Genomic DNA, 144,179 nt, shown 5'->3' on the forward strand with positions numbered 1-144,179 from the left:
GCCACAACACCACTTCTGGCCTTTTCTGTATATGTGGTACCCAGGAATCAAACCCATGGCTTCATGCATGCTAGGCAAGCACTCTACCACTAGGCCATACTCTCAGCCCCCCCCCCCAAAAAAAAAACTGTAGTTTTGTTAGTTCTTCCAGATTGTCAGTGCTGCGTACCAAGTACACTATGCGAGCCAGCTAGAGTCCAGCTGTATTCTTGCTCTGTCATTTGTCTGAGGAGTCATCCTGACTTCAAGTTTACAACATGAACTGGTTAATCCTTCCCAGATGTCTATGAAATACTTCCTCTACTTTCTAAAGGCAATTTTACATATCTGTTCTACCTTTTCTCTAAGACCGCCCTGGGTAGTGACTGTTTGCCTTTAGTAACTAACTCTCACATTGAATTTGGATTTTAAGTGTGATGCTACTGACTACTAATAGAAACTCAAACCATCAACCTGGTCATTGCTCTCATAACTGCTGCTTTTGTGTAGGTTTTGTGCACACATTAAAAGTTTTCATGGTGGCAACCAGTTGTGAATGATTTTAGGCTCCTCTTCTTTTTAGAAATTCATTTCTTAGGTGAGAGAGCTCATGCCCCTCTTTTACTGGATAGACATTTCAAAATTGTATAAAGACTGCTGAGTTGTTTTCTACCAAGAAAGAAAAATCAAAACAAAACAACAACAAAATCCCAACACTATTTGCAGAGCACATAAAGGAAAACAAATACACATTGCCATCAATTCATTCTATCATTTTTTGATCAGTAGAATGTCCTCTTTTGGAAGCTTTAAGTACAGGTTTTGTATTTTGGAAAGTTAAGAGTTGCTGCTAGTATGTCCAGCAGCCGCAAATATAAAGTTGCTTCAGATGAGCAAAATTTAGGTTTCTGTGTCTATACCTCATTAGCATTAGCAAGGTCCTGTCTCATAGCAACCAGGATCTGATTATGAACACCTGCCAGCCCAGATGGTTTGAGAAGAAATTTCTAGCTAAATAGGAAAAAGTTCTATGGTTGATCTGTCTCAGCCATTATTTTACAGAGAGGCCACAAGATTTCTGAAAAGCTATTACAGTGGAATCTTAGCAAAGAAGCATTTCCCAAATTGTCATGTTCAACTGCCATCACTTTCACCATCAAATGCCCTGACTCTGTAAGTTTATGCACAAACTATGGCTAGTCTATCTCTACACATATTAAACATGATACTGAGCCAGGTGCTGGTAGCTCATGCTTGCAGTCGTAGCACAATAGGCTGAAACCTGAGATCTGAGGTATAGCCCCAGCAGGAAATTATGTGAGACTTACAAATAATCACAAAAAGCCATAAGAACTATGAATGAGGTGGTAGAATACTATCCTTGAATTCAAACCCAAGGACCGCACGCGCGCGCGCGCGCGCGCGCGCGCGCGCGCGCGCACACACACACACACACACACACACACACACGGTACTGAAAATCATCTTGGCAACCAGTAACAGCTCCACAATTATGAAATAAGTCTATACATGTTCATATTTAATTTTACATATGAGATCCTCAAGTTTTCTCCTAAGGAATCAGCTGGCATAATGATAAATTTTGGGAATAAGACTTCAACTAAACATTGAGTCCATACATGAGCCCACATTGCTTTTTCTCTGTGTGACCTGAGTAGCTAGGATTACAGGTGAGAGCCACAGCACCCGGCTGGTATATGTTCTTTAAGAAATTAACGTTTGACCTAGTGGTAAGAATGCTTACCTAGCATGCATGAAGACCTGGGTTCGGTTCCTCAGTACCACATGTATAGAAAAAAGCCAAAAATGGTGCTGTGGCTAAAGTGGTAGAGCTCTAGCCTTAAGAAAGCCCAAGAGCAGTGCTCAGGCCCTGAGTTCAAGGTCCAGGACTGACAAAAAAAATTAGTATGTGCCAGCCGCGGTGGCTCTCACCTGTAATCCTAGCAACTCAGGAGGCTGAGATCTGAGGATAAAGGTTCAAAGCCATCCCAGGCACAAAAGAACGGAGACTTATCTTCAATTAACCTCTAGAAAACAGGAAGTGGGGCTTAGCTGAAGGGTAGTGTGATAGCTTTGAGCTGAAGAGCTGAAGGACAGTGCCCAGGCTCAGTTCAAGCCCAACAACTCCTCCTTCCCCCCCAAAAGAACATATAACATCTGACATATAACAATAGTACTTAGATTTAGGCCTTAGTTTTCATATCACAGACATCAGTTATTTGGATAAGCAAGAACAATGCTATTATCAGAATGTAGGTTGTTTTTATACGTCTATTTTATATGCTTGTATTAATTAGTTTGGGATGAATATGATCATTGTTTTAGAGTTTGTTGAGTCTGTAAAATATTAAATTTTTAAAGCAAAAATCTAGTGCATGCTTTAAATATAAATCTTTAAAATTTACATTTCTTAATTATATGCTAATCAATATTTTAAAAAATGCAAATAGGTTTCTCCTTTATTTCATGCCCATTGTGCTTTTTATCTCTTTTTAGTCTGTATATATTGCAAACTTTTTCATGAAATTCTAATTAGATTAATCTTTTTAATGCCATCAAATTCTGTTAGGTTTGTTCACGTTGATGATAGACAAAATTTGTAATTACAGTTTGTGTGCTTTTCCATCTGTTCTGCTTAGAAGCGCTCTCAACTGTATAGAAGGGAACTCAGGCATTCAATACAGCTGTTTTAATAGTAATGAACATATTTCTTATGATTTATTCTCCAATAATGGGGCCTGAACTCAGGGCTTGGGTGCTGTCTCTGAGCCCCTTTGGGCTCAAAGCTAGTGTTCAAGACTAGTGCTCTATTACTTGAGCCACAGTGCCAATTCCATTTTTTTTGAGTGGCTAATTAGAGATAAGAGTTTCATGGGAACTTTTCTGCATGGCCTGGCTTTGACCCATGGTCCTCACACCTCAGCCTCCTTAGGAAGTAGGATTACAGGTCTGAGCCTCTGGTGCCCAGTTCAAGAAACAAACTTTAAGAGTATAAATTTTTAAAAATGTTTTATTGAGAAAATCATGAATGATTTGAAGCTATAAAAAGGCATGTTTCAAGAAAACATATGGCTTCCTGTTGGTTTTTCCAAATCAGAAAATAGTTTCAAATGATTTCTGCATGAGATTCGTGTTAAGTGAAATAAGGCAGACTCAGAAAGAGAAGGATCTAATGTTTTCTATCTTAAATTGATCAAGATTTTTCTTTCAAAGCTCTGAAAATAGAAATGGAACTATTTGGAAAGAAGATAAAAAGGAATAGGAGGTAAAGAAAATGATAAGGTAATGAGGGCTGAATATGATAAATGTATAAAACAAGTTATTTTGTCCAGCTATTACATACTAATAAAATTTTTCTCGTTAGAAATGAACTGCATCTTGTGTATTTATAGCCTTCATATTTTTGTGATTTTTTTCGTGTGTGTGTGTGTGTGTGTGTGTGTGTGTGTGTGTTAAATAAAAGTAAACAAGGCTAGCTAGTTGTGATTCTAGCATATGGGAGCCTGATGCAGAAAGTGAGTTTGAAACCAGTCTGGACTACACTAGGAGACCTTGTCTCCAAAAGAAACTGAGTGGGCAGGAGTACAGGAAAACTAAGGTCACTTGTCTTTGTTAAATGCCTATCTAATAGGCTTTCACAGAGTGCGAAGTAAGATCAAGATATAATTGATTTACAAAGTGCCAATAGGAAGAATGTTTCCCAGAGACTATTACCCTCACAATGCGAATACTTAAGCTTTGTTCTTGATACTGAACTAAAAGAAATGTAGGAATAAGGGGCTGGGAGTTTAGCCTAGTGATAGAGTGCTTGCCTAGCATGCGCGAAGACCTGGGCTCGATTCCTTGGTACCACATACAGAGGAAAAAAAAAGGTGGAAGTGGTGCTGAGGCTCAAGTGGTAGAGCCTTGAGAAAGTCCAAGGACAGTGCTCAGGCCCTGAGCTCAAGCCCAGGATTGGCAAAAAAAATAAAAGAAAATAAAAAAATAAAAGAAATGTAGGAATGGAACAATGGAGTAGAAGAACAATCTAACTTTAGTTCCATTTTTTCTAAAGATAAACAGAGTTACTACTACTATAAATAAATAAATAAATATAAAAAAGATAACTGGAGTTATTATTTCAAGTTTTAACTTGTGATGTGTTAAATGTTGATCTGTTTTAATGGCAAATTCTGGTAAAATAACTCTCATATCTGCTTTCTTAAAGCATGTTCTCTTTAATGAATCAGAAGTCTCTCAGAGACAGAATCTGCAGTGTGTGTGTATATATGCGTGTATGTATGTATGTATGTATGTATGTATGTATGTATGTATGTGTGTATGTGCATGAAAAGATTTATTTCTTGGAATTAGCTCATAGTACTGTGATAATGGAAATTTACAAAGTAGTTCTCTAAGCTAGATATTGAGGTTGTAGTCTTCAATTTGAAAACATCAAGATAAGGAATTTATTCTTAAGGAAACCTCAGATTTTTCTCATAACATTTTCTCTTAATTTCTACACTTCACTCAGAGTCTTTTGATTTGCATCTTAAAACTTACTTTAGGGAAAATTCTAATGTAGAATTAATAATTGAATAACCATTCACCGTAGCCTAGCCAAAATTACACATCGCATTCTCTCCTTACATTCTGTGGTTGTTCATGTTGTCATATATTAGTTTTTCAGCCTAATTTAGCATCTGTCAGGGATTTCAATCCATTATATGATCTAATTTGACTCTTGCTATTATTAACTATTGCTCCACAGAATTTACTTTCATACTATTATTTTCATTTTTTCTTTTCCATATCCAATTATCATCCTTCATCAGTCTTCATTGTTTTAAAATAATAAGACCGCTTTATTTTCTTAAATTTTTGTTTGGGTTTTTTGTTTTTCCAGTCCTGGGCTTGAACTCAGGGCCTGAGCACTGTCCTTGGACTTTCTCAAGGCTAGAGCTCTACCACTTGAGCCTCAACATCACTTCTGGCTTTTTTCTATGTATGTAGTACTGAGGAATTGAACCTGGGTCTTTGTGCATGCTAGGCAAGCACTCTGCCACTAGGCTTAACTCCCATCTCCCAAAACCCCTTTATTTTTAAATATAAGATAAAATATTTTTTAAAATATAGAAACATCCTTTCTTTCATTGGTACTCCCCCCCTCATCTTTCTATTTATTTTTCTCTGCTTTTAAAAATTAGCATCAATTGTTTATCCAAAGCTGTTTCATTTTGACATGTCCCTATAGGCATACAACAGACCTTGATCAGACTATTACTCTCTGATGTTCTCCCTTATGCTGCCTTCTGACTTCCCAAACTAATGTCAACATTTTCACACATGTGTATAATATATTTTCATCCTATTCATCATCCCCCACCCTCTCTCTTCCCCTTCCCTACTTTCATTGATACTCATATGCTGGACAATGCACTTTGCATTCCTGTCATTCATTTTTTCTACTGTATACTAATTGTGAAAAATGGGTTCAGCCTGGTATTTCACATACGCATATACAGTATTTTAATTCAATTTACCATCTGGTTTACTCTTACTCTTAACTTTTTCCTCTCTAGTTCTGAATGTCTCTTTCATTCATTTATATCTGGAAGCTTTACCTATCATTCCTTTTTCTGTTTTCCCCCATACATCTAACATTCTTTTTAAAAAAATATTTTATTTTTTTATTGTCAGGGTAATGGATAGAGGGGTTACAGTTACATACGCCAGATAGTAGGTGTATTACTTCTCACACAAAAACAAAAACAAAATCTAACATTCTTAACATTAGCCAGGTTCATTAAGCTCCTTTTTCTATTTCACTGTCAGCTACTCATTTGGAACAATTTCATCTTACTAACTTTCTCTTCAAACCTAACACATTTTCCCCCCACATTAGCCAAAGCACTAGAAGGGAGATTGTAAAAAATGAAGAGAGACAAAGAAGAATTCAAGAATACAATCCTAAACAATAGATCTAGGAATCATGACAGAAACAAATGAAAACAATTGAAATACTACTACAGATTGAATGTTTTCCTTTCCCCTCACATGTGGAAATCTTGTCTCTGGTGCAGTTGTAAGTGGTCAGACCTTAGGAAGGGATGAGGTCATGAAACCTCCACACTTCGGGATGGGGTTAATGTCTTAACGAAGTCTGAAAACACAGCAACCTTTTATAATCCCATGAAGGACCCAAAAACATATATATTTTTCTTTTCTTTTTTCTTTTTGTCTTTTTCTTTCTTTTTTTGGTAGTCCTGGGGCTTGAACTCAGGGTCTGACCACTGTCCTTGTGCTTTCTTGAAGCCAGAACTTTACCACTTGAGCCACTGCACCACTTCCAGCTATGTTTACAGTACCAAGGAAGCAAACCCAGAGTCTTCATGCATGCTAGGCAATCACTCTACCACTAGGCCAAACTAGAGCCCCCAAAACATATTTCTTTTACTAAAGCATAAATAAATGCACTGGGGAAGAGTCTTACTAGATTACTTGGGAAATTTAATGGTGGTTTGCATGTAAGATGGAATTGATGGTAGGATTTGTTTTTGTGGGTGGATTTGAGTGCTCTACTACTGACAGAATGATGAAATTACAAAACACAAGGGACAAAACTGCATTAAGTAAGCATATATGATATAATTATTTTAATAGGCATCAAAGCCAGTGGGACAATAATGATTGCTGGGCATTGGTGGCTGATACCTGTAATCCTACCTAATCAAGAGGCTGAGATCTGAGAATCATGATTCAAACCATCCTGGGAAGAAAAGTCTATGAGATCTTTTCTCCAATTAACCACCAGAAAATGGAGAGTGATATTCTGTGGCTCAAAGTGGTAGAGTGCTAGACTTGAGCAGAAGAGTTCAGGGACAGTGCTCAGCTCTGAATTCAAGCCCGATGATGAAGAAAGAAAGGAAAGAAAGAAAGAAAGAAAGAAAGAAAGAAAGAGAGAGAGAGAGAGAGAGAGAGAGAGAGAGAGAGGGAGGGAGGGAGGGAGGGAGGGAGGGAGGGAGGGAGGAAGGAAGGAAGACAGACAGGAAGGAAGGAAGGAAGGAAGGAAGGAAGAAAGAAAGAAAGAAAGAAAGAAAGAAAGAAAGAAAGAAAGAAAGAAAGAAAGAAAGAAGGAAAGAAGGAAAGAAAGAAAAGAAGCAAGCACCTACTATCTGGCGAATGTAACTGTAACCCCTCTATACATTACCTTGATAATAAAAAATAAAATGAGAAAAAAAGAAGTAAGAACCACTAATAAAATCAATTATTAAGTAATAGTAACCAAGAAACTATTAAATAGACTATGTATGCCACTGAAATGGAAAACTGTGGTCTCTTAGCTATGCTAATCCAAACTGAATTCACAAACTCAGACTCTTAATGAGAGAAGAGTGATGGGCTTCTGGGAAGGATCTTACATGCAGCACAACAGAAAATGTGTGTAATAAAAATTTCTCAATCATTTCTGCACAGAACCTGTGGACATTTGTCAGACCAGATTGCCATGACATTAATACCTGGGAAACCCAAACACCATTATAGGATTGTGGAAGTCAGGTAGAAATAGTTTGGGACAGGTCCATCTCTGAATATATCTAAGACAGCCCATAGATACATTTTGTGATTATTTCTTTGGTCACATAATGTGCATTTGAAATTGATAGATCAAACAGCTGTCAGAATCATCACAATGTCTAGAGCTATGAAACCCAAATGGAAGTCTCAGAAACCACTGGAAACTATCCTACCTTTGCTAAGATATAAATCACAAGCAATAATGCCTTCTGGGAAGGAATGCCAGCAACTTTTGAGTCATTGTTTAATCAATCTTTATAGTTCTTCCAAAAATGAGATACAAAATGTGGTCAATGAAGACTGACAGCAATAAATTTAACAAGTGGATTGTTTCAATTTCAGCTGCCATGTTGGATTTTTATTTGTGCGGATCATTAAAGCCTTCAGCACTGCATACATGCTCACTCATCTAGAAAACATTTTCCTCTTGTTCTTTGTCAGTAGCAAAAACTAAAGCATTCCGATTGGGCTTGAAGAGAAATTCAAAAATTCCTATCCTGCCCCACGATATTCTAATCATCATGGTCTCTGTCATAACATATCATAAAAATATCAATTATTTTTATATCCTCTAGATATTGTACTGGATCATTTTGTTGATGACAACAAACTAATCCTTGTCAGAAAAAAAAGGGACAAGTGTTCTAAACATCCTAAGAAAATATGTATGCTACAAAATGGCATATGAGTCCATGAGCATTCAAAGCTCTTCTATGAAAGTGAAGTTTCAATGTGTAATTATGGTGAGACATTCATAATGGCTACAGTGGCTTAAGCCTGTAATACTAGCTACTGAAAAAGAAAACATGATATCATTGTTTTGAGGCCAGCCTGGGCCTCAAAGAGAGAGGAGCAGACCTTATGCTTTCTTTAGCTAGTTGAAAAAACCTTGAACCCTCACAGAAACTGGCAACCTGATTATGAGAACAGAATTACTCATAATTTGTATGATGTCCAAACATTTATAGGGTCTTGGGGGAGGCGCATCAGCCATCCGCTGTTCAATAGAAAAAGTGCATTAAGCATTTGAGTATGTAAAGCTGAGGAAGCAACAGTAAATCTGACCAACAGGAAACCCAGACTCATATGCAACCTATTTTTAATATACAGATGTCTCTTTCTAAACTTTTATTTCAGGGATATTAGAGATATTCATCACCATTATGAGAAAACAAAATAATTCTAAGTTTCAAGTGAGTTTTTGAAAGACTATTCTTTAATTTTGTCTTAGCAATGTTTTATCAAATGTGAATTGTAAAAATACATAGATTTCTGCTAATTAGTGAATGCCTTGGCTGTTGGTCAGAGATAACTAAAAGGATCAAGATAGGAAAGTATTAGACAAGGATAAATTTCTTTCCTTAAGTTGTTTGTCACAGGGAAGGATAACTAATACCATTACAGAGATCATGAGTAATCTGAGTGGCCTCAGTGGTGAACTATGTCAAATCTTAGCAAACATCTTCTCATACCTTCTATTACTCACTTGCCCTGTCTCCCTGTTGTCCCTTGTTGTTGTGGCAATCCCACAAGTGTGGGCTCTGATTAAGATAAATTAGTCATTACGTAATAGAGCCAAGTCTTATCAAACTTCTTGCCTCTGGCTCCAGATTGAAAGCTCAATGGTAGATGATTCCTTTGTGGGAACGCAGGATGTAAATATGTAGCACCAAAAGTTGTGCTAAATTAATTCCACATGGGCAAAAATTTAGGATAGTGGAAGACAGAATCTGAGGACTATTCCTCTTCCCTTTCTCAGAAAGAAAAAAACATGAGTTTTGTGGATTTTTCAGGAAGATTCCTAGAAACCAAACAACCAATTCTACTGAAGGATAATTTTTTTTCTGTGTTTATCTCTTGTTTTTTTCTCCTTGGCTATGGATTACCTTTAGAAAAGCATTCAAGTTTTATTATCTTTAAGTAGTTGTACAAAGAAATTACCAGTCAAATCAGCTTATGAGTATAGTGAATCTTGACCCATGTCACCTCTTTTGTTGTCACTATTCCTCCTCTTGCTCCTTGTCACACACTTTGGATTTCTCCCTAAATAAAGAAAATAAACTCTGGAACACGGAAAGCAGTCATGCTCATTTATGATTCACTAGCTTTGAACTTTCCTTCTTTACCTTCTTATAAAAGCAGGACATCCATACGGTATCTGGCTGTGATTAAAGAGCTGTGGTTTGGAGTGTTCCCATAAAAGATGCCTGCATCGAAGTCTTGGTTAGTCCTGAGGTAGTGGAACTATTTCAAGGCAACTGGATCATGAGTATGCTAATTTCATCAATGGATTAGTTCATTGATGAGATTATAGATGAATGGAGTACAAGGAAATGGGAAGGAGGAAGTATATCACTGGAATCATGTCTTTGAAGAGTCCATCTCATCAAACCACCTGTCATTGGCTCCTGATTTCTGAGGAATTCATAGTTTAAAAAATACAGAAATTTCATAGCAAATAAAGCATATCACAGGGAAAGATAAACATCAGCTTTACCAACTTATGTGTAATATAAGAACTAAGGTAAGCATGTTTTGATGCAGAAGAGGCTAAACAATTTGATAATGAGTTTTAGTGATGGGAACAGGAAGTAGAGGCCTCACCCTCCCAGGTTACGAGTTGAAACACACAGTTGACGTTTCTGGTGCAATGCTATCTAACAATCCTCCCTCTCTGGGCCAGATCTTTGTAATTGACCACAACATGCTTTCATGTCATGCTGACTGATACACAGAACAGCTGTGGTTTGGTTAATGTTGGCTAAATTTCATAGAAGGGCGAGGACAGATTGTAAATATTAGATCAGTTTCAGACAGATCCATGTGACTTTGTTCCAGGCAGAGAGATGATCCTCCTGTGAAATATTTAAAGAACACAACGGGATTGTGCTAGGCTTTGTATGGCCTCTGTTCAGGAATGAAATGTGGTAAGGGACCATCAATATCTTATTAGTTTAAATAAGTCATGTGACCCAGACCAAAGCCAGTAGTGTAGGGAAGTACATTAGGACATGGAGCCTGAGAGAACTTTCCAACCTATTATAACCCCTCTGAAACATAACACAAAGAATCACTATGCATGCATATTGTACAAATAAGAAATTCTACACAGAAATGTATATTAATAGGTGATTTGTAAAGTAAATCAAGAGAATCAGTGCTACAGAATCTAAGATCCCATTACAAATAATGAAGCACTGCCTCAGAAACACTTGGGAAGGATCACCAAGCTATATAGTCAGGTGTAAACCTAAGGTACAATCATTTGAGAGTTGCTGTCATTGCAGAGGAAATACAATATAGTTGAAATGGATGTGTATTTTCCAGGAAAAGTTATTAGAATTTGACAATAGTTACTCTAGTGGGTAAAAATGAGTAGCTAGAGAGAGAAGCAAGAGGAACACATTCTTTGCTCTGTATGTCTTTTTTTCCCGACTTTTGAATTTCTTCTATGACAAGTGTTTATTTGAGCAAAGTACAGAAGCATACAAGTTAGAGATATAGGCTTCCATTGAATTTCACATTGGTCTGTTATTATTGATAGAGCAAGATGTTCTAAGTGCCTGAGCCTTTACAAACCTCTCTTTGCCCTAAGTGAATCTGTTGGTGCTGTAGGAAAATTCACCTTCTTCTGTAGAGGAAGAAATCTGGATCTGCCTCAAAACCAGCTCAGTCTACATCCTTCCCCTTTGTATTTGCACACTTCTCTGTTACTTACTTTTCTTTTCTCTGATCATTTTGCTTTGTGCAATAGATTTCCATTTCCTTGGTATCTGTGTCTTGTATTTATGTTCTGATTAGGGAAAAGGAAGAGGAAATAGCAAAATGGTGAGACAAAGGAAAAAGGGTAAACTCATACAACAAGGATACTCACAAGGCACTGTGCTAGAAATGGACTTTACAACCTGGGGGGAAGGAGAGTGGGTGGGAGGGAGTAACATGAGAGAAGGGGTTTGGACAAAAAATGTATTCATTACCTCATTTATGTAACTGTAATCCCTCTATACATCACCTTGACAATAAAATAAAATCTTATTAAAAAAAACACTTCTCAACTACAAGTAATTAAAAGATTTGGGCCTTTCTCTTATTGTGGAGTTTCAGGGACCTCACACAAGTTCATTTTCTTATCGTCTTCTCTTTATTCCATTTAACTTTCTACTTGCATCTGTCCATTCATTTCCTTCCCCAAATTTGTGCAGACATCCCAATCTCCTTTTTTTTTCTATATTCTACTTCTATTCTTAGACCTCTGCACTGGCTCTGCTTGTTTATTTGTTTGTTTGTTTAGCACCATTGTGATTTATGAATACTCCCAGTGTCAAGTATTACATACAGCCAATAGCAAATGCCAAATAAGAAATTATTGTTAATCTGTCTTTAGGTAGGCCTTCTTTTAGTTAGTTTCTATTGAAAAAATTTAAATCAGATTTTCAGTAGTATAGTTTTAGTTTATGTTAAGGAAAATGTGGTAACCTTTAGACTTTAAATGGGGAAACTGGATTATCCCCTATATTGTCTGGAAGATATTCTGATCCCTTATGAAAAGAACTGATTTTTATTATGTTCGTTACTGATTATGTTTCTAGTGAAAACATAGATCAAGTTTTCATCAAGAGGAGCTTATGGGAAGAATCTGTTCATTCAGCACGTGTGCATATGTGAGGATTGAATTTTGTACTGATTTGGAAATATATTTGAACATCTAGTTATTTCCTAATTTTTCAGTTGAGATGAAGATATAATTTGCCTTTTAAAATCCTGTGCATTGAGTCAAAAACAAGCTTTGCCATAAAAGCTTAAATGATACACATGTAGTATTTCCTCAGCAAAAGCTGAGTGAGGACAATGATTTGGGTATTGAGTAGAAATCCTTGAAAACCTATTTGAAAGGCTAACCCTGTGTGAGAAACCACAATGTTACAGAGAAATGGAGTACAGAAATAAGCAACCCAAACCTTTGAGAGAAGGTTAACCCTATTTATATCACAAAATACAGCTCACTATTAAACTGTCTTTTGGAAGCTCTATTTGTCTTAATAAAACATACTGTGATTACCTTTAGACAGTGCTTTTTTTTCTTTTCCAGAAAACTGTAAATTTTAAAACCATTTTGTTAAGTTTTTCCTTATACTAGTTACCAATTATTTTATATCGGCCCTTTGATGATCCATTGGTGATTACTATGGTGATACTTTTGTATGTGTATGTGTGTATATATATATGCATATACATATAGGTAAAAGTTATTGATTTCTTCAGTAGTATTGAAAAATATTTTACGTTATAGATAAAGTAAAATGATTGTGTTGTCAACCTTTGAGTAAGAATGCGTAAAAATGAATACAAAGTTATTTTTAAAGTAAGAAAGTGTCAGTCAATTATATTTCTTTTTATAGCAAAGGCAAAAATAACACAGCTGAATAACATTTTTAAATGGAATGCTCAAAGCATTTGGCCTGGACGTCCAGGTGTCTTTGTGAGAAGAATATTCATTTTACAGCATCTTGGGGAACAAGCTGATATAATGCACAAGGTCACACATGTCCTCAGCAAACCACACTCCCAATTGCAAAACCATCACGCTTAATACAGCAGAATGTCACTCTGTGCTCACTGGGTTGTCAAAAAGTGCTCACGGGATTATCACTGTATCACCTCCTTACCCCTGAGATGGGAAAAAGTAGACAATTCAAATTAAGTGTGAAAAAAAACAATAAGTGGGTTGCACATTCAGATTCCAGATATTACATATGGATGGGGCATTTTGGCAGAATTTCCATTCCATGCAGGCATGTGGTCCTGCTGCTGTATTTTGGGATACTTTTAGGGATGCTACTATCCTCTTTGCGTCAATGTATGGTGGCCTATGACTGCTTTATTATTATCCATTTTCTTATGTTTACATTTTTCCATCACTCAAATCCATTAGCTAAATAAAAATGTATGAAAGCACATACCAGATTTATACTCTCACAAATATCCTAAAACCAGAGCAGTTTTCCATGTGGAATACAGGTTTAAAGAGAAAGTTCCAAAGAGGAAAGCAGCTCTCACATGCAGGCAGCCACAAGAGCCTTGTGGGGCTGACACAAAGGGGAGTATTATTGATAAAAAAAAAAGTATACTTTCCTTTAAGAAACTGTTCTGTTACTTGGAGCAGACAGAAATTCAAAAAGTTCATGGATTCACGGAATAATGGCACAGCTGTATATTCAATTGAAATCTCAGAACTCCTGATGCAAAGAAAAAGAGAGGATAGCAGTGAAGAAAGTTTTGGACTAATAAGATTATTCATAGAAAGTATTATTTATAGGACATTTATCACAGTTATGTTGAGATAAATTAATTTAATTTTTGCTGGTCCTGGGGCTTGAGCTCAATCAGAATCTGTCCTCTCCCTAAGTTCAAGGCTAGTGCTCTTCTACCTTGAGCCACAGTTCCACTTCCAGTTTTCTAGTGGTTCATTGGAAATAAGAGTCTCTCATGGAGACTTTTCTGCCCGAGCTGGCTTTAAAATGCATCCCTGAGCTCGCAAACCACTAAGTAGCTAGGATTATAGGTATGAGCCATTGGCTTCGAGAGAGATACTGTAAAAATCTTTATGTTTAACCTCCCAGTGAAGAGGAGAAGAAGGAGAAAATATAATCAAGATTTTTGAAAACATATATATGTATATATATATATATATTCTAAAACTTTCATGAAAAATGAGGGAAGGGATGAGTTAGAAGGGATGGATGAGAACGTTGAAATGAATGGAGTGGCCTTGATCAAGTTGCATAAATTACTTTGTGGGATGGCAGTTCCATTGTACATCTACTTTAAGATAATACAATATTGCCTCAGAAAGGGATATGGTAGCAAAAATCAAAGGAAAAGGTAGTTACATTTCTTTTGGGTTTAAAAATTAGGGGCACATATAAGATACAGTCGTTGGACTGATAGGAAACATCTAGATGATGTGACAGAATTCTACTTTCCTACACATGGCAATTCAATGATCCATCTTGGTACATCATTCATTATGTCTTCTATTGTTCCTAAATTTTGTTTCCTTTATGTATCAAAATATGAGCTTTTATTAATTAAGTTGTATATATTTTCTCCTAATTTGTAATTTGCCCTTTTTCCATTAATTATTTTATAGAAGGGAAAATTTTTATTTTGCTTTCTAATATTTTTCCCTTTTTCAAAATTCGGGATATTGTACAAAGGGATTATAGTTTAACATGCTCACCTAATTGTCCAGTGCTTGTAGGTATGTCACTCCTCTCATAATTCTCCCTATCTCAATTTTTTTATTTGAATAAAGTCTAATTTGTCAAGTTTTTATCCATTATCATACATTTTACTTGTGACCCACTAAATATCTATGCAGGTTATAATCAAGATTTTCTTTCATATTTTCTCAAAAATCTTACTACTTTATTCATCACACTTAGCTCTGATTTGCTTTTAGTTAATTTAAAGCATTTTATGAAGTATAGGTTGAATGTAATTGTTATTGTGTGGATTTAATTTTTTCAGTACTATTTGTTGGATAGAATACTGTTTCCTAATTGAATTTCTCAGTACCTCTCTTGAAACTTGTTTAACCTTTATTTGTGAATTTATAACCAAATTTATATTTATTTGGAGTGATTTCTGTCTATCTTCACATGTGACTAACACATTCTTGATTTCAATATCTTTAGAAGAAGTCTTAAAATAGGCTTGTGTTGATTCTCTAAGTTGTTCTTAGTTTTCAAAATTGCTCTGCATATTTACATGCACAGATGAAGTTTAGAATAGCTATTTTCTGTGAACGACCAGTAGTCAAATAATTTAAGATAATTTTGAAAGTTTGGGGCTGTATTGGCAAAACTGCTTCATTAGATATGTTGATTTCTCTAAGGTGTATTTTATATAGTTCTCCAACTACTTAGATTGTTTAGTTTCCCTTACTACAAGTTAGTAAGTTTTAGTAGTTTAGTTTTCAATGAACTGCGCTCACACACTTTTCATTAGACTGAATCATATGCCTTTTATATTCTCCATGTTATTGTACATGGAATTTATTTAAATGTTGTTTTTTAAAATTTCTTTGCACTCTGATCTTGTATGCTGTGACTTTCCCTACTCGACTTATCAGTTCTAGTATATTTGTCAAAGGATTCATTTGGACTTTCAAGCAAACAATCATAGCATCAGTACAATAAACTTGCATTCCTTTCCAATCTAGGCATTCCTTAATCTTTTGTTTTGCTATTACACAGAAGAATGATGTTTAATAAGAAAAATGGTCTAGTTTTGATATTAAGTATATCCAGGCTTAAACCACAAAGAAGTATGTTAGCTTCAGATTGGTGACTGGTATTGACTATTAAAGAAATTTTTATTTTTTCCTCATTTTCTAGGAGTTTATCATGAATGGATCAGGATTTGTTTTTCCCCTGTGTCTATGTGATTGCTTATTCAATGATCATATACTTTCTCCTCTTCTACACTCTATTATCCTGGTAAATTGTTGTGCATTCACAATATAGGGAAAGAAATGGCACCTAAACAGCATACCATCTAAGGACCACAAGAACTGTCAAGACACAGGCCCTAATAAAAGCTTTTAAAAATGGTAGGAACTAATAAATATCTCTCAATCATAACTCTCAATATCAATGGAATTAACTCTCCAATTAAACGGCATAGGCTGTCTAGTTGGATCAAAAAGTAAGAGCCATCGTTCTGCTGTCTTCAAGAGACACATCTTACCCAAAAAAACAATCATCTTTTGAAAGTGAGAGGTTGGAATAAACTCTATCAAGCTAATGGCCCCCATAAACATGCTAGAGTTGCCATCCTCATATCAGATAAAATAGACTTCAAACTAAAATTAGTAAGAAAAGACAAAGAAGGTTACTACATACTACTAAAGGGATCTTTCCTCCAGGAAGACATAACGATCCTAAATATTTACACACCAAATCCCGGAGCTCCGAACTTCAAGCAAACTTTACTTACACTGAAACCATACATAGATCGAAATACAGTGATTGTCGGTGACTTTAACACACCACTCTCACCTATGGACAGATCAACAAGGCAACAACTCAACAGAGAAATCTTAGAACTGAACAACTATATAGACTAACTAGATCTAACAGACATCTGCAGAATATTCCACCCAGCAACAACACAATATATGTTTTTCTCAGCAGCACATGGAACATTTTCCAAAATAGATCACATCTTAGGACATAAAACAAACCTGGTCAGATTCAGAAACACTGAAATTATTCCCTGCACACTCTCAGACCAAATTGGAACTGAACACACATCTCCACCAACGAAAACCCTGTAACTCATGGAGACTGAACCACACATTGTTGAATCACCAATGGATCATCGAAGAGATCAGAACAGAAATCCAACAGTTTATGAAATTTAACAGTAAGGAGCACACAAAATACCAACTCCTTTGGGACACAACAAAGGCAGTACTCAGAGGAAAATTTATAGCGCTGAGTGCCTACAACAACAAGTTGGAAAAATTGCAAACCAACAAGTTAATGTCTCACCTTAAGCTCCTGGAAAAAGAGCAACAAACCAACCCTAATCCCAGTAGAAGAAAGCAAATTATTAAAATCAAAGCAGAATTAAATGATTTGGAATCCAAAAAAACTATAGAAAGAATCAACAAAACAAGGAGTTGGTTCTTTGAAAGAATTAACAAAATTGACAAGCCCTTAGCAAATCTTACCAAAAAAAGAAGAGAGCATATCGAAATAAACAAAATCGCAGATGAAAATGGTAATATCACAACAGAAATTACCAAGATTCAGAATATCATGAGGGAATACTTCTCAAACCGTTACGCCAACAAATTTGAGAATCTAGATGAAATGGATGAATTCCTAGCCAATATTAACATACCCACACTGAACCAAGAAGAACTAAGCCAACTCAACAGGCCTATTTCAAGCTCTGAAATAGAAGTGGCAATTAGAGAACTTCCACCTAATAAAAGCCCAGGGCCAGATGGATTCACAGCTGAATTCTATAAGGTCTTCAAAGCAGAGGTCACACCAATACTCCTCAAGCTCTTCAACGAAATTGAAAATGAAGGTTCCTTACCAAATTCATTCTATGAAGCCAGTAAAACCCTCATGTCCAAACCAGACAGAGATTCATCAAAGAAAGAGAACTATAGACCTATTTCTTTGATGAACATCGATGCAAAACTTCTCAACAAAATACTGGCCAACCGTCTACAACAACTAATCAAAAAATTATACACTACGATCAAACTGGATTCATCACGGGGAGACAAAGCTGGTTCAACATACGCAAAACAATTAATATAATTCAACACATCAACAGGAGCAAGGACAAAACTCACATGATTGTCTCAATAGATGCGGAAAAGGCATTTGACAAGATCCAACACCCCTTTATGTTAAAAGCTCTGGAGAAACTAGGAATCCATGGAACATTCCTCAATGTAATAAAGGCTGTGTATGAGAAACCCACTGCTAGTATTACACTTAATGGTGAAAATCTAAAGCCATTCCCTCTAAAATCAGGAACGAGACAAGGATGCCCACTCTCTCCACTACTCTTTAACATAATACTAGAATTCCTAGCCAGTGCAATAAGGCAAGAAGCAAGCATAAAGTGGATCCAAGTAGGGAAAGAGGAAATAAAACTATCCCTCTTTGCAGATGAACTGATTCTGTATTTAAAGAATTCTATAGACTCTACTCCCAAGCTCCTTGAGCTGATTCAAAACTTTGGAAGAGTAGCAGGCTGTAAAATCAACCCTCAAAAATCAAGTGCCTTCCTTTACGCCAACAGTGAGAGGAACGAGGCAATAATCAGGAGAGACACTCCTTTCACAATAGCCTCAAAGAAAATAAAGTACCTAGGAATTAGCTTAACTAAGAATGTAAAGGACCTTTTTGATGAAAACTTTAAAACCCTAAAAAAGGAAATTAAAGCAGAACTAAGGAAATGGAAAAACCTCCCATGCTCCTGGATTGGAAGAATCAACATTGTGAAAATGACAATCTTGCCAAGGGCTATCTACAAATTCAACGCAATACCCATCAATATCCCAATGGCATTCTTTAAAGAAATAGAAGAGGCAATTCAAAATTTCATATGGAATAATAAAAGACCCTGTATAGCAAAAACACTTCTTAGCAGAAAGAACAGCGCTGGAGGAATTTCAATTCCAAACTTTAGACTCTATTACAGAGCTATAATTCTCAAAACAGCTTGGTACTGGCACAGGAACAGGCCTGAAGACCAATGGAATAGAACTGAGGACCCAGGTACTAAACCACAGACCTATGGCCACCTAATCTTTGACAAGGGAGCCAAAAGAATAGAACGGAAGAAAGACAGCTTCTTCAACAAGTTGTGCTGGCAGAACTGGTTAAGCACCTGTAGAAAACTAAAGTTGGATCCTTCTTTGTCACCTTGCACTAGAATTAACTCCAAATGGATCAAAGACCTGGAGGTAAAAGCTGACACACTGAAAACTTTACAGGAAGGAATAAGAGATACACTAGGCCTCGTTGGCACAGGTCGAAACTTTCTTAATAAGGACCAAGAATCACAACAAATCAGAGAAAGGCTGGATAAGTGGGACTGCATTAAACTGTGGAGCTTTTGTATGGCAGAGGACATAGCTAGTAAATTAATTAGGAAGCCTACAGTGTGGGAGAACATCTTCACCAACCAAACAACGGACAAAGGCATCATATCTAAAATATATCAACAACTCAAAAAATTGAATCACTCCCAAACTAATCTCCAAAGTAACAACCATCCCATTAAAAAATGGTCCAAAGACTTAAAGAGAGTCTTCTCTGAAGAAGAAAAAAAATGGCCTATAGACACATGAAGAAATGCTCAACATCTCTGGTCATAAAAGAAATGCAAATCAAAACAACTCTAAGATTCCACCTCACTCCAGTTAGAATGGCCAGGATCAGGAAAACGAATAATAACAGATGCTGGAAGGGATGTGGCCAGGAGGGATCACTACTACACTGTTGGTGGGAGTGCAAACTCGTTCAACCACTACGGAAAGCAGTGTGGCAGTGCCTCAAAAGACTAAACATAGAACTCCCCTACGACCCAGCAATTCCACTACTTGGCATTTACCCAACCATCCAGAAACAAGGGCATACTAAATCCACTAGCACAACAATGTTCATTGCAGCACTATTCACCATTGCAAAGATATGGAACCCACCTAGATGTCCCTCAGTTGATGAGTGGATCAACAAGTTGTGGTATTTGTACACAATGGAATTCTATGCTGTTGTCAGAAAGAATGACATCGCCCCATTTGTTAGGAAATGGAAAGACTTAGAAAAAAATCATATTAAGTGAAGTAAGCCAGACTCAAAGGAACTTAGGCTCAGTGGTTTCCCTCATTTGTCATAATCAGTAGAAACCTTGGGCTGTATTAGCAGAGATCTGCAATAGAGCAAAATCTTGATACATAAGGCCATATAGTATGAAGCTAATTGAAAGGTCCTCCAGGATATTGAAACAAAACCCATATAACAAATGATTGTTGTCCTTAATGTACTATGTTGTCTCTCATCTCCTTTGCTGTCCCTTGGTTATCTCATATTGTTATAGTATCTCACTTTGTTATCTGATATATTGAATTTATTTGTATTTGTTTATTTGAAATTGGATAGGGAAGGGGGAAAACCAAGACGGGTGGGGGGTGTGGAGGGGAGGGTAATGGGTACCAAGACATGTGAAAGGGTATCAATGTATGTGAATTAATGCACCTTCTATTTGGCAAATATCATGTAACCCTTTTACTAAGTACAATAAAAAATGGGAAGAAAAAAAATTGTTGTGCATTCATTGAGAGTAGCCTCACTTGTGATGCGTTATTTCTTCTTAAATATTGGCAGGTATAATTGCCTTTATGTGTAAGATAGGAAGTGTGTATGGCCTTCTTGGCACTGAACCTCAAGTCTGCTAACATCTTCCTTTATATTTTTTCTTTGTGCCTCATGCTAGTTATTTCTGTTGGCCTGTTTTCTGACTTCACTGATTTCTTTCTTCAATTCACCTCAGTCTTCTTTGGGGTTATCCACATAATTTCATATATTGTAATTTAACCTTTAAATGAACCACTGAGTTGTTTCATAAAATTTTCACTTTGTATTGACATTCCAAATATTTTCATTTAAATAGCTGCAAAGGTTTCTTCAAGTCTTAGTATTTATTAATTCAATTCTTTATTTAACCAACTCAATAGATGACTCAATTTTTGGTCCTTTTCTGTTGACTGGCCACCTCTAAAAATACCCTAATTTCCTATTATTACATATTCCACCCGTTTGTAATTAACATCATATGCCATATATGTTGTGGCTGAGGAATTAATTTTGTTCTTGAAACAGTTCCCTATGGGAATTAATGAACTTGCCTGAAATCAAAATGCCAAATCCATTTCTCTGCAAGGTTTTACAGGTGTCCAAAACATTTTGCCTTTCTAGCTGCTGATTTCTGTGTGTCCAAAATGCAGTGAACAAGTTAGACATAGTTCATATTCTAAGCTCATTTCTCACCTCCATGGTGCCCTTTCTTTTTTTCATATATTTTAATTTTAATTAATAGAAGGGTTACATTATATTCACAGATAGAAGGTGCATTACTTCACATACATTGATATCCTTTCTCATGTCATGGTCCCCATTTCCCTCCACCTACCACCACCCCTCAACTTGTTTTCCTCCCTTCCCTATCCAATTTCACATAACCTAATATGCATGTATACAATATATCAGATAACCAGGTGAAATACTGTGACAATATGAAATAACCAAAGGACAGCAAAAGAGATGAGAGATAACATTATACATTAAGGACAACAATTGCTCATTATATGGCTTTTGTTTCTATATCCTGGAGGTCCTTTCATTTAGTGTCATTCTATATGACCTTATGTATCTAGGTTTTGTTCTATTGTAAATCTCTGCTAGGAGAGCCCAAGGTTTCTACTGATTATGACAAATGAGGGAAACCATTGAGCCTATGTTCCTTTGAGTCTGGCTTACTTTACTTAATATGATTTTTTCTAAGTCTTTCCATTTCCTAACAAATGGGGCGATGTCATTCTTTCTGACAGCAGTATAGAATTGTGTATATGGATCAACATGGTGCCCTTTCTACTAAGGTTTCTCTACTAAAGTTCTGATTTCTCTTCCTACTGTAGTTTTTGTTCTTCTTACCTCAAGCTTTCAAGGCTACCACATTTTCAAGCCAGACAGAAGGATGATTTAAAAAGATGCATACTGGCCCACATTACCATGACTTTTGAGACACATATTAAAAATCAAATTCACACGATCACTCTGGGTGCATCTAATAAATATGTTGAATAATTTTCATTTCTTCAGCTATTGGACTTCATTAACAGAGAGGATCTAAAATAGTCCTGAATGATTTCATTTATTAAGTAAGGAATAGGAATAAGACAAACTCAAGGACAATGCAGCAGAAGCTGAGAGCACAGGCTCAGATAAAAGAAGTTCTTACTTCGTGAAGTTCAGTCACTTGCCAACTTTGTATCACAGTCAAGTTATTTCATCTTACTGAGCTTCAGTTTCCCCCTTGTAAACATGAAGTGTCATGATTCCCTTATTGGGACCATTAAAAAAGTAAATGAATCAGTGTCTCTAAAGTGCTTTGCTTCGAGCCTAACTGACCATACCTATTTAGTAAATAGGCCAATGAGTTTTAGATTTAGAGTAAATATATTACCTTTCCAAATAAACTTCTTAGAACGTGAGCAGAAAATGGAATCTGACTCAAGAATTTCACAAGGAAGAAATGAAATCTGGGAACGCTCTTGTGCTAAAGCAATTACTGTCCAATTGCACATGGTGCCACCTGTCACCTGTGAATCTCAGTAATCCTTAAGTATCCTCACATGCTTCCGAGATGGTTGAGTCCACCAAAATCCAGAATGGATTACTTTTATTCTTGTGATTCTTGTACACGTGTCACTAAGAGAATACAGAACTCAACATGAAGGATGGAAAGCCGGCATTATGGTGTTCTATTTAGTTGACATCAATTTCACAAATATAATGTTATTTTGAGCAGTGAAAAACAATTTACTGAAAATGAAGAAAAATGTAAATGACTCCTATAAAAATTAAATTAATGTTAGGTACTAGGACACAGATGTTTTTTGTGCCATACCTATACAACCATGTCATTAAATTCAAATCTCTAATTAGCAGACATCTGCTTCTTATTCAATTTCGAAATGATTCATCGAAATAATTTACAAAACAAGTACACTTGTGAAGAAAAAGAACATGTTTTTGACCTTTTCTCTCCTTCTCTTTTTCTACTTTATTATTAATATTATTTTAAATTGACTGGCTGAGTGACTCAATGATTCAAAATTAAGACATACCTGACATCCAAAAGCTTGCCTGTCTTATTTCTTAGTTTCACATTGTGAACCAACAAAAGATTCTATAATAAAATTTTAAAAAACTAAGTAACAGAAAGTCATGAAGACTTGTTGAATCTGGCTCAAAGTTGTCTAATTAATTTTAGAATGGAAACAAGTGAGTTAATTTTAGACATGTTCTAATGATCTGATTCTTCCTATCAGGACATTTTGTCATTTCAGTGTTACTAGGCAAATGTTATCAGGCATCTATTAGAGAGGCATCTGTTTTCTGATAGACAAAAAATAGAACAGTTAAATAATATTCACAGGTTTCTAATTCTGATACCAATTTTGTAACTTTGGTGGTAAGCTTCTCTGTACTCCAGTTAAATAGGTCATATTGTTAATGTTAAGAGGAGAACTGAGGGGTAGAGTGATAAAAGTCATAAGTACTGATAACATGGTCCACCATAACTGTTTATAATAGTTTTATAATTAGTATGTTAAATAAACAAGAAGCCATTAACCTGAGGTTGTCTGCATACATTGAGTCCCTACATAAAATATTCCAACCTGATAGTATTTTTAAATGCCCTTAAAACTAACATGAGTGCAATCATCATCATCATCATCATCATCATCATCATCAGTAATGGGAACATAGAACCAATTTCTCAATTGATATATTTGGTCTATACAACCTCATTGTTCCCACTGATAAGTGGAGTTTTCTAGACCTTTCCAGGTTCTGAGTACTGCCCAATTCATGAGTTGTTCTTTGCTCAAAGAAACTCAGATGGGAGTAATTCGTTGAAAGGTGTCCTTTTAATAACTTATAAAACTTTATTACTCTCCTTAATATTCTCTTAGAGTCTTAGAAGGTTCTTCCTGCATGTTGGAGATTTCCATTTTGGCCCTCTTTAATGATGTGGTAAGATTCAGAAAACTTGAATTCTTAGATTTGTATTTAATGATGAGCATATATTTTGTGTCAAGAACTCATCAGGATGCGGAGTGTTGAGCTGTCAGGCATAGGAATAGTTGATTAAAACTACATGTTAAAAGTAAATGTAACTAGCAAGCCTTTCCTCCCTTACTGTGATAATGTGGGCAAAAGGCTAAACCAGAAAACATTGTCTTCCTTCATTACTTCCAGGAGCATGGCACCACAGGTGAGTCAGCAAAGGCAAAGAGGTCATCCCACTATTGAGATAAAACTGACTCTTAACAAAAAGTTTGTGAAGTTATATGGACTTCATGGAGCAGAGGCATGAGAAAAGAGAAAATATCGAGGGTTAGGAAAGTCTCAAGTACTGATTCATATTTGAGAGATGTCTTCAAGATTCCATCAAATTCACCCTTACTATCATAGGAGGCTTTCGTAGTAGCATACTAAGCAAGCCTCTCTGGACAAGCCAGATAAAGAGGCCTCTAAAACAAGATCCCTGGGCTAAGAACACAGATGGGTTGATCATTGCCAGCTAGCCAGGCCTCAATGCTGGACCGGCAACTCCCCTTTTGCTGTTTGTACATGAATCTGAACTTCCAAAGGTTGGCTTTTCTCCAGGAAATAACTTAAGGAGAGCCTTTGCTATTGTCTGTATTTGAACCTGAATGATCTCACAGGGTTTATACTGGAGCTGGGCTCTATACTGGATTTCCTCTATCAGCTGAGTTCATGAGATGCTTGTTTGTAGACTTGAACAGTGCAGAGAGTGTCTCACTTAGGTTGGAGGTAGAGGGACATGTTTTTCCTTTACAGCATGCCTAAGGAATCAGCCTGATCACATGTGACCAAGGTGATTCTGGTGGCCTGGAAAAGCAATAGAGACTGACCATTCTCATGGTCGAGTGATAAAAGCAGAACCACGACTAGAATGTGTTGGGGCCTGCTTGCCTTTCCAGACCAGCTGCCATTAAAGGGCTTTGGCTAGGCATACCTCCCATTCCTCACATACCTCTCTTGAGGTATTCTCCTGTACATGACCTAACTGAACTCCCCTGGTACAGCTCCTCAGCCCGCACACCATACTTTCCTGCACCAGTCCTGGCCAGTATTTCAAAACCTGAAAGTTGGCCCTGACCTTTGGTGATAGCACCGTGGCCTTTTTCTATTGGTTCCTTTTCCCTTTCCTACTTCCTCTTTCCCCCACAGTATATAACTATGTGCCTAACACACTAAACTTGAGAGATCTGCTGTGCTTTCATGGCTGACACAGCTCCTGGCTCAGTGTCATTTTTCCCCCGGTTCTTGGGGTGGGCTGGGTTATCGATACTTGCCATCTCGCTTGGCTCCTTGGGACTACAGGCTGGCCCTGGGTGTCCCTCTCATATCGGTGTTGCTGGAGAGCAACAGAACCCTCCACAGTGTGAGAGGGTCCAGGTCTTTATTGCTTAATTTCAAAGCTTGCTTCTTTGAGCTATAATGTACCATAGACAGCCTTAGTACTTCTACTAAAGGAAAATATGTACTAATCTAGAGTAAATTCTTTATGCAACTTTTCCTAACAAATATATGCATGCAGATAATTGTTACTCTGAGTAGACTTCATCTGAATTGGGAAGATTTCTTTTATCATACTTACTTAGAAAAATGATTTATATATAAATTTACAGAATAGGGTTACATAATATATGATATGTTCAGGACTTAAAAGAGTACCAGCACAGTTTTAAATAATTTTAATTAGTGATACCACAGCAAAGCTGTAAATACATTTCTATTTTCTTAGAGTTGTCATTACCATAGCAAAGCAAAAAAACAAAAAAAGACTTCCATTTTCTGGGAGTTATTATAAACTTACTACCTCAAAGTGAAACACAGAATAATATGATAAATGCAAACTCAGTAGAATCAGGAGATGGTATATCCTTTGCCTTACCATTTTTATTGTGTTTTAGCTCTTGCATGAATATTATGAGTTATTTCATAATTTTAAATACATACATAGAAAGATTTTAAAAAGGTAAACTTAAAAGTGAATTAATGAAATAATTTTCTTCTCTATATTACTGAAGAGTGCTCAGGTGAAATATATTAACATAAGATCAAAATAGATTTCCAAAACTGGAGGCATTCTGGTAACTGTGTTCTTTCTGGAAAAACAAACATTAATGGTATAGGCTAAATTTATATTAAAATGTTCAACATTAGTAGTAAGTAGTAGTTTACACGTTTAAGAAATTTAATAAAAAGCTCTTTCAACTGACCTTGGAATGAAATCGTTAAGTAAAATAATTATAGTTTGTCAGTCTGAACAAGGAAAAAAACACTCTAAAATTTCAGTGATTTTTATTGATATTATTTCCCAGTGACCCCAAAATACATTTTTCCAAGCCTATGGATATTTATCCATCTATATGTGGGTATATATATATATATGTATATATATGTGTGTGTGTGTGTGTGTGTGTGTGTTTAGACATTCATTTCTTCCATTACTGTTAATGTGGCTTTCATTCTTTTATAGCTTCCTAAAGGGAAACAATTGCTGTAAATTAAAGTGTTAGCACATTATAATGGACCAGCCTCTCAGGCATAGGTTAAGAAGGGTTCAAGGAAGAAGGAATGTATTTGGATATTTGTATGACCCATCATTAGTGTTCTCCAATGTAAATGGAACCCATCTAGAAAGAGATTTATTACAAGATCAGAGGCTAATGTGGGAACCGAAAACTCTTTGAGATTTGCCATAGAAGAAGTAGACATTGGGCCACTCCATGTTGTGGCTGAAGGTGTGAGTCTGAAGCCGATACTGTGTATACCAGTGTCCTTTGACAGTCTGAGAGTGAGGAGCTCTGAGGGAAGGAGAAGACTGATGATTTGAGCTAAAGTAATCAGGGTGAGATTAGATTCAATCTTCATCTCTTTGTGTAGAATATTCTGATTTTAGGAAAGTCAGTGATTCACTTTGGAGCTCACCCTGACTTAAATGAAATTCAGAACTACAATTTTTAATTACTCAATTAATTTTACACATAGTTCTCATATTTTCCCTGACGTATGGGAGGATTTTAAAACTAGATTAGGACTATCAGCATCAGACTCATATTATCAATACATTTTCCTTTGTGGCAGCTCCTTTTTGCCAAACATTCCTGGAAGACTGTTTGTAACTACCTGTAAATCAATAAATAGTATGGGTATATGATCATGAAAACAGCTGGAATGGTGCCTAAATCCTCATATTAAATTAACCCTAAATCCTTTCTAAGAACTAGTACAAGGGTATTTTTTTAAATGCTGTCATTTGTGTAGCATAGTTTTTGGTATAGAAATGAAGTGTTGCTGTCTTCTCATTCACCCTCTCCTCCCACCATTCTCATTCTCAAGAGAATGGCAGACATCTTGCATGAGACATATTACTATTTCTACATCATATTTCCTGAGGTCATGTGTTTTTTAATCTTTGTGTGCACATTTACTGACCTGTGAAAGTATATTTCTTGAGAACAATACCTAAAAGGGAACATAAGGACATGGATCAATAGGGAGTATGGCTTTAAAAAGAGACTAGTGGGAAACCACAAAACTGGCCATATCAAAGCCCTTATCAGCCATTCCTGATGGTGTGTAAGAAATAAGCTTTGCCTGGGGGTCCTTTAACATTGTTATTCATGAACTGCCAGGAAATATCTGACTAGAGGAATATCATTATTATTTCAAACTTGGTCGTGTGTTTTTCTTACCAAAGTCTACATCTCTATTGCACTAAATGCTTCCAATAAAACCATTCTTTCCTCAAGAGTTATAAATCTAGTAAGTGATGAATTATGGCGAGAGGAAAAATTTTGCATGAGAGTTACTGTCTTATTAGTAGTTGATAAATTTGAAAAAAAGTCACTAGATGATATCTGTCTGCTCCTGAATTTAGAAGCATACTGGCATGAACTTAGCTGGTGCCATTGTGTCTGCAGATATTTTTTATTGTTAGGATAATGCATAGAGAGGTTTATAGTTATGTTCGTCAGGTAGTAGGTGCATTACTTCTCACACACTGATACTCCTTCTCATGCTTATGTATCCAATTCCCTCCCCCCCCATCATATTGTTTTCTCCCTTCCCTTTCCTATTTCAAATAAACAAATACACATATACAATATACTAGCTAATAAACTCAGATACAGTAATAATATGAGGTTAATCATATGGGCAAAAAAAGACAACAGAAATAACACAGTATATTAAGAATTAGCTGGGCACAGTGGCTTACCCCTGTAATCCTAGCTACTCAAGAGGCTGAGATCTGAGGATCAAGGTTCAAAGCTGGCCCAGGCACTAAAAAACTTGAGACTCTTAATCTCCAATTGACCTCTAGAAAACTGGAAGTGAGGCTTGGCTCAAGGGTAGGGTGGTAGCCTTGGGCTGAAGAACTCAGGGACAGTGCCCAGACCAAGGGGTAGGGCAGTAGCCTTGAGCTGAAGAGCTCAAGGATAAGGCCCAGGCCAAGCTCAAGCCCCATGACTCACAGAAAAAAAAATAAAAAAGAAAAGAAAAAGAAGAAAGAATAGCAATCACACAAAATAAGGCTCTTGTTTTCATATTCTAGAGATCCTTTCATTTAGTCTCATCCTATATGATCTTATGTACCTAGGTTTTGAGCTATTGTGATCCTCTGCTAGGAGAATCTTAGATGTATACTAATTATTACAAGTGAGGGAAACCATTGAGCCTATGTTCCTTTGTGTCTGGATTACTTCACTTAATAAGATTTTTTCCAAGTCTTTCCATTTCCTTACAAGTGGGGCAATGTCATTCTTTCTGATGGCAGCATAGAATTCCATTGTGCATAAGTACCACATCTTCTTAATCTACTGAAGGGCATCTGGGTTGGTTCCATATCTTCGCTACAGTAAGTAATGCTGCAATATGGCTTTAGTATGTCTTTGATTCTGGACAGTTTGATAAATGCCAAGCAGTGGGATTGCTGGGTATAGGGGAGCTCTGTGTTTAGTCCTTTGAGGAATCACCATACTTTTTTCCAAAGTGGTTAAATGAGTTTACACTCCCACCAACAACGTAGTAGGGATCCCTCTTTCTGCAGATATGTCTATTTGGAAGAATCACAAGATGTGATTTTCTTTACTGACCAGATTGCTACTGTTCCTAAGAATGCTCGATATCCTCTTGATTTAATAGTACATTAAGTCAAGACTGAAAGACTTGAAGTGGTGAAACTCAGTACTCTGTTTTATGTACCTTTCTTCGGTTTGTGTATGTGTGTGTACAAGCATGTTGGTAAACACATGGTGTATGATACTTCTCTTTAATACTGTGCACACAGCATTTCACATGCTGTTTTATTGAATACAGATAGAATATGTTCACGAGCATTTCAAAACTGATCACTAATGTGGTGATGTTTTAGAATCAGAAAAGTCTAGGGCAGTATGCATCACTGATAATATGTAATAATTTGTAATTCTTCTGCTCATTCAGAGACTTAGCTATACTTCCATAATTCCAATCTGGACCAACGACATTAGATACAACTATTAATGTATCCAAGCATATTTAAGTTCCAAATTATAGTGAGTGGTGTTAGCATTTTATGTAGGAAAACCTGGGGTACAGAGCTTTTGGATAATACATGTTGTATTCTGAGGCACCTATGTCAGAAGCGTGAGATCACTTTACGTAAAAATTGTGCCTTCCTGTTTAATACTTGTATTTTTAATTGCTTCCCAACTTTTCTGTTAGAATTTCAAAGCATTTTCTTGTAATATTTGGCTATGAAGAAGGTGAGCAGTTTTTCTATTCTGAAGGAATAACTTGCGAGTTAGAAGAAGGGATGAGTCATGATAACTGAATCGTGAAAACTGAGTTTTTTCCTTGATGACTAACTACCTGAGCACTTATTGGGGTTTATGGTTTCAGGATTTGAAGCTCATTGTGGTAGAGAGTGTGCAGTGGTTATAGACAGCTCACATCATGCCAATCAGGAAGCAGGATAAAAGAATGCCTATTCGAATAGGCTTTCTCCTCTCCCATTTCTATTCCTTCCTTTGAAGGTTTGATTTAAACCTCCGTGATTTCCTAACCTTTATGTTCTACATGTCTACAAAAACAGCTTACCTTGGATCATTGGCTACCTTGAAAGTAGCCCGACATTCTTGGGAGTGCCTTGGATAGCTGAATAACAGGTAAATTTGCTCTAGGTGGCTCTTGGGGAACAGAATGCATCAATTCTATTGACAGTCTAGCCAAATCTATTGTCAAAGTTATAAATATGATTCAAAATATAGGAAAGCCAGTACCATACTTGCTATTACTGTGTTTTAGGATAGACTATATTAACTTCTGTGGTTACTTTTATTTTTACACAGTCATTTTTAACCTCTAATCAATATAAGCATATTGTAAGGTAAATAAGAAACCTAACTGCCTCAAACCACTACCATTATGATTAGGTTTCTCTGAAGTATGGTAATATAGGAAACCTCTGACACCATGTCTAGTACTTGGTCAGAAAATGTGAACAAAGACTAAGAAAAGTCAGGAGGAATTTAAAATCACCTGAAAGATACCATTCTGGTGAAATTCCAGGAAAGGTAAGCATAACTCATAAATATATAGTAATTAGATGGATTAGATTTATGAAATCTAAGATTCACTATACATAGATTGAAATTTGGATATAGTGTAATTCTGAGAGACAGCTCTTCACTAATATTTGAAAATCACAGCTTAAAGATTTTCATTTGAAAAGTTCTGGTCAAATTGTCAGTTGAAACAAGAAAAAGATAATGGTTATTTATGCCTATTCATTTCTAATAAATAACTTTAATAGGTCCTGATAATCAGATTTTAAAGTGCTGCTTTAAGTCATATGGAAACATTCTATCTTTTTATTTTTAGCAAGATAACTTTTACTTGCAAGAACTCAGGAAGAGTAGCAGATAAAGGAACTATTAGTTTTGCAATCTTATTATGCAAATTGAAAAGTCCATTCATTGTAGAAGTCAAACCTCTGTGGCATTAGTGTGCTCTGCCATTGGAGAATGGAATATTTGCATTTTTCAATTTGAATATCCTAGGGTACCGAATGTCTTCCCTTAGAACTAATGAGTAATAGTAAGTTTGGGTATTACATTTGTTTAAAACATAACTGAAAAATGAGAAAACAGAATTATTCTCCCATCCCTTAAATCAACAACTTAACTCAATACTTCATATATTCTACAAATACTTAGGGTGCTTAAGGAATTAAACACAGTCTTTAGATATAAGGTTGTAGGAATAAATGATATTCCAAACTTGACAATGTATAATTGTGAAGATTGTTGGCAAGCAATCAGATGCAATTCAAATAAAGTGTGGTTGGTGGTTTGAAGAAGATAAAACGTGCTATGGTTTATCCTAGAGGATAAACCTTGGGACTTACTCTGTAGTTTACCCTATGGTCTTTTCTGAAGAGAATGTTCACTATCCAAGCCATTGATCAGGATAACGGTTTGGGAGTCATCTATAATTTTCAGAGTCCACTTCTCCTCATCCCAGGTCTCTTCTCCCTTAGAGTCCTCTTAAGACTAGAATTCACCAGAATCATCTATAAGGTCAAAGTAATACACAATTGCCAATCTGTATCTCTATAATTTTTCCTGTCCTTGGTTGAAAAGGTGATACTATCTGAATTATCTCCTCCTTGCTGTCTTCCTTTTGTAGCCACATGATTGATGGGGCTCTCTTGGATTATTTAAGGATAAAATACCAGAACATTTCTGTGATTAGTTGAATACCTCATTGTGGTAGAATCACTATTGTGATCTCTCATACCTGAAATGGTTCCCCTTCACATTCTGACTTACCTTGCTTTGGATGCATAATTGTGTTTTGGATGCGGGCTACAAAACCTACTGCAACTCTCCATAGAAGGCTAGAGAAAGCATTCATACAATGATTTTGCAGTGTTCTCTCTCTCTCTCTCTCTCTCTCTCTCTCTCTCTCTCTCTCTCTCTCTCTCTTTTTCTCTCTCTCTCTCTCTTTCTCTCTCTCTCTGTCTCTCTGTCTCTGTCTCTCTGTCTGTCTCTGTCTCTCTTTCTGTGTGTGTGTGTGTGTGTGTGTGTGTGTGTGTTTCATCTTCTGCAAGACTGGCCTCCAATCTGACTTACTTGCCAGGTCCCATCTTTAGAGATGTAGCTTCTCTCCACCCATCTCAAGACAAAACACTAAATATATTTCTATCCACAGTTATTTGGGGGAGTGGTATGGTCAGACAACATAGGAGCAGCAAGCTGGAATACATTAATAATGGGATTTCATTTAAAACATTATTTCCTGACCATTTTATTAGATGGTAAAGATTACAAGGTCTTCAATGAAAGACACTATTTGTATGTTCGTGTAGGTTTGCAGATACCTCTGAAACTCATGAGCCTCAATTCTAGAAGGCTCTGAAACTTTGTCAATGGCTCTCCAGAGGGATAGGCAGGCAAGTTGGACCAAATACAAATGTGCTATTTTGCAAGGCCAGCAATAGCAGAGACAGCTGTAACCAACAGTTTCCGACACAAATCTGAAATATGCATCCAACAATGACTGGAGCTGGAGAGTTTGTTTACTGTTTCATACTGCATATTTCATGTGGCAATACTTGAGCTATTTCCTCTGTAACACGGAATTTTGTGTAACTTTGGTTTTTCTGGGTCTTTTTTAAAAATGCAGGATGTCTCCAAGGTTGACAGCTCAAGAGGCTTTGTATCATATAAGGCTTTCTTGCTTACAGAGGGAAGGGAGATACCACTACAGGGTCCCAGTGTCAATGTGTGCAAACAACAGCCCCGAGAAATCAAAGGCACTTCCCACAGTGTTTGTTCCCTTAGTAAATGCACTGCTAGACAAATGCAGTCATATGAGGGAAGGTTAGATTTTTTATTTTTCAGTGGACATGCATTAAATCAACAGTTCTAAGACAATGGACATATAACAGTCTGAAAGGCTTTGATGTTATTGTGTGAGTTACATATTATTTCCAGTTCTGGATTTGAACCTTGGGCCTGGGCCTTGCATTGGGCCTGAGCTCCTTTTGCTCAAAGCTAGCACTCTACCACAGCACCACTTCTAGCTTTGTTTGTAATTAATTGGAATTTAGAGCTTCACAGACTTTCTCCTTGGGCTGGCTTTGAACAAGCCTCAAATTTCAGACTCCTGAGTAGGTAGGATTACAGGCTTGAGCCAATGGCATCTGACTTACCTTTTCTTTTTGCTTTTGCTTTAAAAAAACACTAACAGATACGATTTGAAAATTATACCTATTTAAAAAAAATCATTATTCAAAGTAAGACCTTAATCATGATAATAAATACCATGATTAATGTTAATAAATTTATTATTACATGATTTTTAAGAAGAGATTTTCATGGTAATATACATAAGATATATTTTTTCCTTACAAGATAATGGGTGATGTAAACATAGATTAATTATTGCTTAAATTAAACAATTTAAATGATGATTGTTTACATTCTCTAGAAAGATCTCCTATTTAAAAACGTTAACTTATTTTTTCCTTATTCATTTATTTACTTTGCTGATAGCAGAAGGTTTCACCATATTTTTATAAATGTATACATTAAACATTGTACCTCTTCATCCCTTCTATTATGCTACTGTAATTGTCCCACCCCTTTATAAACATAATTGAGTTTTATTATGCTATCTTAAATATATGCATATTTTTATTTTACTCACACCATATTTAAGCTATAATTTTCTTTCTTCCATTCAAAATACTCTATAGATAGCCTATCTTTACCTTCATGTCTTATTCTTATTCTTATTACTGTCATCATCATTATAATTGCTCTAATTTTATGTCTGAATCCCATAGACAAGTAAAAGCATAAATAAAATATCAACTGTTAATAATAATCTCACCTTGTGTCCAGCATTTCAAGCAAGCAGTTATTGAACAATTTTATGACTGAAATGGTAAAAATAGATTACTTCCATCGTATTATTTATGACTGATAACAATCCCATGAGGTAAGTTTATGTTTTTCCCCTTTGATATAGGAGAACTGAGGTTAAGAGAATTATTACTTTGAAAATATCAGTTAGTCCTATTTTGTGGTAGAGCATGTATTAAGTCATGTTACAAAAAATACCAAAAGAGATGAGCAGTAGAAATTGTAAATGATCCTTGATTAAATGAGACTTTCTTAATACAATTTACACTATAATTTCTCAACAATGGGCTGTTTATCCTCATACCTTGTCATAGTTTAAATATAATAGATTGAAATAAATATTTATATGATTGGTCTATGAAAGAGCAAGTAAATGTGATGAAAACCAAAAGCTTTTCAATTATACATAGGTGTATTCAAAGCAACCAATTGGATGCTAATCAATATATTCTCCTATTTTTATGACCTTGACAGTTGAGGAGTCCTGGACAAGTGTTTTCCATGAGGACCCTAAACTGTGATTTTTGTGATGTTTTACTTATGATTAAGATGAAATTGTAGGATATTTAGAGAAAGACTACAAGACAGAGTGCTGTCTTTTTCACAGCACTTCAAGGGCATATGCCATCAACCTTATTTTATTTTTTTAAATTTTATTTTATTGTTGGAGTGATGTACAGAGGGGTTGCAGTTAAATTCATCAGGTGGTGGGTACATTACTTATTGAACATTGTTACTCCTTCCCATGTTTTTCTCCTACTTTCCACCCCTGCCCCCTCCCATTCATCTTGTTTTTCTCCTACCTTCCCTTTATCAAATATATAAATAAAGGTATATATAATATACAAAGTACCAAAATCAGATACAGTAACAGCATGATATAAACCTTAAGGGACAAAGAAGAAGACAAATAGCTTCACATAGTACATTAAGAACAACAATCACAAAGATAAACCTCTTGTTTCCATATCTTGGAGTTCATTTAGGTTAGCCTCTTCTTCTGATAACTGATATTCTCCCTCACTCCTCATACTTTTAGTGATATGGATCAATATCAAATTTAAGTGTAAGAACTATTGTTCTTAGAGATATTCGTATCTTCTTTTACCATTAAAAGTTTAACATTTTATATGACTCAAAAATATTAACTAAAAGGAAAGAAATGCTATTTCTATTATTCTGATAAGTGATCCAAGTATTTTAGCAGAACATGCGGTGATTATGAAAGATTATTCATCTATTTCCTGATTCTCTGAAAATATTTTCATGTAGCAAAAACATATGTGTATGTATTGATCTACCAACTGGTTCCCATTTTACAAACAAGGGTTTAACCATTAGAGAAATATCTACTTTCTTGTGATATGACAGAATTAGTGTCCTGCTGTGTTGTCCTCTACAGCATGAATACAACAGTAGATTTGTTTGTTTTTCACTGAAGAAAAACCAGACAGAGAATATTAGGATAAAATACATAACAAAGACAGATGGTATTATTTAAAAATATTCAAGGGGATGAAGATAAGATCTGATAACACAAAAATTATTTTAAAAATTATATATGCTTTAAATTTGAATCATATTTTATCAGGGGAAGCTGGTGGCATTATTGCTTTTAGAAGATGCCATGGTAAAAATTTAAGATTGATGATAAAACCAGACGAATTAATTCACATTAGTTAATAACATACTAAGAAGAAAATTAAAGTAGGGTTACGATTTGTATACTTTAAACATTATTTTTAGTAGTATAGAGAATAGATTTCCAATTATCTAAAATATGAGTACAAAAATAAGCATCCACACATTTTATCATTTTTCTTCCTTTAAAATGCAGCCTATGTCATGATTTTTTTTATGAGATTCAAATGGAGACTTTGCAGAATTTTCTCCCAACTTAGAATTATCCAAGTCTTGGTACTATTACCACTGACAGCATAACTAATAAGTTCTCAGTACATTAATTTTGTTTTCTTTTCTGCTAGCATTGCTTTTGAAAATAAGGCAGAAAAGGCAACATATCTAAAAAAAATTACAGGGTCTATTTTTTTAGTTCCTTTGTGCAATAGAAAGCTCATCAAGGAGAGCTGCTTTCTTTTCTTGACCTTTATATAATCTTCAAGGCAATGGAAAATTGTAGTTCTTAATCATTTCTTGAACATAAGTCATATGAGCAAGGATTATTTATGATGTTAATTTTCTTGAAGATACATTAAAGCAGGAAAATGTACCTTGCATTTAAAAGGAAAAGGAAGAATGTGGTCAACTAGAGATCATGATTGCTTTGTAGGCTATAGATATGAATGAAGTCCAGTACTATAGATATAATTTCTCTAGTTATAATTTGGTTCTAGTTTGATTAGATGTCAGGTAAAAGCAGCCAGGGAAGCAGAGTGCCTTCTCTGATAATACCACAATATTATTACTGATCTATCACCAATGCTCTTCCTTCTGTACTCTTTGCCAATGACAGTTATTCTAAATTCTGAATTCTCATGAGACACTGGATTCCATTTTAAAACAGTGTTACCTTGCTGCCCTCTTTATCAGCCTAATGTGGAAATTGAAAAGATATTCTATTTTCATATCTCTCAGATCAGTAGTCAAGAAAGGTAAGATAGAAAAATGACATTTTCTTTTACTTAAGCTAATATGTTCAGTTCCAGACATCAGAAATAAAACAGATGATGAGCAAGATAGTAATGTCTCAGTTAAAAGAAAAAAAAGAAAGTGCAAGATTGTTCATATATATATATGTATATATATATACACATATATATTCACTAGTGAGTGTTAATGGGGTTCTTGATACAAGGACAGTTTAAATAAGCTTCTGAACCAAAAGTAGAGCTGGTTAAGGTTTTTTATAAAAAAATATTATTTCCTTTATGGAAGACTACATATTCTCTGAGCTTAGTTCTATCACTATGGAGTTATTGATTTTTTTAAAATAAATTCCTTTTACAGGTATTTGTATAAGGTTATTTCATTTAGATATGACAGGAAAGCATCATATATATCAATGAAAGGAACTGATTAAGATTTGTGAAGCTTTTATTAAGGGTCAAAATAGGATAGTAATATTTCATATTTCAAGCTGCTTTTGCTAGACCTAGATGTGATCCTGCTTACAAGGAAGCTAGAAGGCATGTAATAATATTCTGTCCACTTGATTCTAATTAGAAAATACCAAGGTGAAAATATGAGTATACTAATTATTCACAGGTTTGTTTAAAGAAGACATGAGAAGCCAGGTTGTGGTGACTCATTCCTGTAATCGTAACCATTCAAGAAGTTAGGATCTGGAGGACTGAAGTTCAAAGCCAATCTAGCTAAAAATGTCTGGAGATTAAAATAGCCAGTATAAAGCTGTGTTGGAGGAGTGACTCAAGAAACAGGATACCAGATGAGCAGACAAAGCTCTAGGTCCTGAGGTTCAAGTCCAATAATTGAAAAGAAGAGAAAAGAAAAACACCAAAACAAGAAATCCCAATAAACTACAAATGAAAAACATGAAAACTGAAAGATGCTAAAAGAAAAAGATATCACATGTATACATTCATTAAGGTGTGTGGGAGGATTCTTAGAGAATGAGTAATAGTGCATCATGCTAAAATCAATCTAGCAAAATATATTCAGATATGTATACTAAATTTCTGGGAAAATGTAGAACTAGAATAAAATGTAAAAATAGTATACCACCTTATAGGTGGTGTAATGATATGGTCAAGTCTATAAGACCACAGGGGTGAGGAATGTTAAATGAGCTAAGAATTCATTTCAGATTCCCTGATTCTCAATTTAGTCTACGTGTGTTTGATCTTCTCATATACTTGGGGAATGGGGTTCCTGGTTTTTGGGTTTGTTTGCTCCATGTCTTTGCTTTTAAGTTGTTGCAGAGATTTCACATTAATGAGACTTATTAAAAAACAACAACAACAATATTCCATGCATTCAAATTCTTCTATCATGTAGCATTACTCCAGAATAGCTGAGTATAAACTTGACGTTACTTGTATCAAGACAACAAAATTCTGAGAATATTCAACACAAGTTTGTTTTTCTTTTCCCATGAATGACGACAAATTTCAAAGTAAATTATCTGGCCCATTCCTGTAGCAATCTTGTCCTAGTTTCTTCCTTGCTTACTCAAGAATTGGGGGTGACAGGCTTCCTTTGACAAGACTTTAATTAGTTTGCATATGTGATACTTTTAAACCATGTGGTACTGAAATTTCCTTTTGGTATGGAAGAAAAGGCCATTTAAACTCTTTTAATTATTTATCCATATCCATTCTGACAGTCCCCAAACAGATGGCTAGGACATTTGGTGGTTTTTTGTTTTTTTTTTTTTTTTTTTTTTGCTTATTCATGGTTTTCACGTGTGTGTGTGTGTGTGTGTGTGTGTGTGTGTGTGTGTGTTTTCAAACTTTGCATGCATTACAGTAAGTCAGAAGGATGGTTTACTTCCTGAGTGCTTGCACTAAAGAAAAAAGAAAATGCTCAAATGTAGGTCACCAGAGGTATTTTCTGCAGTTACATTTAATTGCAGGAAATGACTGGAATGAATTCAAAAATGCCTTTCTACAGGGTGAATGGATGCCGTCTTGTGCCTTCTGACAGGCCAGGGCTTGCAAGGCTTTCGCAAAATGAACAAAAAATGTTTTTTTTTTTTCTGTTGGTGGTGAGACCTGGGTGTGAGAGAAGAAAGTTGGTTTTTATGCCCCATTGAAGCTTCCCTAGTGCAGTGAACCTACAGCCAGTTTTGGCAAGGACAATCATTTTTCTCCGGGCAGATGAGTTGTTTACCTACCGGGAGTGATTTATTTGTAACATTGATGGACTTTTCCCACATGTTATGCGAAGATGAGTGCTGCCCTGTCTTTCTGGAGTCAAAAGGAGACACGGACTTTCTGTGTCTCCTTCTCCTTAGCCCTGGACAAAGAGCTGCTAGCAACTGCTCCCCACCCAGTGAACCAGTGCTTTTCTGGAACTCACAACTCATTCTGCCCCAGCAGATCCTCTTATGCCCTTGGCAGAGGGGATTTATTTCTTTTTCTGTCCCTGGCTTCTTCCCCAAATCTATGTTTGAACTTTGCCTCCTTCAAAAACCTATCATAGGAAGTTCATGCACTTGTATTTCTCTCCACAATGTTTTGCTTGAAATTCATAATAACATCATGCCAGAACAATAAAGGTGTTGGTCCTGTTACTAATCAAGGAAGAAAGACATTTATATCTGCATCTATGTCATGTCTGTAGGTATATCTTCACACTTGTGTCTATACAATAATGATTTCTGTTGTATATGTTATAATACAATCTTCTTTTTGTCTGCTAATTCTTATAGAAATCTTTTCAAAGAACAGTTAGTACTATTCATTTTTCAATAGACTATAATTAAGACAAATTGTGTCCCTAGCAATGAAGCATAGGTCAGCGTCTCTCCTCCTCCTCCTCTCCTCTTCCTCTTCTTCTTCCTCCTCCTCCTCCTTTCCTTCCTCTTCTTCCTCCTCCTCCTCCTCCTCTTTTTTCTTCTTTTCTTTATTTTTAGTATAATTTTATGGTTATTATTAAGATTTTATGCAGAAGGGTTAGCATTTCAAAAGTCAAGTAATTAGTAGATTTCTTCATTGGACAATATCACCTCTTCTTTCATTTTCCTCCAGTTCCCCCTCCTGTTCACAGATCAGGCTACTTAAAAGCCTTCTTCATACCTCTCTCTTTTCAATGCATGTTATACTGAAAAAGAAAAATGTATCTGAAGTATGAAAGGAAAATAAATTGTAGTTAATTTACATAATTATCAATTCAAATGAAAATAAAAATAAAATTTTGATTATAGGTGCAAGTCAAAAGTAGCAAAAAGTATTTAAGATAGAAAAAATTATAAGAAAAATAAACTCATTCTCAAGAATATGCCAGTAATATACCGGAGATCTGGAGTTTATTAGTTCTGGATTAAGTTATTATAAGTGTATGTTTCCTTTTAAACTGCATAGGTGAGGCAAGTTCCAGAGCTCACACTTGTAATTCTAGCAACACAGGAAGCTAAGATCTGAGGATCCATGTTGGAAGCCAGTCCAGGCAGGAAAAGTTCCTGAGACTCTAATCTCCATTAAACTACAAGAAAGAAACAAACCAACCAAAACCCAAAGCTGGAAATAGAGCTGTGGTTCAAGTGATAGAGCAATAGCCTTGAACACCAAAACTCAAGCACAGTGCCCAGGCCAAGAGTTTAAGCTCCAGAATTAGAAATTAAAAAAATAAAAAAACCACCTCCCCCCCAAAAAACCCATAAATAAGCTAACAAACTGTGTGGGAGGATTAATGCAATGCTAAGATAAAAGTCCATTACCAGTAGTCAATCTACCCAACTTGCCTGCATTTTTATTAAAACAAAAGGAAAGTGAAGGTAGACAAGTTTCCCAGGTTGCTTACTATTGAGAATCTAGTCAGGTGCATATGCATACACCATACGGTAAGGTTATGTATTAAGGATGTCTGGTCAAAAATATTCCAGCTCCTGTTTATTTTAACATTGCAACCATCTGCTATCCTCATGAACTTCTAATATATTTTGTAAGTTACTAAGTATGTACGTACTAACATCAGAGGCAAACAGGACTTACTGATAATCTAGGAAAGTTGTTGAATTCATGATGTTCACAAATAAGCAGAATACTTAAATATTTTCTTCACTTACTTTTCCCTATAAGACTATTTCCTTTTATAAATATTCTTTCCTTGGCTCCCATCTGTTACCTATTTTTCTCTTTACATATTAGTTCTTTATTGTAAAGGTGATATAGAGAGAGTTTACTGTTACATAGGTCAACTAATGAGTACATTTCTTTTTGAACAGTGTCACTTCTTCTTCCTCTTCCTCCCCTAAGTTGAATAGTTCATTTTCAACATAATGTCTAATGCATTTCAATGGTGGTTAGTTCACTCTTTGTCCAACCGTTTCTGTGCTTCCCCTCCCTGGCCCAAAACTGCTAAAGTTACATATAAGACAAACAGTGCAGAAATTGAAAACAGCAACAGAAGGAGAAAAACAAAACAAAAGAAAAAGAGTATAATTAAGAAAACACTGTTATTTTTCATTTTTTGGAGTTCATTTTCAGATTACTCAAAAATATTGTTTCTTCACCTATAGCAAAGAGAAGCTTGTGAACGGAGATGTCCAGTGTGAGAAAATATAAAAGAACTAACACCTTGAGTGCCTACTAAGTTAAAAGGACTGAACTACATACATTGTCTTAACCTAATGTGCTAGATACTATGTTAGGAATTTTACCTTCATTTAGTCCTTAGACTGACAAAGGGATAAACTCCCTGGCTCTTCTAAGTGGTTCACGGAGAATCTCAGAGAGTTAAGGCTGGTAGTCAAAGATTGAACAGCCAGCCCATTGTCCAAACCTCAAACCACATGCCTTGTGCTTTTACTTATTACAATATTTCTTTTTGCTTGACATTTCAAGCAAATATCCCTTTTTTATTATTTCCAGAGAAAAACTTATTTCACAGTTTACAAAGTAGTGAAACAGTGAATTATGGAACAGGAAAACTTAACACTTCTGTGCTTCCTTAATGAAATAGATTCACATGGTAAAATAGTTTTGAACCAGACAGCCTGTGGTTAAAGTACAAACATGAAGAGCTCCCTCTATAAACTTTATTCTGTTTCTTCATCTGAAAAATGTTGAAGAATATGGGACTTACTCCTCAGTTTTTCTGGAAAAAAATGCTGAAATGGTTATTAAAAAAGCATTTAGTGCTTCTCTCACAGCAGGGCACTCAACAACACATTTATTATTACCATTAGTAAGAATTCTATTGAATAATCACACCATATTCTTGTTCATCTCTCTGTTAATTTCAGGAACACAGGGTAAGTATGTCATAATTTTTTAAATAGCTTACACTAATAGACAACTGGTGATATTATATCATATAATATTTTATATGATAATGAAAAAACCTATGAGCATTTATATAATACAGCCCCAAATCTAAGGAAATTATTTGTGGGGATTTTTTTGAGTAAAATGAGGCAGTACATGAGAACTATGCTTTAGACATTATTGATGTCATATACGAAGCCGGTAAGGGAATAATGTATGTGTGTGTATTTACACTATGAAAGGATAGATGACCTTTAAATTAATGGCCTATATCATGCAAAACTGAATAATTCTGGAAGCAGGCATATCTAGTTTATTACAAAATGTAGGACATGTCATATAACCAACAGTTGTTAGGCCGTTGTTGGCATGTTTATCAGAAAGAGAGTAGCCTATATACCAGCTCTGCTTTGAAATCAACTGATCACAGAAACTACAAAAAAAAAGTATATTAATACTTTGTATCCCCATTGGAAATATTTTTAGAGCCACATTACATAATCCTAAAATGCAAAGTAGTGAGTGAAGCTTCACATCAACTACCATTTGGTAACAATGTTGTACAGTCAGAAAAATTCTTCATAAGAATTTTTACTTTGTTATATACCAACTTTTGAATGAAATGAACTCTAGGATATGAAAACAAGAGGTTTATCTTTGTGATTGTTGTTCTTGACGTACTATGTGAAATTATTTCTTTTCTTTTTTTCCACTTATGGTTACTCTCATGTGATTATTGTATCTGTTACCTGGTGTATTATATGTATTTTTATTTGTTTATTTGAAATAGGAAAGGGAATAGGTAAAACAGGATGATTGGGGGGGAGAGAGAAAGGGGGAAAAAACATGAGAATGGGTATCAAGGTTCGAGAAGTAATGAACCCACTACCTGACCAACATAGCTGTAACCCCTCTATACATTATCCTGACAATAAAATACAATTAAAAAAAAAAACTAGTTTTAGGGGAAAAAGTTTGTGATGAGAAATGGTTTTGATGATCTGAAGATTGTCTGAAGTGGGCCTTGTAGTTGTAGATACTACTAATTTCATTAAATAAAATGTTACAGCCTTTCAACAATTTATTTTTTTCTCCTGTAACATTTTGTTTTTGCAGATTTCCCCCCCACTAAAATAATGCAACATAATAAATAGGACTGAATCCCCAGATAGACATAGTACACTCCATGTATCTAAAAGCCAGATTAAAAAATTGAGATTCAAAAACACAAGGTAAAACCTTAGCCAGGAGCATGGCTTAGTGCTAGAGTACTTGTCTAGTAAGTACAAAGCCCTGGGTATGATTCCTCAGTACCACATACACAGAAAAAGTCAGAAGTAGTGCCATGGATCAAGCAGTAGCCTTGAAAAAGCTCAAGGATAGTGCCCATGCCCTGAGTTCAAGCTCCAGGACTGGAAAAAAAAATCCTACTTCCAGATAAATAGGACATTCATATCATGGAAGAAATTAGAATACTGCTCAAGAAATAATTGTTATCCTGGAAGCAAAATCAAATTGAAGATTCATCAAAACTCAGGAGACTATATTAATAGCAGGGAGTCCACAGCTGGGTGTCAGTGGTTCATGTCTATTATCCTAGTCACTTGGGAGCTGGCAATCAAGAGGACTGACTGGCAGGGAAGAAGTAGTATGAGTCTTCCATCTGAATTAACAGCTGTTCATCGTGATGTGAGCCACTGTCACCCCATAAAGGTTGGCATTGGGAAAATCAGGGTTCTCGGACAGCCCTAACACAATGTCCATGTGCATTTCAACAACGAAGAATAATGGAACACGCCTGTGGCCCCTAACTATGATAGAAAACATAAATAGAAGCAGATACAGTTTGGCCAAATCCAAAACCTTTTTCTTTATAGCATGTTAAAATGATTAGCTCACAAAGAGCTAGTGTGACTCAGGTGGCTGCAAAATAAGTACAAAACCCTCAGGGAAAAACTCAGTATTACAAATAAACTTAAGGAGAAAAAAAAGCCAACAGATGAGAGGGAGTGGATTTGAAGTAAGAGCTGTGCTCACATTATAACTGTTCCTACAATTTAGTAGCCATATGGATCAAGGAGATACTTATTTCCCTTGGGCCTCACTTTTCACATTTCTTAAATGGATATAAAAAATTTCCAACAAGAGGACAATGAACAATCTTTAATGAATTAATGTATATAAAATGCTTTCTATTATAAAGGCTTTTATTAGAAGTATGAAAGGAACAAAACAAAATCAAAGGAAAAATGAATAAAGGAACAGAGGAAAATTAGATACAGGAATCATGAACATAGCATCTTAAATTACTGTACAAAGAATTACAGGTTTGATATATGAACCTGTTGGATTGACTCATAAAAATGAGGTTTTGTGGGTTGTAAAATATCCAATATCAGCAATTTTATGTGTCTCAATCTAAGACATAAATAGATTTTTGTACAGTTTTCTTTTAGAATAAATCAGTAATTACAAATCCAATATATAATTGCCTATAACCTCCATCTGTTGAAATTACAGATTTTAATAAATATTGAAAATATTTTATGTTCTGAATCATGAAAATGGAAAAATTTAAGTTATTTTCCCTGCTTTCCTAGTAGTGAAGTAGCTAAAATCAATGCATTATTATTTACAAAAATTAATAATTTATATTACTATTTTAATTTTACTTTCAGTGGCAAGAACATCTTCTTTTCAGTGGCTAGAAATCTTATTTTCTATTTTCACCATTTGAAATTAACTCAAAGTCTAAGATGTAAATGCTTAATATCTATTCAATGTGCTTAGAACACAGAAAATATTTTTTAAAGGTAATAGCAATTAGACATGTATAGTTACAGAGAAGAGCAATTAATTTAATGAGATTTCACTAACAGCATTGAATTTGTAGTTAGATTGTATGAACTTTGAAAACATTTGAGTTGGTAAATTGACCTAAGAAATTAAAAACCTCATCTTACTTTAATTCTCATAAATGAATTTGTAAATGATTTTGAGATGTGTTTGATCATGTCTTTGCTCTTTTCATGGGGTTCTTTGTTTGCCACCATTCAATTGGAATAGAAAATGTACTAAGGTATACTTATATTTTGATGTAATATAAGACATTAAGATTATTAGACTAATGATATTCTTAGTATTCTTCAAGTAATGAGATGTCATGTAGTGTGTACATTTATTCTGCATCTTTTAGGAATGTTGTTGGTGACTAACATATCTTCAAGTTTAAAAAAATCCACATTTTTACTGCATAGTTTGGTTACAAATTTTAAATTCTTAAAATGTAATTCTGAAGAAAACTTCTCTTCAATGAACTGAACATTAAATCTTGAGTATTTTGGGGTGGGTAGGCACGTAGGTAACAAGTATCATAGCTTGAACTCAGGGCAGGTGCTGAAATTTTGGAAAGTGGTAGAAAGTTTAGGCAGTGGGGCCTGTCTGGAGGAAGTAGACCATGCAGTGTGTGTGTCCTCGGATGTCAACACTCCTCTCTCTTTGCATCTTGTCTAATATGAGCTGAAGGGCCAAGGGGACATACCTTCATGATGTCCTGACTCAGACACACACAAAAAAACTAAGCACAACCACCTGGAAACCTAAACTAGAATAAATCTGTCCCACATTAAGTTATTATTGTCAGATTTTTTCATGTTATTAATAGTTGAATAAAAAGTGCTGTTCTCTGAGACAAAGTAGAAAGAGAAAGAAACCCCTCTCTATAATGCAGTGGCTCTTGCTCGAATGTCTTCTATGTGCCAGTATTTACTTGTCCACTTCTACGTGATTCCCTCTCCCTTGCTTTGTCCAATTGTAGAAGCTTAAAGTAATCAGATCATTGAAGAAGGACAAATCCTAATAGATAACCTCAGTAAATTGAGAAGGAGAGTGATCATAGATGAGAAAGAGCTAGAGAAAATGAAATGACAATGAAAGGAATGAGAGGAAGTAAAGAAATCACTGGCCATTCTAATGAAAAAAGAAAGTTGCTTTGGATACTGTCGTCAGACAGGAAAGAATGGGCAGGACTTTCAAAAAGAAGTGGTTTTAAAAAATGCAAAGTTTGGAGAGGGTTAACAATGATCAAGAAGTAATGTGCTATCTGACAAATGGAACTGTAACCCCCTATACATAAAAATGAATTAACTGAAAAATGCAAAATGTCTCTCCCTTTTTCTCTCTCCCTCCCTTTTCTTCCCTTCCTTGCCTTCTCTCCCTGTCTCTTTTTCCCTTCCCTCCCCTCCCCTCCCCTTCCCCTTCCATCCCCTTCTCCTCTCCTCCCCTTCCATCCCCTTCTCCTCTCCTCCCCTTCCATCCCCTTCTCCCCTCATCCCCTTTCCCTTCCTTTCCCCTTCCCCTTCCCTTCCCCTTCCCTTCCCCTTCCCCTTTCCCTTCCCTTCCCTTCCCTTCCCTTCCCTTCCCTTCCCTTCCCTTCCCTTCCCATTCTCTTCTTTCTCTGCAGTATAAAGACCGAATCCAGGGCTTCTTGCAAGCTGGACAAATGCACTACTACCAGGCTACCCCTGCATTCCATTATATTAATTCTTGAATAGCGTCATATAAGCAATCACTCTTTTTTGTTGTTTTTATCCCTCTGTTTTTCTACCTCAGTATGTTTGGAGGAGGATAGAAAGTCTTAGGATAAATTTTGTATTTCCAATTAGTAAGGAATAGGAATATTTTAAAAACTGTCAATACTACACATTGCTCATATAGTTCAGGTTTATTTGGACAGGAGAGGCACAGTCATCTTTCATACAAAGATAATTCATGCAGCTGGAACTGAAACTCACTGATCCATCTTTAGAGGAACTCTTTGGTATTCAAATTTTACATCAGATTCGTGTGTTCTGAAATTAAAATACCCAGAATTCCAAGTTGACTCTAAAAATCATATACTTGCCATGTATTCCTGTATCCTCTCTGTGTGATTTCTCTTGCAATATTAGATTATTCATTTCTTTGCAATGTCACCTTTTGGATGTTACAGTTATTTTCTGAGATTAAGGTATCTACTGTCAAGGAAATATTGCCCATTCTTCCCCAGCACTGTAGTATCTCATTGAAAAATCTCTGATTTCTAAATGAGAAACTCGACACTGTTGTAATTTAAGTTCTCTGTGCTGTTAAAATGAAGGTGCAGTCAGCACTGCAACAGACCAGACCCGCAACTAAGTAAAGTGATAAGGTGGAATGTGTAAGAGCCTTGTAGAAAGCTTAGTTTGTTGGGGAAAGGTCCTTTAAGAGAATAAGGAGGGCTTTGAGGAAACTGTGGACTCTGGCCTCACTAGGAAGCAAAATCCTGGTCGGAAATGAGTCCTTTGGCTCTACCACTAATATTCACCACGTCTCATTACAAGCACCCGGACAAAGGGGAAAACTGATCATGAACTGAAAGTCCAAAGTTGTCAGATCAGATAAAACTTTTCTCCTTCCTTGTAAGTTGATTATCTCCAGTATTTGTTCCAGTAGTAACCAAAGAAATCTGAGCAACCTGGTTTTCTTGGCCAGAAGTTGTCATCTTATCATAACAAATGGCCCTCACTATGGAAGCTGCAAACCTGTATCAAGGGAGAAATCCAAAATCTCATATTTGTTCTTTCTCTAAGTAAAAGGTTGCCTATATTTGCTTTCTCTTAGAGCCTTACTTCTTGGTAGAAATAGCAACAGTTTGTCTTAGATTAAGTGTTCTTATGAAATGTCATAGCTCTCTTTCCTCCTATCAAATCATTATATTCCCTTGCAAAGAATTTTCTCTTTATAAAGTTCTTTTTAATAATAAAGATCAAAGAAAAGTTTATGTCACACAGTGGCTAGAGTAGGCTCTTTGAAGTAGAACTACTATGCCATTTACTAGGCTGTATAAACTTGTGCATGTGAATTTAGGTTTCATTAGACATACTTCAGAACTTTCTCTTATTGCGCCAAGTTCAAATGGCTGAGAAACTATAGTACTTTGTATGAAAGCTAAGAGACAATATAATTGTAGGATTTTGTTTAATTTTCAGTTCTGGGAGATTTAGTAAAGGAAATGTAAAATAAAATTTTGTCCATATGCTAGGTAGGGTCCATTTGTGTTTCTCCTTGTGAATTCAGTTGTGTCAAAAACTCTGCAATGGATTTAGCACAGTATAATTCTTTACCCCCGGGTCAGTAGAACATGTGAAGTGTGTGTGTGTGTGTGTGTGTGTGTGTGTGTGGGCATGGTGAGAAAAACACCACAAGGAACAAAAACATGCTGCCATTTCACATGAGCCCAAAATTTCTGAGTTCAAGGTATAGATTCTTCTGCTTTATTTCATTATCAGATTCTGGTGGACAAAGCAATCATAGTAAATTGAGGCAATCACTTGGACATATTCATCCATCAAGTTTGCATTTAAATGGCCTTATCTGAAAGAGGAATCAATACAGGAGCTTGTAAATGAGTAAATGAGACTATATGATATCTTTCTTTGTGATGAAAGGGCTGAAACCCAGGGCTTCTCACATGTTGGACAAATATTCGACCATTGAGCTACATCCCCAACCTCTTTGGCCAGTCAACGTATTTCAATTGCAACAAAGGAAATGCTTTTCTTTATCTTCATCTCAGCTCTGTGCATTTCATTTCTCTAGTCACTTTGGCTGTTGCTGTGTTCTGAGTGCATATCCCTCTTTCTTAAGAGCATAACAAAAAACAAAACAGAGCAACTGTAGCAATAGATTATCATCAAATTGTATGCATGTGTATGAAGTTTCAGTATTTTATTTCTTTATGCTATTGCAATAGTATCTTTTAGAACTGCGGGTAACTAAAAGTGTAGAGAGTTCGATAAGGAGAACTACTGTCGTTCGAATGCCTGGTCATTCTCCACAGTGATAAGAGTACTTGGATGGAGCACATCTGAGCCAGCCACTTCATTCTCTGAGCTGTTAATCCTCGGTTAGGGCTCCTCATGTTCTCGCACAGTGTTCTCATTGAGACAGACCTAATTTCCCACAGAGGTCACTTGTCAAATAACACATACTTCATTGTCTTTCTGCCTTTCATTCCTCTAACTTTCTTTTTCTTTTCTTTTTTGTTGCTATTCTGTTAAATTAGAGAATAAAGGGGTGGTTTTCTAGGCAAATTTCACTGCCATATTATGCTATGTCTGGCCACATGCAAATACAAAATGGAAAAGGATCCCCTGGGAATATTTATCCAATAAGCATGCCACTTTGTTTTGGTCTATCCTAAACAGTTTCTTATCTGTCCATTCCACTCTAGGACATGGTTGAATTTGAATATTGTTTCTCTTTCTAGACCACAAATCTGTGTGCTGTATGAACTTGGTTGTTCATTTGTTGTTCTCTTTTGTTTGTATGTCTTGGCTGGTCCTGGGGTTTGAACCAGAGTTCAAGCTTCTTTTGTTCAAGGATAGCATTCTACTACTTGAGCCATAGTGCCACGTCTGGTTTCTTCTGTGTTTACTTGGAGATAAGTCTCATGGAGCAGGAAAATAACTCAGTTGGGAGAGCATTAGACTGAAGAATCTCATGGACTTTCCTGTCATGATCCTCGGATCTTAGCCTCCTGAGTAGCTAGGATTGTAAGTGTGAGCCACCAGTGCCAGTCTTTGGCTATCCTTTGGCTACTTTAATACAACTTCAATTTCATCTTTGTATTCAAAATTTCAGTGACAAAAATGTAGCGGATACTGTAACAAAATAAATTGACACCAGAGAGTGAGGGAAAGAATGTGTTATTTACCCATGACTGTCATCAAAGAAGGGTTAATCAAGGGATATCACCTTATTTAGAGCTGAAAGTTTTATTCCTAGTACAATAGCCCATACCAAATGTTCAATTATGCTATTCTACAGCTCAGTTTATGGTCAGTGGACTTTATACTCATTTACCAAAAAACTATTCTTTTGAATGAGATTAAAAGAAATTTATGATGTGTTTCACAATTCTAGTTGTAGTATTAGGTGACTTTGGAGGCAATAAAATAGAACATGTGTCTGACTATCCTTTTCTAAATGCCACCCAAGGAAGCCACCTTTAATAATGAAATATTTTCAAATTTTCTTGTCAGCATTGAAGCTAGAAAAAATTATAGGGATTTTTACCAGGAAGCAATATATAAAATGTTATTTTAGTGTTGTATTTCCATTTAATGAAAAAATGTTTATTTAGATAATGGTACTGAGGGAAAATATACCAAATTGAGTCACCCATGAAATTAACCCAAGAACAGAAAATGACTTCAAAAGCCAATTCTATTTTACAATTGTTATTGAATACTTACTAATTGTCTGACACAGAAGTGAATTTTAATGTAATCGGTCACTGAATACAGCTGTGGTACTTGCTGACAATGAGATTTAGAATGCTTTTTATAAATGTCTTTGACATTTAAGGAAAAATATAGGTACTTGTTTAACAAGCTTGCTGTCAAGAAGAAATAAAATAATATATGGAAGATGCAAAGCAATGACTAGGGAAAAGTGGTCAAGAAATGTTAGTCATTTTAGGTACAAGGGATTCAGAACTCAGGAATGAACAAATGAGATATCTTGCACAGTCCTGTTTTGTTGGAAATATCCATTCTCCTCCCAGCTATGTTGAAATACAAAGAAATTGTTGGTGGCTATACTCACCCTCTCCTCTCATCCTTAAAAAGTTTCATTCCTGACTGTATTATGGTATCAATAACCAATCTCTATGTATGTCCTTGCTCCTCGCAAGCTGCTAATAACCACTATTTCCAGTGAATCGACATTTTTCCATTTTGCAGGTAAACAAGAGCAAAAACAGAAAAAAAATTTACTAAGACACCGAAGAAAAAGTTTTACATCAATATTTCTTATAGAAATGTGACTCAAAATCGCAATGAAAAACATCCCACCTCAGTAAGAATGACTTTTATCTAAAAAACAAAAAGGTAGATACTACTTGCAAAAACAGAGAGAAAGAACCTTACAAACTGTTGGCAGTGATTTAATTTGGTACGAACCATTAAAGCAAACATTGTGGATGCATTTAAAACCGGAAAGTACAATTACCATGTGCTCTACAACCTCACTACCTAGGACATGAAATCAGTGTGCTGAACAACAGAAACAAAAAGATATTCCTGTCTTTGCTAAAGGATTGGTCACAACAGTCACAAAATTAAAACAGCTGAATTGTCTGCCAAATGACAAAAAGGTAAAGATAATGGATGGATACTATAATGGAATAATATTTAACCAGGAAAATGATAAAATTTTTGCCATTTATGATGTTATGGATGAATTTGGAACAGGTATACTTTAAATGATATATCATTTTCTTTTTGAAATTGTGTTTATGATGTAAAGGTATTTTAAAATGTTTGAAGACATTTTATAAAGAAGAAAACATATTTTCTGTGTTTTGTTTATGACTAGACCTAAAATCAGTAAGTAAAAATATGAATCAGGGCCAGGAGTTTGGCCTAGTGGTTAAAGTGCTTGCCTCGCATGCATGAAGACCCAGGTTCGATTCCTCGGTACCACATACATAGAAAAAAGCCGAAAGTGGTGCTGAGGCTCAAGTGGTAGAGCTCTAGCCTTGAGAAAGTCCAAGGACAGTGCTCAGGCCCTGAGCTCAAGCCCAGGACTGGCAAAAAAAAATATGAATCAGATATCTTCAGGGTAGTATAACATGAAACCAGAGGTATCACTAGCTTTCTTTGGTAATGAAGTTCTCTGAAAAATAGGCTCTGGACATCAAGACAACAAAGAAGAATGACCAGTCTTATTGAACATATTTAAATGCTAGAGAATTTGTTGAATGAAACAACCTTTAAATTCTTTTTCTTTTGCCAGTCCTGGGGCTTGAACTCAGGGCCTGAGCACTGTCCTGAGCTTTCTCAAGGCTAGAGCTCCTCCACTTGAACCACTGCATCACTTTGTGCTTTCTCTATGTAATTGGTACAAGGAATTAACCCCGGGTTTCATGCATGCTAGACAAGCACTCTACCACTAAACAAAACTCCCATCCCTATAACCTTCAAATTTTTAAGTATTTTTTTAAATAATTCAGTCTAAAGGGTACACAAGTTCATTATCATACATCTATTATAAAATACTTGACTCAGGAATCAATATGAGAACTATTGTTAAAGAGATAAGTCATGGGCTGGGATGTAGGTCAGTGGCAAAGAGCTGGCCTAGCAAGTGTAGCCTCCTGCGTTCAATCCCCAGTACCAAAAACAAAAAGACAAAAAAAATACAGTTAAAGAGATAAGTCATTCACTGAGGAAAATACTTGGTATATCTTAGTTATGTGATTTTTTTTTGGTAATACTTTGCAAGGCAAGTGCTCTGCTATTTGAATCACATTTCCTACCCTCACATATGAATCAGTTCTTAAAGGCAAGCTAGCTAGATATCTACTAGCCACTGTTTTGATGCTGTATTTCAATGAATGTTCTCAAAACTGAGAAACCATATATTTAATGTCTTCTGAAATCAAACTTGCCTTTCTAACTAGTAAACTTAAAAAAATTATTGTCAGGATGATGTACATAAAGGTTATAGTTTCATATAAGGGAGTGAGGACATTTGTTATTGGACATTGTTAACCCCGTCATGTTTGTCTCCCACTTTCCCTCACCTCCCCCCACATCTCCAATGGGTGATTTTTTAATTGATCAATTCTGTTGCCTCAGATATAAGACAAATCCAACACTAACATCTATTTCCAACACAAATCTAACATAGGAAACATTACATGTGTGATATGATAGCTAGACCTTTGTCAAGCTAGCCTTTCAGGATTTTTCATTGTGTTTCATTTTGGCTTTGCTATCTTCTAGTCCAACTTTATGTATTGCAATAGACCAACTGCTTGTAGAAGGAAATCTTATTGGTGCTTTATTTGGGGAAAACATTTTTCTAAACCCAGTCTGTTCAAGCTTAAATAATAATAAAAGCTGTGCATGGGGTAATGGTATTCAAATAGAAAAAAGTTGTTTCAGTTTTACGTAGTGCCAATTCTCTTAGGAATTAATGCCTGTTGGAATCGATTCTTAGGATTTTTTTATTTTTCTTCTGATGATTATCCTTCTTGTCATCGTCTTTTTGTCAACTTGATGAGCAAGATGAGAAGAATGGCTGAGAAGGTTACTTAGATTCTCTATAGTATTTTCATGCCCAAAGAAATCTACTTTTGTTCAGTTAGAATCATCTAAGCAACTGAATCATTTTTTTTATTTTCTTGTTCCTGTGATCTCACTTTTTTTGGTTACACATTAAATAAATTGTTTAAGTGAGTTATGAAACTTGTATGCCAACATAAAATGTCAGGAAAATTCTACCCATACTAAAGAAACACCAGGGTAAGTAATTTCATTCTTGCATTTTAAAACTGTATTTTTATTCTCTTCTTTCTTTTATTTATTGACTTTTGGTATGGGGGATCAAACCCCAAACACTGCACTTGCTAGGTAAGCGCTTTGCCAGTAAGTTACATCCCAGCCTGTCTTTCTTACTTGTTTTAAATGAAATTTTATCTCAGGTTGAATTCTTGGAACATCAGAGAAGTCATTTGATTTAGGTAGTTTGGATATCAGAATACAGGTGGGTTGGATGGCTACTGGATTCTAATATCTCAAGTTACACTGGTAATTTTTAATGCCATCTTGAAATACCAAAATATATTTAATCTACAAAAATGAATGAGTTTTGCTAGTTGATTAACACAATCCATAAGAAAGGCCAGGAGAATTTTTTTTCAGTAAATGGAAACTTTGTAAAAAGATGTAAGAATCATAGAAAATGAGCTTACAAGGCTCTGTGAAATACACAAAGATGACATTTTCAACGATTTTATAAGTAGATGAAAAGAAACTGGAAGGCCCCTTTCATTTTTCATTGTTATTACCTACTCACTCTTAATTAAGAAATTCCAACGGCATCCTTCCTATTTGGAGTGGTTATTGTGTCTCTTTGACATTTTCAATGTCTTCTCTTTTGCATGGGACTTTCTTTCATCTTCAGCTTTTAAACAGAGAATTCTAGCCATTCTCTGAAGAAGAAGCAATACGCAGTAGAGTTCAAAACCCTGAAGATATTGTAGTCTTGGAACTGTATTGAAGATTAGTGCATTATGAGTTTGTTATTAACTCTCTTCACTATTAGGTGGACACATTCTCCCATTCTTCATTACATCAAAACCTGCAATGTAAGCAGCCTTCGGCTTCACCTCCAGTCTTGTTTCAGTTTTCTCCTGTGGGCTTTTAGTAATTCTCTCTAAATCAATATTTGTCCTTTCTATTAAAACACAAGCTCTTACAAGCAAGAAACCATTCACTACAGATTCCAAAGGAACTGAATATATGCCTGGGATTGTGATTGTTTCAATGTCAAAGACATCGAAATAAAAAAAAAATGTTCTTTAACACTGTAAAGTTTGCAAAAGGAAAATTATTCAAAATTATCTAAAATAGTTCTTGTTATATTTTTTACTTTATAAGGATGAAACTTAAGTACTTTATTATATAAGCAACTCCATGATTATAATTTTAGAGACAATTTTTATAAGCATGAGAATTCAACTATATATCTACATCTATATCTATATTTATATCTGCTACATGCCTTCCTTCCTACAGAAATAGAAGATAAAGGCAGGATCAGCTTTCTCTGATAAAAATATATTTCAAAGGGACAGAGATATAATAATGATTATATGTAGGGAAACTTTTTTTCTGCCAAGGGTCATTTGGGTATTTATGATATTATCCCTAGGCCATACCAAATTATCTGTGCAGTCAAATAGGCCAAGGGACACTGACAAGGATGTGTATCTGTCCTAATATTGATTTCAAGGACTTCCTAAGGGCAGATGGCCAGTCATTTCTGCCCTCTCTTTCTCCAGCCCCCTTCCCCTTAGGGGAAAAGGAAGAGCAAGGATCTTGATGCAGGCAAAATACTGTCTAAATGTTGGTCAAATTAAGACAAAACTGTCTATCCTGACCATATGTAAAATTTCTTTTTCTATTGATACCATTTTTCCTATTTCTTGTTCATTGAATTATTCCAAGTTTAAAAGCTATCAGCATTATTTTATAGAATGTATGTGTCCACAATTTATTTCTTGATGAGTTAAAAATCTGAAATGTATTAATTATTACTATGAACCATGAAGTAATAGTATATATGGGACATTTGCTGGCTTTGAAAAGCTGTAATCATCTATTTGCTACCTTAATTGGTGAATGTTATATTTCAATATTTGTAAGATTGAAGGCAATAAGTAATTTGTGATGGTCTAAAATCTTGCCAGTTAGCTAATATACAATATGCATAACCACTATATGTTAAAAAAAACCCACATTCCTCAAGGAGATACATCCTTCAAAGTCATCTCAACATTATCTACTTGGTGGAATATCAAAAGATAAATGCTGTATGTTCTCACATGTGGAAACCAAAACTTGGTTATTGAACCAACAGGATTATAGGAGTGGTGTTAGAAATTAGAGAGAGGCTGGTCATGGTGTGTAGAATTTTGGTTAGGAAGAATGAGACACAGAGCTCTGGGTACAACATCATGACTACAGTAAGAAAAATGTAGAGACTAAATTTTAAGTGTTGCTCTACCTTCTCCTTTCTTCTTCTTCTCTTTTTCTTTCATGAGAGTGTGGAGTAAATAGAGCATTTTAGGATCAAACAAAATAGCTGAACAGAATTATATGAATGTAAACCTAAGCAAACCATAAAACCATAAAAAGACTCTTATAAAAACATAAAAATCATTTCATTGTTTCTACTTGTGTGTTTGCTTTTACATTTCTTCGTAGATATGTTATATAGATATCAATAACAAAACACTAGCTGGGCAGAGGGTTGTTGGAACTAAGCCAAAGGCCTAGTGCAACCTGACATGCCACTTAGGACTTTCATTTTGGGGCACCCCAGCTGAGACCATCAATTCTGGTTTTAAAGGAGAGTGGTACCCATGAGAAAAACTACATTTCTGATAGTCTAGCATTACTGGATTTGTAATGGCGTAGACTCACGGTTCCTACTTCAACCATAATGAGATGAAAATGCTAAGAACATGGTCAGGAGAGTAATGCCTTTTGTTCAGGATGTGAGAAATATATACTTTTTCACCTAGTCCATGTTCACATTAGGTTGTATGTGAAAGAGAAGTAACCAATTTTAGATCACTTTTACTATACATTTCCCTACATGGTCTCTATTAAGTACATGTAAGTATTCTGATGCTCACCTTTATTTCAGAAGACTGTGAGGAGGTGATTGAAATACTTTCCTTCAAAGGCATGTAAAGATTCAAGCTCTGAAGGGCAGATAGACAGATGGACAGGCAGATGGACAGAGCAGATAGGGACCTAGTTAGAATTAAATGGGGGAATAACAGGCAGAAAGACTGAGATTCCTCAAAGAAATGAGACATTTCCACTTGCCTAATAGAACTAGCTAACAGATATTCAGCCTGTTGATGTGGGTTAACACATTCTTGACACAGTGCTAAAGTGTTTCTTATTAATTAATGCTTATGTGGTACTAGAAAATTGGTGCACAACTCAAGCATTAATGTGTGGCTTTGATTTACAAGTTTAATGTTCTTGCTTATAACACAACTAGTGTGTAAATATGTTCTCATTGTAGAAATCCCAAACACATAAGAATATAAATAGTTAAATGAGTACATGTCCTCTTTGTTTTTTTCTCTCAGCAGCCTGCTTTCATTCTTGGTAATTTATCCAGCGTAGGATCTGTTGTACAATATTGGCTGTGTCTATATGCACTTATACATGTAAATATGTTATGCACATTTTTCACATTTATGAGATCATGGTCTAAGTACTCTTTGACAACTGTGCATTTTAATTGCTTGGCTACTGTGATATTTCCATATATTTGCATACATAGACATTAGTTTCCCTTAAGGCCTCTGCATAGGTATGGCATATTCTATATTATGTAATATTCCATTTCTGAATTATTAATTTGGTCATTTGAAATATTTAGCACATGCATTGGAATTTGAAATAAAGCACTTTTCTAGAGGCTTTGTGTCTTTGTGTAACTATTCTGAGGCTTGAATTACTAAATGTGAGATTTTTCTGTCAAAATTGCAAAGCATTTCAGTCTGAGACATCTCTTAAAAGAAAATTTCAAGAGACTTGATGGAGTATGTACTTAGCACATGCCAAGTACTGAGTTTTATTATTCATGTACACATATACATTCACACACACAAGTATGCACATGTGCACACACACAGAACTTTATGGATTTTCGTCTCATGTTCCAATATCTGTGTATTCACTTTCCTGCATCTCTGTTTTTTGAGTCACTATTTTGTGTTTTTTTGTCATTCTCCCTAATATATGATATGAAACCAAATAATAAAAGTTCAGAGGCTAAATATTTGCTAGGTGAATCCCATTAGATAGCTGAGAATAACTCACTTCCTCTAGTTATCTCTTGCTACTCCTACCTTTAATTCAAATTAAATTATGTGTGTCTCTCTTTTCAGGTTTGAGTCCTCTCATACCCTTGAAATTAGTAGTATAATCAGTACATTGCTTTCTGATATGTAAGCCAGCACTCTAGAGACTATTTTAGTGCATTTAATATAGACCAGTTTTTTTAAACATGCAAAACAAAGACTTGTCTAAAAAATGATTGTGTCATTCACGTATAAGCTCCTTTCAAGATATTTGACACTGCACACTAATATGTGATATATGGATTAGAGAAGAGCATTTGTGGGTACTTACTGGTGAGTCTGGAAGAGTTTCATCCTATAAGTATACAGTAAACAGCTTCCATCTCTTCAACAGGATAATAAGCGCAGTGTGTGATGACCACGAACATCAATTCTTTGAACTAATGTTTAGTCAAAAGCATAGATTAAAAATCATTTTTTAAATCCTAAGAAGCTTATGGAACATCATGGGTTAACTTTGTCCTCTGGAAAATTTCCTTACAAAAACTAACTCCTGTAAGTTTACCGTTACGAGGTGTTTTCAGAATTTATTGCATATATTTCTGTTACAATTTTGTTTGTAGTTTTGTTTTTCCATAATCAAAAGAGCTTTATGTCAATGTCAAGAATGCAAAATGTTTAGGCGAATGTTGATGGAATATGTTCATGATTACTTACACACATTTTTACACTTTTGAGTAAAGTTATTTAGTCATGAGCATATTCTGTGCAAAATAACTTTATAAAGTGAATAAAACTCCAAGATTTTTTATTATAAATTTCCTCTAGAATGTTTTTGTCATTTTTTGTTGTCAATGAGTATTTATTCCCACACTCAGAAAATTGTTATATTGATAGATGAAGAAATATTTAGAAAACAGTTTATTCTTTCTGAAGTTATTTTTGTTCAGGCAACATATTCTATCTGCCTGAAAATACAGAAACATTGATAATAAGCCAGAAAATAACCAAGATACTTCATGTGAAAACTGAATGGAAGAAACCTCGAGTAATAATAGAAAGAGAACATTTAGTGGACACCTAATATTTGCCTGATGTGATGGGCTAAAAACCCATCTTTGTTCATATGCAATGAACAAATATGCAATGAAAAAATTTAAAACACACTATTATATAAAAACAGAAATTTGAAGACTGGGAGTTTGGCCAGTGGTAGAGTGCTTGCCTAGCATGCACGAAGGCCCGGGTTCGATTCCTCGGTACCACATACATAGAAAAATACCGGAATTGGTGCTGAGGCTCAAGTGGTAGAGCTCTAACCTTGAGAAAGTCCAAGGACAGTGCTCAAGCCCTGAACTCAAGGCCAAGACTGGCAAAAAAAAACAAAAACAAAAAAATTTGCATCCTCTTGTAAAATCTTTTAAAGTGTGCTAGAGAAATCAAGAATGACTATTTCCTCGAGAGGTAGTTACCAATTAAAAGTAAAATCTTCTCTATTGATTTGTTAAAATGTTAATAAAACAAGAGAATCTTGGAGGAAAAAACTGTGTATTTAACAAAATGCCTCAGTGGGCCAAAAAAGACAGATTTTTTTCTCTCTCATTTTTATACATGCTTGGCTCACCCTAAATTATAGCAATGTTTCATTACCACCAAGATTCTCAAGATAAAATTCGCGGTACAACTGCTTGCTAAGCAAAAGGGAAAAAAAAAGCCATAAATTGTATCTGTGCTGAGCAAATGGATTCAGAAGCTGACTTTTATTTGGCTCACAGTTTCAGTTGCAGAGCAAACTTTCTGCTGATTCTGTGGAGGATCTGGCTGAGGTCAAACAGATCATCTGATTAACATCCACAGATCTACAGGAAGGGTATGCCAAAATAGACATCTTCCGGATTGTGCAGAATGCAGATTTCTTTCACCTCACCACCTTCCATCTGGAAAGCCTAATGGCTTATGGCATTTCTTTCTTTTCCAAAAAAGAACATTTCCTTCCCTCCTTCCTTCCCTCTTTCCTTCCTTTCTTTCCTCTCTCTTCTATTTTATGTTAGCTATGAAAAATGTTGATTTTTATTCATTTGGAAGTCTTGGGGTTTGATTTCAGCCATATTCTTTCAAGGCTCTACCACTTGAGCCATGCCTCCAGACCTTGTTGGCTTTTGTTATTTTTCAGATATAGGCCAATTCTTTTTCACATATGGTCACATGTTTTTTGGCTATTCTGTTCTTAATGTTCAGTCCTACATAGACTGTCTACACAGTAACCAGGGGTGCATGCCAGTATAGCTGGCTTAATGATAGGGATAGATCTGGCTAGATTTTGTTGTGCTGCCCTTGCACCATCATAATCTATCACTGTGGCTATCTTTCATATCTCTATAATCATTTTTATTTTTCTTCCATTTTTCATATGGTTTTCAGCCTGGTCTAGGGCTCAAGATTATCTTGGGTCTACCACTGAGTGCTGAGAATATGGAGGTATGCTACCATGCCCAGAATTATGGAACTTTTTTTAATTTGTAATTTTGATTGAGCAGCTTAAGAACCACATTAATTTGATGCACTTGCTTCATTTTATAGTTTCTTGGAAAAACTTATTGTATATATCAAAACCAAGCAGAGAAGAAAAAACACCCTGTGTAATACCTACTGATTTTTTAATGTTCATAAAAGGGAGATGGGTTGGATAGATAAGTCAAATTACCTGTGAATCTGTTTATGTTAGTTTAATCTTAAGTTTGACACACAAGAGATGTCCAGGGGTTGACATTAAAATGAAAGTGCTGTAAAGAGGAAAAGCTTCTTCAAGAAGCAGGTATTATTCTTCCCAATTCTTAGGCGCTGCTTCCATTAGAAACTTAGCCAGTCCCAAGACACGGGATCTGCAATGCTCCATTAGTGTGGACACTTGGCTCTCTCTCACATACACATTTGTAATTGAGCCATCAGGGCAATCCTGCTGAGGGTAAACAAGCATTTTCAGGCTGCATTACAAAATGAACAAGAGATTGGGGCTTAGCTGAAATCCTGGAGTCTAGGACAAGCTGGTCATTGCCAGTCTGGATTCTTTTAGCCGGTCCCAGTCCATTTGATGATCCTATAGATTAGAAAGTGTAATTTTGAGCAGATGTGTTCCTACGATTGTTCCTTAACCCTCATACAATATGCAAAAGAAACCAAATACCAGCCAAGGCATTACTTCATTGAAGCCAAGGCCTTATTTCCTCATTTCCCAAACCAGTTTTCCTAAATTCTGAGATACAGAACAACAACAACAAAGATACAGAATCATACATACTTAAATGAGACATTTCTTTATTTCTCTAATAAAGTAGGCAAGGCTTCTTTTGAGGGTTGCTTCCCTCCTGAAGCCTCAAAAACAGTTGTATTGAGAGGAGTTATATGGGAGTGCTGGTTTGTTATTATCTAAAACCAATTTAATTGTTTGGTCATTAAAATCCATCTATGTAACTGACAAATAATGTAAATACTTTGGAGAGTATAGATATGATTAAAATTATGGCATAAAAAAATCTCCTATTTTCTGTGATGTCTGTGAATGCCTGTGAAGGTTCTTTTTTCATCAGCTTTTTGCTTCTGTTTTTGGCATTTACTATTCATTACCAATTGATGTGAAAGTAGCTACTTACAGAGTTCTATATATCCTAAAACCCTTCACCAAGGAGCTAAACCTTTGAGGGCATGTGTTAAAACTTAAGATATTACACTCTCCTATTTCTCTTATTTGCTGTATCCATTTCATATTTTTGGATATTTTTCTAGTTTTTTTTCTATTTTATGTTGCCAGTACTGGCAATATAACTAGATGTTGTTTCTAAGTGTTTTTGGTCAAGGCTGGCACTTCACCACTTGAACCACAACTTCATTCCTGATCTTTCTTTTGTTAGTTAACTGGAGAGTCTCTGGATTTTCCCCTCCACACTAGATTTGAACTATGAACCTCAGATATAGACTTCTTCAGTATCTAGAATTAAGGTATGATCTACCCATCTTTGCTTCTTGTATCCTTTAGAGAGTAAAAAAAATTTTCCATTATGTTTAGTAATATTGTATTCCAATGATTATGAGAGAAACCTCATCTCAAGGATTTTTTTCTTTCTTTTCTTATTGTTGGGTGATGAATGGAGGGATTACAGTTACATTTGTCAGGTAGATTTACATTGCTTCTTGAACATTGATACTCCTTCCCAAGTTTTTCAAGGATTTTCTAAACAATAATTTGTCTTAAATATTGACTTTTCTCAAAACACAATGCTAAAAATAATGTAATGTTTCTTCATTAATTGTAGGGGGACAGAAATGAGTCAGACGGTAGGCTATATCACATTTACTTAAAATGTCTTTTAATATATTTGCTGCAGAAATAAAATATTAGTAAAATACAGTTTCATGAACACTTGTACATGCCAGAACCACTTAGTTTTTGGTCAGTCACAGGACTTGAACTCAAGGGGGGCTGAGCACTATCTTGGAGTTCTTTTGCTCACAGTTGACATTCTACCATTTTGAGGCACAGCTCCACTTTTGTTTTTCTGGTGGTTAGTTGGAGATGAGAGTCTCATAGACTTTTCTTTCCCTGCTGCCTTTGAACCATGATCCTCAGATCTCAGCCTCCTGATAGCTAGGATTACAGGAATCAGTTACCAGCCCCCTGCTCTAGAACCACTCTTAGTAAATTGTAGAAGTCACTAACAATAGGCACAAGAAAACCCAAAGCACAGAAAGTTAAAATGTGTATCTGCTTAGAAGGACAAATAGGAAACACACCAGTTTTGGCTTACATTTCTTCTTGGATGTTATTTTAATGATGCATGGCAGACAATTGCACCTGTAGATAGAATAGGATGCAATGTGTCCATAGGTGAGAACAATGTGTGGACTGTGTAAACCTGGACTAACTACACAGTTATTGTCCTAAATATTTTTTTCTTTGCTGAGGACACATACAATACATGGGTAGCCATATTGGAAAGAAATTTAGAATGCATTATTATTCGATGTAGTCACCCAGCTGCCCACTCCAGAACTGTCGCCTTGTGACTAGAGCTGCATGATTAGAGTCAACCTTGTGTTTCATATCACCGCTGTTATCGATCAACTTTAATGCATCCAGAGAAGAAGAAATCAGGGATAATCAAAATGAAAAGGAATTAGAGAAAAGAAGATTGACAGCAATATGTCACTCCATCTCCAAAATGTGAAGGGTTGTCATAGAAAAGAGATTAGACATATACTCTGTAGGCTCCAGGTAGTAGAACTAGAGATAATATGAGTTCAGAGAAGAATTATTTTAGTTCATTACATGACAATATTGCTTCTGCTTTGTAACAATGAACTTGGCAAGAAGAAAGATACTTTTATTGGTATCTCCCTGAAGCACTTCAAATTTCATCTGATAATTACTTTATTTATCATGAACCCAATAGTTCATTTTCCCCCTCCTGTACTATACTTAAAAAAAAGGTAAGTAGACACATGATGCAATCATTGGTTGAACATGGGGTTTAAATGTCACAATGACTTTAATTTGATTTTGGCCTCTGGTACTTACAAGCTCCAAGACTATAAACATCCATTCAGTTTCATGATATTCATTTCCTTGGTGTGATAAAAATGACTTCAACTTTCCCACTTTGGGATATTGTACTCTAGACTAAACCTTTATATTTTAGATGCAGAGAATTAGTATCATTGACTCTGAAAGCTGACTGCCATGACTGGAAATTTGTCTTTGTTCGTTCCTAACCCTGGGAACACAAGAAGTCCCATCACACTTCTGAGTTTCGTTTTTTTTCTCTGTATGATGGAGACCAGAGTGCTCATTCACTAAATCTGTTGTAAAAATTAAATGGAGAGAGAGATTGGCAAAAGATGGCAGCAGTTCAGTGTGAGTCTTTCTGAGCTCTCACCAAGATACCAGTCCTAGCATCATAGGGCAAAGTTCATACCCAAAGATAGATCCTAAGTAAGCTTTAGCACCACAGAGATCTCAGTCAGAGAGGAGAGAGGCAGAAAACCGGCACAAGAAGACAGCGTGGAGCTGTGCCAGCTGCTAGGAGCTGCCGTAGAGACAAAGCCTCCCTCCTGAACCTGAGCAGACAGCGCTTCTCAGCAGCGCAGACCTGCCAGCTCCAGACAGAGCCACACAGAGCCTGTGCGAGCCCAGAGTCGACACCAGGCCATGCACGGACCTGCCACCTTCACAGAACTGGAGAACCCAGCAATTTGTGAGTACCTCCAAGGAGAAGTTTCCACTTCTGCTCAGTGAATGGCATTGGGAAGGAATCCCCTCCCTGATCAGCTGAGAGCAGCGCCATCTTGACTGCTGACAAAGACCCTGCCAAACCAACTCGAACCAGAGAAGTGGTGCTGGCAGAGCCATCATTCAAAAGGTCAAAGGTTTTCCCAGAGGAAGCTTAGCTGGACATCGTCCCCTGTGCTAGAGGAAGTTCCTCCCCCTGGGCGGGGCCGGGTTCCTAGTAAACAAAGCAACTCCCAGCTCCAGCAACTTTTTTTTTTTCCCAATCAAGCAAAGTGATCAGAAAAATTGCAAAGCCAAATCGCATGAGAAAAACAATTTTTGAAGTGTTTGGATCCCAAATTTAGTGGAGACAAGTTTCATACCAAGTCTCCCATCCACAAAAAAAAAAAAAAAAAAAAAAACAACAACTGAAGAATACCCCTCTTTTTTCCTACCTTTTTCATTTCAATTTTTGTGTTCTTATTTTATTTTTTGCCATTTTAACTCCATCTTTCTTTTTTTATGTATGTTATGTTTCTTTCCTTCCCGCTCCCTACCTCACTTTTCTTCTGTCATTGTGGTCATTCCTAGAAACATAGTGAAAGCACAGGGTACAGACTAGATACATCCAGATACAAGAAACTTTTAGAACCCCAAACAAACCTGACCAGAATAGGACATCCTAACACCACATTACAATCCTTATAGGATTGATAAAGACCAAAGAAAGTATCCTAAAAGCAGCCAGAGAGAGGAGAACAATCACCTACAAAGGAAAAACCAAGCACAATAACCACAGATTTCTCAGCAGAGATCATGCAAGAAAGAAGAGATTGGAAGGATATATGTTATGCCCTTAAGATAAATAACTACCAACTAAGAATACTGTACACAGCTAAGCTCTCCTTCATAACTGAGGGAAAAATAAAAACCTTCCATTCCAAGGAAAAGGTGCAACATTGCATAGCAACCAAAGCAACATTACAGAAAATTCTCAAAGATGTTCTACACATTGAAAACCAACACAAACGTGATACTGACAAAGAAATGGCACCTAAAACTCATACCATCTAAGTACCACAAGAAACTGTCAACACACAGGCCCTAATGAAAACTTTTAAAAATGGCAGGAACAACTAAATATTTTGCAATCCTAACCCTATATATCAATGGACTTAACTCTCCAATTAAATGGCATAGACTGTTTAGTTGATCAAAAAAAGATCTTCAAGAGACATATCTTGCCCAAAAAAGCAAACATTTTTTGAAAATGAGATGTTGGAGTAAAGTTTGTCAAGCTCATGGCCCCCATAAACAGGCTGGAGTTGCCATCCTCATATCAGATAAAATAGACTTCGAGCTAAAATTAGTGAGTAAAGTCAAAAAAGGTAAATAAAGGGAATCTCTCCTCCAGGAGGACATAATCATCCTAAATATCTACACACCTAAACCCGGAGAACCAAATTTCATCAAGAAAGCTTTAGTTTCACTAAAACCACACATAGTTAGAAACACAGTGATTGTTGGTGACTTTAATACACCACTCTCACTTATGGACAGATCAACCAGGCAAAAACTCAACAGAGAAACCTCAGAATTGAACAACTGTATAGAGCAACTAGATCTAACAGACACCGCAGATTATTTCACCCAGCAACATACAATATATGTTTTTTTTTTCAGCAGCACAAGGAACATTTTCCAAAATAGACCACATTTTAGGGCAGAAAGCAAACCAGTGCAGATTCGGAAACACTGAAATTATTCCTTGCATTCTCTCAGAGCACGAGGGCATCAAATTGGAACTGAACACCAATCTCCATCAACGAAAACCCTGTAACTCATGAAAATTGAACAACACATTGTTGAATCACCAATGGGTCATAGAGGACATCAGAAGAGAAATTCAACAGTTTATGAAATTTAACAAAAAGGAGCACACAAAATACCAGCTCCTTTGGGACACAGGAAAGGCAGTACTCAGAGAAAATTTATAAATCTAAGTGCCTACATTAACAAATTGGCTTTTGTTTCTATATCCTAGAGGTCCTTTCATTTAGCGTCATACTATATGGCCTTATGTATCAAGGTTTTGCTCTATTGAAAAACCTCTTCTAGGGGAGTCCAAGGTTTCTACTGATTATAACAAATGAGGGAAACCATTGAGCCTATGTTCCTTTGAGTCTGGCTTACTTCACTTAATATGATTTTTTTCTAAGTCTTTCCGTTTCCTAACAAATGGGGTGATATCATTCTTTCTGACAGCAGCATTGTGTACAAATACCACATCTTGTTGATCCATTCATCAACTGAGGGACATCTAGGTTGGTTCCATATCTTTGCTATGGTAAATAGTGCTGCAATGAACATTGTTGTGCTAGTGGATTTAGTATGTCCTTGTTTCTGCATGATTGGGTAAATGCCAAGTAGTGGAATTGCTGGGTCACAGGGGAGCTTAATGTTTAGTCTTTTGAGGAACTGCCATACTGCTTTCTATAGTGGTTGAAGGAGTTTGCACTCCCACCAACAGTGTAGTAGTGATCCCTCCTGGCCACATCCCCTCCAGCATCTGTTGTTATTAGGTTTCTTGATCCTGGCCATTCTAACTGGAGTGAGGTGGAATCTCAGATTTGTTTTGATTTGCATTTCTTTTATGAACAGAGATTTTGAGCATTTCTTCATGTGTCTATAGGCCATTTTTGTTTCTTCTTCAGAGAAGACTCTTTTTACGTCTTTGGCCCATTTTTTTTAATGGGATGGTTGTTACTTTGGACAAGGAAGGGGGGAAAAAAGATGAGGGGTGGGGGTAGGGGAGAGGGAAGTGGGGACCAAGACATCTGAAAGGGTATCAATGTATGTGAATTAATGCATGTTCTATCTGGCAAATATCATGTAACCCTTCTATTAATCACAATAAAAATATATGAAAAACTAAAAATGGTTAATTGATGATAAAAAACAAAATGGAAAAATCACAAACCAACACTTTAATGTCACACCTTAAGCTCCTGGAAAAAGAGCAACAAACTAATCCTAATCTCTGTAGAAGGAACCCAGATGCCCTCAGTTGATGAGTGGATCAACAAGATGTGGTATTTATACACAATGGAATCCTATGCTGCTGTCAGAAAGAACGACATCGCCCCATTTGTAAGGAAATGGAAAGACTTAGAAAAAAATCATATTAAGTGAAGTAAGCCAGACTCAAAGGAACATAGGCTCAATGGTTTCCCTCATTTGTCATAATCAGTAGAAACTTGGGCTCTCCTAGCAGAAATTTACAATAGAGAAAAACCTAGATACATAAGGCTATATAGAATGATGCTAAATGAAATGACCTCCAGTATATAGAAACAAAAAGCCATATAATGAGTGATTGTTGTCCTTAATAGACCATGTTATCTCTCATCTCTTTTGCTTTCCCTTGGTTATCTCATATTGTTACAGTATTTCACCTTGTTATCTGATATATTTTATATATGCATATTTGGTTATTTTAAGTCAGATATGTAAGGAGGAAAGCAAGATGAGGTTCGGGGGTGGGGGGTGGGAAATGGAGACCAAGACATGAGAAAGGGTATCAGTGTATGTGAAGTAATGCACCTTCTATTTACAATAAAAATACATGAAAATAATTAAATGGAGAAGTGAAAATAAAGCTCTGTTTAAAAAGAAAACAATAGTACAATGCACAATATAGTAATATTTGCTACTAATATTAGTCTTTTAATGATAACTGTGATTATTCCAGCATGTGGAAATTGTACCTCAGATTCTACTGTTTCTCAGTTTTCCTAGTTTCCCAGTTTTGTGGGTCTTGCACATAATAAACAGTACCACTGAGCTGCATGAACTACATTTTCATCCCTAATTGTACTATTATACTGTTGTTTCCCATATTCCTCCAACTAAAATTGTATCGTAAATTATTCTCAATGTGTGTGTGTGTTTGTGTGTGTATGTGAGCGTGTATACATGTGTGTGTGTGTGTATGTGTGTGTGTGTGTATGTGTGTGTTGTTGTGTTGGTCCTGGGGTTTGAATTGCAGGGCCTGTCTGTTGTCTCTGAGGTTTTTTTGTTGTTGTTGTTGTTTGTTTGTTTGTTTGTTTTGTGTGTGTGTGTGTGTGTGTGTGTGTGTAAAAGAAGAGCATTCTACCATTTGAGCCACAGCCTCACTTTCCATTCTTTTATTTTTTTGATGTTTAATTAGAGATAAGTCAGTCCAAGATGGTTTCTAGCTTTATTTGTCAGTCTTCATTCTTCTAAGTAGCTAGGATTACAGGTGTAAACCACCAGCTCTTATGTCACTTTGGCTTTGTAAATGACTTGCCATTGTAATCTTTTAACTGGCCTATTACCTTATGGTTTCTACACTTTGTGTTCAAATTACAGAATATACCAAGTCTCACAGTCTTATTCTTTATCCTGTTTCCTATTTATGCATTTCATACTAAACCTGGACCATTTAATCTCCAGATGTTCAAATAGTATTCTAGAAATTTCTGCCTTAGCCATCCTATGGTTACTTACAAATCTACTTAGAAACTTAGAAACTTATCACAACATGGCTCTATCCTTGGTCTCCAGGAAATTCTCCCCACCACAACTTTTTTTTTGGAGGGGGAAGGTGATGGGGTTTGAATTCTGGGCCTGGGCCCTGTCCCTGAGCTCTTCAGCTCAAGGCTACAGCCCTACCCCTGAGCCACCGCCCCACTTTCCATTTTGTAGTGGTTAAGTGGAGATAAGAGTCTCACGTTCTTTAGTACCCATGCTGGCTTTAAACTGTGATCCTCAGATCTAAGTCTCCTGAGTAGCTAGGATTACATGCATGAGCTATCACACCCAGCCCACAACAATTTTTATTCTTCCATTTGACTTTTTTCATTCATGAAGCATATCTCTTGCATTAAAATTTTTATGTGAATATTTTGTGAATTTTCATAATTATTGGCACCAGTTTTAGCAAGCTAATATATCATTGTAACAATGCCAAACCCCACCCATAATGCCTTCAAATATGTGACAGGTTGGTCTTGTAAGTTTAAAATGAGTTTAAGTATATTGCTATTTCTAAATAACTGTGATATTTGATCTAATCCTGAAATTTTTCCCTCTCACTGTTGTTTTTTTTTCTTTTTAAGTGAGAGTTACACAATCACTGAACAGTTTTTAGAAACAAAACCGACTGCTTCACAAGCCTGGATGCTACAGCAATGAAAATTCTGATACTTTGAAGCATTTAATGGTTGTTTCACTTGTGAGTCATTCTCTGAGACAAATTCTTCAAGTAGAAGCTGTTTTTCTATGCTGCGATCTCATGGCCTTAGGCTAAGGATCCTTTCACCAGACACTCAAAGGCTACATTGCTATCACTCATTTCTTGCACTGAAATATATGTATTCTGAGGATGTAAATGATGCAAGCTGTTTTCTTTTTATTTGACATACAATGAGGCGGAGTAGTTGCTCAGTGAGTGCTTGCTGAAAGCGATAGCTATTTTCTGCAACTCTTAACATGGGTTACCAATGTTTTAGTACTGAACTGCCTGATATCCTAGAGTTGGAAGGGTTTTTTTTTTTTAAGACTTTCTGGATTTTCTCATATAGCTCTGGTAATCCGTGGAAGCTCAACTTCACAGTGACATTAAAATTCAACTGGCTGTGCATGGCTCTTGTTCTCTTCTAGATATTTTTCCAAGAAGTATTAGAAGGACTGTACAATATTGTATCAGAAATTCAGAATCAGAATACTCCTAAGTGTATTTCATTCCTACAGCAATTGTCTGCCTCTGACATAGGATGTTCTGTGCAGACACTCCCTATGCAATCATGAATCATAAGTCTTTCCATTAGTAAGTCAGCAGGTTAAAGTCTCCGCTTATGAGCACAATGCATGAGGAATAACTTCTCCAGGGGCCAATTAACATTATTCTGAGTAATGAATATTGAATAGAAACTTGGCTCTAATAAACTGTCTTATAAGCCAATGTAATCTGGTCACAAGAGTTGTTCAATAAGAAATTTTATGTCTGAATTAAATATGAAGAAAATACACAGTGTCCTGTACGTGTTGATTTGTTTGCCATTGGACACTGGATTTATACTGGGAAGGGTGAATGCTTACGTAGCCATACGGAGGACAGTGCCTTGTGAGTTTGAATACGAGATCTGTAACTTGTAAAGAGGACTAGAATTTTAATCATGATTAAAAACTCTTCAGATATTTTATAATGATCTCATTTAACTAGGTAACAACTGTACAATTGCCCTAACTCTGCCTGTATGTGAATATTACCTGAAGAAAAACATGGATAACATAAAAATGTGCATCTCCCACTGGCAAAAGTTTTGCATTAGCTGCTCTATGTCTGGTTTATGTTTATTTTGAAATAAGAAAAGGCATTAAATAATATCGTCCTCATTCTTAGAGTATGAATATATCATAATATCTGTAACATTCCAGAAGTTGTGTTTTTAAAAATGTTTTTCTCCTAAAAATCCAGCCTACTCTTTCATGACATTAAAAAGCAGGTTCTTTTCAAAACCAAGACAGGTGAACTGAAGAAAATAAAATATATTCCTAGTTTCAAAGCAAAATAAAAACAAATATTTCAACAAATTCATGTTCTTATTTTACCAGTGTTACAGTTTCATACAACACAATTTTCATTACCTAATATCATGAATATATGGTTTTTAGAAACTGAAGGATAGACTTTTCCTGTGTGCTGGTTTGTATTTATAAATACAAGATTGTTGGCTAAAACAGAAATAAAGGACCTCACTGAATTTGTTAAAAAATATAACCCTAAGAGCCAATTTAATTATTCACAATAAATAATTTACAGGGCAGAAAATGAAAATGAGTCAATATTTAAGTTTGAATGTGAAGCTGAATTTGAGAATGCAGTCAGGTTTGAAAATTCTTTCTTTTTTCAAGTTCTGGTTTAAAATCTATTATTGATTTATTGACATATAGTTGTTTGAATGTAGAGCCTTCCACTTCATATGCAATCTCTCACCATTGGAAACATGCCTCATTTATTTATTTTTGTTTTATTTTATATTTTGCCCAGGAACACCAGTTATCATAATCCTCTCACCTCAACCACTTGCTTAACTGTAACTAAAGGTATGATCTAAAATGACAGTCATAAAATTTATTCACAACAGAAACACACACACACTATAAATGAACACAAATTTAGATAAAAAAGGTGGTAAAAAAATCCATTTTGGACTTTGGATAAGAACAATTAAGTAGAAAGAGATACCATGTTCCTGAATGAAGAAAATCCGTATTTCAAAGATGTTTCAAATAAATAACAAACCCAACATAAATGTGATAAAGCATCTAAAATCTCTTATTAAAGTTATTTCTATTATGATTAGGAATGAAAAAGATGTAATAGATGCATTATAAATCTTTCAAATCTCTAGAATGATTCCAAAAGTTAAGGATGCTGATGAACATAATGAACCTTAACAAAAAGTTTATTAACTGATAACATGATAATTTAGTAAGTAGTCAAAAAACAGGTTCCAATCTTTCTATAATGTCAAACAGACCAATCTCTATATTGCAAACAAGGTGTACAAATGCATTTTAATGGTTCTCATTTAAAATTTTCTCTGCATTTTACTAAGTGAAATTCCAGGAGACTGTCATTGTGCCGTTTCTCAATCTATCAAGTATTTAGCCTTAATAGTGTGTGTACTTTCACACAGGGGGCTTGTCAGCTGCAGAGGAGAGAGTAGTGTTCGAGGAGCTGCTCATGCACAACATGGGAGTAACCTTCCAAAAACGACTCTTAATCTCCTGGGACACAGATCAAATCTAATGTAACTCACGAGGAACTGGTCCTTGTGGAACTATACCTGTCTGGGCATTAATTCCAGCTTTAGGCTAAAAGCCTAGTGTGAGAGAATGTACCTGTCAAAAGCTATCAAAAAATGTAAAATGAGCAAATCCTGCACCTACTTTTTTATTTTATTTTACTTTTCTGCAATTCCTTTCTATTTTTCTTTTTATTTCCATTCTCTGATTTATGAAAGAAGGCTACATTGAAGGAATTAAGAGTGTTGTTGTATGTGTGTGTATATATACATATACATACACACATGCAATGGTCTGTTATATATATGGTATGTCAGTTAATATCTATGAAAAATAAAAATTTATGAACATTCTTTATGAATATTCTTATTTATAAATATTCTTTTAAAATAAAATGATAACTTGGGTTCTCCATGATAATATCATATGTGGGAAGGTTGATATCTATGGTGGTAGATTTTCCAGGAAGAGTCTAAAGAATTTTACATAAATATTTTTAAAAAGCCCCAAAATAGAGACATTATAATGTCTAGAAGTCATGTGAAACTATAAACACAGTCATGAAAAGAGATCATGTGGATCAAATACTCATTTTCTCTATATGTGAGAAAATGTAGACTATCTATTTCAAAGTTCTTCTCAGGTTTTTATAAGGATGTTCTCATTATGCATTTTGCTTCCAGGTCATAAACCTGGTTTTTAACCTATAAAGATATATTGTTTAATGGATTACAAGAAAATGAAGGTTATGTATATATCTATTTTTCTGTGAGAAAGAATCACAAATATTCAAGGTGACATATTTTACCTGTTCTGAATAGTGTAAATCTATGATAGTCACATTTTTTCTGAAGAAAGAAAGTGTTGGTAAATAAAGCATGAGAAAAAGAGACAAAAGAGAAGAAAAGATGGACACAAGGGAAAAAAGGAAAAGAAAGAGAAAAGAAAAATGACTTACTCTATTGCAGTGAAGCTGGTTCTGCTTTATCAAAGGTTCTTTCCTTCACCAAATGCGTTAGTTCAACGAATAAGACATTATGAATTGTAAATCTGCAAACAAAGCAAAAGATGTCACATTAACCAAATATATTGGACCATACACATTTGCATTACTAAATAATTTTAGTGTAGAACAGAGTTAAGTTACGAAGTACTTCTTAAATGATTAAATGGAGCAGTTAAGATAATTTTATTACTTTTTTATTCCAATTCTGTGATTTGATATTTGTCTTTAAATATTAAGCTGGAGATTGGCTCCATAGCTCAGGGGTTAGAGCACTGGTCTTGTAAATAGTAAGCTAGTTAATTCCTAAGTTGCTATTGATAGTGAGACAGAAGAAGATTTTAATTAGATTAATATATATTATAGTATCTTGCTTCATCAGTGTCTACACTGCAGTCCTGTATATGAGTTACCATGTCAAAATCAGACAGTGATTTAATTCACCCTACAGGTACATAATTATTGATTATATTGTTGAATTATCCATCACTTTTATTAATATGTCACTCCATGCTATTTTCAAGGGGAGCCTGAAATGACTTTTTCAGAGGGACTAACTAAATTCATAGTTGGATATACGCTACTTTCATTTCTAAATGCTGTTGTAATAAAATGGAACAGAGCTGTCACTGGCTAATTTATTTCCATGTCAAACCATTTAAACTCTCCAGAGAAACTTCTGTTTAAATAAGGCATGCTTGACCAAGAAAGGTTGTCATGTATTAACTGTCTCTGTGGGGAGTTGATGTTAAAAGTATAATTGGTTCAATGGATGGAACAGAAAATAAGCTCTACTACTCTCCGTCAGAATACCAACTCCCTACTGTGTGTGTGTGTGTGCGTGTGTACGTGTGTGTGTGTGTGTGTGTGTGTGTGGTCACTTCTAACTATAAAATCCTGTGTGTGTGTGTGTGTGTGTGTGTGTGTGTGTGTGTGTGGTCACTTCTAACTATAAAAGTGCCACTGCACACAATTAACTTGGGAAGATTTTTGCTTTTCAAACTTCATGTTGCATTTTTCCCCAATTCCAAGGATATAATTTTTCTTTTTCTTTTTTTTTCTTTTTTTGGTCATGGGGCTTGAACTCTGTGTGCTGCCCCTTAGCTCTTAGGTCAAGGCCAGTGCTATACTACTTGAGTCATAGTGCCACTTCCAGTTTTCTAGTGGTTAGTTGTAGATAAGAGTCCACACCAACTTTCCTGACTGGACTGGCTTTGAACTGTAATATTCAGATCTCAGCCTCCTGATTAGCTAGGAATACAGGTGTGAGCCACCACCACCCACCTTGAGGATATTAAGGATTCTTTTAATGTAGCTCTCTGCTTTTCATTCATCTGTTAGAGGTTGAAGATACACACATTTTTTTCCTTTCTCTTTTAAAAGAAACAAGAAGATTTCTTATTTCTTTCTTGTATTCTTTCCCTCGCCTTTTTTTTTCAAGATACTAGTTTCACTTTGGTGTCTCATATTTTAGAATGATTCCAAGAAATTCCTGAAATTTCAAGGTTATGAACAGAAATATTTTATAATAAACAATAAAATCACTTTCCCAAAGAAAGGAAGAGATAAGAAAACAACTACAAATACCAGGAAAATAAAAATCCTCCTATGGTCTTAAGTATGCATTGCAAATCAGGTTCTAATTTCTTAATCATGTCATAGAAAGACAGTACTAAAGAATGGTGTTTATTTTCATCCCATCCTTTTTAAATATCTCCACTCTGTATTTTGTACAGTACTTCCATGCAAATACCCAGTGTTGATAAAGGAAACCATGAACGCACTTGAAACCTAAATCTTGGTTTATTTTAGAAAATGTTTCATTTTTCCTTTGACAGCCTAATTTATTGGTTTTATTGCTTTTCCAACAGAATTAGATGATAGCAACTTTTTCAGCTTTCAGAAACGATTGTTCAACACCACTGATGCTATTTTCTCTCAGAATTGAAAGGCATGAAACATGACTAATTTGATATGTTTCATTTTGTGATCAAACAATAGGGTATCTGGTTATCAATCCTTTGGTACGTATCTGATGTACTATGATGATAGACAACAATGTTTCCTTTCTGACTTGATTACTGGAGCTTGATTTACAAATGGTCAAAGAAGGTACAAGTCATGAAATTAGGTCTGTACTGATAGGGTACTGGGGGACCATGCAGATGAGAAGATGTTTGTGAAGGACTTTTATACGGGTCATAACTTTGACTTGTAAGGATAAAAAAGATACCATCTGTGCTCTCATTCTTTAACCTTCTGCTATGGCTAGGATACAGTCAAAATGCTGATGACAGTAAAGAAAAATCAAACTATATTTTCATCAGGGCTATTGAGAAACAAACTCAGGATGACTAACCTTGTTCCTGTCGTGAGTCATTCTTCTTAGCATCAAGAAACTGTTTACTGCAATTCCAATGTTGGTTCTGTGAGGTAATACAAAGTATCCGTTTGGATTTAAGTTTGAAATCTGTCTATATTTAATCCGTTAGAATTACATTTCTTTGTGAAATGTAATTTGTGAATTATTTATCAAGTAAAATGGCTTTATTTTAAAGTCAGAGTAGTTCCTATAATGAACCACAGAGAAAAAGTAAACTTGATTTTTATGTATCATATAGCAAAAAAGTAAAAGAGGAAAATTTGACATTCTTTTGTTTCCTTTGATCACATTTTGCTCTAGGGAAGAGAAAAATGCCATTCTATTCTGACATCTGAATACATGCCTATGATCAGTCACAATGGGTTCTGAGCCTCTGAGTGCCAGGATTTAGTGTCAAAACATCATTTTGAATGGCATCGATGTCCCTGAGATTTCTTTGTGACATTCACTTTGTGCCTCTCTCTTGTATGATTTTACTTATTGGTATACGCGGTTACCTATTTTGATTGCCCTGGCTTATCTCTGGTACACAGAAAATCTTATGGAATGTGTGCTATTTTTTTGCTAGAAAATTCTGTGACCCATAAGGAAAATTCAAACTCCTTATTACACAATGAAAGGTCCTACACAGCATCAATGATGCTGTGCTCCATGGTCTCATTTTCTTTGACCTCATCACATACATACCCTAGGTGGAAGGAGATCTGGGATGTTTTGATTTCTCACTGCAATTCTTTTTAATTTTTTAAAAAAATTATTGTGATGCATAGAGGAGTTACAGTTACATTCATCAGGTAGTAGGTGTATTATTTCTTACACATTAATATATCCCTTCTCATGTTTTTCTCCATTTCAGCTCCCTCCACCCCTCCCAATAATCTTGTTTTCCCTTTCCTATTTCAACTAATGAAACATATATACAATATACCAGGTAACACAGTCAGATAGAGCAACAATATGAGATCACCCAAAAGACAACAAGAGAAGAAAAATAACATAGTACATTAAGAAAAATGATCACACAAGATAAAGCTCTTGTTTCCATATCCTAGAGATCCTTTCATTTAGTCTCATCCTATATGACCTTGTGAATCAAGTGACTCTAGTGGCTTTAGTATGTACTTGCTTCTGGACATTTGGGTAAATGACAAGGTGTGGAATTGCTCGGTCATAGGGGACCTCTATGTTTAGTCTTTTGTAGAATCACCATACTGCTTTCCATAGTTGTTGAATGAGTTTACACTCCCACCAACAGTGTAGTAATGATCCTTCTTGGCCACATCCCTATTAGCATCTGTTGTTATTAGATTTCTTGATGATGGCCATTCTAACTGGAACTCTCACTGCAATTCTGTGTATAGTACTCCCTTCATCCATAACAAACATACCTCACCTGGATGATTTCCATTGCTAGTCTTCAACGAGCCCAGCCTTGCTCATATACCTCCTTGTACTCAACCATCCATATTTTCTGAAGTCAAGACACACTGGCACCTTATTTTAGTGTTTATCCTAAAAACAATTTCTTCAGCCAATTGGAAAGGAAAACTGATTTCCAAATAAGGAGAATATCAATATTTCCAGCCCTACTTTGTTGCCATAAAATGTATTTTATAAATTGCACAGACACTCATTTTCCAAATTCCAGTTAACAGTGTTTTGTTTTATTTTAAATTGGTTGTGGAGCTTGAACTCTGGACCTGTGCACTGTCCCTGAGCTCTTCAGCTTAAGTCTAGTGCTCTACCATTTTAGCCACAGCACCACTTCTTATTGTTTCTGGTGGTTAATTGGAGATAAAAGTATCATGGACTTTAGTGTTTGGGCAGGCTTTGAACCATGATCCTCAGATCTCAGCCTCCTGAGTAACTACGAATAAAGGTGTGAGTCATCAATGCCCAGTTCCAGTTAACATCTAATAGAGAAAAAAATAAAAGAGATCCTACTAATCCTTTGTAATGTGTGTATATGCCAATGCTGATGCTATTATAATTTAAATTAAAAAAATAAAATTTTGTTTTCCCCCTTCCCTATCCTATTATAAATAACCAGATAAACATATATCCAATATATCAGATAACAAGGTAAAATGCTATAACAATATGAGATAAGCAAGGGACAGCAAAAGAGATGAGAGATAACTTAGTACATTAAGGACAACCATCACTCATTATATGGCTTTTGTGTCTATATCCTGGAGGTCCTTTCATTTAACATCATCCTATATGGCCTTATGTATCTAGGTTTTGCTGTATTTTAAATCTCTGCTAGGAGAGCCCAAGGTTTCTACCGATTGTGACAAGTGAGGGAAACCGTTGAGCCTATGTTCCTTTGAGTCTGGCTTACTTCACAAGATGAGGGGTTGGTTGGGGGAAGGGAAATGGGGACCAAAACATGAGAAAGTAATGAACCTTCTATCTGGTGAATATAATGTAACCCTTCCATTAATTACAATAAAAATTATATGAAAAAAATATTAAAATTTTTCCTATGATAAGAGCAGCAAGTCTAAACAGGTGAATGTAGCTCATGCTTCTAATCCTAGCTACTCAGAAGGCTGAGATATGAGATAGAAGTTTGAAATTAGCCCAGAAAGGAAAGAGGACATTGTCTGTGCCGTGAGTTCAAACTCTAGGAATGTACCTAAAGAAAAAAATAAGAAATAAAGAAATGAAGGAAGAAAAACACATTTGTCTAGACTTTCCATATCAGAAGATACTTATTTAAAAAATCTTTCTAAACACAAAGAATTATTGTAAATAAATGAGCCAAATAATGACATTACTTTAGTAGGCTATTATAGTCTCTTTACCACTTACTGCAGGTAAATAATTTTAAAAAATTCAGATATACTTTGTGTTTAGCCCATAAATTATAAATCATGTTTGAAAAAATTTAAAAAGTGATAGTAGTTTCATCTCAGATTCCAATAATATTTTTGTCTTCCTTTCAGAGATTACAGCTTTAGCACTTCTAAATAACGCATATGTATTTGTGTCAATATGTTCCAAGACTTTGGGCAAAAGATATCACTCTTAAGAGTACTTTACAAACACATCAACATACCTTAAGATGAAACAAAAACAAACATTTCATCTCTTGAACCTCCCGATGAAAGGCAAATAGAAGAGATCATCTATCCTGATATGACCACATAGAAGAAAAAAGAGAAAACAGGTACACTCACAGAGGAGCAAGACACAATCTGACACAATTTAGTAATTTCAAACCTGTAACCCTAGCTACTCAGGAGACTGAGATCTGTGGATTATAGTTCTAAGCCAGTCTGGGCATGAAAAGTCTGTGAGACACTTGTCTCCAATTAACCACCAGAAAACTGGAAGTGATGCTGTGGCTCAGTGTGGTAGAGGGATAGCCTTGAGCTGAAGTGCTTAGGGACAATGACTAGGCCTAGGCTTCAAGCTCCATGATCAATTTAAAAAAAAATTCAATTAGGAAAAAATATGGCTATGTAGCATGCAGAATTGGGTTGGACCAGTTATGCTCCAACTGGGTTTACATAAATTTCTGTCAATGCTCATTGTGCAGTAGGTCACATTATATAGCATATGAAACAATGCAGCATTGAGAATAAAAATGGTCCTAAGTCCTAAGGCAACAGACAGGGCTGCTAAATGGTCTGGCCAGCATTCAGGGAGAGAGATCAGCCTTTGAAGCAGGTAAACTTTGAAACACTGGTAGAAGAATTGTCCTTGTTTCCTTATGGTCATGTACAGGAACAAAAGGAAAATGTACTGGGGTTTGTCATCTGTGTTTGTTCAGTATTTCCTCTATACTTATAGAAATTGACTATACCTTTTTTCTTTTTGACAACTTCTCTTTCTAAAAGTTTTCCATTTTGAATAAATTTCTAGAAGTTATTCAGGTGAATCTGAACTTCTCTTATTTCTGTTTCTTCTTAGCCTGGAATTTTATTGGGAGATGTGATGGAAACTAAGCCAGTTTTAGAAGCCAAAATGACCGCCATAGTAGAAAGGCAAAAGTAATCAATTAGATTCTTTCATTCAAATTGTGTACGTTCATTCTTAGTAAATAAAATATAAAGATGAAATTTCCCAGATGCTTCATAGAGCACTAAAAATGCACACATAGGCATTACTAGATGTAATACTTACAAAAGAACTTTCCAATAATGTAAACCAAATGCATTATAACACATTAATATTAAAATGAATTAAAATTTAATTAATATGAACAAGCTATAGTGTCTTATTTTCTAACTGTGGTTTCAGAATCCTTGATATGAAAAGTTTAAGGGAGGATTGAACATGAATATATGTATATATAAAATCAGGAGATCTACCTATCTATATCTATCTATCTATATACATATATAGAAATATATATATACTCAGGATAAAACAGCTCTGGCTTTTATTCTTGTCAATGAAGGTGGACTTTCTTTTGCTATGTCATGATATCATTCTCTTATAAATCTTATGTAACTATAACGTGAGCATCTATCAAGAACAGGCTCAGAAGAACATTCAGAAATTATACACTGTGCTTTACCTTTTTCTCAACTGATATTTGGACAGCTAGGAGGATAATAAAATATTGCATACTTTTGACTACTTGGTGTTTCCTTAATCAGCAACTTGTCTTTTTCTTTATTCTCTGACTATTAAGAGACAATGGAAAGAAATAAGAGGCATCATATGTTTGTCCATTTGATGAGTAGTACATGTGCAATGATTTATATGTAGAATAATCTCATTTCTCATAGTTCCAGGGTTGGAAAGTGCAAGGCTGAGTGGCAGTATCAAGTATGAGTCTTCTTGCTGGGCAGGACTTTATAGATCCTAGACAGTAAATGGAATCCCATGGCAAACAGAGTAAGCTTGGTCAACTTAGGGCTCTCTCTACAGTAGGAAATAATTGATGCAGTTATGTTGCCCCATTTTTGTGACCTCACCTATCTTAATTACCTCAAGACCCCTCCTCAAAGTGCCATTATCATTCGAGACTGGAGATTCGATTTCAAAAGCTTTTTGGAAGAGACAAATTCAGACCAGATGGCATAACATAAAATCTTTTCATGAGACTAGTCTTCTCTTGAGTGAAAGGAAAACTCACTGTTCTCTCATTATCTTTAATAAGAAGTTTGCATACTTTGAATCATAGAGTTGAAAATACAAATGGTCAGCCCCTGGATTATCAAGTGCCAAGGCTATCTGAAGAACAAGATTCATAATGAAGTCAAGAGAGAGGAAAGCACTGGAAGCAAGGCAAGACAATGTAAGGCCTTCCCTTTAATTTTAATAAATCATCTTCTGTTCTGTAAAGAACAGAAGAAAACTTTTAGTTTAGGAAACTGTGGAGAGTAGTGATTTATGAAGGTTTGTCTAGTAACAGAGTCTGACTTTAAGATCACATGATGTACTCTTGCTTTTATTCAACCATCATTTTCATAAGATTGGGTGCATCACATATTCCTGGAAGCATCTATACACATTATGTCACCTTGTTTATGAAATTTATAAAAATGTGGGGCAACAGCTGGTGTTACATTGCACACAATACATTCATTTCAATTATCAATCGCTTAAAACCAAACTGCCTGTTTGCATACATAACTACATGTTACAGCTTCATATAACAGTATCTGTGTATATCTATGTATACAAACATACACACAGAGAGATGCACACATATACTATATGCGCAGGTACATATGATTGACATAAAAATATACCAGTATGATGCATATTGAATTTTTAGGCATTTATAAACATAACATTTTGAACTGGTAAGAGATCAAGTTCTGATACTAGACCTCATGGAATTAGTCATTGAAAGAAAATAGGATTCTCCACAGGAAACATTAACATGTCAAACATATATTATGTACTTCCTTATTTCACTTATTTACAGTATTTAAGATAATTAAACCTATAGAAGCATAGAAGACTAGCATGCATTCCTGAAGCTGAAAGGTGGGAAAATAGGGAGCAGCAATTAATGGTATCAAGTTTTTTTTTTTAATTGTCTGGGTAATGTATAGAAGGGGTACAGTTACATTTACCAGGTAGTAGGTGCATCACTTCTTACACATTGATACCCCTTCTCATAGTTTTTGTCCCCATTTCTCTCCCTCGACCCTCTCCCAATCATCTTGCTTTCCTGCCTTCCCTTTCCTATTTCAAATAAACAAATAACGCATATATAATATACCAGGTAACAAAGGGTATCAAGCTTTCCTTATATAGATGAAAGACTTTTAGGAATCTAACACAAAATACAGGTTTATTCATAAAATGGTAGTGTGCGTTATAGGGTTGTTAATAGGTTAAGTGGTTTTACGTGTTAAGTGGTTTTCCTTTTCTGGTACAAAAAGAAAATAAGTCACAACAAAAAAGAATGCAATGCAAATCAAATTGGCACTGGATATTATCCTGCTTGTGGTGATGGTATCATGACCACATATGTATTAAAATCACCATATTTCACATACTGTGATGTATCATGTATTGTCTAAATAAAGACATTAAAATACATGCAAATTCATTTTGAGTAAAAGAAAGTGATTGTTGTCCTAAATGTACTGTTATCTCTCATCTCTTTTGCTGTCCCTTGGTTATCTCATATTGTTACAGTATCTCACTTTGTTATCAGATATATTGGATATATTTATATTTGGTTATTTGAAATTAGATAGGGAAGGGGGGAAACAAGATGCAGGGTGGGAGTACAGGGAGGGAAATGGGGACCAAGACATGAGGAAGGGTATCAATGTATGTGAAATAATACACCTTCTATCTGGCGATTATAATGTAACCCTTCCATTAATAACAATAAAATATATATAAAAGAAAGTATATTTCCATTTTGTCTATGAGATGCCCAATTTTTATTTTAAGTGGAAAATATAGCTTTAGACCAGAGAAACTGCACATAAAACAGTGACCACCACCAGACAGCTGGGCTCTTTTCCTATAGGAACTAGTGTGTTGCAGATGTGGTCAGAAAAGCTGCAAGTGTGGGGGACTAATTACTTCTGTTCTTTGTTTTTTTAATTGTAATGCATGAAAAATGGATCTATTTGACATTGTTTTCCTTACGTATAATGCTAAATGTCCTTAGACATTTGTTCTCTTTTAAATTCCTAGTCCAATGTGGGATGATAAATGGACCTTAGTCTAGTTCTGCTGCTTCCAATAGTGGGACAAAAACATCTTTTTACTTCTCCTAATATGAATCTCTTAAACCACAAAAAGGGCTTTCTACCCATGTCTTATCAATTCTGTGGGGATCACAAGGGATAATACAATCATAGCCTGGTGCTTTACTGATTTTTAAAAAAATAATTTATCAACAAAACTCCCAGATTCATGGCACAGTATTTTGTATATTTTTGTTACATTCCCCATATTTCTCAGCTTTTATTTTAAAGATGCTTTCATTTTTGTATTTTAAAGCAACATTTTCTTCTATCATCACTTTTATCAGACACTTCTTTCTATCCATGTGATAGATAACAACCTAGAACATATCCTGGAAGTATTTTGACTTCTCAAAGCTGTGTGATCACATTTATTCTTGTGCCACTAAACACCATTTACTCTGGACAAATTTTGTAGATGGAAATGGCTACAAACTTAGCATGATTTTTTTGTGTAGAAGCTTAGTATGCCTTGATAATAAAATAAATACTAATATCGGTACAAGTTGTGTATTATCTCTGATACATATACTTATATACATATATTCATATTTGTGCTGTGTATTTTTCTTTCTCACCTGACTTGTATCTTTTTTTAAAAAAACTGAAAGCCCATTCAAAAAGCAAGTCATAAGAAGAGCTGAAATTTCAAAATAAAATCAGAAAAATAAAAATGTTCCTTCACATATTACTTTTCTAAAATTATACTCATTGCATAATCAACAGTTCATTTACAATCTAACTACTAATTCATAACAACAGCTATTTGTTGTTTCAATCAATCCTTAACAATTTGTGTTTTTCATCCTCCTGAAATCCCTATTTCAAACCATTCTTCTTGCCATTTTTAGCTTTTATGACAACTTCATTTTGCTTTTTGTTGAATTGATAAAATGGAGATAAATATATGATCATTTCTCTGTTGAAGGTCATTATTTTTTCACTTTGTTTTGAAATGCAGTCACGTGTTTTTCTAATGAGGACTTTTAAGTGTTGACTAGCATTCATCCATCCACATCTTTTGTGATGTTCCTCATTCCAAATTCTATTGTCAAACTGCAAAAAGAGCTACTCAAGGTATCCCCAATGACGGCAAGTTCCTTGCCTTTCTACTTCCTCACCTTTCTACTTCCTCACCGCGACTGGAACATTTCATTTGTTGACATTTAATACATTGTTTCTCAGATGACAACAATAATTCCCTAGGGGCGTGTCATGAATTCATGTGTAGGTGCCTTCAGCACAGTAGACTGGGGAAAGATTTGGAAAATAATTTGTACTCCACAGCTCATGATATTAAGTTCAGAGATACACAGTAGCAAAGGCTCTGAATTATCAGATCTTCCTTAAAACCCTGAGAGGCACTAATTTTTGTTCAGTGAAACAATCCTTCCAACAAATGTACTCCAATCAGAGAGAGACATACACGTGTGGCAAAACTTATGAGGAAGGGCCCTGCTGTACTTTTGGGTGGCTGATTTCCCAAACCAGACAAAGGATCTGAGAAGCAAATACAACCACGATATAAACTTGAGCTTAGCCTCTGTGAGCTGTGACTTAGATGGCTCCACTTCCCCTTGACCATATGCTCTTCAGAATTCCTAATCTCATTTTCCACCACATCTTGAGAAAGAAGGAAAGAATAATGACCATTGGTTTTCTGAAGGAATAGTTAGAATGGCAAAGATATTAACACTAAGCCTTTACTATATGTCACATACTGTTCTGCTGACCTACTGTGAATTGATTTAGTCCTACAGCAGCCCTAGAAAGTAGGTGCCTATTCATTCCCTTTTCAGCAGGTGATTGCAAGGATTTTGCTCTCCTGCTGGCTCTAAGCTCTCCCTCAGGCTCTGGTTAGCATGTGTATCTGAACCATGGGCTCCGTGCCTATCTCCTAGGGGTAGTAATCAGACACATTAAGGAAGCAAAAACAAGAGAAGACAAGAACTGCACTTGCTTTGGACAATGAAATGTAACATTAAAAGGAAATACTATTTCTAAGAAGGAGCTTTAAAGTAACATTGATCATCTGTAAACAACATAAGCTTAAGCCACCTCTTAAGAAGGGCCCACAGGCAGCTCAGTGAAGTTTCTCCAAGGAACAATGAGTTTGCTAGCTGGTATTACTGCAGCCATTGCTATACAACACTCAGCTCCGACTCCAACAACACCACAGCTACTGTTGCCTGGCAAAACAATACCTGCTGTTGCCATGGTCACTGTCATCATGGCTTTCACAAGGTTCTTCTTCCTTTTCTTCCTGGATCAATGCGGAGAAAAGAGGACTCTGATTCTGGCGGGGATGTGGCCAGGAGGGATCACTACTACACTGTTGGTGGGACTGTAAACTCATTCAACCACTATAGAAAGCAGTAGGGCAATTCCTCAAAATACTAAACACAGAGCTTCTCTATGACCCAGCAATTCCACTACTTGGCATTTACCCAATCATCCAGAATCAAGGGTATACTAAATCCACTAGCAGAATGATGTTCACTGCAGCACTATTTACCATAGCAAAGATATGGAACCAACCCAGATGCCCCTCAGTTGATGACTGGATCAAGAAGTTATGAAAGAATGACATCGCCCCATTTGTTAGGAAATGGAAAGACTTAGAAAAAATCATATTAAGTGGAGTAAGCCAGACTCAAAGGAACTTAGGCTCAATGGTTTCCCTCATTCGTCATAATCAGTAGAGACCTTGGGCTCTACTAGCAGAGATCTGCAATAGAGCAAAATCTTGATACATAAGGCCATATAGTATGAAGCTAATTGAAAGGACCTCCAGGATATTGAAACAAAAGCCATATAACGAATGATTGTTGTCCTTAATGTACTATGTTGTCTCTCATCTCCTTTGCTGTCCCTTGGTTATCTCATATTGTTATAGTATCTCACTTTGTTATCTGATATATTGAATTTATCTGTATTTGGTTATTTGAAATTTGATAGGGAAGGGGGGAAAACCAAGACGGGTGGGGGGTGTGGGGGGGGGAAATGGGTACCAAGACATGTGAAAGGGTATCAATGTATGTGAATTAATGCACCTTCTATCTGGCAAATATCATGTAACCCTTTTACTAATTACAATAAAAAATGCAAAAAAGATATGATACTTATACACAATGGAATTCTATGCTTCCATCAGAAAGAATGGCATCTCCCTATTTGTAAAGAAATGGAAAGACTTGGAAAAAATCATATTAAGTGAAGTAAGCCAGACCCAAAGGAACATAGGCTCAATGGTTTCCTTCATTTGTAATAATTAGTACAAACCTAGGACTCTCCTAGCAGAGGATTACAATAGCACAAAACCTAGATAAACAAGGTCATATAGGATGAGACTAAATGAAAGGATCTCTGGGATATGGAAACAAGAGCTTTATTTGTGTGATTGTTGTTCTTAATGTACTATGTTATTTCTCTTCTCTTTTGTTGCCCTTTTTTTAATCTGGTATTGTTACTGTGTCTGACTGTGTTGCTTGGTATATTGTATATACATTTGTTTATTTGAAATAAGAAAGAGAAGTGGGGGAAACAAGATGATTGCTAGGGACTGGGGGGAGGGAAATGAGGAAAAAAACATGAGAAAGGGTATCAATATGTGAGAAGTAATACACCTACTACCTGGTGAATGTTACTGTAACCCCTCTATAAATTACAGTAAAATAGTTTAAAAAAGAAAAGATGAATCTGATTATTAGAATGTAGGACCAACACTTACTCTTTAGTCACAAAGCTGTTTGTTGAGGAAAGCAGATATTTAGGGGTTTCAAGTTTTCTAGAAGGAGGTAAAGAAACCTCAGGAACACTTAGGCTAAGAAATTGTTCAAACAGCAGGGAGAATTTCTTCAGATTTCATAGAGCCTCTGAGGTGACAAAGGTGAATGAGCACCAATAAAGACAAAACATTTTTTAAAAAATCCTGTGTTGGTCATTTCAATTCAAGAGTATCAAATTTTTCTCTTTTTTAATAAAAAATCTGTATCTTCATGTATCCAGATCCTGTATAAAGGAGTGATGATAATTAGCATATATCAAACCCAGTACATTGATAATTTGAATAATAAACTTCAAGTGTTCCCTTTCTTTCTCAGGAAAATCTATACTCAAGCAGCCTCCAGTTAGAGTCACTATTCTATACAATGGTGCTGACTACATGGTAGCCAAAAAATGTTTTTTATAAGCTCATAGTCAGTTGCAGGGCTTGAACTCATGGCCTAAACCTCTTTGTGTTCAAGTCTAGTTCTCTACTACTTGAGCCACAATGTTACTTCTTGTTTTTGAGTGGTTAAGTGGAGATAAGAACTTCACAGGGACTTCTCTGTTGTGGCTGGCTTTGAACTATGTTCCTCAGTTCCTGGCCTCCTCAATAGCTAGGATTACAGGCATGAACCACTGGTGTCCAGCAAGTACATTCTATTTTATAGACAGTTTCACATAAAATTTAGATAAAATGCTATGTATGTAGATATAAAGATGCTATGTACGCAGATATGAAAATATCTACATACACAAGGGAGAAAAGTCTACATAAAAAGGATGATAGGGATGGAATAGAAGAGATTCAAGCTCCTTGAGAATTTGGTTGAACAACTGGATTTATTAACACAACACTTGTAATTTAACAGTAATGTCTTCATTCCTCAAGCCACCATTGTTAAGACCTTTTGTTAATCGAGCATAAATGTGCTCCCTACCAAATATGTAGTAAATATGAAATAATATGACAGTTAAATTGTGTGCGTGTGTGTGCGTGCGTGTGTGTGTGTGTGTGTGTGTGTGTGTGTGTGTGTTCTGGTCCTGTGACTTGAACTCAAGGCCTGGGGTGCCCTCCTTAACTTTTTGTGCAGGGCTTAAACTCTACCACTTTTTGCCACAGCTCTATTTCCAGCTTTTTCATGGTTAATTGGAGCTAAGAGTCACAGGTATTAATGTCCAGGCAGGCTTTAAACTGAAATACTCATATCTCAGCCTCCTGAGTAGCAAGTGTGAGCCATTGGTGCCAGGCACGAAAAAAATACTTCAAAAGGGGCAGAATATTAAAAAAAAAACACCTATGAGAAATTTCATGAAATCTTTTTGGTAGAAGATATTTGAAGTAAAAGAAATTGTCTCCACTAACTGTATTTGAATGTATTTCTTGGGTAGATAGTATATTATGTACATACTTTAGATTTTTGTCTAAGTTTATTATCTATAATTCTAGCTAGTTACAAATTGTGCAGAAAAATTCACTTTTATAATTGTATTGTTTATTTTTAGTAGACATTGTGTCTTTTATCTTCAAGGTTAACATTTGTCAGCCTCATGATTAAAATGACATCTTTGAGTTCTGCTTTGAGAGGTGAAGTCTGATTTTTGCACCTAATTAGTTTTTCCTGGGCAATTTGTCTAACTAGAACTTTATGGATCTATGTCTCAAATTACATGTTGAGTATTTAACTTTTGTAAGTATATGCTTGAGTTTCTACTAGTGTTGCAATATCATACGCTGCCCTCCTAGTGCTAGAATACAATTTCAATAAACAGGTTTTTCAACTTTCTCAAAATTTAAGCTCTTGATGCTCTTTGGAAACTAAAACAAGCCATTTACAAGTATATTTTAAAAGAAGTCAACTTTTCTAATTGCTGTTCTCTAATTTATTTAAAAAATTATATGTACTGGTAACTGTGATTGCAACAAAATATATAGGATTCATGCACAATATCAGTTTCTCCTTCTACCAGCTACAATATGTTCTAAACAGATGCAGGTATATTCAAATTTAATATATATTTTCATTGTCAAAAAGAAGACAATCTGTAATGTGTTTTCTGACTATTATTTTCAGTAAATGGCATTTAAAACATAAAGTTCCTGGTAATAGAATTATGAATGATTGCATTATTTAGGCTCTTGACTGCATAAAATGACTCATGCACATCAGAGATATTTAGACAATCTGAGGCTATTTATGAAATTGATTTCTAAATCATAGAGACCTTACAAATGCATTTCTATTTCTATCCTCAATATTGGCATTTTGGTGAATACAAAATTTTCATTGGATTTCAGAATTTATCTAGCTTTAATTTCATGGTTCTGAAATAAATAGCTACTCTTGTCTATCTTAATGTTTATACACATTCGATAGTAAATTATTTAAACTCAATCTTAATACTCAATAATTTAAGAAGACAGATTAACCTCTCCAAAATCAAATCTGATTACATGATTGTTAAAATTGTATCATGCATATCCAACTATCATCCATAACATAATTGTTTAAAAAGGATCAGAAAATATAATTATATGACTATAACATTTCATGTTGTCCTTCGCGTAATATTCTATTTTGGTTTTTGTCTTAATTTTTTCCATATTTAATTGTTAATATTTTTCAATGTAATATGGTGAACATGAATGAATAGATATATGCATATTATCTATTTGTTCTGGCTCACCTTATTCTCGAAAATATTAATGTATCAGAAAGCAGAGGAAACATTAATATAAACTAACCTACTTTCATTTTTCATTTTCTTTTTTGGTCGTGGGACTTGAACTCTGAACCTGAGTGTTGTCCTTGAGTTCTTCAGCTCAAGGCTACCCCTCTATCCCTTGAGCCACAATGCTACTTCTGGTTTTCTGGTGGTTAATTAGTGATGAGTCTCACAGACTTTAGTGCCCAGGCTGGCTTTGAAGTGCAATCCTCAGCTCTAAGACTCCTGGGTAGCAAGGATTACAGGTGTGAGGCACTGCTCCCAACTTGACGGTTTAAATTGTTTATTAGCATATATTGATTTACTTAGCCTCCTATACATTTGAAAACATAAGTCAGAATTTGTATAAATTGTCATTTAAAGACAAGAATGCAAATCAAAACAATTTTGAGATTCCACCTCACTCCAGTTAAAACGCCATTATCAAGAAATCTAATAACAACAGAAGCTGGTGGGGATGTGGCCAGGAGGGATTGCTACTACACTGTTGGTGGGAGTGTAAACTCTTTTAACCACTATGGAAAGCAGTATGGTGATTCCTCAAAAGACTAAACATTGAGCTCCCCTATGACCTAGCAATTCCACTACTTGGCATTTACCCAATCATCCAGAAACAAGGACATACTAAACACTAGCACAATGATGTTCATTGCAGCACTGTTTATCATAGCTAAGATATGAAACCAACTCAGATACCCCTCAGCAGATGATCAGATCAAGAAGATGTGATATTTATACACAATGGGATTCTATGCTGCCATCAGAAAGAACGACATCGGGGATTTGTAAGGAAATTAAAAGACTTCGAAAAAATCATATTAAGTGAAGTAAGCCAGACCCAAAAGAATATAGGGTCAACAGTTTCCCTCATTGGTAATAATTAGTACACATTTAGGAATCTCCTAGCAGAGGATTACAATAGTGCAAAACCTTGATTCATAAAATTATATAGGATGAGACTAAATGAAAGGATCTCTAGGATATGGAAACAAGAACTTTATTTTGTATGATTGTACTATATTATTTCTCTTCTCTTTTGTTGCCCTTTGGTTAATCTCATATTGTTACTGTATTTGACTTTGTTACAGGGTATATTGTATATACATTTATTTATTTGAAATAGGAAAGAGAAAGGGGTAAAACAAGATGATTGGGAAGAGGTAGAGGAGGGAAATGGGGCCAAAAGCATGAGAAGGGTTATCAATTTGTGAGAAGTAATGCACTTACTGCCTGCTGAATGTAACTGTAACCCCATTATCCATTACCCCAACAATAAAAATTTTAAAAAATCAGAAAAGAAAAAAGAAGACAAGAGAATGGATTTGGCACTTCCTTAAAGTAGCCATGATTCATATCTCTTAACTTAGATCAATGTTAGTATCTCAAATGGAATTATGCGTCATAATTCCCTTACAAGAGGAATATGAAAGCACTGAAAACCACAGATGGTAGGGAAGCCCCTATTACTGTATTTATTTTGGAACTTGTGAAGATGGGAAGTTCTACATATTAGAAAGATTGAGTTGATACTGATCTGGACTAGGAAAGAAGGAGAGTATTGGGAGACAGTAAAGGAAGAAGGAGATGAGGAGGAAGAGGAAGAAGAGGATGATGAAGAAGAGGAGGTATAGGGCTAGGAATAAAAGGAAATGCCTCTTTTACTTAGACGTAGAAAAAGGAAATGAGAAATAACATAGGGGCTGGGAATTTGGCCTAGTGATATAGTGCTTGCCTCGTATGCACGAAGACTCATGTTTGACTCCTCATTACCACATACATAGAAAAAAATAGAAGTGGTGCTGAGGCTCAAGTGGTAAAGCTTTGGCCTTGAGAAAGTCCAAGGACAGTGCTCAGGCCCAGAGCTCAAGCCCAAGACTGGCAAAAAAAAAATAACATAGAACACCACACTATGAACCATTTGGAGAAGCAAATTTACTAAAATATCTTTCACAAAAGGGCAAAAAGGAGAGAAACAGGACTGGGTCAGCATACATTCTGAATTATCTAAAACAGCTTCTGAAGCGTACCAAATGGCAATCATTATCTTGATAGTGGGACTCAAGGCATAGCTTATCTTATATTTCCCTAAAATTATGCAAAGCAACCCATATATTCTTTTGAGCATTGCCAAATACAGAACTTGAGACTACTGCTTGACTCTGCACTCTCAGATTCTATCACCATTTCACTAAATCAACCAAAATGAAACTAGACATTCATATGCATAACCCAGTGTCTATGCATAACACATTAAATTTACCTGAAGTCTTTGGCTGTTACAGTTAACTTGACAACATATTTTCTCCTTCCTCCCCACCTCAGCTAAAATAATTGATATCGGCTGTAATATATATCTACATTCATTAAATAGATACTTTCAAGGATTGAAACTCACTGGGCAACACCTTAGAGGGGTTCACAGGATGTTTTCATTCTTGTATATACATCCTACCTGAACAATAATCAACCAGTTTACTCTACACACTATTGTTTCCCACTTATTGGTCTTCTATCTTTCATCTTGGACTGTGAGTAACTCACTTGGCAACTGTGGACTCTAAGGGAACACTTAGGAAGAGTTTCCAGAAAGCACATGATATGCATTTATTGAGTTTGAGGTTTAAAGGCCTAGGAGTTTCCTTTTGCTTTGTCCTTTGTTGTGGGGTGACTTCTTAGCATTACTGATGGCAGTGATATCATCCTTTGTAGCAAACCTTGCTAGAAAATTCTTGCTTTTCATCTCTCAGCCAAAGCACACGGGTTTGAAGATGGATAGAAATCCAACGTGGACTCATCGCATCGTGATACTCATTGCATCACTCCTGGAGCCACTTGGTTAGGAATCAGTAACATCTATAGGTTCATTTTTGTTTAATAGACTCTGATTCTTTGGTTATTCACTCATTTCTTATCCGACTCTGTTTCTTTTTCTTTGGAATAACTATTAAGAACTCAGGCCTTACAGATACAATGCAAGATCACACATGCTTCTACCTCCTAGCCGAGCTACTACAAGGATTTACCCATATTATTTCTGTTTTCATCTGAGTTCTACACATTGGTCAAAGAGATTTATTACAATTTTCAATATACACAATGTCACATATCACGCGCTATCCCTGTCCCGCAAGGAAGACTCCCGACACAATGCTAGCTTAAGCAGGATCCTTTATTCTTCTTCTCCTCTCCCCCTCCTTCCTCTCTCCAGGCCGCTATATACAGGCAGTGGGCCAATCAACTCATGCCAGCTCACCCAGGCCCTCCAATCACGGCTTCACACGCTCCAGTCATGCACCCTTCATGCATCCGGCCACGCAGAGACCAGGCTTCCGCTAACAATGGCAGCACTCCCCAAAATGGATGCCGGCCTTCATCCGGTCATGCGGCGGATATCCCTGAGTCACGCAGCCACCAGCACCGCAGGCGGCCCCCCAGTGAAAGGGGGACACGCGCCTCCAGGTCCCGCCAGCGCGTGGGAGGGGCTGGGCTCCCCACAGTCACACTCTTAAATAAGGCCCTCATTAAAACATTTATATCTTTGCCTGCTAGAGTACTTCAATGTTTAAATTCATTTGAATGAAACTGATGTGTTCGTCTCATCAAACATCACGGTTGTCTTGTCATGACCACTCACTGTAATGATGGGTCTACTTCTATTTTTTAAAATATTGGATGGCAGGGGCCAGGAGTTTGGCCTAGTGGTAGAGTGCTTGCCTAGCATGCATGAAGACCTGGGTTCGATTCCTCGGTACCACACACATAGCAAAAAGCCAGAAGTGGTGCTGTGGCTCAGTGGTAGAGCCCTAGACTTGAGAAAATCCAGGGACAGTGCTCAGGCCCTGAGCCCAATCCCAGGACTGGCTAAATAAATAAATAACTAAATATTGGATGGCAAAACAGCATTTCAGCCCTAGCACTGACCTTCACTTTCTGCTCCACCTCTAGATAATGTGATAAAGCTGTGTGTGCTCTCTTCAAGCACCAGTAGAAAGTGAAACAACTCAAAACTGCAGCTGGCATGTGAGAAACCTCACCATAGCCCCTTTCCCCAATCTCCATGAAAGATAATCCTGTCACTTCTCACTCTCTCAAGCCATTCCTGTTAGCTTGACAGTTCATCCTGCTGTATTCAGAAAGATTCACTGTATCCATAACAATACTTTAGAGACCTTAGTATATGTATGACGTCATCATTCTTGATAAGTGAATCAAGTTTGATTAACATAGCCTATCTACTTCTTTCATCCTGAAACTAAAACAGAAATACCATGAGTCAACATTGCATTCTTTTGGGCTTCAGATAGAAGAGGAGAACAATTTGATTTCCCCAGATTGTTCTATGGGTAGTTGGACATCAGAGTAGTCACAGTGTTGTAGGTTACTAAAACAATCATTGATGCTATTACAGAAATGTTGGACATTTCACAACAGCATTTAAAATAGTGTTAGCACCATTGTACAGAACTGCCATTGTTTTGGCAAAAGAAGAAATAATCTGCATATTTCTCTTTCTAAATTACTGAAGTTGCTTGATTTTATTGCTGCCTTTGTTTCTAAGTGCATGGTAAATAATTTTGAAAGCATAAATTACTATCTTTCCAATTACTGTAATGAATACAAACATGGTTCTTGCACAACAATCACTTCTATTAATACATTTTTGACCCTCGGAAACAAGCATATCATTTGCATATGTATCTTTAGAATAATTTCCACACACCAGATAATTGTTAATCAAGTAATACCCATGGGAACTTAATACCAAGACAGAGGTGGGGGAAGCAAAGTGAAGAAGGAGAGAGGAAGGGAGAAGTCAACTGAAAATCATTTATAATAATAGAAAAAATACAATGTAGCCTGTAAGGTTACAAACATACTTAACAGTAACTAGAATGTTTTGATTTACTCCCTACAGTGAAAATAATCTTCATCTCTATTCTCCCCGAAATTGAAAGTGGAGCAGTCTGCCTCATTACCCTAATAAATCCAGGAATCTATGGAAGCTTAATACTGTCCCAAAGACAATGCTATCATTTTCCTCATTGTCATGAAGAAGGATTTCAGGTAAACAAGGAGAAATTTTAGTTTTTCCATGTAGAGCTAGTTGAGGATGGCTGCTTCAGTCTTGGCTCTATTGTCCACGATATAAGTTGCAGTTACCTTCAGAGATCATCTGTCTGATTTTTTAATGACAGGAAATGGAGAACGGTCTCTCCTCTTCTGTCATTTTGCTGACATCACAGATTTCACAGCCTTCCCTAGTGTGGCGTATTTTTAGATCACAGTGTTCAAAGTTCGATTCCTTCCTCATCTCCTAGTCTTTCTCTTCCCCAAATGATGCCTTTGTAATCTCTCTCTCTCTCTCTCTCTCTCTCTCTCTCTCTCTCTCTCTCTCTCTCTCTCTCTCTCTCTCTCTCTCTCGCACACACACACACACACACACACGCACCCCATAACAACCAAGATCATCTCATTTTTACAAGACCATTTATTTTATTTGTTCGACTGTATAAAATATCTCTTCTAAAGAGCTAGAGAAATATTTATTGTCTCATGCTTCAGATCATGTTCTGTTTTTCTTTCAAATATTTGCATTTTCATATTTCCCATGATAAACACAAGCTTTGAGCCTGAAAGAATTATAACATTCATTTTTGTATCCTTTCAATAGAAACATATTACCAACAGTTTTCTGATGACAGAGAGTAATTTTCTCAAGATCAAAGCTTGCAAAGCAAAATGAACAGTATCTGAAATGGCTGGCCCCTAGAATAGAATCCAATCATCAAATCAGGACTTGAAGGAGGCTTTTCACTTGATATTATATAAGACAATCCCTATGATAACTTTATGAGGTCAGTAGTACAAGCATGGAAACATATTATTATTAGATTATTAATATGCTAGATATAAAAATTTAAACCATTGTGAAAGTTTCAATGATCACACTATTTATGTACATTGTCTAATTATTATTTTTGCCAACCATGTAGAGTAATATTTTTCAAATTATTATCATGTAGTCTGAGAATATTGTGTGAAGATCAGAAAGTAGGTGCTGCGTAAAAATGACCCAGGCCAAACTAAAATGCAAATTTTGATTTTTCATTAAATACATTGGAATGTTTAATAAATAGTAGCATCTTTTTGAAAAAAATGAGGAAAATAATGTAGAGACAATGAGAGAAAGACAGGGAAAAGGAAGAAGGAAGAAGGTAAAATAAAGAGGAAAGAAGTAGAAACAAGTGAACATATCCAAAGTGGGAAGTACAGTAAACATGCTCATTTATTGAGTGAAAAACACAAGATGAGAAAAGAAATCTTGTGTTTCCCTAAAATATGGTGACAGAGAAACCTAAACCACTTTTCAAATATGTACTTATAGAGATTAAAATAAGTATCCGAAATGGGAAATATGTATTTATATATATATATATATATATATATAGCCTATATGTGTTCTGTTGATTTTGCATCCTATAATTCTGTTAAATTTATTGATGAGTACTAGTCTTCTATTGGGGTTGATATTTCTTTCGCTGTAGAAACATATCATATACAAATGGGTAGTTTGACTTTATTTCTATTTATATGCCTTCTATTTTTTATCTTGCCAAAATTCTGTGTCTGTCTTTAAGTACTATATTCAATAAAGACACTGACAATGAAAACTTTTCTTCTGAGTTTCATATACATACGTGTACATATTATATACACATAGCTGTGCATATATGTGCTATGTGTATGTAAAAACACATGCACATTTACATTTACACTCATAGCTTTTAATGATTGTCTTCAGTCAAAAATATGGTAGGGAAATGTCGTGAATTAAATTTCTTGCCTTTTCTGACTTTTCTGTCTTTCAGAAGACAGGTACCACAACCTTTTTACAACATATTAAAATCTATGCCATGAGGATGTTGCAAAACTCAATTTTTTGATTTACAGTAAAGTAATAAAATACTCTGACCTTTACAGTATCATCTAATTCTCCAAGTGACAAGATATTTCCTTTGATTACTTATCAGAGCTTTGTAGTTGTAGGGAAGTTTCCATTTTAGTACTCCATAATGAGGCTGTTTGCCTCCTGGTTGTAGGAGAGAAGCAAGCTTGTTCCACCTGCCTTTCAAGCTTGGAATGAGAAACGTGAAATGAGAGAGAGGTTGACATGTATAGTTATCAACACAGAGACATAGACTGATGATGCATGTCATGTTTGCTTTACCCCCAATGAGAAGGCAGGTTAGGCACTTATTTGAAGTACCTATCAAAAAGCATCCGGGTATCCTGGCAAATTGGTGTTCAGGAATAGGATAGTTCCCTCTTCTTCAGTTCTAGTTCTACCTCTAAAAATTTACCACTTTTCATGTTCAAGTTTTATCACGTGTAGCGCGAGGATAGTACACCATTTCTCTTTTAAATGTTTTGCTGACAGAATAAGCTAGTGCATGCCAAGAACTCTGAATAATATTTGAAGACATATCAAAGGCTTAGAAAGACTGGTGGTATCCTTACTAAGAATTCCCAGCAATATGAAACAGTGAACATTTAAAATGATGGGCCTACTGGTCCCGGTTGCAAGCCTCAATTTGCAATGAGCACTTGTGAGAGGGCATAGGACCAAAGAAAATAGAACCATAATACTCCCAGTTAGAATCTCAGATGATTGTCATCTTGAACAATTTTAAAATCAGTTCCTTTTCCTGTACCATGCCAAAAATGAGTTTTAGCAGTTGTTGAATGAGAAAATCAATGTGAAGATTTTTTTTTTCATGAAGTCGCCAATCACAATATATTTTACTTAATCTCTGAGTTCTATTTCAGTTTGTTCTTTGAGGCATGCTTGTTTAATATCTTTGTTTCTTCTTGGAGATTGTCCTAGTATGATTGCATAGTAACTCTAAAATAATTCTCATTCTCCTGAAGCTTGTGTTTTGGGAGAGGTACCCAGCTTTCTTTTGATTAGTGTCAGCTTGTTATGTTTTCAAGACTGTCAGATTTTAACCTTGCATATTTTCCAACTCTGTGTCTCTGCGGTTCAATTTTTACTGTTTTCTTTGATTTTTAACTTATCTGAAAATTTCTTTCTTCTTTTATTTTTTTGTGCCAGTCCTGGGGCTTGATCTCAGGGCCTGAACACTTTCCTTGGGCTTTCTCAAGGCTAGAGCTCTACCACTTAACCACAGCACTACTTCTGGCTTTTTTTCTATGTATGTGGTACCAAGGAATCAAACCCAGGTCTTTGTGCATGCTAGGCAAAAACTCTGTCTCTAGGCCAAAGTCCAGCCCTCTTTCTTTTGAATCTGAATTTGTACACAGCATAGAAGTGTCTCATTTGTACACTTGTCACTTATAAATTCACTACACTCAGGTGGAAGGTAATTATTGATACAGGTAGATTCATACTTAGGGTTGTAAAAGTTTTCTAGTAGGTAAATTTCTTCATTGTTTCTTTTTGTCTATTCTTTTATTCGTTTTTTTTCCTGGTTTGTAGTTGACAATTCTCTGTAACTTTTAGTTCTCTTTTTTCAGCATATTAATTTTGCTTCTCTTTCTTTTCTGTCCATTTCTGCACAGAATTTGTAGTCTATACTACAATTTACCCTCAACTAGCTCTGTGTCACCCTATCTATAAATGCAATTTTAAGAAAATATTTCAAATTCTTCATTTGCAAATGTCACAATATTGCTATCAGTCTTTCTTCATATCCATATACTACAGTCAAGTAGCACACTATAATTACTTGAAACAACTAGTTTTAGATTACTTTTACATAAGTGAAATTAACATTTTATTTTGTCTCTCACCTTCTACATTTTTCATTCATATTTTTTGAAGAACTGTAGGTCATTTAATAAAGAGGGTATTCCATATCTGTTACAGAACCTTAGAAAAATAACATACAACCTTAACTGAGCCATCAAATGTAATATAACCAAAGCAAATGGACATAATTTACTCCTGATATTAATTTAGTTTTGTGACCAATTAATACAGGTCCCTATCCTGGAACAAATTCTTTTGAAATGCACAGAAGACATGTGTTCTGGTAATAAGTTCAAGGTTGTGCTTGCCTAAGTTTATTTAATAAAGTTTATTTTATTAGAGAAAATAGAAACATATGCATTTCTTTAATTGTTAATATTTTATAGTGGTATTCACTCTATAAAGATTTGTCAAGATCTATCAGCTGATTATTCATTCAAATGCTAATCTAGATAACACAGTGAAGAATTCCTGAAAATGTAAATAAAGTCGCAATTCAATTGGCCTTAAGATAACAGACATTATCCATTCAAAGAAGACCAAAGGATTTAGAAAGAATTTTCCCTAACTGATAGCCACCAGGTAGATCAGAGATATTCAAAGAACAAGAAGAATTTGATGTATCCTTTCCGGTTTGAGACACAGTGTGAAATGTGCAAAGAATAGTCTCAAGGAGTTGAACATAATTTTTGGCTTATAGCCAACCAAGAAATAAGAATTTCAGTCACACAAAATCAGGAAATGAACTCTGTTAACCACCTAAATGATCTTAGAGATGGATTCTTTCCCAAAGATTCCAAATAAGAGCCTTTCCCTGCCAGCATTTTGTTTCAACCTTGTGAGAACATAAGCAGTGTTGATTTCTAGCCTGTAGGAATCAAAGACAAGACTCAAAAAGCCTCTAAGTGACCAAATACTGATATTATTCATTTCTTCCTCTCTTTCTTTTGTCCTCTCTCCCTTTTCTCTTCCCTCCCTCCCTTCTTTCTTCTTTTTTCCTTCCTTCCTTCCTTCTTTCTTTCCTTCCTCCCTCCCCTTCTTTCTCTGTCTCCTTTTAATATTCCCTTATTCAGCATGCCTTGTATGCTTGGTATTTTTCTCCCATATTTTGGAGCTATGACAGAAAGATTTGAGATGACATAGAAACAGAGGCTAAGATGAACTTTTCGGCTTCATGAAAGTTTGTGTTTAGAAGGAGAAAGAAAGCAAATATGTAGGATTGTTGCAGTCTAAAAGAAGCTAGTGAGAAGCTTTGGAAATCTATGCTTCTTTTTAATTGCTTGTGCCTCGAGGAATTAAAAGAAGCATATAATGAAATAAGGGGGTGGTGGTAGAGGAAGAAGCACATGGAAAGAGATGTTTGTTTTCAGTGCCTTCTTCGTCATGTTAACAAAGCTGAAAATTGTATATGTTAGGGGAAATGCAATATGTTGGTATTTTGTTTGCTCACTCATCCACTGATATTCAGTGAGGGTCTCCTTGTGTGCAGTTTGTCAGGCACTGGAACCTGGGGAAGACCTGAGTAAATTCAGCAATTGTCAGGATCCTTTTCCTCATGGATCTTATTATCTGGATTGATGGTTTTGAAAGGTCATTCTGGTGTAACATAAATAATAAATTGTTGCAATGAAATCTTGGCTGGAAGGAGCTGAAATAGGAAGTGAATTGGGATGGTTACCTGTAGCTGAGACGCAAGTCTAAGGAGAAGGTTGTCATGAAGGTGAGAAAGATGGACATGTGTTGGATGGGGAAAAAATAATAGGCCTGCTTTTGATTTTGAAAAGAAGAATAAGATGAGGGCACATCTTAGACATTCTCATCACTACATCCATTTCTTTTGGAGCAATCCATTTTTTGTTACAAATCATCAGCTTTCTAAGAACATCGATTTCTAATGTTCTTCATGCTAAAGCACTTATTACGTCTTCTTAGCTAAGTAAGGCACATTTGGTGAAGTCTTGCTCCTTTTCCTTTTTGTTTAGCTACATAAACAATACTGTCCTCTGGATGGTAAATTTTTTTTGATATTTGGTATTTTTCTATAGGTTACCTTCAACTGAACAGTGTGTTAGCGACTCTGAGTGACTGTAAAATACCTCCCTAGTTACTCAAAGATTTGCACAATGACCTATGCCCTAAATGACAACTAGATAATTTCTATTGCTATATTCTTACACCACAGAAATGGGTTCATGTAAACAAATTGTCTTCATATTTTATATTCTCATATTGATGATGCTGGTGCCCAGCACACAGTGTTTTAAACAAAAGTTTTTAAGGAGTGGTTTGAATTTTGCTCCCTTCAAGAGGAAAAAAAAAGCAAATACATAAACTTTGTCTTGTCTTACTTAGAGTTTAAATTCATAAGTAAAATTAGCTAATCAGGAAAGAGTCATTCTGCCTTTGTCTAAAGTGGCAAGTTAATGAAATCCAGCAAAAACCCAAATGCAGTGCAACTCAGAGTCTTCTAGGATAATAAAGTCTTACATAATCACTGACAACCCAGAAAACCTTTTGCCTTCCTAAACATTTCATTGTCTTCTTCCATTTCTATTTAATAGAATCGGGCTCCTTGTCAGGCTGAGCAGCTCCTTCTGCCCAGCCACCCATGTAACTGAAGGCGATGAAACTGTGAGCTCACGACCTTAGTTTCTATCGTCCTTACTCTTACTGACTTATTCTTACACACACCATCATACTCCCCGAAGAGTTAATGTCATGCTGGTCTTAACAAACTTGCACATTTAAAATTAACTTTTGGTTATTCAAAAATATCTTCAATATGGGCCAGGAGTTTGACTTAGTGGTAGAGTGTTTGCCTTGCATACCCAAAGACCCAGGTTTGATTCCTCAGTACCACGTACATAGAAAAAAGCTGGAAGTGGTGCTGTGACTCAAGTGGTAGAGCTCTAACCTTGAGGAAAGCTCAAGGACAGTGCTCAGGTCCTGAATTCAAGCCCTAGCACTGGCAAAAAAATTCAGTAATTTAATAAATATTAAGGGCAGAAAAAGTTTATCATTGGTTATGCAGGCCTTTCAGTCTTATCCCATATTTTATCATTTTCCCATAGCAATAGTTAATGATTTGAATGCTTCTGGCTTTAGAATTGGATTGTGACTGGACTAGATTCATTGCTAAAGTTCCTTGACATTTTGTAATGTGTCTCCGTGGCTATTCTTTATTAAAAATCCTCAACCAGAACATCTGTTATGTCCATTTAACTTAATGTCAAATAATTCAATGCTTATTGTTGAAAGTTTCCTTACACAAACAATGTAAATAAACTGGTAGGCACTTTAAAAACAAATATTTTAATTATTAATTAAAATGAATTTAAGTATTTAGAACTATTCCTGTTTAGGTAAGCTTTCCAAAATGTTGTGCTTCTCAATTGTGAATTTCATATTGTCTTTAACACTTTGGGGACAAAGTTCAGAAAATAGATGAAAGCCTTATATTGACAAGCTTATAGTTATATTACTATAACTTACTGTAGGATAAAGAAATTATTAAAAAGCTTTACTTCTGCAAGGTGATTTCATACAATCTTCTTGTGGGCATAACTATACAATTTGTTCAGGTTCCCATTGTGATTTGAAGGGAGGCATCTTGTGAATGGAACTTACAATTTATGCTCATTACCATATGTCAAAGTCATTTCTTTATTATTACTAAGAAGACTTTAAGTATTAATTGCATACATTGAAATGCACTAACTTTTCTACTCAAAAATTATTAATTATTTTTTATTTTACCAGTGCTGGGACTTGAACTCAGGGCCTGAGCACTGGCCTTGGGTTTTCTCAAGGCTAGAGCTCTACTCCTTGAGCCACAGCACTACTTCTGGCTTTTTTCTATGTATGTGGTACCAAGGAATCAAATCTGGGGCTTCACGCATGCCAAGCAAGCACTCTACCACTAGGCCAAACTCCCGACCCCTATTTATTCTTTTAATATCCTAACACAGTAGGTAAGTGGCTGTTCTCCAAAGCAATTCAAAAAAGTGGAGCTGAAATTTTGTTTCCCATTTTGGCTTGTAAAATCTTAAAGGGATTATTTTGCCTGAATGGAGGTTGACTATAAAATTGATGAACAAGAAAGTACAGACATACAACCACATTATATACCATATTATACATATAATATATATACACATGTATTTAATAAATATACACATATATTATATATATGTACACACACGAATACAGAAATAATTGGTTTTATTAATTAGTCAATGCTAATCAGTGCTGTATTGCCAACTGTGGAACATAGAGGGCGCTGCCTCACTAGTGAAGGTCCATGAGCTCCTCTTAGTGGCAAGGCCTAGGCTCCCGTGTTTATCAGGACTTGTTTCTTAATCAACTTTCTTTCCCTTACTAAACTTCTTTTCACAAGGTCCTAATGAAGTCCTTTTCAGGAGCTCTTATCCAAAATGAGTAATTTTGTAAAAGAGAATGTTTGGAATTCTTTTGGGGAGGAGTGATTATTTACTTCTAAGTACTTCATAAAGTTCTCTAATAATATCACTTTTAAATTTTATTATTTAACGTGTGTGTGTGTGTGTGTGTGTGTGTGTGTGTGTGTGTGTGTGTGCAGACACTAGTTGTGAAGCTTGAACTCTGGGTCTCAGCCTCTTGGTTTTTTTCCGTTTTGTTTTTTTCCTACTCTTATTCGAGTGACACTTCACTTCCACCACTTTTTGGTGGATTACTGGAGACAAGCATTTCATGGACTTTCCAGCTGGGACTAGCCTTGAATATCAATCCTAGAGATCTCATCCTCCAGAGTATGGAGGACTATAGGAGTGAGCCACTGGCGCCTGGAACCATTCTTAATGTTCCACATGTATACTATTTCATGATAAAAAGCAATCAACTTGGATCTCTTAACATCATATATCAAAACAATGGAATGGCAGCATTGTTCTTTGACATTCTGGAAAACCTTGTTCCATTCACACCAGGCTTTACAAGACCACTGGAGTTAGTCTCAGTCGTAGACAAAAATTCTGGTGATCCATTAAGTATCCCTACTTAATTGCCATACTTGTGTTTCATAAAAAACAATAAAATGCAAAATAATGACTCAATTATATTATTGTAGAAATATTAATATAGCTATCTGGGAAACACCAAGGTGTATCTAATCTAATAAGGGGAACTGTTAGTTTTCCTAAAGAAAGAACAATCAGAAGACAGTTACTGAAGTCTCAATTTATGGTAGTATTCATTGCTTTCCTCTAGATGCTTAATAGCTCACTCACTCCTACATGCTGACATCAGATTTACCATCAATACTGCATAAGTATCGTTGACAAAATACTCACAAAATACTCCAGCCTCTGAAACAAGTTTAGGGTACAAAATATGTTATTGGAATGATGGAAAGCGAAAGAATTACAGTGGTTATCTGGGCTTTGCCTATAAAGGATTCCAGGTATTTTTTTCCCCTCCAATATAAAATGATCCACAGTTTCACATGATGGAATCTTTGTTCCCAACTGGTAACACTAATTTTGGGAGATGAAGAAAACTTCAGAATGATGGGATGCGTTGCAAGGAATTCATCAGCAGAAGCATGCATTTGAAGGATGTATTTACTCCTAATTTCAAGATCAATTAATTTGAAAGGAACGAGAAATGATACATTCCCTGATGAGAACCTGAGTTTAAATATCTTTAACATTTATCAAATGCACTGATGTTTTCTATATTAAAGACAAGCTGGTTGTACTTGGATTTATAATACCACAAATTTTCTTCTTTAGGATCCTGGTAAAATTGTCCATACTGAACAAATGAACTGAAAATAACCAGCATTCAAGGGGCCACTGCTAAATATGGTTATGGTTATTGCCTTTCAGAGTAAATAAATCTTGAGCCTGGTGACTAATTCCTGAGAGGATCATGGGTAATAATGGTGTATGGCTGATCCTGGACAAAAACATTAGACCCAACCCAAGTAAACAATGAGCAACAATCAAGTGTTTGGGTTTGTAACCCACGTGGTAGGTTACGTACACAGGAAGGCCCTGAGTTTGAACATCAATACTTCTGAAAAAAAAAGGCAAAAAAGGCAAAAAAAAAGAAGAGTTGTCTCTGAGTGAATTCATGCAAAGTGGAAATGCTTTTTGAAAAGATCCCTTTATACAAAAGAACCCTCTCGACATTCTACAAGAAGTTGTAGTGTCATCATCAGAGAATCACTAGCATAAAAATATAATTATAAACATCATTGCACTGATTCATGACATTCTTCTCTCAAAGCCTTCATTTCCTAATATGCACATTTCATTTCGGTTTCTGTGTAGAATCCATGTTGTAATCAGTAAGCACACTCCAGTGCTTGGAAATTTAAATTAGTGAATGATCTTTTAGAATAAACAAAAGAAAAATTCTCTTCACATCAGTAAATTGTCAGAAGTATGTCTCTGGGCTCTGTTATGAAAAGAGCCCCCTGAAGAGAGTGCTATTAAGTAGAAAGCCATCTTTATGGAGATCAACGTGGTATTTAATGCAGTTAATACTTGAGCTACATACCTAAATTCAAAATTCAGTTCTTGCCTTTCACATTCATTAAACATGTAACTTTTGCCAAATAACTTCTTACATCTGGATATCTTTAATAGTAAAATAAAATAGGATTCTTATTAATACTCAGACACTGAAGCTGCTTTTTGCTTTTAGTTTTTTCTTTGCAGGTCCTGGAGCTCAAACTCAGCTAGGGTACTCTCCCTGAGCTCCATTTTCTCAAAGCTAGAATTCTGCCACTTACACCACAGTGCCACTTCTAATGTTTTCTGTGATTAATTAGAGATAACAACACAAAATATTAATTCCTTTTTAAAACTCAGCGATCAGTCTCTTGGAGGAAAACCCCCAGTTTACAACTGTAGTTGGGGGAAAAACATGGTCTTATTGGCATCTCAGCAATCACTCGTTTGTCACCTTTTAGCGAGTGTGCACGCTCTCCTCATTCAGAGCAACACAAGTCCCATGATTATCAATCATTCAGGTGCATTAGCTCTATCAAAACTTTACTTAGCAGTTGAACTGATTCCGTCCTCCACTCAAGGTTCTTTTAAACTGTTTTAAATAATAAAAACTAAAAACAAAAAATTGATAAATAGTATGCAAACATAATTACTTGTCATATAAGTTGCTTGTTATATATTTATATGTAGGTATATATGTATATATGTATATGTATTGGTCATGGGCTTGAATTCAGCCTGGTGCTCTCCCTGAGCTCTTCAGCTCAAGGTTACTGCCCTATCCTTTGAGCCACAGCCACACTTCCTATTTTCTAGTGATTAATTGGAGATGAGAGTCACATTCTTTAATGTCCAGGCTGGCTTTGAACCACTATCCTCAGATCTCAGCCTCCTGAGTAGCTAAGATTACAGGCATGAGCCACCGTGCATGGCACACACTATATTTTTTAAGATTGTGAAGTAATGTACCTTCTTTTTAAAAATACAATCCTATTTTTTATTGTAATTACTAGAAGGGTTACATTATATTCACCAGATAAAAGGTGCGTTATTTTACAAACATTGATACCCTTTCTCATGACATGGTCCCCATTTTCCTCCCTCCCTCCCAGTAATGTACCTTCTATCTGATGAATATAATGTAACCCTTCTAGTAATTACAATAAAAATATATGAAAAAATGAGGCTCTGATAAGCTGGGTAATTTTTGTTTTATACAACAAATGATTGGCATAAACAAGTTATGGGTTCATTTCTTTCTACATCCGAAGATAAAATTTAACTTAGCCAGAAAGCCAAACTTGCCCATTGTTTTCTGTCATTTGGTATCTTGAAATTATTCTGTAACAGTTGCACGGTTATTTCAGTGGAAGTCATGCAACACACGTGAATGAAAAATTATCCAGAATTTACCTAAGATTTTTCTGAGAGGGCAGTGGCAACATCTGGTAAAATAGTTTATCATTTGTGTGCTTGATTTCATGAACAAGCCTACAACCAAAGGTTTCTAAACAAAAATATTTACTTTGAGATATGCTTCACTAATTAGTACTTCTTTCACTACAGAGCCATTCTGAAGACACAGAAATGACCCACTTATCTCGAACCTGTGGCCATCAGCCTTACAATTTAGATCTTAATATAATGAATTATGGAATGAGGTCAAAGCGGGCAGGACTGCTAGTAGTTACTATTTATTTGAAGCAGGTAGTGTGATGGGAGAATTATTTAACTTTTCTAGCTAGCATGTCAGATTGAATGATTATGGGGTCACACTAACACAAATTAGTCTGCTTGTAATGAATCTTTGTTTTGGCATTAAGGCTAGCCAATTGCTATAATAGGACTATTATAACAATGAATATGTACAAGCACATTATTTCTTAATGACATACTAAACTACAATCAAAACAGGCATCTCACAGCATGCATTGTGGTTGAATGGCAATTAAATAAGCTCTGCCACTTTTTCTGATTTGTTTCTCAAATGACTCAGTTCATTAGAAACTATGAGAGTCAAATCAGTGCGGTAAGAAGGACTCTAAAATATACCAATATGTATGAAACATATGGATAGCCAATAAAATAAATGTTACAGTCTAAAGAGGATAGAAACTGCATAAATATTTTTGACAGTGCATAATAAATTTTACTGGATATGTATTTTTCAGGTTTAGAAAGTTTTATTTAGTTTTTTGCAAGTCATGGGGCTTGGACTTAGGGCCTGAGCACCATCCCTGGGCTTTCTCAAGTCTAGACCTCTACCACTTGAGCCAGAACACCACTTCTGGCCTTTCCTGTATGGTATGGAGGAATTGAACCCAGGTCTTTGTGCATGCTAGACAAGCACTCTACCACTAAGTCCCAGTCCTGATCTTTTTGTATAAGAAAATGTATCTTTTGCTCTACTTCAGTAAGTTAACACAGTATGACTGCAAATTATAATCATCAAATTGTCCATTCATGAAATTTACAGTACTAATTGAGTATTGGCACACGAAGTGTCAGATTTAATTTCTCCAAATTACATATAATTTTATCATAGCTTATTTCACTATATAGTTATTATTCTACATCTTCTTTGGTAATCACTATCTTCTAAAACCACTTTATTTTTTAAATTTTAGTGTCTGGATGATTTATAGAGGAGTTCCAGCTACATTCGGAACTGTCGTTGAGTACATTTTTTCCCGAACATTGTTAACCCTTCCCATGTTTTTCTCCCACTTTCCCTCCCTAAATCCCTCCCAAGTTGTAAAGTCCATTTCCAACATATTGTCTTGTGAATATGGCTGTTACATTGGTTCAGCCTTTGCCCTTAGTCCCATCACCTTGTCTTTTCCCCTTCCCTTCCCTAATTTGAATAAATTAATAAATGTACATGCACCAGGTACCAAAGTCAGATACAGTAACAATGGGGAATAAACCATAAGAGGGGAAAAAAAGAAAAGAGAAAACATCACATAATACATTAAAAACGAGAACCACAAAGATAAACCTCGTGTTTTCATATCTCCGAGTTCATTTCTTTTTTTTTTTTTTTTTTTTTGCCAGTCCTGGGCTTGGGCTCAGGGCTTGAGCACTGTCCTTGGGCTTTCTCAAGGCTAGAGCTCTACCACTTGAGCCTCAACACCACTTCCGGCTTTTTGCTATGTATGTGGTACCGAGGAATTGAACTCCGGTCTTCGTGCATGCTTAGACAAGCACTCTACCACTAGGCCAAACTCCCGGCCCCTTCGGAGTTCATTTCATTTAACATTTTTCTGTATGATCCTATGTACATATAGCTGTTGAGCTATTTCAATTTCTGATGAAATCACCTTGATTTTTTTTGTTGTTGTTTTTCTATATTTTTCCTATATATTGTTCCTCAGTGTATTCATATGGAACATTTCTTCAAATCCCACTCAACTCAGATCAGAGTTTTCTAAGGAAATCTTCCATCCAATATGGCTAGTCATTCCTTCACCTGGAGAGACACTGAATCTCATGTGTCACCAGCTCATAAGATTGTGAATCTCCTCTTCCACACTATTTGACAAAAACAGCTCATCTCTCCAGAAAAAAATGATGTCTTGAAGCAAAAGACTTCTTTTCCTCAGTGACTCAAATTACTATAATTAATAAGTAATTATTTGACAGAAGTTGCATATATAACAAATGTGCTAGATTTGTTCTTGCCATTCTTCTCTAATATCTGTAACAGAGGTGAAAGGTAAAATAATCATTACTGGAAACTGGAAGTGTAGGGTGGAAGGAAGTATTGGCAAGTTTATCAATGGGTTCTAAAAGTTATAGTTGTAAAGAAAAAATGAAGCTGGTGTAATGCAAAGAAGGATGAGTACAGAGAACAAAAGCAAACTGTACATATTAAAGAGAGAAGAAACCATTTTTATTGTAAAGGCAATCTATAAAGGGTTCCAGTTATATAAGCAAGTAAGGTAATGAGGACATTTCTTTTTTTCTCATGTATTTGTTAATTGTAATTAATAGAAGGGTTACAGTTATATTTGCCAGATAGAAGGTGCATTACTTCACACACATTGATACCCGTTTCTCATGTTTCTGTCCCCATCTCCCTCTCCCCACCCCCTTAATGAGTACATTTCTTTGAAGTGTTATCCCCCATCTCTCCTTTTTCACTCCTCCTCCATGACTCCCCTCTCTCCCAGGTTGTAAAGTTCATTTCCAACACAGTGTCTAGTGAGCATCCCTGTTGCATAGGTTCACCCTTTCCTTTGCAGCACCGTTTCTGTGATTCCCTTTCCTTTCCACAAATCAGATAAACATATAAAAAAAGGTATAAAAATCAAAAGGAGTGACAACAAGGCATAAATCAAGGGCATAAAAGAAAGAAAAAAACTGAAATAACTGAATACATATATGATAAAAATCCTCTTCCTTCTGTTCTTTTTTTGTAATTCATTTTGATACAATTCATGTTATATGATCATTTGCACCTAGATATAGAGCTAGTGTGATCTTCTGTTAACAAAAGACAAATCATGAATCAGTGTGACAGCGATATTCACAGGACTATATGTTGGAAATGAACTTTACAACTTGGGAGGGAGTGGAGGAGGAAAGTGGGAGAAAAACTTGGGAAGGGGTAACAATATTCAAGAAGAAAAATACTCATTACATAACAAATGTAACTGTAACTCTTCTATATACCATCTTGACAATAAAATTTTAAAAAAAGAATGTCATAGACTAGAATATTTCTCTGGAAACATACTTGTAAATCTCCAATAAAAAAGACAAATGTGTAAGGACAAAAATGTGTTTAAGCTGATTAAAACAATATGCAGTGCATACAAGTATCAACACATAGTAAAACAGTAAAATTTTCATTTTTATACTTCAGTTAAAACAAAATTGAATAACAGTATATAAGGTCTTTTTATATGAATGCTGTAACTTAGTAGTTATAATTAATCTATAGATTATTTACAGTAAATAGGGTGAGGTGCATATGTTATAAACAAAGGCTACACATAAGGCCGGGCATGTCACATGAAGATTTGAACACAGGTGATTTAGGGACCTTAATGAAGGATGAAAGGATCACACATGGAAGTACGTCTATTTCAAAGCAAAAGAAAGAACATAATAATCATATAATAAGAAGGAACACTATGTAAAGTCTAGAATGTTATACTAATCTTCCAAGTATAACAAGTTATTTAAGAAATTGTATTGTCATGAAAATTTTTTTAAAAACTTACGTGGTGAAGCCCAACTTTAATACAGAAAAAAGGATAAGTCACAAATTATGAAAGAGTACAATCAGAATCAGAAATCTCCTCGATGAAAGAGGAGAAAAAAGTACAAGAAATCTGGAACATGGAAATGTGGCATGCAGATGATAGGAATCAGAACAAAAAGAGACAAAATATAAAGATATATACAAAAAAACAAGGAATACATTATAAAGAAACTAAAACAAAAGAAAGGAAAAAAATAAATATCGTTTGAACAAGTTTATGCCATGCCAATGAGGAGAAATAAGAGACTTCTACCCTAAATAATCTAAAAAGAAGAGCAAAGGTTATAAGGAAAATGAGAAAGAAAGATCACAGACAAAAGACTAACATAAAGGAAATATTCACTAATTCCAAAACCTTAATGAAATCAATGTTTTGAAAATCAATTTTTAGAGTTTGGTGGAAAAGAACAGAATTTTACACTCAATAATTTTTCATTTAAATACTAAAATTTAAACATGTTTCTATTTATGTAAGATTTCCAATATATTATTCCACAAAACTCCCTTTGAAAACAGATGTGCATGTGATATGTTACAGCCTGATAAACTTGAGAAGGGGACTGAAAAGGGGCCAACAGTCTGTTACGCTACTGTTCAAAATAAAGCCACTTAGTTTCTTTAAATGGGAAAATTGAAAGGAGCTTCAAACAGAATAAACTGATCTAATAATTATGCTACTGAAGCAGAAATAAGCAATTGAAATAAATGGACCAGGTTCAAAGACAAGAATTACAAATTTAATAATTATAGTTTAGAGAATCCCAGGGCTCTTATTTTTTCTACGATTTTAATATTCATGGCTCCCAGTTCACTTTTCCTACTTGGCCTTTTCCCAGAGCTCTACAAATTCATTCAGGTCACCTGCTCTACTATGACGCATGTGATGTCACGTGATCAGTTATTAGAAAGTTAGCATAATGTTAGAATCTGGGGAAGATCAGAGGAGGCTTCCAGAGAGAAGTGGTATCTGTAGTGAACTCAGGGACAAAGTTGTAGTTGAAATGTGAGTAAGAAGCTTTCATTCAGCAATTGTTCCTCACTCATCTGAGAAAATTCAAGAACCACTGTGTGGCCATACCTGAGCAAATATCTGGCCTTAGCTTCAGATATGTAAATAAGGCCCGGGTTTTAGGCCTCCTATTCTTCTTTTTATTGTAATTAATAAAAGGGTTACATGATATTTGCCAGATAGAAGGTGCATTAATTCACATACATTGATACCCTTTCACATGTCTTGGTACCCATTACCCTTCTCCCCCCCCCCCCCCCCCGTCTTGGTTTTCCCCCTTCCCTATCCAATTTCAAATAACCAAATACAAATAAATCCAATATATCAGATAACAAAGTGAGGTACTGTAACAATATGAGATACCCAAGGGACAGCAAAGGAGATGAGAGATAACATAGTACATTAAGGACAACAGTCATTCATTATATAGCTTTTGTTTCAATATCCTGGAGGTCCTTTCAATTAGCTTCATACTATATGGCCTTATGTATGAAGGGTTTGCTCTATTGCATATCTCTGCTAGTAGAGCCCAAGGTTTCTACTGATTATGACAAATGAGGGAAACCATTGAGCCTAAGTTCCTTTGAGTCTGGCTTACTTCACTTAATATGATCTTTTCTAAGTCTTTCCATTTCCTAACAAATGGGGTGATGTCATTTTTATTGACAGCAGCATAGAATTCCATTGTGTACAAATACCACAACTTGTTGATCCACTCATCAACTGAGGGACATCTAGGTTGGTTTCATATCTTTGCTATGGTGAATAATGCTGCAATGAACATTGTTGTGCTAGTGGATTTAGTATGCCCTAGATTCTGGATGGTTGGGTAAATGCCAAGTAGTGGAATTGCTGGGTCATAGGAGAGCTCTATGTTTAGCCTTTTGGGGCACTGCCATACTGCTTTCCATAGTGGTTGAATGAGTTTGCACTCCCACCAACAGTGATCCCTCCTGGCCACATCCTCTCCAGCATCTGTTATTATTCGTTTTCCTGATCCTGGCCATTCTAACTGGAGTGAGGTGGAATCTTAGAGTTGTTTTGATTTGCATTTCTTTTATGACCAGAGATGTTGAGCATTTCCTCATTTGTCTATAGGCCATTTTTGTTTCTTCTTCAGAGAAGACTCTCTTTAAGTCTTTGGCCCATCTTTTAATGGGATGGTTGTTACTTTGGAGATTAGTTTTGGAGTGATTCAATTTTTTGAGTTGTTGATATATTTTAGATATGAGGCCTTTGTCCGTTGTTTGGTTGGTGAAGATCTCCCACTCTGTAGGGTTCCTAATTAATTCACTAGCTATGTCCTTTGCCATACAAAAGCTCCGCAGTTTAATGCAGTCCCACTTACTTGATCTGGCTGGCTAGGCGGGTGTCCCCTTCCTCCCTCACAGCTCCATGTGCATCCCTCCCGAAGCTGCGCGCTCGGTCGAAGAGGACCATCATCCCCGGTAGAGGAAGACCGGTCTTCGGTCAAGGGTATATGAGTAGCTGCGCTCCCCTAGTAGAACCTCCGAACAAGCTCTCTCTGGGCCTCCTATTCTATTGTGCCTGGTTCAAAACTGTGATCAGATGTCATTGAAGGATACCAAGCATGGAACGAAATTTGATCAGTTTTGTTTAGAAAACTATTATTAAAATACAAATTGCATTTTACTCATCTAAGGTAAGTATTCAGCATGGAGAAAGGTGTTTATATAAAATTTCAACCACTGGGGCCGGGAGTTTGGCCTAGTGGTAGAGTGCTTGTCCAGCACTCAACCTGGGTTTGGTTTCTCAGACCACAAACATAGAAAAATAAGCCGGTAGTGGTGTTGTTGCTCAAGTGGTAGAGCTCTAGCCTTGATAAAGCTCAAGGACAATGCCCAGGCCCTGAGTTCAATGCCCAGGACTGGCAAAAGATAATTTCAATCATTTTCTTTTGGCGATATCAGTGTTCCATAACAAAAGTTTAAGGATTCTATTATCATTACTGTTATTCCAAACAACATCTAGTACATCAAGTATGTAAACAGTAACACTTAATAAACACTTTCTATGTGTGTGTGTGTGTGTGTGTGTGTGAGAGAGAGAGAGAGAGAGAGAGAGAGAGAGAGAGAGAGAGAGAGAGGAGAGAGAGAGAGAGAGAGAGAGAGAGAGAGAGAGAGAGAGAGAGAGAGAGAGAGAGAGAGAGAGAGAGAGAGAAAGAGAGAGAGAGTGAGTGTACTGGGGTTTGAACTTAGAGATGGAGCACTGTCCCTTAGTTTTTCACCCATTGGAATTATAGCTTCATTTCTAGCTTCTTAGCGGTGACTTGGAGATAAAAGTTCTACAAACTTTCCTCTCCAGGCAACCTTGGAAATGTGATCTTCAAATTTCAGCCTCCTCAGTAGCTTGGATCAGAGTCATGAACCACCAACTCCTGACATTAAAAAAACAACAACAACAACACATTGTTTACATAAACAAGCACCGAGTCACACTTTTCAAGGTCAGATTTAGCCATGCAGTATCAGTTTTAAAAGGTATAGCGGATTTATTGTGGACTGTGAGTATTTATATGTTCTTGGTTCATATTACATGCTTAGATAAAACTTCAAACTCATTTTTGACTCAGTTTCATTTTGTCACCATGGCCTGCTAATTGACATTATAAAGGAATAAAAATAAAATATTTCCATGCTTGGTTAGTAAACCAAAACTGCTGAGGTTTTCTAAAAGTCTAGCTTGCTCTTGTCTGCTATTTAATTAACCAGTGCACAAATAAAACTTCCTCAGTTTAATTCTCATTCTGTAGCTCAATACTGTAAAGTATTCACAGCATAATTAAAAGTCATGAATTCTCCCAGGAATGATATTAACAGTAAGCAACCAGCCCATGAAATAGAGAAGTCTTACTGTTACTCTGCTAAATTGGGTGTACTATAAAAACTGCACAAGTGTTCTTTGCTTAATCTTACAGAGCCCAGAAAACCCCAACTGACATACCAACCCCTAAAACTCTCCAAATGGTTGATTGTGGGAGAGTGTCATTAACATATATATAGCAATTATTTTGTATTTTATTGAATTCCTTTAAAATTTTCTTTGTGAAACAACTTACTTTAAGATAGCAAAAATCCAGTCTAGGGTCATCCAATATGATCACTGGATTATCAAATTCATTGTTTATCTTGAACATACACAGCAATAATAAAGATATTTACATTAAAATATATATATACATATATATGATTCTTGGAATAAAGTCTGTTACTTGGCCAAAGTAAATGCACACCATTGACTTAATTATTTCAATCCTGTACACTGTCTGACTACACAGAGTAACTACATCCACCAAGGGCTAAGTCAATCACAAAGAAGATAATTTTAGAATTAATAGTGTCTTATCACATTATTGTAGGCATCCACGCTATCCTTTCTGAAAGTGAAATGTTTCATAAATCTAGCCTTTTCTTTGAGCTTTGATTTTCTTTATTGATGCAAGGCATCTTGACAATATAATTAAATTTCAAAAAAAGAGGCAAGGACGATGGCAGGCTTTCAAGCTGCACCTATGCCCCCCACCCCGCAAAAAATAGGGTTGTGTCTCAAATGGTAGAGTGCCAACCTTGAGTAACAAAGCTAAGGGGCAGTGCCCAGGTCTGAGTTACAACCCCAGTACTGGCAAAAATAAAAAAGCTGAAAAAAATGTTTTCAAGTTGAGATCAAATCTAGGTTCTGTAATTGATATTTCTTCATTTCCATTTCCACAAAACATGATCATATTTGTTCATAAGAAGGAAACTGGAAAGTTTTGGCCTACTGCTTCATTTCCTAGAGGATTTCTAGGATTTTCACCTAACTTTAATTGTCAAATTCAAACAGATCTCACATTTGGATGAAGAAATCATTTCAAAATGACCTATTTATTCAGAGGATTTTAGCCAGCTAGATGCTGTGGAAGAAAATGAGCCTTGTGCTGAGTTTCATAGATGGCTCTGCCCCTTCTCCCCAAAGTGACAGCAGGAGCCAGTGCATTGATTTTGATGCTAACTTGCATGTTGGGTAGTCAAGGCAATTCAATATTGTAATTGATTTAGATTAAGCAACAAGGATAAACATACTGCACCATCACAGTGTCAAATTCATAAAACTGGAAGGCCAAAATGAATACATGGAGATTTCTCAGCATTCTGTTCAGTGGCTATGTAGAAAGGCAGATGGGTAAAAAAACAAATCAAGGAAAATACTTTGAACTATCTTTGCCTAACATCTTGATAGCAATAGTTTAGAGAAAAATTGCTTCACACATACTCTCCTGGTTTTATTTTGTGTGGATGTAGATGGCAACTGTGCTCTTGGATGGTTATCTCTTCTTACAAATAGATACAAGAATTTTTTTCTCCAGGTTCAATACACATATGAAAATATATTTTATTTTCTAATCACTTCAAAATGCTCCCTAATTTCCCTTGAAAGTTTGAATGATATTATTTGGAATTGTGATTAATGTACAGATCCCCATGTATTTTTTATTTATATTTTATTTCTTTTGTAGAAGAGCATAAGTTTGTGAATCCTGTCCCATTAGATATTTTAAATTTTCTTTTACTGTCTCAAATTTTATTTATATATAAAATATATACCTATATATATTCAAAGCATAGAATATATGTTGAAATTTCTTATATTTGTTGAGAAATTTGACACATCAGGATTAATACTGCTTCACAATTTGAAAACAAATGGTTTTATGAAAATGCAACTTTTTTCTTCATAGTTATTTTGTAAAAAGTCTTTGTCAACACATAACACTGTAACAAAAATGTATTTAATGACCAACGTATTCAGAAATATTTTGAAATGTATTACAGTACTTTACAAGACTAATTTCCATATATTTTATAGTTTAGAGCCAGGTAAATTTGAATTTGTATAGTGAATTCAACATTATATATGTGTGTGTGTTTCTATGTGCACACGCATGCACGCTTGCTTCTTTTTGTGTCTGTGTATATTTCAAATAAGATCATTTTAATTGATAACTTTTATGAACACTATACCAAACACTAGAGTAATTGACAGAATTCCAGATGAATGTAACATATACACAAACGCAGACATCTGCATGAATAGAAACTTCATTTACGAGTTAGGGATTTGTTCACATCTTCATCTCCTGTGAGACTTATGCTGCATTTACACAGTAACCTGGAGTCAACTTGGGATGATAAAATGATGATTTAGAATATAAAATAGAACTCAGGTTACGGCACATTTGGCTACCTATGGATTTTAATTCAGGAACTTCATATGATGGGACTTTTATCTATGCCAAACACATTTTTCCTGCTTAAAGTGTGTGTATTCATTTATATAGCTTTTCTTTATGTGAAAAATAACTTTCAAAACTCAGATTAATTAATTTGTTTCATGAGCAACTACAAAAGAATGAATATTGAAATTCACAGCTTATTGAATATGTGTATATGCCAAGAACAGTTTGGCTAATACCATGACAAGGTTTCAAACAAAATCTTGAGAATAGATTCATTATCATATTACATGAATGGGTCTATATTTAGGTAGTTTCTTTTATTCAAGTAAAGCAAGAAGCAGTATCTATAAGCCTAATTTAAAAGAATCCTTCAAGCCAAAATTAGTTAGAGGAGATAAACAAGATCATTATTAATACAGGAAACAGCCTATCAAGAAGAAATAATAAATATAAATACATGTAATTTAAAATTTGGTAACACAGGGGCCAGGAGAGTGGCCTAGTGGTACTTGCCTAGCATGCATGGAGCCCTGGGTTCCTATTCCTCGGTACCATATATATAGAAAAGACCAGAAGTAGTGCTATGAATCAAGTGTTAGAGCAGCACTAGCCTGGACAATGGCCAGGCCCTGAGTTCAAGCCCCAAGACTGGAACAAAATCTGCACAGCACTAGTGACTCACACCTGTAATACTAGCTATGGAAAAGGTTGAGATCTGAGGATGATGATTTGAAGGCAGCCCAGGTAGAAAAGCCCATGAGATTCTTTTCTCCAATGAACAAGCCAAAAGTGGGAAGTTGAGATATAGTTCAAGTATAGAGCACTAGCGTATAGAGCACTAGCCTTGAGCAAAACACCAAGTAAGAGCACAAAGTCCTGAGTTGCACACAATTGGTGCAACCAATTTTCCTTACCTATTCTAATTGTTATGTAAGAAACTAATTATACTATTCACAAATAAAAACTTTCCAGCTAAAAGTACTTCCTTTGTTTTGTTAAAAAATAAATGACTTCTAAATTCGACAATGCTGAATAAGCAATGCTGAATAAGACACATAAAAATCTGCCTTATATTTTCAAAGTATTCATGACCCATTTATCGTGGAGCAACTGACAAAAATGGGTACTTGTATCATCTAAAATAAATTGCATGTGCTTCGCCTTAAAATACACATTGCTGTAACAAGTGAACTAAGAACTGCATTTTCCTGTGAAGGAGAAAATGTCTGTTCAAGTAAAAGGAAAGGAAATATTATGTAAAGGTAAGAGTCTGCATAGTAAATTCTGGGCACATAAAAACTGTAGTAAAGCACCTGTACTTGCATCTAATATTTGCAACTGGAAAAAAAATTTAAAGCACATTTTTAAGATGGCGGAACAACAACAAACTGAGCATAAAGTCTATTACAAGAAACAGTGCTATACAATTTTAATGTTACTTTCTGCAGGATTTCTACAAATATTCCCCACATCCAGACAGAATCAAGAGGACTAAATCTGAAGGATGTAGGATTCATTTCTTTTCAAATCCTCTTGTTGTTAATGAGATGTTTTCCATGTCTTGGATCCTTCATTCTGCAATGGTCCCTCTTTCAAGAAGCTATAAATCACTGTTGGTTCTGGTGTTTTGATTGTAGATTTATGCTGTGCAATTTCATTGCCCATCCTTTGGTTTTAAGGGTTTTGGCCGTGTCCCTGGTCTATAAACAGGTCAAGAGAGCATACATGCAGGTGCTTCTAAAGCTGATCTGGTGGCAAACCTTAATGCTTTTTGGACATGCCATGATCAGTGCTTATTCTCAGTTCCTTTGGGATTGAAATCATAAGTCAGTCTTGAAATAATGAACGTTTCTTTTTATTTAAAATGTTTTACCATCTTTAAATAGTTGTACCATGGAGTTTCAAGTCAACCAATCAGTTCATATGTACAATGCATTTGGATGAATGTGACCCCTCCATTGTCATCCCTTCCTCCTCCTGCCCCCAACTATTCCAGCTCCATAATCCTTTCAAGTTACCTGGTTCCATTTTCACATATATACTTTAAATGTTGTGATTGTGTCCACTTACCATTTTTCTTTCCATTCATTCCACCTTCATTTCCTTCTCTAGACAAAACATACATGCTTCAATTGGTTGAATTCTATCTGGTTTGGATATAATAATATTTACCACTTATATGCAAGATGGGATATCTTAAAAATTGAACCATAGTGGTATGATGTGATGTGTTAATTTTCAAAGTTCTAAATAGACAGGACTTGATAGAATTCTTGCTAGGGCTGGAAGAGGCAACATGATTCTGATGGAATTCAAAGATGAAATAAAACTAACATGAAATGGTCAGCTAACTATGCCTCAATGTGAGGTAGTGAGTAGGAGCTAAGAGTAAACAGCACATACAAGAGGAGTTTTCTGTCTAATTGAGATGGAAATACTGGCTGAAGAGAGAACAAGAGATAAAAGTAGTGAAAGACTTAAAGAGAATCTTCTCTTAAGAAGAAATAAAAATGGCCTATAGACACATGAAGAAATGCTCAATATCTCTGGTCATAAAAGAAATGCAAATCAAAACAACTCTAAGATTCCACCTCACTCCAGTTAGAATGGCCAGGATCAAGAAATCTAATAACAACAGATGCTGGAGGGGATGTGGTCAGGAGGGATTACTACTACACTCTTGGTGGGAGTGCAAACTCGTTCAACCACTGTGGAAAGCAATACAGCAGTTCCTCAAAAGACTAAACATAGAGCTCCCCTACGACGCAGCAATTCCACTACTTGGCATTTACCCAATTGTCCAGAAACAAGGGCATAGTAAATCCACTAGCACAACGATGTTCATTGCAGCACTATTTACCATAGCAAAGATACGGAAACAACCCAGATGCCCCTCAGTTGATGAGTGGATCAACAAGATATGATATTTATACACAATGGAATGACATCGCCCCATTTGTAAGGAAATGGAAAGACTTAGAAAAAATCATGTTAAGTGAAGTAAACCAGGCTCAAAGGAACATAGGCCCAATAGTCTCCCTCATTTGTCATAATTAGTAGAAACTTTGAACTCTCCTAGTACAGATTTACAATAGAAGAAAATCTAGAGATATAAGGCCAAATAGTATGACACTAAATGTAAGGACCTCCATGATAAGGAAACAAAAGCCATATAATGAGTGACTGTTTTCCTTAATGTAATATGTTATCTCTCATCTCTTTTGCTGTCCCTTGGTTATCTCATATTGTTACAATATTTCACCTTTTTTTCTGATATATTTTATATGTGCTTAATTAGTTATTTGAAATTGGATAGGGAAGGGGGAAATCAAGATAAGAGGGGGGAGGGTGGGAGGGAAATGGGGATCATGTCATGAGAAAGGGTAACAATGTTTGTGAAGTTATGCACCTTCTATCTGGTGAATATAATTTAACTCTTCTATTAATCACAATAAAATATTTTTAAAAAGTAGCCAACATTAAGGGAGTGGAAATAATGTTCACTGCTGATGGGATTAGACATAGATTCCCAAGCTCTCAAAAGGCTCACAAGGCACACTTCCCAAGTCCCTCATATGTATGCACCTACCTTGATCAAGATACATAATCCCAGAACAGTGTCATTTTGCTGCCAGGACCTTACCGATGAACTATGATGAGCTGTACTCATCTGCACATGTCAACCAATCAGGAATTTGCAAAAGTGGACTGGATTGGAAGCCTGGGGATATTTCCATGTAAGCAAGGCCCACAGATTTGATTCTTTGGCGTCTTTCTCATTTTCCACTGAAAGCAGTATTTCCTGGGGGTGTGTGGATTGTTTTCCATTATTTAAAAGAAAGCTTCCGGCCAGGAGTTTGGCCTAGTGGTTAAAGTGCTTGCCTAGCATGCATGAGGACCCGGGTTCGATTCCTCGGTACCATATATAGAAAAAAGCCGGAAGTGGTGCTGAGGCTCAAGTGGTAGAGCTCTAGCCTTGAGAAAGTCCAAGGACAGTGCTCAGGCCCTGAGCTCAAGCCCAGGACTGGCAAAAAAAAAAAAAAAAAAAAGAAAGCTTCCCCTTTTATCCTCAATTCTTTCCTAGTAACTTTTGGCTAACAGAAAATAATCAGATATATAGATGAATAAATGCACATAGAGAAGCTTAATTGAAAGCTTGTTTATCATAATCAACCACATACCAGATTATTAAATATAATGTTAGATTGACACTATGTTTAATTTTAAGCTGCATACTTTTAGAAAATTTTGGAGGGATATATATCACATTTAACATTATTTCTGGGCTTGGGTGTGTGGAAAAGTGTTTTTCTTGATATTTTTATTGTAATTAATAAAAGGGTAACATGATATTTGCTAGATAGAAGGTGCATTAATTCACATACATTGATACCCTTTCACATGTCTTGGTCCCCATTACCCTCCCCCGACCCCCATCTTGTTTTCACCCCTTCCCTATCCAATTTCAAATAACCAAATACAAATATATCCTATATATCAGATAACAAAGTGAGATACTGTAACAATATGAGATAACCAAGGGACAGCAAAAGAGATGAGAGATAGTATAGTACCTTAAGAACAACAATCATTCATTATATGGCTTTTGTTTCTATATCCTAGAAGTCCTTTCAATTAGCTTCATACTATATGGCCTTATATATCAAGATTTTGTCATAATCAGTAGAAACCTTGGGCTCTCCTAGCAGAGATTTGCAATAGAGCAAAAGTGGTTTTTTTTTTTTTTGCCTTTTTGCTATTCTGTTTTCTATGTGTTATACAATGGGCACAGATTACTTGTGTAAATTTTAAATAATAAAAACGAGTTGTCACAGAATAAGAATTTAATCTGTTCTTTGACTTTTCAGGGGGTGCTGGATCTTATTAACCACCTTGGATAAATTCAGCATATTTATTTTTTCACATGAAATGCTCCAGATTTGGGTCAAATGCTTGTTTCTCTACAGTCTCCCTGAACCTATTTGTGTCTTGAGTATAAATGACAAGAAAAAGAATGGATAGACTCAGGAAAATGTCCCAGAGCACCTCTGATGATGGTTACAACATTTGCTAAATCCATATTTTGGAAATCAGCCGGAGACATTTTGCTGATAGCAGTTGAGAGTTCACTTCTGTTCCATGAAATTAGGTCACAAAAATTTCAAGCTGAAAGTGATGATTTGAGCCTGCCTGGCATTGTAGTAGCCCAAATACAGCATAAATGTGCAAGCAGAACTAGGCCTTGGCAACTATTATGTTCTTCTTGTGTGGCACAACCTCGCTTAATATTCTCAGAGCTGCAGTAAATCTCATCACAATTAGCCTGCCTGCTGAGAGTCAGCCAGGAAGAATCCAGAATGACCAAAGCTGCTAATAACACAAAGATAATTTGATGAGTTAGTGACGTGATAGTTCAAGCCTGTAGAATCAGAAAATGGACATCAAAACATAAAAGGGAATGAAATTCTTAAGAATTACAGCAGGAAAATGTGTGCATCAGTGTGCTTTTTTCTTTATCTGACTCAAGTTGTACTGTCATTTTAGTGGGTGGAAATAGAACTTGATAATGAACAACAGATAATATTATACCTGCCTTCACATGATGCAGGCTCCTACCTACTTTGAGGTTTCATGTTTGGTATTAATAATCAAATGAACATATAAACCAGTTAATCTTTTCTGAAATATTTGCTTATCCTAGAAATTTGACAACTGTGTGTGAGATAGGGATGGAGAGGTTTGTGGGACCATTGATTAACTGCTAAAGTAGGAAAAGAAGAAAGAATTCTACAGATGTGATCTGTAGACCTGAGGAGGGATAGTTTATATGAAAATTCCTGAATATAGTGGTCTTTTGAAACATTTAAGGTTTAATTCTTTTAAAATAAATCAATATAAAGAATAAAAACATCCCAGGGTCACAACAGATTGGAGAAAGACTCGATAAATGGGATTACCTAAAAATAAAAAGTTTCTGTACAGATAAAAGCATAGCCACAAAAGTAGAGAGACAGCGAACCAACTAGGAAAAGATATTTACCAATAATACATCTGACAAATGCTTAATATCCAGTATCAAGAGGGAACTCAAGAAACGAATCCCCCAAACCCAACAAACCATTTACTAAATGGGCAAGGGAACTAAAGAGACACTTATCAAAAGAAGAGATTAAAATGGCAGAAAAGCATATGAGAAAAATGTTCATTATCCATGGTCATAAAGGAAATGCAAATAAAAGCAACCCTAAGATATCACTTTACTCCAACAAGAATGGCCAAGATTTTGAACTCAGACAATGGCAGATGCTGGCGGGTTGTAGAGAAAAAGGAACCCTACTGCACTGCTGGTGGGATTGTAAACTATTTCAGCCACTCTGGAAAGCAGTATGGGGGTGTCTTAAAGAACTGAAAATTGACCTTCCCTATGATCCCGCCATACACTTCTGGGCATCTATCCTGAACATCATAACCCAAGATATGATAAGGACACCTGCTCAGCTATGTTTATCTCTTCACTATTCACAATAGCCAGGCAATGGAAACAATCCAGATGCCCTACTCCACATGAATGGATACAGAAAATGTGATATATATACACAATGGAATTCTACATAGCCAACAGACAAGATAAAATAATGACATTTGCAGAGAAGTGGATGAATCTAGAGTGAATCATGTTTAATGAGACAATTCAAGACCTAAGGAACAAAAGGCGCATGGTATCCTTAATATGTGGCTATTAGATCCAAACAGTACAAGAGAAAGGACTCAATATTTGCATAACCAATGCTATGGAAATATATTGGAAATATAAATATAACTACATAGACATAAAAACCTATGACTCTATAATAATAATGTTTTATTTCATAAATTAATATGTATCTATGATATACAAACCCTTAGCCTAATTTTGATTATGTTCTAAAAACTAAGTGCCAATGATTGTATATAGAGATTCCCTTCTAGAATACTTGTATGTTAAACATGTCATTTGTAAACATCAATGTTAATAAATTCTTTAATAAAAAAAGAATAAAAACAAGCAAAATGGTAACTAAAGAATTATTGATGCTGGGCACTAGTGGCTCATGTCTGTAAATCCTAATTACTTTAGAAAGCTGGGATGTGAGGGCTCAAGTTCAAAGCCAGCCCATAAAGAAATGTCCATGAATGCCTTATTTCTACTTAATTAACAAAATTCTGCAAATGAAACTATGGCTCAAGTGGTAGAAAGCCAGTTTTGAGTAAAACAGCTAAGATAAAGTGTCTTAGTACTAATTTAAGCTCTGGTACTGGCACAGTGCAACATACACACACACACACACACACTCACACAGAGTGGAATATTTTTCATCCTTAAAGAAACATGAATGAAATGAGAGGAAACTATGCAAAGTGAAATAAAATAAGTACAAGACAAATGTTGTAACATTTGACTTTCACAAAGAATATAAGATCAAACTCTAGTAGAGTAGAAAAGTGATTGTCAGATGGGAATAGAGGAAAATGTTATATAGCATGAGTACACTACTTTTGATCTACTTTAGAACTATGTAACCATAGTTCATAATACTATATTATATAATTGATATTGGTTAAAAAGTTGATTTTATTTGTTCTTACCATTAAAAAATTACCATGATTCAGCTAGAGCCTTCAATTAGCTAGGTAATGTGTGCAGTTATATTAAAGGTATGTTATACATCTAGCTATTTTTTTTGCCAATGTACCTGAATAAAACTGGAAAAATAAGACAATTGTAATAGGCCTTTAACCCTTTTCATTGTCCAATAATCTAATCATTCCTCTTCCCTGGAGCACATAAGAGAATCTGTCAGAATATCTTTCTTGTTGTTCCTAGTGACGAGTTAGCATATCTGAAGGGTGACCATTACCTTAAATCTCTATCTATAGAGATTTAATTTGTTTTAAATATCTGTTCAATACATGTATATATAGTCTATGTACATATTACATGGTATATATTTAATATGTATATGCTTGTACAGATTGCAGTTGTTTTCTTTCTTCTCTATTGTACACAAGGTGAAGACTCCATTTCCACACTACTTTATTTACCTTGTTGCTTACATCATTTCAAGCTTGGCCATTGAAAGCTCTTTCACAGTTGATTCCTGTATGTGGTTGACATGCTGCCATCATTGTAGGATGATTTTTCCCCATTGTAAGATTATTTTGTTTATGTGGTTTCATTAATTCATTATGAGAAGCCTCTGGCTTCACCCTGCCCCAAACTTTTGACAGGATTTTTCAAAATCTTCTTCCTCCGAGGAACACAGAAAACTCTCATAGCTCACTCAGCTACTAAGAAGTGTTAACATATTGAATTCTCCTTTTAAACTCTGCATTTCAGTATCTCACCCTTGTTTCCACATGCATATTTAAATTATACCTTTGTGTTTGAGCCCACCTTATGGCTTTGAATCATGTGTACTTGAGATCTAATCTTGGTCATCTCTATTCTAACATGCAGAGTATAGTTTTACTATTTTCTGATTTAGGATTAACCTGGTGGCAGTTTCTGTTCAAACTTGGTCCTATTTAATATCTATTCTGCTTTCTTATTCATTTTTCAGTTTTTCCCTTTTCATTATTTTTGTAAAGCTTTGTTTTGTTCTGTACTGTTCTTGTATTTTCATTTTTTTTCTTTTTTATTGGTTGTGGGACTTAAACTCTGGGCCTGGGCACTGTCCCTGAGCTCTTCTGCTCAAGGCTATTGCCCTACCCCTTAAGACACCACAGCACCACTTCCAGATTTCTAGTGGTTAATTGGAGATAAGAGTCTCACAGATTTTAGTGCCCAGGCTGGTTTTGAGCCATGGTCCTCAGATCTCATCCTCCTGAGTAGCTAGGATTACAGGTGTGAGCTACCTCGCCCAGCTTGTTTTATGCTATGGAACAAGTGCTTGTGACAGCATCAAACTGGGGGGCCGGGAAGACCTCAGAAGGCTCCTCCTAAGAAAACTGGCATTTTCTTTTCTGTGTAAACTTACTTTTCTAATTCTTTTTTTTCTTTTGCTACAATTTTCCACTTTTCCATTATGCTTCAAATATTAGTAGTGAAGTAATTAAGTTGATATCACTGTCAGTCTATTTTATTTTTTTTGACCCAGTCTTATTTTGTAGCCAGAACTGTCCTGGAACTCCAGATTCTACTACCTCAGCCTTCCCAGGGCTGGGATTATAAAAATGCACAACCACACCTGACTCCAATCAGTATTTTTAAAATTTCTCTATATTGAATAATAATTATAAATTAAATAAATGATATGATATTGAAAGTATTATTGTGTGCGCACATGCTTCTGTGAGATTTCAATGGCAATCAAGTTATTCTCACTCTTTCCAAAGTAATATCCAGAACCTTTAGACCCACAGAAATGATATCCACTTGGTTAAGGCATTTGGGAGGTAATGCTCTGTTTCTATACTACTCCTATGATTGAAATATTCTGATACTGATTGGAAGATCTTGTGAAACTAGTTTCTGATCTCATTTAAACACTCTTTCAATCTTTTCAGTGTCCATAGTTAATTGCTCTCAATGACAATACTGGCCTGACTCAGTATGTCTTCATTATATTTGACTATTATCACAAAATTAAATTCAGTCACAAAAGGAAAATTTTTTCCCTATTTGTTCGCCTATTCATAGATTATTTTTCTGGTAGAGAGGACAATTTTAATAGACTATTTAAAATATTTCAGAAGAGGAAGAAGACTACTTTCAAAGGAAGAAATATTAATGTAGATGCACAATGCCAATGCCTTTCCAATATATATATATATATATGTATTGAAGCCTTAGGGTAAGGAGAAATATATATTATATGTTTAATATATAATATTGTATATTTTATATTATATATTATATGTAATATATATAAAGTTTCAATTGTTACATATATATATAAAATAATATAATATATAACCAATATATAATACATATATAAAGCTTCAAATCTGTGGATATTCAAATGTGTTGAAAATCCATGAGTCTAGTAATTGTTGTGATTTTAATTCATCATGATTTCATTTTAATTTGGAGTAATGATGCCTCCTGAGGATAGTACAACAAGCTCTACCCTTCCTTTAACAAGAAGTAATTTAGGTTCTGGGATATGACATATAATAAAGAATTGAGATAACCATGATGCACAAAACAAAAAGTTTATTACTTATGGTCCCAGAGAGATGAGAGGTGTTGACAGAAGGCTCATGGGGTTGCTTTAGGTGGCAGAGAGTTCAACTTCAACTGGCACATGAGGACTGAGAGAAACAGAAAGCACCTATGGGCTTTGCCTTTATTACAGTATAGAGAAATTTTCCTTAGACCTCTTTGTGTGCTTGAGAATTGGCTAATTTAGAAAAGCTTTAGAAGGGTAAATCTTATTTACATGACTCTCATACAGACCATAGTGTTTTATCTTGGACAACTGCTAGTGACTATGTGGGTTTGGGGTCAGCCGGGCGGGAAGAACATTTGGACTTCTTTGTATATAATGATATTGGTATGTTATTTTAACCAGTCTTTGGAAGGTTCAGACTACAACAGAGTTTCAAATATAAGGACAGATGCCATAGCAGCAATTATAGTAAAGAAACTTATGGCAATAGCATATTAGCTCATCCTTTCCTTTTTACTTCAAGGAATAATTGAAGAGCAGTTAAACCTTTCAATTTTAGTAAAATGGTGTGGTAATTCTGCAGGTGCTCTGTTATATTTAAAACACATTTTGATATTAAATTGATCAGCTTGAAGATATACTCCTTAAAATATACACCAATTAGTTCTAAGACTACAATTTTACTGATTGATTGATTGATTGATTGATTTGCTGCTTGTTTGCTTGCTTGCAGATCCTGGGCCTTGAACTCAGGGCCTGGGCCCTGTCCTTGAGCTTTACTTGCTCAAGGATAGCTCTCTACCACAGCTCTACTTCCAGTGATTTTGGTAGTTAGTTGAAGTTAAGAATCTCATAAACTTTCCTGCCCAGAACTTTTGGAACTGCAGTTCTCAGATCTTAGCCCCATGAGTAACTAGGATTACAGGTGGGAGCCACTGGCATCCAATTCAGTAGTTTCATTATTTTTTAATTGTGTTTTTTGGTCTTTTCTTCTTTGGTACTGGGGATTGTACCCATAAGCACTTGCCAGGCAATTGCTTTGCCACTGAGCTACATCCTAGCACCATGATTTTATTTTTAAATAAGACATTATTCAGTTTTTGTGGTTATAGTTCTGGGCAATATTCCTGAAAGAACCCTTACAATTTCAGTGACCTTTCATATTGTTTTCTCAGTGATAATTGCCTTTCTGTCTTTGCGAATGTGTGGCTTGCTGGTTCATTTGAAATGAAAGAATAAAAATAATGAATACAAAAATAATGACAAGAAAAATGTTCTCCATTCATAATGAAAATGTACTGAAGAAATCTGTTTGTCCCCTCAGTTACTTTGTTTCTGTATATTCCAATTTCTATGTTCTAAAATTATGTGTATCTCACACCATAAAAATCCCGACGTGAATGGAGATTAACTTAGAAAAGTGCTTACTTCCGAATACTGGGATAAGGGAAGTTCGTGTCTTTCCACAAGAATTGCATCTACTAATTAATTTAGTCTAAAGCAATGGCAAAAGAGATACCAATCATTCTTAAATTGGTAAACATTAAAGATCTAGTTATAAATTCTAAGTTTTGTCTCTACAGGAGACAAGTTGAATCTCCTTTACCTAAGACTCTACTCTACAGTCAAGTGAGTTATAAGTATTTTACTGCAAGCATGTGATAGATAATTGTAGAAATTATCTGTCCTATAAATTTTTTTAATTTGTCAATATAGGTATATTTTAAATTTAGTTTTGAATCAAATCAATCATGCTTACTATTATTATAGGAAATACCCCTTTTCAGGCTTTATTGGAACAAATAATATCATTCTGTCTTCAGTCTCAATATTGTTTGCTGGAAAGAAATGAAGCTGTTAATGTAATAGAAATCCCTAGTTTCATATTGATAGGTGATCGTGACTCTAATGGGGTACTGCCAAATGTAGTTTGATAAAAATATCAAGTATAATTTGTTTAATTATAAAGATACAAAACTTCTATTGTAAATCTATTGTAGGCCAAATAGTACGACACTAAATGTAAGGATCTCTAGGATAAGGAAACAAAAGCCATATAATGAATGACTGTTGTTCTTAATGTACTATGTTATCTTTCATCTCTTTTGCCATCCCTTGGTTATCTCTTATTGTTACAATATTTCACATTGTTATCTGATATATTTTATATGTGCTTAATTGGTTATTTGAAATTGGATAGGAAAGGGAGGAAATCAAGATAAGCTGGGGGAGGGTGGGAGGGAAATGGGGACCTTGTCATAAGAAAAGGTATCATTGTTTGTGAAGTTATGCACCTTCTATCTGGTGAATATAATGTAACCCTTCTATTACTTACAATAAAAAAAGAAAAAAATACAAAACTTAATTACATTTGCAGACTTTATATGTCATCTGAATATATTCGCATATAGATGGACCTTTTGGTTATTTAAACCCAAACAACAGTGATATACTTGTTGAGACATAAAGATGATTTTTGTTAATATTTTTCCTTTAGTTTAAATACTTCAAAATTCATTAAGGCATGGCCATGACATATTATGAATTTTAAATGAATTTCAGAGATTTCCAAGGTTGTCCATCTCTGAGCTATTATGATACTGGTATTTTCAAAATAAAAAAAAAGGTTGTAATTCAATTGATAGTTATATGGGAAAGGGAAAGGAAGGAAAACAATGTCCTGAACACAATGTAGGATTTAAGAAATACCTTTAGAGTTTATGGGTTTGAACCTGGGGCTTGAACTCTGGGCCTGAGCATTGTCCTTTATCTCTTCAGGTCAAGGCTACCACCCTACCCTTGAGCCACAGCGCCACTTCCAGTTTTCCAGTGGTTAATCAAAGATGAGAGTGTCAGGGTATTTTAGTGCCGGGCTGACTTTGAACTGAGATCCTCAGATCTCAGCCTCCTGAGTAGCTAGGATTATAGGCAAGAGCTACTGCACTGGACCTTGGATGTTTTTAGAGAGAAAATAGTTTGTAATCTTCAACAGCAACTACTACTTGCATTTGCTCCAAAGATCAGTGCAGTTCAACCAATTCTCTATAGTTTTTAGGTATAGATATATTTTGAAGCTTTTTAAAGAAATAATTCACACTGTAGAATATGTGTAAAATGTTCTACTTACATAGAAATTTCTAGAAATTTATACTAAAACATATCAAAGATTCTAATCACAAGTGTGGAGAAGAGATTTTTATGGTAGGTTGTTTTCTCCTTAAAATGACCTATCTCAAGGCACTTTTACCACTTCTTTCAGATGCCACATCAGATAGCATCTGCTTTCTTTTTGTTTGAAGTGGAACTGTTGGTATTTACATATAGATAGATGAAGACACTAATAAAAAAATCAAACATTGTAGTAAAGTGATGTATGTTTGTTTGTGACCTTCTCTAAGCCCCCTGGTAATTTCTTGCTCTAGAAGATCTGGGATCTTTGGAATGATTATAAAAATTTTGAGTTGGAATGAAATATTTGAGTAAGGTCCTCCACTGATAGAAAGGTTTAGTGATGTTTCATGGAAATGTTTAAGATATTTTCTTTGAATACCTAAGAATATAAAACAGATATAGATAATGCACTAGTTTTAGTGCAAAGGATGAGTCAGCCATGCACAAATTATTCATCTCTTGGCTGTTACTCATTATCTCCAAGCATAATCCTTCTGAAGGAAATTGGCTAATGATAAGATCATATCTGCTTTTTAATAAAGTGTTGGTTAGGTTTTTACTTCAAATGCATGACTAAACATAAATTGTCATCACAAGCTGAAATTGTGTGGCTACTGTTAGGGAGAGCACGCTTATGCAGCCTCCACATAATTCTAGACAAAATTTCAGGGCAGACAATTGTTGAAATATCATGATTTCTAATTTAAAATCTTCAATAATTTTACAATGTATGTTTTACTTTCATGAGAAGAAACTATATGCTTTCTGCCTTAAAATTCCAGTACTCAGACATCTAAGTAGTACAAATGTGTAAAAAAAGTGAATATCTCTGCAGAGCTTCATTTTGTTACAGATTGTAATTTCTTTTGGTTCTTATCGTACCCAGTAAGGTAACTTGAGTGAATATATTTCCAGGATATATAGTGAAGTCTGGGAGAGGAAGTCTTTTATGAGTGTGAGGCACTTATGTTGCACAATGAGAAAAACAGCCTGATTAGTGGAAACTGGTTATTCCCTGAAACTGCTTCTCAACACAGTGCTGCCAACATTGAATCTAATAGGCAGGGTTGCCAGGGGAAATTGGCCAAATAACTGTCACAATGAAGCGTGCTTCCTGCTGGAAATATCTCCTAACTCATTTTATGAATATGTAATACACATAATGATTGTCCATGAACACAAAGAGAAAAGGGAGAAAATAGAACTTAACAGGTTATAAAGGCATCAAGAGGCAAAATATTATACAGGTGTATGATGTACACAAGCCTGTTCATAGGACTAATTCCAACAGTAATCAGACATATATACCCTTCATGCTATACTTCTTCAAGCTTTAATTACCTGACGGAGAGACTGAAGCTTAATATCCTGGGCTCATAATGTCATTTGCACATTAGGCCTTCCTGAAACTCTTTTTTTTAATTGTTTTAATATATACATGGGTTACAGTTACATTCGCCAAATAGTAAGTTCATTACTTCCTACACATTGATACCCCTTCTCATGTTTTTTAATCCCCATTTCCTTCCTCCCATCCCTCCCAATCATCTTGTTTTCCCCCTTCCCTTTCCTATTTCAAATAAACATATATACAATATACCAGGTAACAAAGCCAGATACAGTAACAATATGAGATTAACCAAAGGGCAAAAAAAGGGAAGAGAAATAACAGTACATTAAGAACAACCATCACACAAGATAAAGCTCTTGTTTCCATAGCCTAGAGATCCTTTCATTTTTGTCTCATCCTATATGACCTATGTACCTAGGTTTTGAGCTATTGCAATTCTCTGCTAGGAGAGTCTTAGATGTGTACTAATTATTATCAGTGAGGGAACCTGTGGAGCCTATGTTCCTTTGAGTTTGGCTTACTTCACTTAACATGATTTTTTCCAAGTCTTTCCATTTCCTTACAAATGAGGCAAAGTCATTCTTTCTGATTGCAGCATAGAATTCCATTGTGTATAATTACCACATCTTCTTGATTCAATCATCTACTGAGGGGCACCTGGTTGGTTCCATATCTTCGATATGATAAATAATGCTGCAATGAACATCATTGTGCTGGTGGCTTTAGTATGTCCTTGTTTCTGGACATTTGGGTAAATGACAAGGAGTGGGATATCTGGGTATAGGGGAACTCGCCTATGTTTGGTCTTTTGAGGAACTGCCATACTGTTTTCCAGAGTGATTAAAAAGTTTGCACTCCCACCAACAGTGTAGTAATGATTCCTCCTGGCTACATCCCTACCAGCATCTGTTGTTATTTGAATTCTTGATCATGGTCATTCTAACTGGAGTGAGGTAGAATCTCAACGTTCTTTTGATTTACATTTCTTTAATGGCCAGAGATACCGAACATTTCTTCATGTATACAGGGGCTACAGTTACATTGGTCAAGTAGTAGGTGCATTACTTCTCACACATTGATACACCCTCTCATGCTTTTGTCCCCATTTCCCTCCCCCACTCATTCCCAATCATCTTATTTTCCCCCCTTCCCTTTCCTATATCAAATAAACAAATAAATATATATATACCAGGTAACAAAATCAGATACAGTATGAGATTCACCATAAGGTCAAATAGAGAGAAGAGAAATAACAGTACATTAAGAACAACAATCACACAAGATAAACCTCTTGTTTCCATATCCTAGAGATCCTTTCATTTAGTCTCATGCTATATGACCTCACGTATGTAGGATTTGTGCTATTGTAATCCTCTGCCAGGAGTCCTAAATGTATACTAATTATTACAAATGAGGGAAATCATTGAACTTATGTTCCTTTGGGTCTGGCTTACTTGATTTAATATATGATTTTTTCCCCCAAGTTACAGGCCATTCTTATTTCCTCTTCAGAGAAGTCTCTCTTTAAGTCTTTGTCCCATCTTTTAATTAGATTGTTGTTTCTTTGAAGATTTGTTTTGGAGAGGTTCAATTTTTTTAGCTGTAGATATATTAGATATGTAGCCTTTCTCTGTTGTAAGGCTAGTGAAGATCTTCTTCCACTCTGTGGGCTTTCTACTTAACTTGCTAGCTATGTCCTTTGCCAACAGAAGCTCTGCAGTTTAATACAGTACCATTTGTCCTCCTGAAGCTCTTTAAAGAAATATATCTGGCCAGGAGTTTGGCCAAGTAGAAGAGTGCTTGCCTAGCATGCACAAGATCTGGGTTTGATTCCTCTGTACCACATACATAGAAAAAAAGTCAGAAATGGTGCTGTGGCTCAAGTCGTAGAGATCCAGCCTTGTGAAAACCCAAGGACAATGCTCAGGCCCTGAGTTCATGCCCCAAGACCGGTAAAAAAATAAAAATAGAAAAGAAATACATCTTACTCCACATATACTTGCATTAGAGACTTGATAAGTACAACCCAAACACGGGTTTTCATTTTTTAAGCTTCTTCGGGGCTTCTATTGTTAATCAGACACGAGACAATGCTGAACTATGAGACCAGTTATATCTTTAATATCTTTAATTTCCTATACTTTCTCCATGGAAATTTCCATTGTTTTTCTACTGCTCTCTTTTATTTGCATAATTAATATCTTTACAGATTGAAGAGTGAAAAATACCCCCATGAGGTCCATGCTATTTGCTGGCTATTGACTGGTTTTAAGTCTTTACTCCCAGTTTGTTATACAGAATAAGGTCGCAAGCCTCAAGTAACAGGCATCAACCATGTTTCCTCGTTCATGCTTTTCTTTAGGTTTGCACAGTTCACAGTGGACTATCATAATATTTTAGAGTAGTTGTACATTTTTTTCCCAGAGAAAAATATCTTAGAGCAAATAAAGGATAAGTTCAAATGACAATGAAGGACAGGAAGCAAGATGTTTCTTGTGGTGCTTTAGAAATTTGAAAATCACCCAGGAAACAATAATTATTCTGATTGTGTCTGTGCATTTCCAAATATCTTTCCTCTTATTAGACTTTAATATTTAGCATCATTAATGATATTTAATATTAATGCAATCTCTCGCTCTTTTCTAAAATCTGTCAAGCACTGTTTTAATGCCAGTTCTTCAACTAGAAATGTAACTTTGTTCATGATGTGTGTGAGGCTTGACTCTCTTTGCCTAGGACACTCTGTCTAGCTTGTCATCTGTCAATGCTCCTCATCCTTACCTTTGGCTGACAGTGCAACAATGAACATTTAAACCTTTCTTTCATTCACCTCCCCTTTGTATTTTTTGTTTGCATTTAACCCTATTCAAAAGTCACCATGTTAAACTTTACCCCTAGATTGTCTTTATCCCTCTCTAAGCATCCGTCTCCTCTATAATTTTTTGTAACTATCATTTGGAAGCAGTCTTGAGTGTTTCTGTGGAGTAAAAGTTATCCCTGAATCTCTAATGGTTATTCAGAATACCCAGACTATTACCAATAGGCAAGATTAAAATGGAAAAGGTAATAAATTTTTGGCAAAAAAATAATGTAATAGTGTAATTTACATCAGATTTCACTTTGAAGCTCTGACAGTGGTAGGGATAGTCAGATATTAGACTGACCAAGACATAAAATTCAGTGCACCTGCTGATATACAGAGCCATGGTAGGGGATTAGGAAGTTCACTAGGAGATAATGCATTAGGAACAAGATTATATCCCAGCAGTCTGAACTCCAAACAAAGACACAACAACTTCTATGAGCAGCAGTTTCATGCAGAGTGCTAAGTCATCAAACTCTAGGAAAATGTGCAGGGGCGGGGGGGGGGGAGACAGTGAGTAGAGCCAGGGGCCAGGGTCCATTCTGGTGGTGAGTCAAGGCAGCACATTGATGCTGAGATCTGCGTTAGGTGGAGATTCTCATGCCTATGTACTGTGTAGGGACGCAACACATTTTCTCCATCTATTCCTCATGTGTTGATTTTTCACTTTCTTTTTGTATCTATATTTAAAAGACCATGTGACTCCATATGTGTATAAATGAACACAGTTGGTCCTAGTCATAATGAAATTCAGTGAAGGTAAAGGGAAAAACACATGGTTGAGCATACATAAAGAAAGCAGCAACAACAACAAAACCTTCATTAGGCAAAAAGATTTCAGTTATCACAATGAAAATAAAGTGTTTGCATGGTGAACAGTTTAAAATATGCTTGATTTTTATTCTCAATAAATACAACTTAATAATGAAGTTCAATGCCTGCCTACTGTAAGAGAAAATAATACTGTAATTTGGGAACCATCTTATAAAAATGAACAATCTTAGGAAAAGAAGATTGTTCATTTTTAAAACATTAAAAGAATGAAAGTTTGAAAAGCAGGACTTTCCCAGGTGACTTAGCAATTTAGACAGTGACTGGAATATCTGGTAGGCATTCTAGCATCCTGGTCTTTTCTTAACTTGATTTTACAAAGTACCACAGAAGGGAAGCGATGCAATAATTTCATAAATGAAGGAATTTACTGGTAATAAAACTATGCCACATATATATATATATCAGATGCATTCATATTGGAGGAATACTTTGAAAGACACATTTATTTTATTTCCTGATGTATTTCTTTGTGTCAGGCATATCTATTTAACTATGATCCAGCCCTGCATATTTTGGTTTGTAAACACTGAGCCTGAGCAAACAAAAGAATGAAAGTAAATCTGGGGTTATCACTCAGTGAAAGAGCCAATTTCTAACTTATATAAGTTTAAGACCCTGGGAAAAGAAAAAGAATAAACAAAGGATGACAACATAAAAAGTCACACACTTCTTCAGTGATAGAGTTGAATTATTCTGCTTTTAATTACTTTGTAACTAAACTATAGTTCCATTAGGATGATTCACCCAAATCCTCTTAAAAATAGAATTCTTGTGCTCTGTGGATTTCTGGACTCAACTTTTCAAGGATTCACGAATGAACTTCACAAGTAACTGTGAATGGATGTATGGTGGAGTATTTAATCAGAAAGATTTGAGGAAGCAGTTTTATTGCTGACATTTCTGTTAGTTTTGCCATAGAATTAAATCCACAGAGATGGTAGCCTGTCTTGCTACATAAAATATGACCCTGAAAATAGTAATTAGATTTTTTTATTGGTAAGAAGCTTTTAATCTGTACATTTCCTTGAATCTGTCATCCCTCGTCCCTACTTTCAGATAAAGGATATTATTTTTTCTAGATTTTTCTCAGAGGGTAAGTAAATCTAAATGCAATTTTTAAATGCAGTATGATGGTTTGAAAGTCGGTGGGTCAATTGTCTTTAGCTCCATTTTTCTCTTCCTCATTTGAAGTTTACTCTCAAGGATTCATTGTGGATTAAAACAATCGAAAATTTCCAGGCATGAACCAGACTGTAGAAGCAACTCCATGAGAGAAAATTAGTAGCTCAACAAGAAATGTATTTATTGAAAAAACATAAGTGAGAGTAATTCATATTTTGCTAAGAATTCCTGACTTGACTTGATTTATTATTAGAAACTGAATATTTGAAATTTATTAGAAGACTTTAGTACATATAAGTGATTATTTGGTTTCCTTTTTCTTGTTGGGAAATGAATATAATGTTTACAATTCATAATTAATGAACATTATTACTCTCCTAGCAATTCTGAAATTTTTCCAATCATGAAATTCTGAATATAAAATACAAATGCAATTCAATTGTAAAATATTTGATAAATGCAAATAGCTAGATAGAAATGTCTGACCTCTTTATCAGCTAGCATAATAATATCATGAATTCCTTCTTTGTAAAATGAACCTCTGGCTGAAAACTTCCTATACAATATATTTAGCTGCAGGAAAGAGCTTATATGTTTACCATTAGACTTTCTTCCATGTAGGCTCTGCAGTAATCATGAGCATATATTTCATGCTTACATTTATTAGCTTATATATGTATGTTTTATTAGCGTATATATGTATGTGATATGTGTTTACATATAGATACACATGGTTTTGTCATCTATGTGTGTGTGTGTGTCTTTCTCAATGTGGAAGATTTTTAATGACAGAAATGATTATATGCTTTATCTCTTCTGTGATGTTTTTATTCAACATTAATTTAAAATTTATTTATTTGAGACTGTCTTCAGTTCAAGAATAGAGCAAATTTTCTTTTTTTGCTCTAGATGAATAACGATAATTAAATTCAAATTCAAATAGAAATTTTCAAGCTAAGTTACAGTTACGCATGCTTTCTCTCACCGCCATTTTTGGATGCCATTTATTTTCACTTTCTTTGAAGAAGTGTGAAATGAATTGAACAAAGATTTATACCACTTCATGTCACACCTGATTGCCAATGAAAATTAGAAGAATGTAATTTTTATGATTTTATGTAAAAGTAAGCTGGATGTCAGAATGAAATGGAGATTGGGGAGACAGACAGATTTATTCTCAAGAATGTATGCTATCTTGCAGAAAATATTTATATAAAATAAAAAGTTAAATCTTTAAAGGATTTGGTTTAAATAGTTTATTTAGCTGGATGCTAGTCATATATGTTGAAAATGTAAGTGTATTATGAAAGTTAAAATATGTTTCAAATGGATAAATTACTCATGATAATTGTTCATGATAATCACATTCATTGGTATGTAGGAGATAAAGCAACACTGACATGTCAAATTACTGAAAACCACCCAAGATTCTGAAATCTTGATTAGTGAATTAAGCAACTATCATTTGGCATTTGTTTTTCAATGTTCATAATAGCTACAGTCATTAAATGTCTATAATTTATGTCCCTTGTTAGTGACAATTTTATGCTTATATATTGATTTAATGCTGTATTTAGAAATTTGATCTTTTTAGACATTTATCCTTTAGGAAAATATTGCCTTCTTAATGTAATTTTCCTTCTATTAAATAGTAAAGGTGTAATTGTGAACGACACAGCTAGAAAAAAATAACCATTGAACAAGATTGAATATCTTTTTCTCTTTATTTCTTCCACACCATATAAAACTTTATTTGCTAAGTATTACTCATTTCATTTTACAACATTTCTGCTTCTCCCAGAGTTTATAACAAGGAAAGACCTTTAATCACTTGACACACACTAACATAATTTTATTTCTCTGAAAATTCAGTCAGTTAATGATCCTGTTTTGAGTGACTGTCCATATTTAGGCTACCTAGAAAGAATTCTTTATAGCCAATTTCTGTGGGGATTAGAAGTAGAGCTTTCTTTTTGTTAAAACTTTTCTATGGATTCCACTAACTCAGTAGCACTGTTAGCTCTTCTAGCTACCAGTATATCTTCTAGCAAGTATATTCCAATTCTCCAGCAAGGTTTAAAATAAGATGTAATTTCAATTTGCATAGGACTGCTCTCATTTACAATAAAGGAGGTCATTTTCATATTATGCTATTCATGTTATGAAATCACAATGTGTTTATTTAATTGCCCAATGAAGACATTGTAAAATTAAATTGCTCAGCTTCACATATTGCAGTGTTATAGACATAACAAATAGAAATCTTCTAGAGTTTTCTTTCTAGTAAAAAATTTATACATGGTTCATTTTAAAATACAGACATGATATTTAAATAAATACTGATTGAAGTATTTATTGTGACAATCTTGAACATGTTTCAGACTTTTATATTTGGCAATTATGTGCATATCATAATAATATTATCAGCAAAACAAAACAATCTGGAACAACAACAATGCCCACTAATTCAAAATCATTTCATTTTGCCTAGTTATAAATGAGATTTTTAAAATTAGTAAAACATTAAGAATTTAAGGGAAATCAATGATTGCTTTTATAATTCAATATCTGGGGAGAAATTACTGGCTACAATTCAGTCGCCACAGAAAGAATACCATAAAAGGCAACATTTCTTTGATTTTTCTATTATTGACAAACATCACATTCAAGGATTGTTCTACACTAGCAAACAAATCTTTAAAAGGATACTGTCTAGTACTTACATGTTCTGTGTGGTATTACATTTAATATGGAAGCTGGCACAGGAACTTCTGTCCCATTATGCACTAACCTCATTCCCATTGTTTCTTAGAAATAATGAGAACAGCAATAGATAGAGCTAACAATAAAGCAATTGTGGGATTCAATGAAAGATTGAGAAAAAATATTATTGTATATCTGGTCTCTGGAGAATGGCTTACAAATGAGCCAGCAGAAGAAAATTTTAGGATGTCAAGAATGCCAAAGACCCGGCCAAATCTAGAGAAAGGTCAAGACTGCTGTTGGAACTTGACTAATATGACCAAAGTAAGTGAAAGTGCTAAAACAGGGGGACAGATTAAAAGTTAATATAAACAAACAGCTTTACCATTTGGAGCACTACACAGGTGAAGAATATTTCACTGTCTGTCATTTAACCCAATAGAAAACATTATACAACACTGAGCTGAACACATAGTCAAGTCTGCTGAACCTGCTATTGTTGTGTCCCCTGAAGCATTTGGGAAACCATCACAAAATGAAACTTACATGAAGGAATGGAATCATCCCTCTCATGTATAAGTCATCCCTCCCACGTATAAAGTCTCCCTCCCCCAAATAAAAGCAAAAGAGAGGAAAAGAAAAATGAAAAACAAATTCTATAACCTATATTTAATTATCCCATAGGCTAGTCTTCAAATAATGAAATTTATGCTGGGAGAGACCAGGAAAACAACAACAACAACAACGCAGAAGTAAAGAGTGAAATGTTGAAGGAAAAAATTCCTATTCATGAAAATAAACAAGAGTTTTCAAATTGTCATGTCCACTCAGAACATAAAGTGAAAAAAATAAACCTTTAAATTATTACCTATAGTTGCACTAGTAAAATTACAGTACCAAGAGAAGATAGAGGTATAAAATTGGAAAATAAAAGAGAAATGACAGCCAACATTAGGGACAACGTGGCATAAAAACTGCTAAATGTTATCTCTGGTTTAGGAAACATGAACCTGAGCAGATGATTCAGGTATGCCAAGTGTTCATGGACATACAATTGTAATGCCCATTTTCTTGCTGCCAGGTAAAATACCATAACTTGTACAATTTTATCATTAGTGAAAGGAGGGAATAAGTACAGTGACTTATTTTCTGGGACTTCTTGTGATTCCTTAACTCTTTTAATAACTAATAGACATGTGGTTCTTTACTTTTACAACTAATAGACCATATATAAAACTTGAACAAGCTATCAATGAAACTGAAAATATAGCACTTACTTAAATCATTTAGAAATTTATTTTAATTTTGCATTGATTTGTCTTATGCCCAAACAATTCTGAAACAAAATGCCTACACTTTAACACACCTAGGAACATGTATATTCTTTTCCTTGCATATCAATATCAAGGATATTAGCAAAAATGGGACAGCAAAAATGTCACAGTAGAAGACTTATATTCTGGTCAGTGAAATAATTCATAATGTTCCAGGAAAGCTATTAGTACAAATAACAATTCATGCACTCCAGAACAGGTATTTCAAAGAGGATAAATAAATGCCCCAAAATAGGAAGTCTGATAATTTTTTTTTTGCTTGATATAGATAAGTGGAGTAAAAAATGATTTTCCCTGTTGCTTTTTTGGTCAGTATTGGAAAGCAAATGTATTCATCAATTTCATGAAAACCAAAAGTAGTTTCTCATCATGATGATTAACCTTTGATATAGTTTGTTTGCTTGTTTGTTTTTGTTGTTCGTCAGCCATAAGGCTTGAACTCAGGGGCTGTGCTGTTCCTCGCCTTTGGCTTTCAAGGCTAGCTTTCTACCACTTGGAGCCACAGTACCACTTTCATTTTGGGGGTGATTGAAGATAACCTGGACTTTCTGCAAGGGCTATGCTTCCAACGCTCAGACCTCAGTCTCCTTGAGTAGCTAAGATTATAGGCATGAACCACCAGTACCCAGATCTATGGTATTGTTTAAAAGAACTGAAGCAGTGAAGGAGAAGTGAAGCAGTGAAGCATTAGACCTTGTTACCAGAATTACTCTGTTCATGATCTGAGGAATTTTTCATTCACCATCGTCTTTTACCACATGAGTGCTGACTATTCATGTTTGTCACTGTTTGAGATAGATACTTCCCAAGGTAGTAGAACAATTACAACAAATATGAGCAATGCTTAAAGATAAGCAAGATGATCTTGATTTTCTCTGATATCCTAATTAAGAAAACTTTGATTAGAACTCTATTAAATGATGAAGCACCTGTTTTTATAAATAAATTTGCTGTATCATTTAGCATATTTTGAAATAAAAGGTAACGTTTTTAAACATTTGGTAGGTTAAAACACAAAGTTATCTGTTATTTCTACAAAACATTTCTTTTTAGGAATTAATGAAAGTTATCAAGACCCATTAATTAGGCGAGATTGTGAGAATAGATTGGACATTTTAATAGTGGCAGGGAGATTTTTTGAGAATCATGTTAACAGTCATAATGAAAAAGCCAACAAAATATAAAAGGGAGAAGCATGAAAGGTGGAAAATGAGCTACTAAAATAGAAAAACTCAACTGGTGAAAGAGCAAATAGAAAACATTAAACTGATGAGCAATTTCTCAACCTTGGAAATCGGGTCAGGATGAAAAATGTTTTTATAGGGGAATTGCACCTTAACTATTACATGTGAGGTTCTTCTGTAATCAGTGAGAAATCTTTATCAAAAAAAAAAGGAAAAGAAAGAAAAGCAATTACTGAAGAATGGACCTACTGGGAAGTAAATTTACAAGGTGAATGTGAATACACTTAACCTAGAGATTAAATCTTAAAAAAAATCCACTAATGTTCTCACAAAACACTGGCATTATATTGGTTGCCAGAACTTGCTGACAGGTCGTTAATAACAATAGCCAGTGTTGAAAAGAGTGTCAAGCTTCCTGTTAACTACTTTGTATGGTTGTCAATGTTAGCGATTCACTTTATTGTGTACACACATTACTAGATAAAAATCAGTTGGGGTGTTGACTTAGCTGCCCCCACCCTTCTTCAATTTAGCTGGAGAAAATGCACTGATATTTCCATTCAGCACTACACTAATGCACATACTTCCTGAAACATTAATCAACTACAGCCAGAATGAAAATCAATACAACCCTGAAACATCGCTCTGGATCCCAAAAATAAGTGTGGAAAAAAAAAAAGAGCATGCAGCATCTTTCTCAATGTTTGGGAGAACTGTACTAGCATTGCAAAGTATAACTATTCTTTATTTTTTTCTTCTTTTTGTCAACAGTTATAGATATGAATTTTATATGACATTTTCCATGCTCAGTGATGTATTCCCAGAGCAATATTATCAAAGGTTGAGTCTCTGCTCTCTACCAGTTGTTATTTATGATTGTTGCTTTGCAACACACAAAACTCCAAAGACAAATAAATAATGGTACTCTATGTACATGCTTTGTTTTTCACAGCATGAAACCCACCCCCTACTGCCTCCCCAAGTATACATACTGATATTTGGGAGGAAAGATGTCTGTTCACTCAGACAATGTTCATTTTTGACAGAATGTGTAAGGAAATGCAAACTTAAGTGAGGTAATAGCTCGTCATAAGAACTAATCAACTGATTTGACTGCTGAATTGAAATCCAGAGCATGACAGACAGAGCACAGGGCCGGTCCTTTGAACCTGAGCAATAAGATCATGGCCTAAGTTTGTCTCCTTGCTCTGTTTCCTGTCTCCCTGTCTCTCTGCCTTTCTCTCTGTCTCTGCCTCTGCCTGTCTCTTCTCACAGCCTGTTTCTCTCTCGCTCCATGTTGCGCACACACACACACACACACACACACACACACACACACACACACACACCTGAGTATGTGCTCCCTCAGAAAGGTTAAATACAGATAGAAGGTGTGAAACCCTGCTTCTGTGATGATGTTTTATGTTTAATTGATAGTTAGCTTTGTAGCTGCTTAATTGCCCATAATGTCTTATTATTTTAGTAAACAGGTGGGGTCTTTCAGTAATTAGAAGCCTGGGCTTTATCTTTAGTACTTCTCCTTTTTTGCATCTCTCATAAAACTTAACTAAATTTACCCAATGATGGGCTTCATTATGACACATTCACATGTGCACGCACGCATGATATCTAAGGATGATGAACTTTTTTTCATAGATCGATTGGCCATTTATAACGATTTTGATAATCTCTGTTGAATTAATTCACATAGTGACAGATAGGATTATTTCTTTTTTTAGTGTTTGATTTTAAGTTTTTCATATACTCTGCAGATGAATCACTGCTCAGTCACATAGCTGGTAAGATGAACTTTCCCTCTTTCTGAAGGCTATCTCTTCACTCACTGGTTCCTCTGCTGTGCAGAGGATTCTCATCTGAGCTATTTTCATACTTGGCTGTGGTGAAGAAGGCAGGAATGAACATGGTTGTAAAAACATCTTTACTGAACTCTGGTTTGTAATCTTTTAATTTAGGCCCAAGAGTAGTATCTATGGATCATAAGTTAGATCTATGCTTGTTTGTCTTGTTGTTTTGAGGAATCTCTATACTTGCTTACATAGTAGCTGTACTTGGTAACAGTTTCCACCAGTGGTATAGTAGGATTCTATTTCCCTCACATTCTGCCATCCTGAGGCTTGACCTCAGGGCCTGGGTACTACCCTGGAGCCTCTGTGGTCATTTCTAGTGCTTTACCATTTGAACCACTGCCATTTCCATCATATTCTTGATGATGGCCATTCTTATTGGGGGTAAAATGGAATCTCAAAGTTGTTTTTAACTTGTATTTGTTTTTATAGTCAGAGATATTAAGACTTCCCTCCTGTGGTCATTTTGTTTTTTCTTCCTTTAAGCAGTCTCTTTTTAAATTCATTTATCCATTTATTCACTGGGTTAGTGATTCTTTGGGTGGTTTATTTTTCCCCCCTTTTAAACTCCTTGTATATTCTATATAAGAGGGCCTTGTCTGTAAGGCACAGTGGCTTACCCCTGTAATCCTAGCTACTCAGGAGGCTGATATATGTGGATTCCAATTCAAAGCCAGCCCAGGCACTAAAGACTGTGAGACTCTTATCTCCAGTTAATCACTAGAAAATGGGAAGTGGGGCTGTGGCTCAGGAGTAGGGTGGTAGCTTTGAGCTAAAGAGCTCAGGGACAATGCCCAGGCCCACAGGGAAAACAAAAACAAAAACAAAACAAAACAAAAAAAATGAGGGCATTGTCAGATGTATAGCTAGCAAATGGCCTCCATTGTATAGGTTATCTTTTTAGCTTAGCTACTATGTCCTTTGTTGTGTAGAAACTTTCAAACTTGATGTAATCCAATTTGTCAGTTTTCTCTTCTATTTGTTGAGGTTCTGGAATTCTTATGCAACTCTTGTCTATGCCAATGAGCTTTAATTTTCCCCTCCTCTCTCTTACAGTGCTGCCAAAGTGCTTCAGGTTTTACATTGTGGTGTTTATTCCATTTTCAATTGGTAATTAAGGGTAATGTTTCCCCTCCAAATCTCTCCAATCCTCAGCAAAACAAAGGCAAAAGAAATGTGGACAAGCTGTGGGCTGCTCTTTGTTTCTCTGTTATAGTTCTCTGTCCTGATCCTGCCAATCATATTCACACATCAGTCCTCTTTCTTTCCTCCTCTGGATTGGGTTCTGCATCCCACTTTCACTTCCTTCTGCAGCCTCCCTGCCCCGCCCCAGTGCAACTGCTCTCTGTGTTTCCACAGCCATGTATGTCAACCTTACCTATGGCCATCCTGTGTTATCCTTCACATTTTGTGCTTTGGTTTCTGTTTTGAGATAGACTGAGGAAACTGCTTTTCAATTCACATGTTCTTTAAAACTATTTAGAAATAAGATTCTGGGAACATGAGGCCCTCCCTGGACTATTCCTAGCAATAAGTAGAAGCCCAGGAACATTCAGCAGCAAGGACTATTTTAAGTTAAAAAATGTTTTAAAAAGTAGTTAATTTCAGTTATACCACTCATTTCTGTTATTTCTTTCCCACTGCTAAAGAAGATAATTGCTCAGCAAATACTGCAAGAAATTCTCAACAAGGAGCCAAAGGCAAATCCCTAGTAATAAATAAGAAGGTACAAGCTACATATAATGATATAAGAACACCTTTCATTGCTTTAGACGGATCTTAAAATTTGTCAGGAGGGGAGAATAAGAGATGAATTTTAATCCCTACAATTAAGGTATTTTAATAACCAACTCAGTTTTAATACTTAGGTGTGATATTTTCCCACATTTTGCATAATTTTTCAGTTCATTTCTTTAAAAGAACTTATGATCTACTGAACTGTTCACTTGTACCAGTGTATCCAATGTTCTTATTCTGAAATGCTAAAGGAAAGATTATCAACATATTCAAAAACCTGCTAACCAAGGAAGGGACTTTTGTCTCTATTCTTATAGGCACTCTCTGCCTTCTTATATCTAAGCATAAAGATGAGTCTTAGAAAATTTCACAAACTTTCACTCAAATTTGTTGGTGCTTCATTCTTTGTTGATTGTTTTTTGCTTGAACCTGCAACTTCTGAGCTATTTTTTAAAGATTTTTTTCCTCTATCAGCTTTATATCTAAGAATCAAAGAATTCTAAACTTTCATGTTATCTGAAGATGAACTATAATAAGAACTACACGTATGCCTGTCTGTCTAGTATTAGAAAGACAACCATGTTATTTTGGTATCTAATTTGCTAAGCTGTGTTGGATTTTCTTTTCTCTTCAAGGCATCTACACACTCAAAATGACATAAACTTCTGTTCCTGTTAACAGAATTTAATCCTCATTGAATGTGTATACT

At 35.4% G+C, this 144,179-nt stretch overlaps 1 long non-coding RNA gene across 3 annotated transcripts; it reads right to left on the reverse strand.

The window, feature by feature from the left end:
- Positions 1-39,368: 39,368 nt before the first annotated feature.
- On the reverse strand, positions 39,369-84,036 carry LOC150067136 (uncharacterized). 3 transcript variants are annotated; one of them, XR_016539448.1, is made up of 4 exons: positions 83,944-84,036; positions 74,681-74,747; positions 72,277-72,368; positions 39,369-39,634 (listed from the first exon to the last, which is right to left on the reverse strand). It is a non-coding gene; the product is annotated as an uncharacterized LOC150067136 (long non-coding RNA). The 3 variants fall into 3 exon arrangements; XR_016539451.1 differs by lacking the exon at positions 83,944-84,036 and adding an exon at positions 77,769-77,813; XR_016539450.1 differs by lacking the exon at positions 39,369-39,634 and adding an exon at positions 59,951-60,317.
- Positions 84,037-144,179: the final 60,143 nt, after the last annotated feature.

This window comes from Megascapheus bottae, chromosome 2 (assembly GCF_031878675.1).
Source record: "Megascapheus bottae isolate mThoBot1 chromosome 2, mThoBot2.hap1, whole genome shotgun sequence".
Classification (NCBI taxonomy): Eukaryota; Metazoa; Chordata; class Mammalia; order Rodentia; family Geomyidae; genus Megascapheus; species Megascapheus bottae.